At 42.9% G+C, this 144,179-nt stretch overlaps 3 protein-coding genes across 7 annotated transcripts in view; all 3 read right to left on the minus strand.

Moving 5' to 3' along the window:
• Positions 1-6,877: 6,877 nt before the first annotated feature.
• On the minus strand, positions 6,878-85,479 carry bnipl (BCL2 interacting protein like). Of its 5 annotated transcripts, XM_073061447.1 has the most exons (11): positions 85,271-85,396; positions 62,112-62,278; positions 45,222-45,317; positions 39,320-39,390; positions 34,087-34,314; positions 26,756-26,929; positions 23,124-23,226; positions 19,179-19,310; positions 18,635-18,721; positions 15,880-15,978; positions 6,878-8,846 (listed from the first exon to the last, which is right to left on the minus strand). In XM_073061447.1, exons 3-11 carry the CDS (start codon positions 45,260-45,262, stop codon positions 8,810-8,812), a joined length of 972 nt encoding a protein of 323 aa, XP_072917548.1. In that variant the 5' UTR covers positions 45,263-45,317; positions 62,112-62,278; positions 85,271-85,396; the 3' UTR covers positions 6,878-8,809. The 5 variants fall into 5 exon arrangements, with proteins under 5 accessions (XP_072917548.1, XP_072917550.1, XP_072917547.1 ...); XM_073061449.1 differs by lacking the exon at positions 62,112-62,278 and having other exon boundaries at positions 34,234-34,314; positions 85,271-85,479; XM_073061446.1 differs by lacking the exon at positions 62,112-62,278 and having other exon boundaries at positions 34,108-34,314; positions 85,271-85,479.
• Positions 85,480-96,701: 11,222 nt separating this feature from the next.
• prune (prune exopolyphosphatase) lies at positions 96,702-132,978 on the minus strand. The gene is made up of 8 exons (XM_073061450.1): positions 132,861-132,978; positions 122,605-122,709; positions 119,392-119,597; positions 117,870-118,054; positions 114,021-114,179; positions 110,979-111,073; positions 108,701-108,859; positions 96,702-101,672 (listed from the first exon to the last, which is right to left on the minus strand). The coding sequence occupies exons 1-8, from the start codon at positions 132,897-132,899 to the stop codon at positions 101,274-101,276; spliced, it is 1,347 nt and encodes a 448-aa protein (XP_072917551.1). The 5' UTR covers positions 132,900-132,978; the 3' UTR covers positions 96,702-101,273.
• Positions 132,979-143,957: 10,979 nt separating this feature from the next.
• The window catches only part of psmd4a (proteasome 26S subunit ubiquitin receptor, non-ATPase 4a), a 14,813-nt gene continuing 14,591 nt past the window's right edge, over positions 143,958-144,179 (minus strand). The window contains exon 10 of the mRNA XM_073061451.1: positions 143,958-144,179. This exon is cut by the window's right edge and continues 162 nt beyond it. Within this exon, the coding sequence (XP_072917552.1) occupies positions 144,174-144,179 (6 nt within the window). The 3' untranslated portion in view covers positions 143,958-144,173.

The raw sequence follows: 144,179 nt of genomic DNA on the forward strand, positions 1-144,179 counted from the left end.
CTGCAAGAGGTTTATCAGGATGCTGCTTGGTTTAGAGGTTATGAGCTATAGTGACAGGTTTGTCAGCCTCGTGTTGGAGGTTGAGGGGAGATGTGATAAAGGTGTTTTTTTTTATTTACGAGAGGCATAGATAAGATGCAGTCAGAATGTTTCCCCCAGGGTAGAAATGTCAAACAGTAGTGGATGTGCTTTTTACAGGTTGGGGAGAGAGTGAGGGTCAAGTTTTTCTTTTGCTCAGACCATGGTAGGTATCCAATATTCCCTTTAATTTTTAATGACTAGAGTCAGGAAAAATCTTGTGTTGTTCAATTTTTTGCCCAGTGACAACATGTGCGCATTGAATAATTTCTTCAATAAAAACAGTATAAATAAACCAGTTCTAAAATCTGTGGGTTAACTAGCTGCTGTAAATTGTGCTTAATTAGTAGGTACTGTAGGTAATTGAATCTGGGTGAAATGTATAGGAAATCAGAGGATAAAATTAGTGGACTAATTAGTGTAGGATTAGTATGAATCAATGCTTGGAGAACAGTACAGACTCAGTGGGCCAAAGGGTTTGCTTATGTAATGTATGACTAAATACTACTCTGATGCTGGAAGCATTCAGTCAATCAGCATTGGTGAAGAAGAAAGAAAAACAATACTTTTGGTTCAGGTTGATAATTTTTAATCTGAAGAGTCACATGACATGTTCTTTCAGTCATTTGGTTGCCTACAAAGTGTTTCCAGAACTCTCAATAATCATCTACACTTCTTCACTTGAGCAAAGGAATATTGATGGGAATGTTTTCACAATGCAATGGTTCAAAATAGGTTTTTGTTTTAACAAATTACTAATCAGGTATATAGAGAATCTTAAATGAAATTGTGGCTATTCCTAGAGCTTTGCCACCACATCTGTCATTGGCTGTAAGCTACCTATGGTTTAGAAGAAATGTGCTTAACTTTAAATTATAGGGTTTGAAAATCTCCACAACAAAGCACATGGGAAACCATGCACTCTAATCCCTACACAGAAACACAGCTGCTCATTTCACTTTTCACTCTGCGGATGTCTTACCTCGTTCACTTATGTCTCTTCCTTTGTGATTCTCTATAGGAGAGTCTTGATTTTGTGGTAGAGAGCCTGGACCCCTTTCTTCAACTTCCTCCAGTAACCTTTGGAGTCCAGAACCTCCTGATAGGCAATGTCACTCAGCACACAGGTGTAAGGGTTTGCCTCCAAGCAGGTGACATTGGTGAGATGGCACAGTTGGTCCTGTCTGCTGCAGTCACACACCTTGTAATTGCAAGGTTTCCTTTGGAAGTGGCTGGGCTGGTTGTCATTTGAGTGCAGAGTGATGCCAGTTTTCTTGTCAATGATGCTCCGAATCCGGGACATACTGCTATTTAGGCAGTTACAGTACCAAGCACTCCATCTAGTCCAGCTGTAAGAAGAGGTATCCAGTGAGATCACAACAGTCTGTAGCACAGATGTTTCAGGGACTTCTGCCTTATTTTCCACAGCCACTTGGTTTACATGCTGCTCAGCTATGATGCCTGAATCCTTGGCCCCCTGCTCCTTGTAGGTGACATTTTCAATGGTTCCATTCAAGATGGTAACCATCATGGTCTCGGTAGTTGCCCTCTCACTAGTGACTACCTGGTGCTCTAGTGCATCAGTGTCTGAATAAAGATTGGTTTTGACCTCTGTGCCATTGGTTGCAATGACAGACTTGTTACCATTTTCAAAGACAATAATCTTAATCTCAGACCCATTCCACAGTTTGCCAGATGAAGCAGGCTCGGTAATAGTCCCATTTGCTGTAGCAACAATGACTTCATCACCTTTGTTTAATGCAATAGAGTTTCCGGACTCCTTCGAGCTGTTGATAAAAATTTCTGCTCCACCACCATCACCACCCAGCAATATAGGTTTCAATGTATCATTAGCTCCTGTGTCTGACCTGGTGACTATGATCTCATCACCCACTCCAAGCTCAATGGGCCTTGTGCTATCTATGTCCGTCCCATTTGAGTGGATGGCCACAATCTCCACTGGCACTAGGGCATCAGTATCCTGGTCCACTATGTCATCTGATGTCCTGGTTGTGATGTGGGTGGAACCAAAGAGGCCCATACGGGTGAAGGCCTGCAGCTTGCTGGTGGTGGCCTGGGTACTGGAAGACACGGGGTTGCTGCTCAAAATGGTGGGCACCACAGTTGACTGGTCATTGAACTCGATGGTAGTGGGGGCAGTGGACCGGGAGCTAGTTGCTGCAGGAAACGGCGGGGTGACCAACACCAAGGCGCCAGTCTCACCAGAGACCTTTTCCTCCTCAATCAGCTTCAGTCCCGACACCTCCTGCACGGCGGCTGGCGAGCCCCCGAGCAGCACGGGTTGAGCAAGCAAGAAAGCTACGATCGCCAGACGCATGGCTGCCTCTTCTCTCCTCATGCAGTAAGACGCCAGCTCCTCCGAGCATCATTGCGGCCATTAGAGGGGAAACGGCCAGTGGCAGCGCGCGGGCATTCAAATCCTGGGCAGGGACGCGCTCCCTGCCACGTGACCGAGTCCTGACCAATGACGTGACTTCCCGCAAATACAGCGGAGGGCTCATCTTGGTCTGTTGTCCCTACCGGAGGAGGAGAGGGGAGGGTTCCTCCTGTCGCCGAAACCACTCTCAAAGGATAAGGCTGATAACGCTTTCCAATAATAACTGCCTGCACACGATGGAAAAGCAGTGATGGCTATGATTGATCTTACCTTCTGCTGGAAGAAGAAAAGCACAAAAGTGTAAACTATGGATCTTGCGATCTAAAGTCGTCACGACCACTGATGCTTTAGAATATGATTTCAGAGAAGTTGTCCTACTTTCGTTGTTAATGATGCAATTAAGACAGATTTTCACTCGGCTAGATAATGGGAATCTTCAGCTTACAGGTGACAAGAGGGGTGAAAACACGGACTCAAATAGCCCCACACCAGACTGTCAGAGAGGCTGTGATGTCCTCAGATGCCTTCGGCAAGGTTATATATGAAGCCAGGACTACCATCTCCAGGTAGGGAACTACCAGGCAGAAGAAACAGCACAGGCTGGCTTTTCCAAGATATTGTAGCTTAAAGGCGAATCGGGTACCACCTCCTTCCTATGGCTACAGGGGCAACCGAAGGAGCATCATCCAGATGTTGGGACATTCAGACTAAAGTTAATGATCTTCCTTCAAACATCTGGCTTAAGTAATTCTTTTTATTAACAGGAAGCTTAATAATTAGATTTAAGATAATCAGCAAGTCGTCACTTTTATTGTCATTTGGACCATAACTGCTGGTACAGTACATAGTAAAAATGAGACAACGTTTTTCAGGACCATGGTGTTACATGACACAGTGCAAAAACTAGACTGAACTAGGTAAAAAAAAACCAGAGAAAGCTACACTAGACTACAGACCTACACAGGACTGCATAAAGTGCACAAAACAGTGCAGGCATTACAATAAATAATAAACATGACAGTAGGGCAAGGTGTCAGTCCAGGCTTCGGGTATTGAGGAGTCTGATAGCTTGGCGGAAGAAACTGGCCATGAGAGCCCGAATGCTTCGGAGCTTTTTTCCCAGACGGCAGGAGGGAGAAGAGATTGTATGAGGGGTGCATGGGGTCCTTCATAATGCTGTTTCCTTTGTGGATGCAGCAGTAGTGTAAATGTCCGTGATGGCGGGAAGAGAGATCCCGATGATCTTCTCAGCTGACCTCACTATCCGCTATAGGGTCTTGCGATCTGAGATGATGCAATTTCCGAACCAGGCAGTGATGCAGCTGCTCAGGATGCTCTCAATACAACCCCTGTAGAATGTGATGAGGATGGGGGGTGGGAGATGGACTTTCCTCAGCCTTCACATAAAGTAGAGACGCTGCTGGGCTTTCTTTGCTATGAAGCTGGTGTTGAGGGACCAGGTGAGATTCTCTGTCAGGTGAACACCAAGAAATTTGGTGCTTTTGATTATCTCTACCGACGAGCCGTCGATGTTCAGTGGGGAGTGGTCGCTCTGTGCCCTCCTGAAGTCAACAACCATCTCTTTTGTTTTGTTCACATTAAGAGACAGGTTGTTGGCTCTGCACCAGTCTGTTAGCCGCTGCACCTCCTCTCTGTAAGCTCACTTGTTGTTCTTGCTGATGAGACCCACCACGGTCGTGTCATCGGCGAACTTGATGATGTGGTTCGAGCTGTGTGTTGCAGCACAGTCGTGGGTCAGCAGAGTGAATGGCAGTGGACTGAGCACACAGCCCTGGGGGGCCCCTGTGCTCAGTGTGATGGTGTTGGAGATGCTGCTCCCAATCTGGACTGACTGAGGTCTCCCAGTCAGGAAGTCTAGGATCCAGTTGCAGAGGGAGGTGTTCAGGCCCAGTAGGCTCCGCTTTCCAATCAGTTTCTGAGGGATGATTGTGTTGAATGCTGAACTGAAGTCTATGAACAGCATCCGAACGTATGTGTCTTTTTTGTCCAGGTGGGTTAGGGCCAGGTGGAGGGTGGAGGCAATGGCGTCATCTGTTGATCTGTTGAGTAGAAGGGTCAGGAAGGTGAAGGAGAAGGATTTTATTTTGTGACATTGACCTGGCAAACACCTCCAGCAAGGTCATTAATCACCGATTCAACCTTCTACAAGGGAATTGAATATGTAAATTACATGTTAAAGCAGAGTGCGTGTTCATTGGTTTTCTCTTTCAAAGGCAAGCTTGAATGGCTTCCTCCAGTACTGTAACATTATTAAGTATACATATTTTTTAAATTTAGTAACTGTGGATAATGCCATCCCCAACAGTCAGTGTAAGAGTCAATCCCACAAACAGGCCAGATAGTTTAAGGATGTCAGATTTCCTTGCCTCAAGGACATACATCAAGCGTACTTTCTGGCTTTTTACATCAGTCTAGTAGATTCATGCTAACTACTGGCTGCCTTGATGGAACAGACTTGTTGATCTCAGGATTTTTCTGGTCCAGAATTTAACCACCATGCTACCAGTGCCTACCTATTTGGCATGAATTGATACTTGAGTAACTGAACTTGTCTGAGGTTTTCCCATCTTCTACAATTTATACATTATATCCTTCAATACCTCAGGTTTTTCCCTCAATACAACAATATAATCGCTCTTCAATTATACAAAATTTAAGGCACAGATAGGCCCTAAACAGGGCAGGTTCAGGTCATTATTACAACATGCTCACTGAGGTACTTTTAAATATATTCAGAGATTCTGCCTTCATCACAAGTAATGAAATCTTGAATCTCATTAGCCCAAGTAAATCTCTTCACCTACCTTGGAGACCATGGCATGGATTTACTGTGCCAAAGGGTCTGCATGAGTGCTGTATTTTATGACTAATGGATTCATTTTGTGCCATCGATCCACTTTTTATCTTCTGAGCCTGGAATTATTTTCTCTCAGTTCTAATGAATGGCCTTGGATCTCTTTCCGCAGCTGTTGTCTGGCATGCTATTTCCAGCATTTCTTGTTTAGTGTCTCAGCACTGCTTTCTTGTGGCAGTGCTCCTTGATAAAATTGAAGGTGATGCTCAACAGGTTACCTTGACAGGAAATTGGTGGTCAACAAAAGCAATGATACAATTCTTAGAAACAAGAGAAAATCTGCAGATTCTGGAAATCAAAGTACCACACAAAACGCTGGAGGAACTCAGCAGGCCAGGCAGCATCTATGGAAAAGAGTACAGTCAACTTTTTGGGCAGAGTCCCTTCGGCAGGACTGGAGAAAAAAAGCTGAGGAGTAGATTTAAATGGTGGTGGGGAGGGGAGAGAGAAATACAAGGTGATAGGAGAGGGATGAAAAAGATCTGGGAAGTTGATTGGTGAAGGAGGTACAGGGCAGGAAAAGGGTGAGTCTGATAGAAGAGGACAGAAGACCACGGAAGAAAGAAAAGGGGGAGGAGCACCAGAAGGAGCAATAGGTGGTCAAGAAGATAAGGTGAGAGAGGGAAAAGGGGATGGGGAATGACGAAGATTGGGGAGTGGGGTGGCATTACCAGAAGTTTGAGAAATAAATGTTCATGCCATCAATTTGGAGGCTACCCAGATGGAATATAAGGTGTTGTTCCTCCAACCTAAGTGCGGCTTCATCACGAAGGTGGAATTGGAATAGGAATGGGAAGTGAAATTAAAATGGTTGGCCACTGGGAGATCCCACTTTTCTGGCAGATACTCAGTGAAGCGATCTCCCAATCTATGTAGGGTCTCACTGATATACACTTACAATCACTGATACAATTCTCAGATACAGTTTCCATTAATCAGAACTGCCTTACCAAATAGGTAAGCATGCAAGCAAAGGCAGTATTTGCAAAACTGATAAATTATATAATTTGTAGATGATATAATTTCAATCTGGATTGTCATTCATATAATAGTATTTTAATTTTTATATATGTGATATAAATATGAACATCTGTAGTTCTGGTGCCAAACACAAACTTCCAGTGACTGATAGAAAATGGAGCAGTTAAAACACACAAGCCCAGTTCATGGCAATCCATGTGCAAAAGTAAGGCTGTCTTGCAAAAATGTGCCTTGAATTGTTTGGCAAGTTTAGTCAGCAATTTATTCCACTAGGTTAGTGCTTCTCACCACTATCAACGTTAAAAGTCCTCCTACTTAGACTTCTTCATTGCAGAATGATGTGTATGCCAGGCACAGTGTTCAACTTTTTCTCAGCTGCTCACCCAAACCAAACACAACTGAACACAAACTCAATCAGACCATGTCAGGAGACTGTGCATTGAGCACATGACTTTGAAGTAAAATACTGTTGTTTACAGTTGGAGGTTTGAAAAATTCAGAGCACAAACAAGCAAATGTTTCTCAAGAACACCAAGGCACATTGGTTTAGGTAGAGTTTGTTTGCATTTTATAATACATTGGCACCAACAAATTAAATAAGATTTGTGGGAACACAGTGATAACATTCACATTTAAGGATTAGCAATTTACAGTTTAACACTCCAAATTTAAGAATCCTTAATCCATCAATATACGAGAATCTCTATCACCAAGACAATACAATAACAGTTTCATACTGACATACAGTTCCTTCTGACTCAGTGCAGTGTTGACGTGAAAAAATGCTTCAATAACAAATGTTCATTTTAAAATCAGCTAGTAAGAGTGAAAGAATTATCCAAACAATAATGCTGGAATTGCATGCATGTAATCATAGCTAAGTACTTAGGAAAGGAAGGAGATAATTTTATATTCTTAACACTGCCCTGCTGTCTTCTTTTTCCCAGTCTATCTCCTTAACTTCCTGAATTTTGGCATTTTGAGGAAGTGGATTTCAAGGGGTGAGATTCAACAGCTGCAAAATTAGACCAGTATACCGGGCCAGCTTTAGATCATCCATAATAATACTGGATAGTGTATTAACAATCAATGGGGCTGATTTACAGTATATTTTTGTTTCTGATTGTCCAGGAATGGCAGAGGACAGTTTTCTACTTGCTCTCGTCAACCCTACTCTTACTTGCATTGGGTTTTGCCTCGCTGCCACTTTGTTTCCTGTTAAAAATCTTTTGTGCTTAAAAGAAAATAGATGTAGTAAGATTAAAAATCATTCTCCAACATATTTCCATATAATAACTATATATAAATGAGTCTCTCAGTCCTGAGCTTCTTTAGAAAAAAAATCAAAATATGGACTTAAAAAAAAAGTATAGGCCACCAGTTTGATTCTCAACTCTACCGGCACTACTGTCATGAACACATTGGTCTTGGCACAGTATACAAAGACACAAGTATTTCTGACTGACTAAAAAATATTGCTTTAGTGTGAGCTAACAGATAAATTGGACTCAACTTTCTGATCCAGGGGCTGGTGTACTGGTAGTGTTACCATTCAGCCAATAACTCACTCATCTTTTCCATTCTCAAAACTGGAATTTCTCATTACAAATATTATTAGTGTTTCAAACCCCAATGAAAAGGGAGACACTTGTATTTTGGTATTAGATGAAAATCAAAGATTACAGATATCAATTTAATTTAATATGTGATTCATCAAAAAAAGTGAAATCCACTCCCTGGCTTGTAAGTTTATTCTATTATGTCTTGAATATGTTACCAAAAAGCAAGTTTAATGCATCTTCTGGCTTTAATCTGTATTAGATGGGCGCTGTTAACCCCCTGCTCAATAAGCTTTTCATAAAACAGAAAAAAAAAGCATTCAACTACTTTGAGTTCATACAGGAAGGAACTGTCCCAAATATTTTACAAGGCACACTCTGTATTGACTCTGATGTTGTTTGTATTTCCTATATTCCTATCTTTAGGTGTTGTTCAGTGAAAGTAGAAGAGACTCCTGCTATTGTTACACCCATTAGCAACGTCTGCTTCTTGTGATCAATTCACCATTCTTTGTGACCAACTTTACACACTATTTCTCAGGTTCTTCACGAGAGTTCCATCCTGTCCTTGCTGTTGTTCCACAAATGAGCATTTTCTGGCAGGAATTACTTGTTGGTAGTGCAGAATATGAATCCAAGTCAAAATTATTTCTTCCCTAACCCAGAGATGCCACATCTGACGGTAATGCCTTTGTTTTAATCAGCTAGCACAATAGGCATTAGAAACTGAACCCACCACCTATGGCCACTTTACCGATGGTTATAGAATGAGGTAAGAGTGCGCTGGAAAGAAATTTTCTTTAAAGCAGTATAGATTCTCCAACACATTATTTGTTTACATGTGCTTATTATTTTAAAAATGTCCTTTCCACATTAGATATAAAGTAATCCAGTAGATTTCCACAAAAAACAGACTCTCTAGGTTTCTGAATTTCCATTTAACGCTTCATCCAGCCTGTTAAGAAAGAAATGCTATAAATAAGAAAAGTTTGAGGCCATTTGGCTTATTACAAGTTTATTATCAACTGTATCATTTCACTCTGCCAAGTTAAATTGATCAATATCCACTATGTCACAGCAATGTTCAATAAATTTGCTTCATCCTGTAAGGGTTACCGTACATCTTATCCCCCCTTTTGGTCAAATCATGCAACCCCAGAACCCATGCTTCTGAGGCAAATGCTTTTTCCTCAACTAAATACCTAGGATCCTCACCATACCTGTTACATTTCCCACACATCTGCTCTCATTACTTCTGTCTCCCTGTCAAAGCTATGATGTGGTTCTTCCTGTCTTCACCTTCACCACCCTTCATATTATTCATAGGATTATCTATTATTTCCAAAAATCTCTAGGGTGATATGATCACCAAACACATCTTCCCACAGCTCTATTTTCAGTTTATCAAAATGATAATTCAATCCACAGCACCCTCTATAGTTCTTCGCCATCCCTATGAACCATAGGAGAGGCAACACCTATCCTGTCTCCATTTCTGTTCACACTGTACACCTCAGACTTTCAGTACAAATCTGAGTCGTGTCACTTGCAGAAGTTCTCTGTGGTTGGGTGTATCAGAGGTGGGCAGGAGTCGGAGTACAGAGGACTGGTGGACAAGTTTGTGGAGTGGTGCGGGATCACCTACTCCTGAATGTGGCCAAAACCAGAGAGATGGTGATTGATTTCAGGAGGAAGAGGACTGTAATGAGTATTGTATACATTCTGGGAGAAGTTGCAGTGGTGGAGTACAAATACTTGGGTGTTCACCTCGACAGCAGACTTGACTGGAAACCAGCACCAAGGCGGTTTACAAGAAGAGGATGAGCAGACTATATTTTCTAAGAAAGCTGAGATCTTTCAGTGTGTGTAGCAGGCTGCTGAAAAACTTTTACCAGTCTGTTGTAGTGAGTGCCGTCTTCTTTGCGGCTTTATGATGGGGGAAGCATCATTGATGCTGTTGATGCAGAAAACACTAAATAAACTCATTAAGAAGACTGGATCAGTCCTTGGCTACAACCAGGACTCTTGAGTTGGTGGTGGAGAGGAGGTCACTAAACAAACTGATATCCATTATGGACAATCAGGCACATCCTCTCCATGACCTACTGAATAAGCAGCAGAGCACCCTTTCCAACAGGCTCATTCAACTCTGCTGTCACAAGGATCTGTCTTACCAAATGCAATAAGCATATACAACTCTGTGCGACAGGAGAACACACATCATAGTACAATTGTCTTTATTTTGTACATTATTGCTGCACAGTATTACATATTGGTAAGTTGTGTATATTATTCTGTACTTTATTAGTTAATATTACTAAATTTATTATTTATTATTGCTAAGTGTTTTTAAATGTTGCTGCTGTAACAGAATAATTTACCACTCGGGATCAATAAAGTACTTATTATTATTTTACCTCCTCCCTTCCAACCATTCCAATACTAAACATACTAACAGCACTTTTTAATGTTTGTTACGCTTACCTTCTTCAATCAGAAATTGGGATGTTATGAAGCAACTGTACAAATTGGTGGAAAGAAAGTATTGGAGTGCTATAAACAGTTCTAGATACCAAGCTCTAAGGAAGAATTCCATTAAGTTGGAAAGGGCGCAGAAAATATTCACGAGCATGTTAACTGAATTGGAAAAGCTTAAGTTTAAGGAGAAGCTTGATAGATTGGATTATTTTATCCTGGGGCATGGTTTTGTGCATGTCTGATAAATTTTTTGGAGTTTTTCAAAGAGGCAACTAAGGAGATAGATGAAGGTAGGACAATGGATATAATTGGATAAAACTGATTTTAGTAAGGCCTTCAACAAGGTTCCCACGTGGCAAACACAAAGTGCACTGCAGATGCTGTGGTCAAATCAAGACGTACAAAAAAGCTGGATGAACTCAGCAGGTCGGGCAGCATCCGTTGAAAGAAGCAGTCAACGTTTTGGGTCCTGACGAAGAGTTTCGACCCGAAACGTTGACTGCTTCTTTCAACGGATGCTGCCCGACCTACTGAGTTCCCACATGGCAGGCTGATCTGGAAGATTAGGTTGCAGGGGACTGATGGAAAGCCAGAGAGGTGGATTCAGAATTGGCTTGATGATAGGAAGCAGAACGTGATGATTGAAGGACAGAAGGCTTGTGACTAGTGGGATACCACAGGGGTCACTGTTGGGACCTCTATTATTCATTATTTATGTAAATGATTTGGATGTAAATGTACATGACATAATTAGTGAGTTTGCTGATGGTGCAAAAGTAGGAGGTCTTGTTGATTGTGAAAGAGGTTACAATAAACTACGAAGAGATCTTAATCAGTTAAGGAGATCGGCTGAGGAATGGCAAATAGATTTCAACTTGGATAAGTGTGAGGGTTTGCATTTTAGACATTCAACTCGAGGAAGGTCCTATGCAGTGAATGGCAGGGTACTAAGGAGTGTCGTGGACTAGTTCACTGTTTGTCAAAAGTGGCTGCTCAAGTGGACAGGATAGTGAAGAAGGTGTTTAGCATGACAACTTTCATCAGTCAGGACATCAAGTTTAGGAATAGGGACATTATGTTATAGTTACACAAGTTGTTAGTGAGATTGTATTAGATACAGTTTTAGTCACCCTATTACAGGAAAGACGTTATGAAGCTGGGGAGGGTGCAGAAGAGGTTTATGAGGATGCTGCCTGGACTAGAGGACCCAAGTTAAAGGGAAAGGTTGACCATTTTGGATCTTTATTTCTTGCAGCATCAGAGAATGAGATTATAAAATCGAGGGTATGAATATGGAGGATCATCATAGTGTTTTCCCCAGGACGGAGGAGTCCAAAATGAGAGAAGACAGTTACAATAGGAAAGAGATTTAAGAGACCCGAGGAGTTAAATTCTTTATACAGAGAGTAGTAAGTACCTGGAATGTTCTGTCAGAGGAAGTGTTCCAATGTGGGTACAACTGGAACATTTTGGTAGTATTTGGATAGGTATATGGAGGGTTAAGGGCTGAACACATGCTCTATGTCCTGGGGACTCTAGAGAGCATAGATTTAAGATAAGAATGGAGATTTAAAAGGGTCACGAGACAACTTTTCCCACGATGGTGGTTTATGGAATAAGCAGCAAAATAAATTGGTAGACATGGCATAATTACAATGTATAAAATACATTTGGATAGATACACAGACAGAACAGCCTGAGGGAAATGGACCAAAATAGAGGACTAGCTCAGTTAGACATTTTTGTTAGTTTGATTGAGTTGGGTAAAAAGCCTATTTCAATGCTGAACAACTCTGAGTCTAATATTTTAAACTTAGTACAACACTGTCCACTGCTCAGAATGCAGTTTCCTCCAAACCGGGGAACAAAAGACAAATTGACTGATTACCTTTCAGAAACAATGACTTTCAATCCTATGCTGTTCAGTGTGGATAAGGTTTTTTTTTAAAAAGGGAAGTGAATAATGGATTCCAAAAACTGAACATTGTAACAACCTTGCAAACAGAGAAGGACTGAAATTGAAAATAAAATTAAGAGACTGCATAAAAATATTGGCAGATAAAATTGAGAAAAACCTTAAAATTTCTCAAAAATATATCAAAGAAAGGAGGGTAGCAAAGAAAATGATGGGTTTTCCAAAACTAAACTTGTAGGAAAATGGGATGTACAGAGGGTAAAATAAACTTACGCTACATGCTCATATTCTGAAGTATGTCTAGAAATGTATGGATAGTGTAGTGGTGGAATTTAAAGGGAAATTAGGAAAAGAGAACATGGGAACAAGCTGCTAAATGAAATTAAATTGCATCCAAAGAATTTTATAAACAGCAAGATTAAAGGAAAATGAGGCCTATGAGGGATACAAAAGGGTAATATATAGAGACAGGATGCAAGAAAGGTTCTTTGTAAATACCATTTATTGAGATACAGCATAAAATAGGCCCTTCCAGGCATGCCACCCAGCATTCCTCAACTTTAATTGACCCTAATCATGGGACAATCTACAACGACCACATAACCTACCAACCGGTAAGTCTTTGGACTGTGGGAGGAAACTGGAACACCTGGAGACCCCACAGTCACAAGAAGAATGTACAAGCTCCTTACAGGCAGTGGCAGGAATTGAACCCAGGTCATCTGCTGTAAAGCATTGTTCTAACCACTACACTACCATGCTGAAACTCTGACCTCAAATTGCTATACCACTTCAATTCAAAGTAGATTCAAGGAACAGCACAGGATCTGATAACTAAGTGCATTACAGATTTCTAGCCTTACCACCAGATTCAAGAAATTCATATAATGATTCTGCTGTTATCATTTGTGCCCCCAGGCCATCTTAGTTTCTTCACTTGTCCTATCACCACCCACTCTGCCTTGAACCAACATCTCATTTAATTTCTTCTGCCTTTCATCTCATTTCAATTTGTTTTTTCTTCCCCAGTTCCTCTCTCCATATTAAAACAAGTTATATCTCTACATTTCTCCATTTCTGATTACAGGTCATTAACCTGAAATGTTATCGTTCTGTCAAAAATTTTCACTAATCTCCTGTAACCACCTCATTTTCCTTATATACTTGTTATATTTCTCTAAAGTCTTCAATTACAGTGCCACATTTTTTTTTCAAATTCCTTTTAACTGAATATTATTCCTTTAATCTTCGGTTGAAAATTGCTTTTATCTCCATGATCTGAATACAGTTGCATTGTTTTAAAAGTTACTTATACTTATCATTCGGTGTATTAAAACATCCCAAAGAGAATCACAGAAACGTAAAGAAATCAATATTAGTATGTTACCAAAAACTCAGTCAAAGCGACAAATATTAAGGAGCATCTCAAAGGAGTAACAAGAGGAAGAAAGAGTCAGAAGGGTTTGGGAGATAATTTCAGAACTTCAGGATTTGGCAATTTAAGGCATAATCAAAAATGGAATAATAAAAATCAAGAATGCTAGAGGCTGGTATTGAAGCAGAGATTTCAGACTTCTTTAAGACAAGATAGAGTGGGACAAGGCACAGGGACAAATATGACAGCCTTAAAGCTAAGGTCACATCAGGAGCCACATTATAAGTAAGCAGGCATATAGGAAGTGGTATGTGCTGCATTTCACAACTAGGATCTTGTTTTGAGCATGAAGATAGGATGAATGATGGTAGATAAACCATAAGAGCAATGGTTTAAAGCTTAAAAAAACAAAAACAAAAACAAAGGTTAAATCCTGCTCATGTGTGATCCCAGTACCCAAGAAGGGCCAATCAAAAGTCTTGAATGACTATTGTCCAGGGGCCCTGAACTCACACATCAAGATGACCCTAGAGAGGCTGGTCCTGGCTCACCTCTGACCCTGGTCAGATCTGCCCTCGATCCACTGCAGTTTACCTACCAAGAGCACAGTGGAGTCAATGATGCTGTCATCTACCTGCTGAACAGGGTCTACTCAAATTTGAATGAGCAGGGCATCACTGTGAGAATCATGTTTTTTGATTCCTCTAGTGCCTTCAATACCATACAGCCTTCACTGCTTGGGGGGTGGGGAGGGCTCCATTCATTGCATCCTGGACTGGCAGACCACAGTTTGTGGGGCTAAAGAGCTATGTGACAGGCATAGCTCTAAGCAGTACTGGGGCCCCACAAGGGACTGTTTGGCTCCCTTCCTGTTTACCACAGACTTTAGATACAACACTGAGTCGTGTCATCTGCAGAAATTCTGATGCCTCAGCAATAGTTGGGTGTATAAAGGGAGGATAGGAGGATGAATACAGGTCCCTGGTAGAGGACTTTGTCAAATCATCTACAGTTCAACTCAGTAAGACAAAGGTGATGGTGATGGACATTAGGAAGACTAAGCCTGTACTGCTCCCCATTACTAATGATGGCGAGGACATAGATGTGGAGAGGAGCTACAAGTACCTGGGGGTGCACTTGGATGACAGATTTGAGTGGAGCATCAACACAGAGGCTGTGTACAAGAAGGGCCAGAGTTGCCTCTACTTCCTGAGACTGAGGTCCTTTGGAGTATGCGGGTCTCTCCTTCACATGTTCTACCAGTCTGTTGTCGCCAGTACAATCTTCTATACAGTGGTGTGTTGGGGCAACACATCAAAGTGGGTGATGCCAAAAGGCTCAATAATCTGATTAGACAAACTGGCTTAGTTATAGGAGTCAAACCAGACACACTAATCTGTGGTAGAACAAAGGACTCTAGAGAAAATCCTGTAAATTCTGGACCCTGGCTGAACAGAGGAGCACTGTAGTAATAGACAACTGTGCTGCTCCAAAGAGCACAATGAGGTCATTCTTACTCGGCCATTAGGCTCTATAATGAGTCAACATCTAGCCGGGGAAGTGATGACCCCTTCCTCTTAGACTGTTTGAGGTAGCTTATTTTTATTCTTTCTTCTCTTCTAATATTTGCATATCTGTACACTTGTAATACCACTGTGACATGTAATTTCCTTTGGGATCAATAAAGCATCTATCTTATATCTATTCCTACTTGTTATTATAATGTGCTTGTTATTCTGATTCATCCTCATTTATTCTTCCTTGACATCCCTTTAGTTTTGTTGGTAGATTTCAAAACTTAGAGGCATTTATACTTTGTGTCAGTTTTGTTGCTCTGATCCAAGTTAGCTACTCTGGATTATTGACAAGTTAAACATTCTTGAAAATTACACAGCAATTTTGAGGAGCAAGATGCAGATTCAGAATCAGATTTAATCACTGGCATATGTTGTGAAATATGTTGTTCATATTTCCAGTGGCTTTCCATTCTACATGTGATCCTTTCACTGCACCTAGTCCACATTTAATTTTCTCCCACAACCTGGCGTGTAAACAACAGATTGAATGTTTGGAAATTTTTGCATTTGTATTGTGTAGCAAAGAGAAGTTGAGCAACAGCAACGTTTATACTATTGTTCCTTGCTTAATATAATTCCCAGTGCTTTCACCATAAAACATGAGCTTGAACATAAATCAAATTGAAATATCAGTTGTACTTACTCTCTAATGCATTCTGGGATATGTACATGTTCCATTGGAATTAGTTTTGAAAGTTCCTGTAGGCTATTGACAAACCGAACTTTTCTACTAAACTTTGTACTGTTGAAGAAAGAGAAATAATAGTGTGTTAGGACAGAATAGGAGCAGAAGTAGGCCATCAGGCTCCTCATATGCTCTACTATTCAGTAAGACTGTGGCTGATCTCATCGTTAGTCTTAACTTCACATTCCTGCCTGATGTCCATTATCCTTGACTGCCATTTACCAAAGAAAATCTGTCTTGAACATACTTAACAAGCTTCCTCAGCTCACTAGGAATAAGCATTCCGAAGACACAAACTCAACATTAACCAGGTAAGCAACAGAAACTCAGATGTACAAAATCAACATCTCTCAGTACAATGAAATCATCACTTGATTTCTGTTAAATGAAAGAAAAACAATTTGTATTTGAATACAGAACACAGCATCTGACAGACCTTCTGCCTACATGTTGTGCTAATTTAGATTAGATGACTCCTTCCTGTGTACTATCCATTACATTTTCTGTTCCTTTCATATTGTGTGTCTAAAAGCTCAAACTCCACCAAACTGCCTAAATCTATTACTACCTTTGGTTATCTATTCTAGACTCCCATGTCACTTTTAAATATCTCACTCTAACCTTAAAAGTATGTCCTCTGGTGTTTGACAATTCTACACTCGTGATAGGAGCCTGACTGTCTACCCCATCTAGGTTTCTCACAACTTTAAAAACTTCTATCAAGTTTCCCTCAACTGCCAACATTATAGGGAAAACAACTCAAGTTTATCCAATCTTTTCTTATAGATCATACCCACCAATCCAAGCAGCATACTGGTGAAGTCCTTCTATACTTTCTCCACATCCTTCCTATAATGAGATAACCAGATCTGCATACAATACTCCAAATGTGCTCTGACCAAAGTTTCATGACTTTCTTACTCTTATACTCAACACCCCTACCAATGAAAGCAAACATTCTATATGTCATCTTTGCCACCTTATTCACTTGTGAAGCCACTTTGAGTGAGCTATGGACCTGAATCCCAAGACCCCTCTGTACCTCAGTGCTATTAAAGAGCTTATAAACTTTCTTCTTTTACCTGACATCACAAAATGCAAGACCACACACTTGCCCAGATTCAACTCCATCTGCCACTTCTTTGTCCATGTCTGTAGTTGATCTATATCCCATTGTATTCTTTGATAGTTTGTTCATAGCAACAGTGACATTTCTTTAAAACTTAAGCAAATACCCACAGATTTCCATCTGCCTTCTGATTAAAAACAAATTAATGTATTTATTTTCTATTATCCTTCCTCCCAGGACTAATTTTTTGGTAAGGACATTGCTAAAATTCAGGAGAGAAGGCAATTTGCACACACCAAGCTCCCACAAAAAAGATGTGGTCATCATTTGGGATGTTAAGTGAAAAATTATGGCCAGGACATTGCAGAGAACTCTTTGGGGCTCCCCATGCACTATTTGAAATTTGTTCAAGTGGGTAGAGAAGCCCTTGCTCCATCTGAGAGAAGGTACTTTTACCAGAACACTATTGCAGTGGTAAATAAATATATTTTCTGTTTATCTCTTGAGCCTATATAATAAAAAATATCAAGGGAGAATGGCATTTATTCATTGAACCACAACTAACATCACAGCACAGAACAGCAGAATAATTGAGAAAGGAAGTACAGTGGATTCCATTTATTTGGGCCATTGGTTAATCAGAACAGCTGCTTATTTGAGGCAACTCTTAAATAACAAAAACTAATCAAGAATATAGCTAGCATTCCCTTTGTTTATTTGGAATGCTATGCTGCTTAATTGGGACAGAAGACTGTTGCCAAACAGTTTCTCACTAGCATTAGTGACATGCACTTTTGTGGCTGTTAGACACTACACCGTGCTTAGAATGAACAACGTTAAATAACATCATTTGCGCATGCTTGTGTTCAAAAAGGCAGTGATTTTTGTTACTACTGTGGTGAAAAATAAGGAGCAAGACAATTTAGAACTATTTTTCTCACTACGATTTCAAGCATTCAGGCTTGAGGACACCAGAAATGGCTGGGAGTGAAAATGAAAGTATTTTGTTACTTCAACAAATTAGGGATTATGAAGAATTAGAAGGTATAAACAATTATCTTGAATATTACAATAAAAATGAAGATTTGGAGGATGCAATCGTCAAAAGCATTGTATGAAGGAGATCCATTACCTACACTATATTTCTACGCTGATTTTGTTAATTTACAGTCAATTGAAAGAGCACAGCAGCATACACTATGCATTCCTCCATCGATAACTATCAGGAACTAATACAGTTTTATAGTACTGTAACAATATTGGAAGTGTTCTAATCTGTTCTATATTTCAGTTAAATGCATAATTTGTTAGTTTGTCTTTTCTAAACCTTTTTAACTATTTCCATGAAACTTTGACTAATTGGGGCAGCTGCTTAATTGGGCAAAAATATACTGGTCCCAATGTGGCCCAATTAACTGAAATCCACTGTATTGATGAATTTTGTTTATTCTCAAGGGAAAATTAAGGAACAAACTTAAGCTTTCAATAAACAATGTGGGAAGAATGAGAACACTGGCTCAAGAAAATTGCACTGAATGAATGAAAGGGACTAAGGGGACAGATTTACTATTTCTTCTTCAGGATTGTTTTGCTATTGCAAATACAAATTACACAAAATCTCACATAATAAAAGTACAGCCTCACCTTATAAAAGGCCGAGTAATAGCTAATATCACCTTAATGAACCAAGATGGATGGACCACAATGAGTGATTTCAGGTTCTTGCGTAGCCTTTTGGAAAAAAATATAATTATGGAATAAGTCAATAAAAATAGCTAACACCCACTCACAAAATCTCCATCTAAATGGATCATTTAAGTCAATTCTCAAAGGTTTCCTGATTTACATATCCAAGATGAAATCTTATATTAGTAAAACCTAACCCCAATTCCCCAAACTAATCAATAAAATCAGAATGGCATAATTCTAAGATCATATCATATATACAGAGTTAATGAATAATGTCTTTAGCCTATTTCTCCAAAGCTCTTGACCAGGTTCATTACTGAGATTTCAGTTTATTATTCAGAGACAGGATACAGACAATCACTGGCAAGGCTAACATTTACCCATCTTCTGCACCTTAGAATATGATGATGATGATGATGATGCTGCTGCTGCTGCTTGAACAGCCTTTTAAACTACTTGTATTGGTTTCCTGAAGTTGATTTTGCTCAGTAAAACTTACCTCCTGTCAATAGTCTGGTAACACTGCTTCAGCCAGCCGATTGATGGCACCCTGTTACGTGTTGTGGCACCATTTAGATACACAATAATATAATCCTCAGCCACCAACAATTCCAGAGTTCCAATAACATACCTGCAGAGATAACAGCACTCATGTCACCTCCTCAGTGAATCTTTTAATGAGCAAATAATGGATGGCAAGTGCTAGAAATTGTTTCCACATCCTTAGCATTTAAAATGTCGTGTGATTGGAGATTGGTGGGTAAAATCAAAGCTCATGGCATTGGGGGGAAGACATTGACATGGATAGAAAACTGGTTGGCAGATAGAAAGCAAAGGGTAGCGGTGAATGGGTGTTTCTCGGAATGGCAGCTGGTGACTAGTGGGGTGCCACAGGGCTCGGTATTGGGACCACAGCTGTTTACCATTTACGTCAACGATTTAGATGAAGGCATTGAGAATAACATCAGCAAGTTTGCTGATGATACTAAGCTGGGTGGCAGTGTGACATGTGATGAGGATGTTAGGAGAATTCAGGGTGACTTGGATAGGCTGGGTGAGTGGGCAGATACTTGGCAGATGACGTTTAATGTGAATAAGTGTGAGGTTATCCACTTTGGGAGTAAGAACAGGAAGGCAGACTATTATCTGAACGGTGTAGAGTTAGGTAAGGAAAAAATACGAAGAGATCTAGGAGTCCTTGTTCATCAGTCACTGAAGGTGAATGAGCAAATGCAGCAGGCAGTGAAGAAGGCTAATGGAATGTTGGCCTTTATTACAAAGGGAATTGAGTACAAGAGCAAGGAAATCCTCTTGCATTTGTACAGGGCCCTGGTGAGACCACACCTGGAGTATTGTGTACAGTTTTGGTCTCCAGGGTTAAGGAAGGACATCCTGGCTGTAGAGGAAGTGCAGCGTAGATTCACAAGTTTAATTCCTGGGATGTCCGGACTGTCTTACGCAGAGAGGTTAGAGAGACTGGGCTTGTACATGCTGGAATTAAGGAGACTGAGAGGGGATCTGATTGCAACATATAAGATTATTAAGGGATTGGACAAGATAGAGGCAGGAAATATGTTCCAGATGCTGGGAGAGTCCAGTACCAGAGGGCATGGTTTGAGAATAAGGGGTAGGTCATTTAGGACAGAGTTAAGGAAAAACTTCTTCTCCCTGAGAGTTGTGGGGGTCTGGAATGCACTGCCTCGGAAGGTAGTGGAGGCCAATTCTCTGGATGCTTTCAAGAAGGAGCTAGATAGGTATTTTATGGATAGGGGAATCAAGGGATATGGGGACAAGGCAGGAACCGGGTATTGTTAGGAATTGATCAGCCATGATCTCAAAATGGTGGTGCAGGCTCGAAGGGCCGAATGGTCTACTTCTGCACCTATTGTCTATTGTTGTGTTTATAGATCAATCAAAATCCAAGGAAAATAAGGTCCCTCGACTTGCCACTATAGTTTCTTCTGAGACACATGAAGGGATTTGAAAATGGAAGGGAGATTCAAGGGAATTGTTTGTGATGAAAAGACTTGAATGTAGAGAGCAGCTTTTCTCACAATACAGTCCAGAACAAGACAGGAAACATCTCACTGAAAGAGCAAACATGAAGAAATCTGCAGATGCTGGAAATTTAAACAACACATACAAAATGCTGGTGGAACACAGCAGGCCAGGCAGCATCTATAAGGAAAATCACTGTCGATGTTTCGGGCCGAGACCCTTCGTCAGGACTGAAAGGCCTGAATAATATGGGGAATTTAAGGAAGTGCAGCAAAACCTTGTGGAACTCCTGTTGGTAATAGAAAACATTTACAAGCCCTGCCATAGAAGATCCAACTTAAGAGTAATGGCATTCTCCTCCTTCTCCTTCCAATGACCTATTGGGAAGCCCAAGCTGGTAAACCACTTACACACTGTAATGTTTGCTCTACCAGCCCTCAAGGAACAATATGGAGTGTGTAAACTGCCCATGAGTATAGACAGGGAACACAGAGCTTTAAAAAGAAAACACAGGATGATGAGTTTCTGAAGTAGAATAATGCCTTCTAGGGAGAACTATTTATCTTATTTTTCTTGTATCCTCCTCCTTCCCTTGCACTATCATGCATCAAGGGTGACAAACTTCCACTCTGGGTTTGTGGGCTCCAAGGTGGCTAACCACAGATGAGGAATGTGTGAGGTGGCACACTCCTTCCACAACTGTAGAACTTTTGTGTCCATTCAGTGCATTGACTTGACATTCCAAATGCTCCACTTTGAACACATCCTTGAAACTTCTCTTCTATAGATCTGTAATCTCTTCCATCACTAAGTTTTGAACAGAATATTCTGGAAGTCTAATGCCAGGCATACAAATGATATGGCCTACCCAATGTAGCCAGCTGAGTTAACCAAGGACTGGGTGCTGAGTATTTTTCCAATGCTTTGATGTACCTGCTATAGGTAGGAGCAGAATAGGAATCACTGTTGCCTGGTAGACCATGAACGTTGTGCTGGGATGATTCCTGACAAAACCTTTGAAATACAGTGTAGGATTTTTTTCAAGGTTGGAGCAGAAGCCTTAATCTAACCTATACTTTCAGAGTTGGTACCTTTGTACTAAAGACCATAGTGCATTGGTTCCATGTTAGACATTCACTAATTCTGCAAAGGAGTCACTGATTCGGCGTGATCCAGATCTTTATGTAGCCACAGTAGTGTAAGATCCCATAGCAGTTAGTGTGATGTTATTTCCACTCAGGGAGTTCTGGAGTTCCAGAGTTCAGAGTTCAATTCCGGCTCTCTTCTATAAGGAGTCACTGTACGTGGGTGTTCCCTGGGTGCTCTGGTTTCCTCTCATAGTTTAATGATGTACCTGGTAGGATAACTGGTTATTGTAAATTAACCCTAACCACTGGACAATCAGGGTTATGGGGTTGCTGGGGTAGAGTGGCTCAGAGGGCAGGAAGGGCCAACAGTGCTCCACGCTGTACTGTATCATTAAATAAATGTGATTGTTGCATAAGGTAAGCATTTCTTACCTGTAAAACATGAGGGTAAAATAATTGCTTAAAATAAGTACTGCTGTCAGAACATAGAAACTTGTGTTTTAATGGATTGAAGTATTTTTGATATTGAGTAGACTGTGAGAAACAAGTAAAGGAAACCAAGTTTTATATGCTAAACGAAATACAGTATTTTACTTTAAAGCCCCTCCTGATGAAATACCTTCAGCCTAAAATTTTAGCTATTTCTCTCAGAGCTACCTGATTTGCAGAATATTTTGTATTTTTATTTATATTTTGATTGCCAGTACCTGCTGTTCTCATTTTCAGGACAAATAACAGAAAGCAGTGGTGAAAACCTGTGAGAAGCTGGTCAGGCTGATGGTCATTCAGAAATTTCAACACTAGGAGTTGATAGCATTTTGGTTGGATCAATGTGCTTGTGAAGATCAGTTAAGGTCTCATTGAAAGGGCAAATAGGCTCTTGGCCCTGAATGGTCTTCGATTACCATATTCCAATTTCTATCATTACATATTATCAGGGTGGAGTGCTGTTAGTGGAGGGTGAGGAGCAGAAGTGGAAGTTGACAAGAAAAATATGGTTGAATTATAATTATATAGTGTTATTAGCATGATTTCACAGATAAATGTTGTAAATCCAAATGTCTAGAGGAAATTTGAATTCTTCCACAAATGGTAATTGATGCTGACCTTTTAAATTTGAAATTACAGAGTTTTGTTAATCAAAGGTTTAATGGATACAGGAAAGAAGTGGACATATGAATCTAACTCAAAGGTCAGCCAAGGTCTGACTTAATGTAGGAGTTGAAAGCCCCTCCTACTCCCATGTCCATATTACCAACTATGCAATTTCCACTGCATAAAGCCTTGAGATTTTGCATCACTCCACAAGCAAGGAATCATCATTGAAGAAATTAGATTTTAAAAACTCTGGTCCTTACCTAAATAGATTTTCCATTACATTCTCATAGTCAGGATGACTACTTTCAGGCAAATAGCAGGAAGAAAACACAATAATTGCTGTTAGGTTCTCACCAAAGCAACCTGGAAGAAAGAAAAAAAAACTCTGCATAAATTCCTCATTTTTCCTTCTCTCCACTTTTGATGAAACTATAGGTCTCTGGCTGGGCATTAGCTGGAGTAGATAGTAGGTGGTTCTGGAGAATGCATAGGTGGCTCTGAAGACCATCTCTCTGGAGTATATAATACAGTTGCAAGAAAAAGTTTGTGAACCTTTTGCAATTACAGTACAGTACCTGGTTTTAGACCATAAGACAGAGGAGCAGAATTAGGTCATCTGGCCCATCGAGTCTGTTCCACCATTCAATCATGTCTGATCCTTTTTTTTCAAATCTCTTCCTTGTCCCCTTAACCTTTGATGCCATGCCCAATCAAGAACCTATTAATCTCTGCCTTAAATACACCCAATGACCTGTCCTCCACAGCTGCACGTGGCAACAAACTCCACAAATTCACTACCATTAGGCTTATGAAATTTCTCTGCATCTGTTTTGAAAGGGCACCCCTCTATCCTGAGACTGTGCCCTCTTGTCCTAGACTCTCCCATCATGGGAAACATCCTTTCCACATCTGCTCTGTCTAAGCCTTTCAACATTCAAAAGGTTTCAATGAGATCCCCACCTCATCCTTCTGAATTCCAGCGAGTACAGACCCAGAGCCATCAAATATTCCTCGTATGATAACTCTTTAATTCCTGGAATCATCCTTGTGAACTTCCTCTGGATCCTCTCCAATGTCAGCACATCTTTTCTAAGATGAGGGACCCAAAACTGTTCACAGCACTGAAGGTGAGGTCTCTCCAGTGCCTCAGCCTCACATCCTTGCTGTTGTATTCTAGACCTCTTGAAATGAATGCTAACATGGCATTTGCCTTCCTCACCACTGACTCAACCTGCAAGTTAACCTTTAGAGTGTTCTGCACAAGGCCTCTCAAGTCCCTCTGCATCTCAGATTCCTGGATTTTCTACCCATTTAGAAAATAGTCTGTACATTTAGTTCTACTTCCAAAGTGCATGACCATACATTTTCCAACATTGTAATTCATTTGCCACTTTCTTGCCCATTCTCCTAATCTGTCTAAGTCCTTCTGCATCCCACCTGTTTCCTCAACACTACCTGCCCTTCCAGTCTTTGTATCATCTGCAAACTTGGCAACAAAGCCATCTAAACCATAATCTAAATCATTTATATACAGCATAAATAGTAGTCTCAACACCGACTCCTGCGAAACACCACTGGTAGCCAACCAGAAAAGGAACCTTTTATTCTCACTCACTGCCTCCTCCCAATCAGCCAATGCTCTAACCATGTTAGTAACTTTCCTGTAATACCATGGGCTCTTAACTTGGTAAGCAGCTTCATGTGTGGCACCTTGTCAAAGGCTTCTTGAAAGTCCAAATATACAACATCCACTACATCCCCCTTTATCTATCCTACTTGTAATTTCCTTAAATAATTACAGCAAGTTCGTCAGGCAGGAATTTTCCTGAAGGAAACCATGCTGATTTTGTACTATCTTGCCCTGTGTCACTAAGTACTTCATCATTTCGTCCTTAACAATCAACTCTAACATCTTCCCAACCACTGAGGTCAGGTTAACTGGCTAACTAAATTTCCTTTCTGCTGCCTTTCTTGTTTCTTAAAAAGTGGAGTAACATTTGCAATTCTCCAGTCCTCTGGCACCATGCCAGACTCCAATGATTTTTGAAAGATCATTTTTAATGCCATCCCAATCTCTAACGCTACCTCTTTCAGAATCCTAGGATGCAGTTCCTCTGGTCTGAGTGACTAATATACCTTTAAGTCTTTCAGCTTTTTGAGCAACTTCTCTCTTGTAACAGTAACTGCACCCACTTCTGCTTTAATTACTCATAAAATCTGGTCTGATCTTCATGAAGCAGATACACCAGCAGCTTTACACTATTAGGAGTTTGAGGAGATTTCAGTGCTGCTATAGACTCCAGCAAATTTCTACAGATGTATGGTGAGGTACCTTAATATTGTCATAGCCAGGGGACTATCTCCACTACCTATTAGATGCTCCCAGTGGTGTGGCTCTCAAATAACTTCTAACAATCAAGTCCAGCTCCTGGCCTTCATGTGTGCCTTAGCTACTAAGCCTGGCGGAACTGTTTCTACTGACAAGAGAAGGGGCAAAATCTGATTATTGGTGCCATAAAACCAGTTGCTTTGGGCAGATGGAACTAATCGGCCAAGGTTGGCAGCTCATCTAGGAGACAGAAAACTCTGATCTCAAACCTCTACAGTTTTGCAGCTATACTCACTCACAGGGAAGGCTTTGGGAGTAAACCCCAAAGAAAATACGAACCTGGCAACCGTAAGGCAGTCTTACGTTGAGTTCAACACTGACTGGCAACTACTGCGATGACACTGGTACCATACTGTTTCTGTCTCTGCTGTTTATTTTGATTCTTCAGCTGCACGGAGAGGGGGAGCCTCCCACATGGGCAACAGCTTACTCTCCATATCATACTGCCCTGGTGTGTATATCACATAGACAGCTGGAACACGATATCCATGGTTGACCTTGACCAATGGAGCGCCACATATGGTGTAGATTAGAACATTCTGACTGGCTGCATCACACCTGGTCTGAAGCCTCCCATTGCAGAGGATTGCAGTTCAGACAGTACCATCACAGGCAGAATCCTCGCCATCCTCAAGAACATTTTTAAGAGGCAGTGCCTCAATAAAGTGGCATCCATCATTACCCTCAGCATCCAGGAATTTCTCTTTTCACATCAGTATCATCAGAGAGGTGGTACAGGAGCCTGAATATTTTAACAATAGCCTTCTGCCCTCCATTATTAGACTTCTGGATGGTCCATGAACACCATCTCGTTATTTGTCACTTTGTATTATTTACTTTTTTGAATTTATAGTAGTTTTTATATCTTGCACAAAACTACTGCCACAAAACAAGTTTCACAACATAGGCCAGTGATAATAAATCTGATTCTGATGTGGGGAAAATCAAGAATTGGAGATAAATTAGGGTAGGAATTATACAGTGAATTGTAGAGCTATTGGGAGTTTCATGGAATAGGGTTGCTTAGGGATGCAAGTATACAGTCTACTGAAAGGCAAATAGGGTGGCAAAGGTGGTGCTTGGCACACTGGCCTTCTTTAATCAGGGTACCGAGTGTAGGAGATGGAAAGTTACAACACCCAAAGGTGCAGAGATGGGGGAGATAAGGTTCAATCAATTAATACCCAAAATATCCAGAGTCTCACAAAGAAAGTTAATAACCAGTGAAATACAATGACACAATGAACAGTATAAAGAAAATATCTGAAAGAGGAGCAGAACGTACATCCTCAGAATCTGGTTCCCCCATTCAAGGTCATGACTGATCCACGACCTTGCTGCCCAATCTCACATCAGTTGCCTGTGAAAAAGTGAAATTAAACACTGATGCTCAGTGGGTTTTCCCCTTATTTTTGCACATAGCTCCTTCAGGTAGCCTTCAGCAGAAGTCCAATATGCTTATCAAACATATAAAATCACCCCACATTCATACCAAGACCTCACCTCCATGAGAAATGACTGCCTTGTATGGATCTACAGCAGCCATGTCCACTCGATATTCCTGCTCCCCAATATGGAAGACCCTCCACAGTTTTCCATCCTCCGCCTCTTCATCTGTCACATGACCCTGAAAACTTTCGGTGTCAGATAATGAGCGATACACGCGTGGCAGGTCATCTGGTCAGAGGGGAAATAACATTATTGAACTCAAATGGATGCAGGTTTTGGATATTTGTAATCCTTGCCAGCTCACAAATGCCATCAATGTCATATGTGGTAAGGTCTTCCTTAGTTCAAAGTTTTACAAGACCAACAACAATTTTTAAACAAGTAAATTAAAACAACTTTTTTCTTCTTGTACATTACGGAGAGGTGGAGCAAAGTCAAGATGATGCTAAACAGCAACTCCTTTGCTTGCATCTTCAGAAACAGCTCTATTTCCATCTTTAATATCTTTATTTTTCCCTTTCAGGGTTCTTTTGAAGACCCTGACCTGAAGTTACACACTGACTTCGGTTCTTTGTGGGAATGGGACCCATTCTCGGGGTTTCAGGACTGGCCGTTGTTTGGCACGCCAAGGGTTCGGCCTGAGAGACCAGCTCAGATTTGGAAGCCTAAGATCTCGGGGCTCTGGAGACAGGCGGATCAAGGGTTGGTGTCACGGCAGGAGATCTGTGTGTTGTTGGGGGAGTCAGAATATCTTCTGCTGTGTGCACAAAGAACTGGGATCTTTGAGATCTTTGGGAACAGAGCTTGGAAAAAGCAACATAACAGACTTTTAATATCTTAAACCAGTGAGTTGTTTGTTATGTCTTCCCACTCACTGGGAAAAAAACTGAGACACCTCCTTCTCCTTTATTATGGAGAGAGAACCTGTGGTATATCAAATGCTGGGTGAAATGCGAAGTCTTTGGGGTAACTGCAAGTCCGTGTCTTTGCTATTGCTTTGCTCATGCTTGAGTGCTCAGTGGTGGGTGCTGATACTTTTTTTTTTGCTAGTGGGGGGGGGGGATCGTTCCTTGCTGCTGCTTAGGTGTGGGAGGGAGGGGAGCTGGGGGGGTAACTTTGGGGTTCTTATATTTAACTGTCGTTCATTCTTTGGGGTACTCCTCTATTTTCATGGATGTTTGTGAAGAAAAAGCATTTTAGGATGTATATTTATACATTTCTCTGACATTAAATTGGACCTTTGAACCATTTAAATGCTGCTTCTTTAGTGTTACATCTGTTACTTCCAGATAAAATGAAGGCATTGTTACTGAATATAAAAACCCTTTTTTCTTTAAAAACAAAAGTGGTGGCAACAGCAGTTAAAGGATCAAAACAAAAACAATCTTTCAGCACATCAAAAAGTAGTAATGGAGAGGGGAGACCTGGTGATTTTTAATATGTGCTGACCTAACATCACACCACAAGAAAGTTAATCTCAAAAGTTTTGAAGAACTACCTCAGCAGACAAAAAAAGAGAGGGGAGAATATAATAAAATAAGTGTGATTGATAATGAGAGAAACTTAACATCAGAAGTGATGGTGTAAGGAGATTTGGAAGAGGCATACAAAATTATGAGGGGTGTAGATAGGGTAAGTGCAAGCAGGCTTTTTCCACTGAGGTTGGATGAGACTATAATGATAGGTCATGGGCTATGGGTGGAAGGTAAATGTTTTCAGGTGGAACATGAGGGAGAACCTTTTCATTCTGAGTGTGGAACAAGCTACCGGCAGAAGTGCTGGATGGGGATGTGGGTTAAATTTCAGCATTTAATGGAAATTTGGATAGATACATGGATGTGAGGGCTATGGTCCAGGAGCAGGTCGATAGTACGAGACAGATTAATAGTTTGACATGGTCTGGATGGGTGGAAGTGCCTGTTTCTGTACTGTAGGGTTCCATGACTCTATGTAATGCAAAAGATGCATCAAGAGGAAATGCAAATGGAAACAGCATGATCATTTATGACTACAGCTACTTTCTAGAAAAATCAGAGCAATGGTTCAGATGTAAAAACCAAAAGGTAGTCAATTCCAAAAGGAAAAGTAGTCAATTCTGAAAGGCAAAATTGTACAGATGTTAAAAATCTGGATTAAGAACAGAAAATGTGGAGACTTCAGAAGAAAGAAAAAGATGGATTAGATGGTTTGTCAGCTTGGCCCAGACATAAATGTTTTGATTAAACCCTTTGTCCTTATGTTTCCAGTCCTGATATGATCTTCAATGTTAATATTTTCTTTCTCCACCAGTGTTCCGTTTTTTTTGTATTTCAGCTGTTCAGTGTACACATTTTCACTTTCTTAGACCAACTGCACTCGAAGGAAAATAATTAAACTCGGACACAAGTATTTTAAGTTCATAAAATAGCCATTTAAATAAGGAAAGAATCAAAATAAATTTCAAGTTCAACTAATATCAGTTGAACACCAGCAAGAAGTAATCAGACATCACAAAGGGTGCATATGATTCTTGATTGGTCAGTGTATGTCTCAGACATGATTGATTGGTCAGTGCATGTCTTAGACATGCAAGGGTGCATTTGATTGGCAGTACATGCAAGAAATCAATGCTGGCACATTTGAAATAACAAATCAGTTCATAATCAATAAATCTGAATCTGAATTAAGCTGGCACAGTAGCTAAATAATATTGGACAGGATGCATCAGATCTGCAAAGCTTATGCATGCATCTCACCAGTTTTTATCCCCAAACACCATCCTGAATAATCGCCACTGCTTGCTTCACCTTGTGCTAATATCAAGCTTCATGTGGATGATGCTAACTAGTAAACACTTGCACCAGATTAGCCGCTCAACTACTGAGAAAGGAAAAAATTAGCAACTGTATTTAGCAGCTTTCATATCCTCAGGATGTCACAAAATAGGCAATGAACTATTAGGAGAAGTAAAGAAAATGTAGCAGAAGTCTGGACATAACAAAATCCCAAAAACTGCATACGAAACAACTCATTTTGATGATTTTCATTTATGGTGGAAGTGTTGATGAGCTGCAATTAAAATGATGACCATTGATTTCATGGATCCTCTCTTGATGGAGATCAATTCACAATCTATGACATAATATGAAGGAAAACCTTCAAATGTTCTCTGCTTACTCATTTTTTTTTTCTTAGATTAGCAATTGGGAAGTCATTCAAAACTATAATTATCATCTGTCAGTACCACTAGCCCAAAGGTAAATGCACTACCCAACTGTAATTGGATTACACTGAATAGTAATAATAGGAGGATCAAGTCCTATGGTCACTTCAACCTGTTCCACCATTAATTATGGCACTTTCTGTCTCACTCCTATTTCCTACATGAGACTCAGATCCTTTGATTCCCTTGGTGCACTTGTCTCTCTTGATCTTGAATATTCTCTGCCACTGGACATTCATACTCAAGGGTAATGAATTCCAAAGGTAATTTAAGCTTTAATCCAATTGGGGTAGATTACCTCACCAGACTGATCTGGCAGCTATCATTAGCCTTGAGAGGAAGAATAGGTCAACTACAGTGAAAATAATGTGATCATCTTCAGCTCTGGTGGTGCAGAAAAGCCTACTGAACCTCGTTAATTTGGCTCTACTTTGAAGAACGTTGTTAGGAACAGAACCACGGTACCAAAGTGAAGGATAGGGAGCACAGAAAATTATTAACTGGAGGAACGTTGAATTCAGATAAAGTTAGACTAGGGATGGGCTTGAAATGGACCAGTTTAATACAGGTAATGTTACACCAGGGAGGGGCTTGAACTGGACTGGTTATATCAGATAATTTTATACTAGGGATGGGCTTGAAATGAACTGGTTTAATGCAGGTAGTGTTATACTTAGGATGGGATTGAAATGGACTGGATTAATGGCTGTAAGGTTATTCTAGGAATGGGCTTGAGCCTAGACTGGTGTAATACAGGTAATGTTATACTAGTGATGGGCTTGAATTGGACTGGCTTAATACATGCAAGTTTATACGAGGGATGGGTTTGAACTGGACTAGTTTAATACAGAAGAGGTTTAGTAGGTTATTTTACGCTACATCAATGACTGCATTGGTGCTGCTTCCTGCACCCATGCAGAGCTTTTCGACTTCATCAACTTTGCCTTCAAGTTCCAACCTGTCCTCAAATTTATCTGGTCCATTTCAAATACGTCCCTCCCTTTTCTCAATCTCTCTGTCTCTATTGACAGCTTATCTACTGATGTCTTTTATAAACCCACTGACTCTCACAACTATCTATACTGACTATACCACTTCCCACCCTGTTACTTGTACAAATCCTAATCCTTTCTCTCAATTCCTCGTCTCCATTACATCAGCTCTCAGGATGAGGCTTTTCATTCTAGAACTAAGGAGATGTACTCCTTCAAAGAAAGGGGCTTCCCTTTTTCCACCATCAATGCTGCCCTCAGCCACATCTCTTTCATTATCGCGCTTGTCTGCCCTCACCCCATCCTCCCACTGCCCTAATCAGGGATAGGGTTCCTCTTGTCCTCACCTACCACCCACCAGCCTCTAGCACATAATTCTCTGTAACTTCCGCCATCTCCAATGAGATCCCATCTCCAAGCACAACCACATATTTCCCACCCCCCCCCACTTCCTGCTTTCCACAAGGATCACTCCCTACGTGACTTCCTTGTCCATTTGTCCCTCCTCTGTGATCACCCCGCTGGCACTATCTTTGCAAGCGGAACAAATGCTACACCTGCCCTTACACCTCCTCCCTCACTACCATCCAGGATGCCAAACAGTCTTTCCAAGTGTGGTGACACTTCACCTGTGATTCTTTTGGGGTTATCTACTGTAACCAATGCTCCCACTGTGGCCCCCGGTATATCAGTGGGCCCCAACATAGATTGGGAGCAAGCACCTACACTCCGTCCACCAGAAGAAGCAGGATCTCCTAACAGTCTCCCATTTTAATTCCATTTCCCATACCGACATATCAGTCCACGACCTCCTCAACTGCTGCGATGAGGTTGGAGGAGCAACACCTTATATTCCATCTGGGTAGCCTCCAACCTGGTGACATGAACATAGATTTCTTGAATTTCCAGTAATGACCCCACCCCCTCTTTCCCATACCATTCCAATTTCCTTCTCTCACCTCATCTCCTTTCCTACCCATCACCGCCCTCTGATGTTCCTCCTATTCCCCTTTCTTCTATTGCCTCCTGTCCTCTCCTATCAGATTGCCCCTTCTCCAGACGTTTATCTCTTAAACCAATTGACTTCCCAGCTCTTTACTTCACCCCTCCCCCTTGCAGTTTCACCTATCACCTACTGCCGTGCATTTCTTCCTCCCCTCCTCCAACTTCCTTAATGACTTCTCATCTTTTTCTCCAGTCCTGATGAAGGGTCTCAGCCCAAAATGTCGACTGTTTACTCTTTTCCACAGATGCTGCCTGGCCTGCTGCGTTCCTCCAGCATTTTGTGTGTGTGTTGCTAAGGTTATACTAGGAATGGGCTTGAATATAAACTTAGAACTTGGGTAATTTCTTTCACCACATCAGTGGTAGTCACTGATATAATGAAGAATGTGCACATAGCACAAGCAACAAGCCCTACAAATGTCAAAATGATTAGATAATATTTTAGTGAGGTAGACTGAGGGAGCCATACATATTGGCCACAGGATACCAAGATGAGCTTCCTTACTTTCCCAGAAAATAATGCTCAGAGATCTTTTATATTCACCTGAAAGGCTACACAAATAGCACATCAAATTGCTTACACAGACTATAAAAGGCAGGTTTCCCAGCATGGAAGGACCAAGGTGGCAAATTGTCCTGACTCATTTGCTGCAGATAACAACTTTGATGTAGATCCACTGTGTAACTGATGGCCCTATTCTGACAATGTATGAAAACCTAACAACACCAAAACTGGTTTCTTTTAGTTAACAGATACAAAGTAACACTACAACTCAAAGGTGGGGTCGATAATTTGACTGAGCTTTAGCTGCACGATGAACATTTATTTTGGTAACAGTTTACAGGAACTCACACCTACACCACTTCTTCCTCTAAAAAGTCCACACCTATACATAGGTTTCTATTTTCAAGAACCTCTCTGTAATATCTGAAGTGAAAACAACCTGGGAAAATGAGGAACTAACTACACCGCTGTACAAATTAGTGCTCGTGCATATTGCTATGAACTTCATGGCTCCTGATCTCAATGTGCAGTGGCTAAAATAAAGAGGGAGCCACCCATTTCTTGTCCCTATGTTTAATATAATAAAACAGTATGTGCACAGACCTAATTCTGCCTTTATTGATCTTCAATAAAGGTTGTGATACCAATCACCTACAATCTAATATAATGGCAGGACAAGCACAAGGGCTGAATAGTGAGCTGTTCAGCTGTTCTCTTGCTGAGTGTAACACAGAAGGATTTGGTATACCAACTATTAGCTGATCATAAACCACTTGCTTTTTATAGCTTCACATGTTATGTGAAGTACTGAAATCACAATGAAGTCATCACCAGATGTGATCAACAGAATCACAATAATTGTCACCGACACTCCTCTCACACCTCATTCCATGCTTGCATTTAATGTTTCAAATTGATGGACTGGTTCAACTAGTTTTAAAGGCCATTCCATCAGCAATGGTGTAGAGGCTGTACAAGATCTAGTCAATAACTAGCCAGACAGAAACTTGCATCCAAATGGAGTGAACAATTGGACATACTCCCCCTGCCTTCCCTGCTTACCCCATTAGTCATATAAACACCCAACTCCCACCCTCCACCTTCCTTCCTCTTTTCTGCCCACTCCTATCCATCACCCTCACACATCTCCCTTTGGTTTCCTCCTCCACTATCCTCACCCTCCCTCATTTGGTTCCATGCTCCACCTTCCTCTCCTATCAGATTCTATCATCTTTGTTGCCTCCATCCATCCCTCCCCACTTCCATCTGCCTATCAGCCTTCATCACCTGCCAACTCATGGCCCCTCCCACTTTCCTTCACCTCTTTATATTCGTTAGATCCCCCTACTGTTTCAGTCCAGAAGAAGGGGCTCTCTCAACCGGACTCAACTGCCCATTTCCCTCCACAGAAGTTGTCTGATCCACTGAGATCCTCCAGCAGTTTCCTTTTCGCAAACCGCAACCTTGCAAGAATTAATAAAATGCCCCAGCCAGAGCTCACCTGTTAAGGTCTATTCCCAAATGCAAGCTGCCCATTGACCTTTGCCTACTATGCTTACTGAACCACTAAATAAGCCAAACTAGCATCAATGTGGGGGAAAAAAAAGATATAGGTGGAAGCAGAGAATAGCACAGAGATTGTGATTACAAGAATTGATTAGGGATTGATTGGTTTGTTTACCTTCCCATTCAAATTCATTACCATTCTCCGGCAACTCAAAGGATTCACTATCAGAAGGAGTTTCTAAGTCATCTACATTTATATCGCAGGAATCCCCCTCCAAGTCATCTGGTGTCCTCTCCTCCGAGCATGTCACCTCCTCATTACCTTCCAGGTTCAAACTGATGGCTGGTGCAAGGAGCCGTTTCTTGTGCTTATTCCCACAGAGCTGTAGAGAGTTTGGCGGCACTGAAAATGGGAAAAATGAGGCAAGTCTCAGCAAAGCATTTTCAAAAACAGAACACAGAACAGTATAACACAGGAATGTTATGTGTGCCAACCCAAACTAATTCCATCTGGCCCTATCTCTACATGCTTTGCGTCCCTCCAATCCCTGCTTGTGTGCTTGTCTAAAGGCCTCTTAAACATTGCCATCATATCCGCTTCCATCACTTCCCCCTGACAGCCCATTCCTGACACATACCACTCAGGTGGCCAGTAACGTAGCGGTTAACACGACATTAACTCAAAGTTTGGAGTTCAATTCCGACGTCATCTGTAAGGAGTCTGTACGTCCTTTTGGAATGCAGTTTTTCTTCGCGTGCTCTGGTTTGCTTCCATTGTCCAAAGACGTACCAGTTAGTAGGTTAATTAGTCATTATGAACTGTCCCATGATTAGGATGGGGTTCCTTGAGGTTGTCCTAGCTGTGGGTGGAGAGAGGGAATAAGCTTCCACCAGCTATTAAATATTAAATGTTCCCAATGGCGTGCATCTCAAATAGCCTCTGACAACCAAGTCCAACTCCTGACTTTCATATGTGGAACCATTTTTACTGACAGAAGAAAGGGCAAAGGTGAGTTACTGGTGCCTTAAAACCAGTCACTGCAGGCAGATGGGCTCATTAGCAGAGGTTGGCAGCTCATCTAGGAGAAGGAAAACTCTGAGCTCAAATCTCTGCTGCCTTTTGGCTAACCCACTCATGGGAAGGCTTCAGGAGTAAAAGCCCGAGGAAAAATTCCAGGGGTGGAGTCCCCAAGGTAGACCTATGTTGAGTTCAATGCTGACTGGCAACTCCTGTGACGCCACTGGTGCCAAGTCACATCAGCCTCTGCCGTACCTTTGGATTCATCAGCTGCGTGGAGAGCGGGAGCTTGTTGCATGGGCAACAGCTTGTTCTCCATATTGTACTGCCTTGGCTTGCACATCACATAGACAGCTAGGACACAATACCATTGTTGACCCTGACCAGTGGAAGGTCCTCAGGGCTAAGGTTAATGCAAGGGTTCTGCGCAGCATGAAGACCTGCACTGTATCCCAATCAATAAGTAGGTAAGTAAGCAAGCAGATAGATAAAAAAAAGTACAAAGATGCATAAAAGAACTGTTCATAAATCTAAAAAAAACCTGTCACTTTTCATCTTAAAGCAGTACCTTAGAGTGTTTGACTTTTCCACACTAGAATGCTTTTAACTTACTACTTTGAAAGGACCTTGATGTTTCCCCCCTTAGAACAGATACAAGAGAATGTTTGATAGTGCTAATCAAGACTAGAGTATTGAAGAGGAACCATTTCCAATGAAGGACCATTAATCAGGAGCACAGATTGTTAGTGGTTGGCAAATGATTTGATTAAACCAATGGAAGGATCTAATTGTGCAACAAGATTTAAGGATTTTAAATAAAAATAAAAATACTAGAGAGAGCAGGTAAAGTAGCATCTGTGGAAGGGAAAACATACTCAATATTTCAAACAATAACTTTTCATTAGAACAAGTAAATGCTAGAAAATAAAGTTACAGAAAAAAGAGAAGGTGGAAGACAGAATCTCCTTAACGTGTAGAGATCTAGAGAGGAGTTAAGAAGGGGATCATTTTACCCAGAGAGCAAAGAGTACCTGGATCACACTGCCAGAGTCACTATCAGCTTATAAAGGTGTCTGGATGAGCACTTGAATGGCTCAGGGTTGACTAGGGTTTGTAGGCTATGGGCAGGTGCTGGTCAATAGGATTAATCCAGATGGGTGTTCACTGCTCAGTGTGGCCATGTGGGTTAAATGGCATATGACGCAATGAGAAATCTAACTGTTCTGCTGAAAACTTAATGAGCCAAATGCCCTCTTTCTGAGTAATAATATTTAATCACGATCACACAGAAGTCTTTATTGGGAAGCGGAACATGAATGCAAAAACCTATCAACATCAAGCTGTCTCGCATCAAGTACAGTACAGTATTTGATAGTGGGTGGTGGCAAAGTTGCTTTTTTTTATATACTTTTTTTATTGTTTTCAAATAGTTACAGAATAAATGTGTATGAAAAAAAAAAGGAATGCCTGGATATTGGAGGGTCCCCACATGCTCCACGGAGGTCGTAATAACTTTAGTATATATATTTATTTCTTTCCCCAAGTAACCAATTATTTCATCTTCGGAGCACCTATATATTTAATCCTGTCTTTTGTAAATAAGGGCGCCAAATTTTCAAAAATGTTTCATATTTATCTCTTAAATTATAAGTAATTTTTTCAAGTGGAATACAGCCATAAATTTCGTTCTTCCAACGATCTATACTTAGATATGTATCCGATTTCCAAGTCACTGCAATAGCTTTTTTGGCTACTGCCAATGCAATTTTTATAAATTCTTTCTGATATTTATTTAATCTGGATATCGGTTTTATCCCTTCAATATTACCTAGTAAAAGTAATATTGGGTTGTGTGGAAGTTGTATTCCAATAATTTGTTCCAGTAAAACTCTTAAATTTGTCCAAAAAGGTTGAATTTTAGAGCAAGACCAAGTAGAATGTAAAAAAGTACCAATTTCTTGGTTACATCGGAAACACTGATCAGATAAATTTGGGTTTAATTTATTTATTTTTTGTGGTGTAATATATAGTTGATGTAAAAAATTGTATTGCACTAATCTTAATCGAACGTTTATTGTATTTGTCATACTCTCAAGACATAGTCTTGACCAGTTTTTTTCTTCAATTTTGATATTCAAATCACTTTCCCATTTTTGTCTTGACTTATGGACTCCTTGTTTAATTGCCTGTTTTTGAATCAAATTATACATACAAGAGATAAATTTTTTAATCTTTCCTTTTTGAATTAAAGTTTCTATTTCATTGGGTTTCGGTAGTAACATTGTTTGACCTAACTTTTCTCTTAAATAAGCCCTTAGTTGAAAGTAACAAAAAAGAGTGTTGTTTGATACTTTATATTTATTCTTTAATTGATCAAATGACATTAATATACCTCCTTCAAAACAATCTCCTATATATCTAATCCCTTTTTGAAACCAATTATATAAAAGTTGATTATCCATTGTAAAAGGAATGTCTGTTTTGAATTAAAGATCTCTTTGCTAATAAGGATTTCTTTGTCTCATCGTCAACATTTATCTTATTCCATAAATCAATCAAATGTTTTAATATAGGAGATTCTTTCTTTTCCCGTATCCATTTAGATTCCCATTTATATATAAAGTCTTCTGGTATGTTTTCTCCTATTTTATCTAGTTCTATTCTGATCCATGCCGGTTTGTCTTTCTCAAAAAAAGATGCAATAAATCTAAGTTGATTTGCTTTATAATAATTCTTAAAATTTGGAAGTTGTAACCCTCCTAGCTCAAATTTCCATGTCAAGTGGCAAAGTTGCTTAAGTTAATTACAGTTTCCTCTAGACCAACTCAGAAAATCAAGAGATCAAGAAAGTTTCTCTCCTTAATATTTCCAACCAACATTGTTACTTATAGGCTACTCAAAGACCTGATTAGAATGACCTTTTGGATCAAACACATCTGGAACCTGCTTACTTCCACTCATTACATTCACCAAAGATTCAATCCTATTTTTCTGTGAAGCCTTTGTAGTAGTTTTGAAAATCATGAGTACTTTTTAGAGACCTGGTCTCTAGCCTTTTTAGAAGTAAACTTCCAAACTATTTAACCAGGCAGTAATGACTCTTCCCACCCAGACATTCTCTCTTCTTTCCCCTTCTGTCGGGCAGAAAATACCAAAAAGCTTGAGCATACTTAGCTCAAGGACAGCTTCGGTTCTGTATTATGAGAATATGCCACAGATGAAATCCACTTCATTATGGCCCTTACACCTTCTTTGTTTCGCTGCACTGCACTGTAAATGAAACATCAAATTCTGCCTTTTACTTCCTTTTGAACTTCCTCAATGTACTTGTGTATGGAATGATCTTTCTGGGTAGCAGGTAGACAAAAGTTTTCAGGGCATCTTGGTACATGTGACAGTAATAAACCCATTACAAATTCCTTCCAACAAATAAGTATTAATGCAATCAATTCCATTTTCCTATATTTTATGAATATTTCTGCAATTTATTCAGGCACAGGAGTAATCTGTGGATACAGCCCAGTCCATCATGGGTTAACCCCTCCTCACTACTGAGCACATCTACACGGAGTATTGTTGCAGGAAAGCAGCATCCATCGTCATGGACCCCCATCAACCTGGCCATGCTCACTTCTCACTGCTGCCATCAGCAAGGTGGTACAGGAGCCTTAGTACTCAAATCACCAGCTTCAGGAACAAATATTACCCCTCAACCATCAGGCTCTTGAACCAGTGGGAATAACTTCACTCGCCCCATCACTGAACTGTTCTCACAACCTACAGACCCACTTTCAAGGACTCTTCATCTCACATTTCCGATAATTGTTTGTTTGTTTATTTCATTTGTATTTGCACAGTTTGTTATCCTTTATATGTTGGTTGCTTGTCCATCCTGTTGGGTGCTGTCTTTCATTCATTCTATTTTGTTTCTTGGATTTACAGAGTATGCCCATAAGAAAGTGAACCTCAGGGTTGTATATGGTGACATACAGTATATGTATTTTGATAATAAATTAACTTTGAACTTTGAGAAAGCCAAGGCTACTGGTTTACTAATGGAACTACAGTTGTTTTAGATGAGAGTAAAACTGGGGAGACAGAATGAGATCAGGACGTAGGGACTCATCTTATCGGCCTAAGAGCTGTCATTCAGTACATTTAAAGCAGAGGTTGACAGGTTTTTGGTTAGTCAAGGTGTCAAAGGTTATGGGGAGAAGGCAGGAGAATGGGGTTGACAGGGATAATAAATCAGCCACGATGGAATGGGGAGCAGACGATAAGCCATGTTCAAATTCTGATCCTACACCTTATGGTCAAAGGCACAGTGGGGACAGTCACTCCCTTTCAACCAGGAATTCTCATTAAAGGTTCCCATTCCCAAAGTAATTACCAGGTCGGTTGGCATCTGCATTGACATTTAGGTCATCCTCTGTCAAAGCATCATTGTCTTCAGGAAGTGGTCTGCAAATATAAAAATAAAAAGAGTTCAAATTCTGAGGAAAGAATCACTTCAATGTAATATGCATCATTTTGGCTGTTAAACCATAATTCTACAAAACCAGACAGTGTGATTAGAACAGAAGAAGAAAGCTGTAGACTGCAAGAAAGCATCACAAAGTAGTAAGGGGAGCACAAAAATGAGATGTGGAACTCAATCTAGGGAAATATAAATAAGAGACTTGGAAATGGCAAGTTGAGAGAAAACAATAATAAATGATAAGGTGAGTAATGTAGAAGCACAGGAATCACAAGTGTTATAGGGTTGAGACTAATTTCGTTAGACTGCTCTGTCAAAGTAGTACATTAAGAAATATTGGAAAATGAAGAAAGATTAAACAATTATTATAATCTCTTCAATCTCTGTCTTATTGGAAGAGGACACAAAAAACATTCTCAGAAAAATTGTAACAGAGCATCTCAAAGAACTTAACATTTCAAGAAAAAAAACTCATTGATGAAATTAGTAGGACAGAAGGTAATAATTCTTCAGGACCTAGTGACCAGCATCCTTGGAGTTTGAAGGTGGAAGCACAATTTTCACCGTCTAAAATCCATTTGATTCTACAACTTTTCTTGCATTAGAAAACAGCAATCATAACCTCAATGTTTAAAGAAGGAAGGAGGGATCAGAAAAACAGTTAGCCTGAAAGCAGCAGCTGGAAAAATGCTGAAATTTAAGAAACATGGTCGAACTGGTGTAGATTTATGCAAGGGAAGTCATGGATGACAAATTGGTTGACATTTTAAGAGATGGTAACAGACGACTAGATAATATACCAATTGATATGATGTATTCAGACTTTGATAGATCATTCAGAAGATGCCACACAAGGGTTTATTAAACAAAATTAGTGTGCATTAGTGCTAATCAAGGATTGAATAATGGACGGCAGGAACTAGTATGTGCTTTTTCAATTGGGGTGCTGTGACCTGTGAGCTGCTCTGGAGATCGTTGCTCAACCCAAGATGTTAACAATCTAAAATCACTTAACTGGCTGAAGAGATTGAATTAAATATTTTCAAGTTTGCTGATGTAACAAAGTTAGGTGTCAATGTAGGTTACAAGGAGATAGAGGAAGATTTCCAGAGAATATAGACAGGTTGAGTGAATGAGCAAGGACTTGGCAGATGGACTGTAATGTGGACAACAGAGGTTTAGTGGGAAAAATTTCAGGAAGCTGAAGTATCTTTTGACTGGTGTGAGTTTGAGAGGTTTTGGTGTTCAGAGAGATCTGGGACATGAATCACAAAATTAAAATGTGCATGCCTTGACCTTTACTGTAAGAGAATGGAAAACACAAATAAAACACTATGTTGAACTGTGCTGAGGCTACATCTGGAATTTCATGTAAAGTCTGGCCTCTATACCCAACAAGGTATTCCCTTGCAAAAGAGAGAGACCAGAGATGATTCACCAGCTTGTTCACTTTTGATAGCAGTTTAGTTGTATGAGGAAAGACTCAACTGACTGGACCTATATTGGCAAACCACAGTTCGTGTGGCTTCAGAGTTGTGTCAGACATGGCTATAAGCAGCACAATGGTCCACAGGGGACTGTATTGGCCCCCTTCCTGTTTACCCTGTATACCTCAGACTCTAGATACAACACTGAGTCATGTCATCTGCAGAAATTCTCTGACTCAGCAATAGTTGGGTGTATAAAGGGATGGGATGATGAATACAGGGCCGTGGTGGAGGACTTTGTTAAATGGTGCAAGTTGAATCATCTGCAGCTCAACATCAGTAAGACAAAGGAGATGGTGATGGACGTTAGGAAGACTAAGCCTGCACTGCTCCCTGTTACTATTGATGGTGAGGACATGGATGTGGTGAGGAGCTAAAAGTACCTGGGGGTGCACCTGAATGACAGACTTAAGTGCAGCAACAACACAGAGACTGTGCAAGAAGGGCTAGAGTCGCCTCTACTTCCTGAGAAGTCTGAGGTCCTTTGGAGTATACAGGCCTCTCCTTATGTTCTATCAGTCTGTTGTTGCCAGTACAATGTTCTATACGGTGGTGTGCTGAGGCAATGGCATCAACACTGATGATGCCAACAGGCTCAATAAACTGATTAGAAAGGCTGGCTCTGTTATAGGAGTCACACTGAAGGCTGTGGTAGAACAAAGGACCCTCCAGAAAATCCCGGTAATTCTAGACAATGTTTCCCCACCCTCCGCATGCCACCTTGGCTGAACAGAGGAACACTTTTAGTAATAGACTAAGTCTGTGCTGCTCCAAAGAGCGCTATATGAGGTCATTCTTACCCTCAGCCATTAGGCTCTATAATGAGTCAACCTATAGCAGGGGAAGTGATGCCCCATCCTCAGACAGTTTGAGATAATTTATTTTTTATTCTTTCTTACTTCTCTTCTAATACTGTATTTGTAAATTTGTCTATCTGTGCACTTGTAATGCTACTGTGACATTGTAATTTCCTTTGAGATCAATCCACCGAGATGAAACACTGAGTGTCATAGGAAGTCATTCCTGCCTGTGGCCATCAAATTTTACAATTCCTCCCTCAGAGTGTCAGACACCCTGAGCCAATAGGCTGATCCTGGACTTATTTCTACTTGGAATAATTTACTTATTATTATTTAATTATTTATGGTTTTATATTGCTATATTTCTACACTATCCTTGGTTGGTGCGACTGTAACGAAACCCAATTTCCCTCGGGATCAATAAAGTATGTCTGTCTGTCTGTATCTGTACCCAAGTTTAGAGAAATGAGGAGTGATGTCCTTGAAAAGTACAAATCCTTTAGGGATTCACTGGAAAGATATAGAGCTGATCCTATGCTGGGATCTCCAGTACACACAATGCAGCACAGCCAGGCCCTCCAACCTAGGATGTTGTGCCATACTAATTAAACATTCTCTAATCTGGTCCATTCTGCCTATTAAAGTCCATATCCCTCCATGATCTGCATATTCATGTGCCTATCTAAGAGCCTCTATCATATCTGCTTCTTCTGCCACCCCTAACAGCACATCTAAGCAGCCACCACTCCCAGAATAAAACAAAACTTACCCTGCCTAGAACTTACGCATCTCATCTTAAATTCACGTTATCTACTATTGGACATTTTGACTCGGGGGGGGGGGGGGGGGGTGGTAAAAGGATACTTGCTGCCTATTCATCCACGTCTCCTATAACCTTACCTTACATACTTCCATCAGCTCTCTCCTCAGCCTCCACCATCCTGAGAAAACAACCCGAGTTTGTACGACTAACTTCAGTTTCAAAGTTTGGCCATTAAAGAGAAAGTGGAGAAAGAATTTTGTCACCCGGAAGACAGCAAATCTTTGGGATTCCCTATATGACAGGCTCTACAGTCTCAGTAGCTGACTACATTCAGGACACACACCAATGGACCTTTAGGTTTTCAGGTTACAGTGCAGGAAAGAGGCATTGAATTAAAAGATTAGCCATCATCGCAGTAAAAGGCAGGGCACACTCATAAGACTGAATGGTCTAAGTCATGCTTTTAATCCCACATTCCTGCTCTTAGTCGTAGAACACTGCATCACAGAAACAGGCCCTTCAGCCCATCTAGTCCATGACAAACCATTAATCTGTCTAGTCACATGGACCTGCACTTGACCATAGCTCTCCATACTCCTCCCATCCATGTATCTATCCGAATTTCCCCTAAATGTTGAAATCAACCCCACATCCACCACTTGTGCTGGCAGCTCGTTCCACATCACCAACCTCAAAGTGAAGTTCCCCTTCATGTTTCTCTGAAACATTTCACCGTTAACCCATGGCTTCTAGTTGTAGTCTCATCCAGCCTCAGTGAAAAAAGCATGCTTGTATTTACCCTCTTTATACCCCTCACAATCTTGTATACCTCTATCAAATCTCCCCTCAATCTTCTACATTCTAGGGAATAAAGTCCTAACCTAAATAGCCTTTCCCTATAATTCAGGTCCTCAAATCCTGGCAACGTCCTTGTAAATTTCCTCTGTACTCTTTCAGTCTTGTGGAGAAGTGGGCAGAATTAAGATGGGGCCAAGTGGCTGCCCTTTGAGCCCATCTGCGGAAACAGCTCAAATTCTTCTCTTCAATGACTTTTTTCCCCCTTTTCAAGGAGGTAGGGGTTCTGTGTGGCCCTGATCTACAAGTGGCACTCAAACTGTTTATAATTTAAAAAAATAAACAACGGTGGATGAGTTCCTGTTCGTGGAGCTGGTCGGATGACTGTTTTCCCACATTTCCCAGGCGTGGCTTGAGGCAATGGCATCAACACTGATGATGCCAATAGGCTCAATAAACTGATTAGAAAGGCTGGCTCTGTTATAGGAGTCACACTGGAGGCTATGGTAGAACTTCAGGGTGCGGGCCTGTGGGTGACCAGTGTTGCCGACTGAGGGATCACAGGATTTTGCTGTGGCGGATGTATGGAAAAGTGACATGGCAGACTGTAATATCGTAACAGCCACTGTTAGTCTCCCCTTTTGCTGTGAAAATGGGTGATATCGCTCTGTCCCTTGTTAGTGAGAGAGAACCTGTGACATGTTGAACTGTTGGGTAAACAACAGTTTTCGTTGACTGGAGTTCATGGTCTCTCTTTGGATGCTTTGTTGTTGCTTGGTGGGCACTGATGCTTTTTGCTGAAACGGGGGAGGGAGAGGTTGATGTGTGTGTGGGGGAGGGGGTAGAGGGGGCTTTGGGGTTCTAACATTCTTCTGTCATTCATTCTTTTGGGGTTCTTCTGTTTATCATGGATATCTGTGAAGACAAGTATTTCAGGTTGTATACTGTATACATTCTCTGATAAAAGGAACCATTTATTTACATCTTTCCTGTAGGTAGGTGACCTAAACTGCACACAATATTCCAAATTGGGCCTCACCAGCATCTTGTACAATTTCAACATAATATCCCAACTCCTGTATTTAGTACATTGATTTAGGAAGGCCAACATGCCAGAAGTTTTCATTATGATTTTGAAGTCTATTGCCCCGATGGTTAAGGGAACTACACATCCAAAGTAATAATTAAATACGTTGAGGAGTTCTGTCTCCAGCATACATTCAGCAATGAATGCCAGATGTCCGACATCCTCTGGCTGGGTTAAAATCCTTACCCTTCTATTCCTTCTACCAATTGTGTACATTTTTACCCACTATTTTAGTGTGTCCTTTGTTAAAGGAAATGGTCCTTCCTATTTTCCAGACTCCATTCAGCCTTCTGTTACAAAGGAAGTTCTTCCAGTTTTTTCTCTTAGATAAAATTTTCAACTATAACACTGGCTAATTTCAAAAAAGCATGAGGGAATCCACAGTTGGCCACAAAGAGCAACTCTATGATTTCTACTTATTGGTCTCCACTGGGCCAGCTTTCACAATCAGGAAAGGAGAACTCCGCCTCTAAGGCGGCAAAATTAGAATAAGCCTCATAACCTTCCTGGGGTCAGAGCACCAGCCTGAGTGTCAGTAAGTGCTCCCCTATTAACCCTTAAATGACTGGTTCTACCTTTGAAGTTATTCTCCTTTGATCTAGACTTGCTCTAACAACTTCTTGTCCATTACATCAAATAGTGTTATCATCATAAATACCTTGAGAATATTTGTAACTATCTTCTGAGGATAATGTCAGTCCAAATGATTAACTCCAGTGTAATTCATACATATTTCATCAGCTTCTATTTTTTTTGGAAAAATCTATAGAGGCACATGAAAGATATATGAATTACAATGTAAAAATATCTGACAAATATGGATTAAGAAACCTCTTTTTGAAGGCTCCAACATAATAGAATTATCTCGAAGATAGCATCTTACTTTGGAAACTCTTCATCCTGCCATTCTTCCCGGAGTTCCATATCCTCAATTTGTACTTGTGCAGAGATTGGGGTTTCCAGCTCTTCCTTCTGTGGACTAGAAAAGTAAAGATTACAATGAGACAATAGCTTGCTAACCCACAGATAAACAGGAGATAAAATCCTAGTTCTCCTGTCTATTTTCTAACAGCAATTCCTTCACCACAGAATTATTTTAATACATCTTTATCACAGCCTTTCCCAAGATTCATTCCTTTCCAAAGGCCATTTCTCCAAACTGATTATCCAGCTGCGAACTGTCCACCCACTAATTACAGATGATCCGTAACAGACTCTGCACATTTTGCAAATGCCTACAGCTGTATGGAGACAGGGAGATCAGGGAAAGCATAAGAAAGCTGGAAGCACAAAATAAACTGCTGAAGAACCTCTCACTCTTCTGTAGGTCAGAATGCTGGCAAAAGTAAGCTAGCCAATATTAAAGAGAATACCAAAAGTTTCTTCAGATACGTAAAGTGTAAAAGAGGTGAGAGTGGAAACCAATGCTGGAGAGGTAATAATGGGGGAACAAGGAATCGATGGATGAACTGAAAATGGATTTTGCATCCATTTTCACTGTGGGAGACACTAGCAACATGGTGAAAGTTCAGGTGTCAGGGGTCATGAAGTGTGTGAAGTTACTATTTCTAGTGAAAAGGTTCTTGGGAAACTAAAAGGTCTGGAGGAAGATATATCACCTGAAACAGATGGATTACACCCGAGGGTTCTAAGAGTTGGCTTAAGAGTTTGTGGAGGCATTAGTAATGATCTTCAAAAAAATCACTAGATTTTGGAATGGCTCCAGAACACCGGAAAATTGCAAATGTCACTCACCCTTCAGAGGGGTGAGAGGCAGAAGAAAGGAAATTATAGGCCAGTTAGTCTGACCTCAGATGCTGGGAAAATGTTGGAGTCGATTGTTAAGGATGTGGTTTCGGGATACTTGGAGGCACATGATAAAATAGGCTGTAGTCAGCATGGATTCCTCAAGGGAAAATCTTGCCTGACAAATCTGCTGGAATTCTTTGAAGGAGAGTCAATTGTGTTGTGTATTTGGATTTTCAGAAGGCCTTTGACAAGGTGTCACATGAGGCTGCTTAACAAGCTGCGAGCCCATAGTATTACAGTAAAAATTCTAGCATGGATAAAGCAGTGGCTAATTGGCAGGAGGCAAAATGTGGGAATAAAGGAAGCCTTTTCTGGTTGGCTGCCAGTGGTGTTTCACAGGGGTCTGTGTTGGGACTGATTCTCATTAAGTTGTATGTCACCGATTTGGAAATAGATGGCTTTTATTGTAATGTTTGCTGATAATGTGAGGTGGAGGGGCAGGTAGTTTTGAGGAAAGTAGAGAGGCTACAGAAGGATTTAGTCAGATGGGAAGGGAGGCAGGAAATAGGGGCTGACAGCAAAAATGGATCAGTCATGATGAAATGGCAGAAAAGACTTGATGGGCCAAATTCTGCTCCTATTTTTTTAAAATAGTCTTATGACAGAGAGCGATCTTGCCAAGCTGTTGTCATTTCACACCATGAGCTTCCAGAAGATCCAACATATTTTCTGGTCAAGAAAGATCTCCAATCACATTTTACTCCTTCAGTGTCATCAAGAGGACATGGCCACAATCATTTTAAGGAAACATTGCAGATGAATTGGGCACGTGATAAGAAGCGAGGCTAACTCCTTCATAAAGACTGGACTCCTGAAGGGCAGAGGAAACACTGGAGACCAAAAACAACTTTGTGCCGTGCTGTAGAGGCAGAAATGAAGACCTTGAACCACACGTGGGGCACAATAGAGAAGATGGCCAAGGACAGACAGAGATGGAGGACCATCATCGCTCCCAGCAGCATAACGGGAAGCAAGAAGAAACTCAGCAGGTTGAGCAGGGTAGCATGGTAGTGTAGTGGTTAGCACAATGCTTTACAGTACCAGCGATCCAGGTTCAATTCCCGCCACTGTCTGTAAGGAGTTTGTACATTCTCCATGTGAACTCCATGGGTTTCCTCCCACATCCAAAGATATACAGGTTGCTAGGTCAGTTGGTGATTGTAAATGGCCTTGTGATTAGGCTGGGGTTAAATCAGGGGTTGCTGGGCAGTGCTGGATGTTTTGAATCAAGAACCTGCATTATGTCGTGACAGTTTGTTTTTGGTCTGAAATCCAGAAGATGCAGTCTCTTGTGTCTCCAGGATAAAAGGCAAGTTTGCGAGGCTTTCCACCACAGCATTATGATGTAAAGGCACAAGTTGTTGTGGAGTTTTCCCAATGATAATTGAGTCTCCTCCCTGCCCTCAGCAACACAGTGCTCCACAGTCACAATAGTTTTGTCTTCCATTCAGCTGACACTAAGATCATATCAGATGCAATTTGGGCCACAAAATACCTAGTCAGATTTCCAGAGTATCCGGAAACAAACAGGAAATTATCTTAATCATGTTTTACTCTGGAAGAAATAGTTTGTTTTCCATTGCACAACACTGTGGGGATAGAAGATCAACATCATGCAAATACATAAAACAGTACAGGCCACTCGGCCCATAATGTTGTGCTGACCCTTTAACCTATTCCAAGATCAATCTAACCCTTCACTCCCACGTAGCCCTCCAATTTTCTTTCATCAATGTACCCAATAGTCTCTTAAATGTTCCTTAGAGTTCCAGGCAGTGAAAGGGTGAGAGCAGAATTGAAGGAAACAGACACCATTGTTATGTAGGTGAGTACATCAACCAATACCAAGCAAAATAAGTGACCAGATGATCTGTTCCACTGATGCTAATTGAGGGACAATGTTGGCCAGGGCACTGGAGAAAACTCTCCTGAGGTAGCAGCCTAGATTCTATGCTCTAATCAAATGGGAGCTTTAGGGCAAAGGAATGAAATAAATAAGAATATGAGGGGTTCAAACAGGCTTTTTCCACTGAGTTTGGGTGGGGCTACAACTACAGGTTATAGGTTAAGGGTGAAAGGTGAAAAGTTTAAGGGGAACATGAGGGGGAAGTTCTTCACTCAGAGTTGTGAGATTGTAGAACATGCTGTCAGCACAAGAAGTGCATGCGAGCTCAATTTCAACGTTTAAGAGAAGTTTGGATAGATACATGGATGGTAGGGGTATGGAGGACTTGGGTCCTGGTGCATCTGGATGGAAATAGGCAGTTTAAATGATTTCTTAGATGGATCAAATGGCTTGTTTCTGTGCTATACTTTCCTATGATGAAGAACAGGAATTGGCTGCACTCTACCACCCGCCCACTCGGTCAGCTAGCTGCCACCCGCAGCGCCCACCCCCCCAATTCCAGACCAACTGCACTGTGCCCCACCCCCAGACTTCCAAAGCCGATCAGATCTTGGTCTTAGTTCAGCATTCCTGTTTAATTAATCAAATTTCCCTTTAAAAAAAAGAACAAAAAACATGTGTCCATCTCAGCTGTGAATATATTCAATTATTCAGCCACCACAGCTTTCTGGGATAGGGAATACGACATCCACGATCCTCAGGAAAGTAAGTTCTCCTTATAGAACATAGAATATAGAACAGTAGAGGACAAGCTCAGGCCACTTGGCCCACAATATTGTACTAATCCAGCAAAAAAGCAAATCAAAAACACCCAAACACTAATCCCTCCTACCTACACAATGTCCACATCCCTCCATCTTCCTTACATCCATGTGCCTATCCAAATATCTAATAAAAGCCTCTCACAAACAAAGAAAAATCTGCAGATGCTTGAAATCCAAGTAACACACACAAAATGTTGGAGGAGTTCAGCAGGCCCGGCAGCATCTCTGGAACAGAGTCCAGTTGACGTTTCTGGATGAGACCCTTCAGCATAAAAGCCTCTAATGTGTTTGCCTCTACCACCATACCAGTGTGTTCCAGGCATCCACCACTCTCCCAAGTAAAAAACTTACCCCTCATATCCCCCTTGAACCTACCACCTCTCACCTTCAATGCATGTCCTCATGGTATGAGACATTTCCACCCCGGGAAACATGCTGCCTGTCTACTTTATTTATGCCTCTGATAATCTTGTAAACCTTGATCAGTTCTCCCCTCAGCTTTGGTGCTCCAGAAAAAACAACCCAAATTTATCCAGCCTTTCGTGATAGCATGTGCCCTCTAAACCAGGCAGCATCCTGGTAACCCTCTTCTGTACCCTCTCCTAAGCCTCAACATCCTTCCTATAGTGAAGTGACGAGAACTGTATACAATACTCCAGATGTGGCATAACCACAGTTTTATAAACATAACCTCCTGACATTTGAACTCAATGCCTCAACTAATAAAAGCAAACATTCCATAAGCCTTCTTAATCACCTTATCAATCTGTGTAGCCACTTTCAAGGAGCTATGAACTTGGATCCCAAGATCTCTCTGCTCAGTAGCACTTAAGGATCTTGCATTTAACAGTGCAGTCTCCTTGCATTTGCCCAACTGAGGCGCAACACCTCACATTTATCTGGGTTAAACTCCATCTGCCACTTCTCATCCCATATCTACAGCTGATCTATATCATTTGCTAGTCTTCTACACTATCCACAACTCCACCACTCTTGGTATCATCCACAAATTTACTAACCCACCCACCTACATTTTCATACAAGGTCCCAGCACAGATCCCTGCGGAACTCCACTAATTACAGGCATCTAGCTCAAGTAAGTCTCTTCAATCATTACCCTCTGTCTTTGTGCAAGCCAGTTCTTAATTCAAACAGCCAATTCACCATGGACCCCATGAATCTTAATTGTCTGGATTAGCTTCCCATGAAGGGCTTTGTCATACGCCTAAAATCCACGTAGTCAACATCCACTGTCGTCAATCTCTCACGTCACCTTGTCAAAAAACTCAATCGAGTTGGTAAGGCATGACCTGTCACACACAAAGCCATGTTGGTTCTCCCTAATTAGGCCATAGGTTTCCAAAAGCTCACATATCCTATCCTTAAGAATTTCCCTACAACTGACATGGGACTTACCGGTCTATAGTTCCCAGGATTCTCTCTTCTTTCCTTCTCAATTGTGGTACAACATTAGCCACTCACCAGTCCTCTGGGACTTCGCCTGTGGCTGGAGATGACACAAAGATACCGGTCAAGGGACCAGCTATCTCATCTTTTCCCTCCCTCAATAACCTGGGGTAATCCCATCAGGCCCTGGGGACTCGTCTAGCTCAAAGCCCATTAGGAAGCCCAACACTTCCTCCTAGACCTCTAAGTGTCCTAACGTATTTATACACTCAGCACTGATCTCCTAGCCCTTTATATTATTTTCTTTGACAAATTACTCATCAAGTACCTCACTCACATTCTCTGGATCCAAGCAAATGTTACCCTTTTATCCTTGAGTGGTCCTCTCTCTAGTTATCCTCTTGCTCTTGATGTATGTATAGAATGTCTTGGGATTCAGCTTAATCCTACTTGTCAATGACTTTTCATGGGCTCTCCTGGCTTTCCTAACATTGTAGTTCTATGTACTGATCCATTCTCCAAGTTCATCACCCTTACCCATAATATTCGTTGCATTAAAATTTGCAGACTTCAAACTATCTGACCCATCACACCTGTTATCTCGATTTTAATCTTTCAATACTTTTCCTGACTTCTACCTTCTGATCTGATCTCTCCCTTACTGACCTCAGTTCCCAGTCCCCTGCAAAGCTAGTTTAAATTCTCCCGAGTAGTATCAGCAAACCTCCTGGCCAGGCTATTGGTTCCTCTCCAATTCAGGTGCAAACTGTCCCTCTTGTACAGGTCAGCCTTTCCCTAGAAAAGGTTCCAATTATCCAAGAACTTGAAACACTGCCCCCTGCACCATCTCCTCAGCCACTCATTCATCCACGCTATCGCCCCATTTCTACTTGCTGTAGCCTGTGACACAGGGAGTGATCCAGCGATTACAACCTTGGAGGTCCTTCTCTCCAGCCTCTTTCCTAATTTTATATACTCACTGCACAAGACCCCTTCATTAGTGCCAATATGCACCACAACCTCAAGTTGTCTCCTCCCCCCAACCCGAAAATATTCCACAGCTACTCTGATAAATCAGGGACCCTAACACCCGGGAGTTAACACACCATCCTGGTGTCTCATTTGTGGCAACAGAATCTCCTTTCTAACCCCATAACTATTGAGTCCCCTATAACTACCACACTGCCCGTCTTCCCTGTCGAGCCTCAGAGCCAGCCACAGTGCCTGCAGACTGGCTGTTGCTGCCATGATCTGATGGGCAACACCTGCAGCAGTATCCAAAGAGATATACCTGTTGCTGAGGGGAATGGTTATAGGGGAACCCTGTACTGACATAATTCCCTTACCTCTCCTGATGGCCATCCATCTGCTGTTTGAAGCCTGTACTCTGAGTATGACCACCTCTTCAAAAGTCTTGTCTATAATATCTTTAGCCTCCCCAATGACCCTGAGTACAACCAACTCCAGATCCAACTCCTTGAATTCCCACATCTGACAGGAGGAGCATTCCATCCTGACCACTGTCTTCTTGCTTTGAAACTATGCTTCTGGTTCTAGATGTTTTCACAAGTTGAAACATCCTCTTAGTATCTTCCTCAATATCAATGCCAGAATCTTCTGTGTTTCAGCAAAAACACCTCTCATTCTCCTAAATTCCATGAATGACTTGTGTGGAAAGGTCCCTTAGTCCAGGAATCAAGCTAGTTTGATTCTCTGAACTGTCTTCAACAGAAGTATATCCTTAACTTAATGAAAGAAACCCAGAGTTCACTGTTTTGCAGATGTAAGCTCATTTACACCATATTGTTGTTGCGAGAACTCCCTACTTTTATACTCCATCCTGTTGTGTAGTTAATACTTCAGTGATATTTCAGTATTATTGGAAAAATATATTGTTTGATTGAGAATTCTTGTTCGTTTAAATACTAAATTGCGGGTTATATGTAAAAGTACGTAAATGGCATATGTCATCATACCACCATGTAACACATACGTACCTCACTTAATGTAACTGGAAAGTTAGATTTGCATTTCAGACTCCCATATTTTCCTTTCAATTAATTTAATGTTTTGGAGTTACAAAACATAAAAGTGGTGACTAGGTATTTTTTAAATGAACCCAAGAAGTGCAGCGAGACATTATACGTGTCTCTCTAGAGGGGAGAAGAGAAGCGTCATAGAGTATTAGAACAATACAGCACTGAAACAGGCCCTTTAGCCCATCTGGTCCATGCAAAACTATTTAAACTGTCTAATCCCATCAACATGCACCCACACCACAGCCCTCCATACCCCTACCATCCATGTACTTATTAAACTTCTCTTAAATGTTGAAATCAAGCTTGCATGCATCACTTGCACTGGCAGCTCCTAACCTATTCAATCTTCCCTTATAACTCAGGTCCTCGAGTCCCAGAAACACCTTGTAAATAAGGTTGAAAGGGTACAGAGAAAATCTACATCTTTCTTGTAGGTAGATGACCAAAACTGCATATAATAATCCAAATTAAGCCTCACTGTCTTATACAACTTCACCATAACATTCCATTTCTTTTACTCACTACTTTGCTTATGAAAGCCAATGTGCCAAAAGCTTTCTTTACAACCCATTTTTCAGCACATTTTTCCTTCTGCAAGCTCTGATAGTCTTTCTCATTGTCCACTACAACCTCAAATTTGCTGATTCACTTAACCACACTGTCATCTGTATCAATGCTCTGATGATAAACAGCAATGGACCCAGCACAGATCCCTGCGGCACTAGTCCAGATCCCTCCACTAATCACAGGCCCCTAGTCTGAGAGGCAACCATTTTCTACCACTCCCTGGCTTCTCCCATAAAGCCAATGTCTAATCCAATTTATTACATCATCTTGAATGCCAAGTGACTCAACCTTCTTGACCAAGCTTCCATGCAGGCCATTGTCAAATACCTTGCTGCAGTACATGTAGACAACATCCACTGGCTTGCCTTCATCAGCTTTCCTGGTAATTTACTCAAAAAACTCTAAGATTGGATAGACACAACCTACCACATACAAAGCCATGCTGACTATCCCTAAGCAGTCCATGTCTATCTTAGAATACCTTCCAATAACTTTCCCACTGCTGATGACAGGCTCACCAGCCTATAATTTTCTGGCTTACTTTTAGAGCATTTCTTAAACAGCAGAAAACCATTAGCCATCCTCCAATCTTCCAGTACCTCACCTGTCACTAAGGATGTTTTAAATATCTCTTCAGATGCCTCTGTAATTCTACACTAGCCTCTCACAGGGTTCGCGGGAACACCCTGTGGATTTATCCACCGTAATTTGCCTCAGGGCAGTGAACATCTCCTCCACTGTAATTTGTATAGAGTGCATGACCTTGCTGCTGCTTTGCCTCACTTCCATACACGGTGTCTGTCTCCCGAGTAAATATAGATGCAAAACATCAGTTTAAGATCTCACCTGTCTCTTTTGGCTGCATGCATAGATTATCATTCTGATCTTCTAGAGGAAAAATTTTATCCCTTGCGATCCCTTTGTTCTTAATATCTGTAGAATTCCTTAGGATTCTCCTTCACCTTGTTTACTAGGGCAAACTCATGCCTTCTTTTAACCCTCCAGATTTATTTCTTCAAAGGTTTAAAGGTCAAATTTAATGTCAGAGAAACATATACAGTATACATCCTGAAATGCTTTTTCTTTGCAAGAATCCATGAAGACAGAGAAGTGCTCCAAAGAGTGAACGGCAGTTAAATGCGAGAACCCCAAAGTCTCCCAGCTTCCTCCCCCCAACATGTAAGCGGCAGCGAGCAACAATTCCCCTCCCCCACCAGCAAAAAAAGTGTTTGCTTGCATTTTGTATACTGCAAAAGTACCTCATTTGTTCCTACCTGCCTATACGTTTTTTTTCTTAATATCTCAATATCTCTTGAAAACCAAAGTTCCCTAAACCTTTTCTTTTGATGGACAAATTCAAGCTTTGTACTCTCAAAATTTCATTTTTGAAGACCTCCCACTTACCAAGTATACTTTTGCCAGAAAATAGCCTGTCCAAATCCACACTTACCAGATCCTTTCTGATACCATCAAAATTGTCCTTTCTCCACTTTAGAATCTCAACCCATACACCAGACCTATATTTTTCTATATTTACTGTGAAACTGATGGCACTGTGTTCACTAGATGCAAAGTGTTGCCCCACACAAACTTCTGTCACCTGCCCTGTCTCATTGTCTAATAGCAGATTGAGTATTGCACACTCTCTTACTGGGACTTCTGGGTATTGATGAAGGAGACTTTTCTGAACATATTTGACAAACTCTATCCCACCTAGTCCTTTTACAGTATGGAAGTCCCAATCAATACATGGAAATCACCTACTATAACTTCGTGTTTGTTGCAACAGTCTGTGATCTCTCTGTAAATTTGGTCCTCAAAACCCCACGGATTGTGGGTAGTCTGTAAGAGCCCCATTAACATGGTTATATCTTTCTCATTTCTCAGTTCCACCCATAATGCCTCACTATACGATTTCTCCAGTCTGTCCTGACTGAACATTGGTACGACATTTTCTCTTTTGCACTGGTAACACCATCCTCCCATTTTAATCCCTCCTGCTCGGTCACATTTAAGACAGCTGAACCCAAATATTGAGCTGTCAGTCCTGCCCCTCCTGCAACCAAGTCTACAATATAATTCTACATGTTGATCCATGGCCTGAGCTCATCTGCCTTTCCTACAATAGAGCAGAGGACACAGCTTCGAAATAGAGGGGCGTCCTTTCAGAATGGAGATGAGGAATTTCATTAGCTAGAGAGTGGTGAATCTGTGGAATTTGTTGCTATAGGCAGCTGTGAAGGCCAAGCTTTAATGTATATTTAAGGTAGAGGTTGATAGATTCTTGATTGGTCGGGGCATGAAGGGATATAGAGGGGAAGGCAGGAGAGCATTAGTGGCTGGCTACATTGGAACATTTGATTACAAAACAGATAACTGGCTTGTGTATACTGAGGTATATTTTTGTATACTGAGCAGTATTTTGAAGCAAATGAAATAGCCAATGAGAAGCAAGTGCCAGCTTTGCTGAGTGTATTGGGTTTGAAGGTAATCAGTTTGCTTAAAAATTTGACTGCTCCAACCAAACCAGCCAAAATGAGTTTTGCTGATATCGTGAGAGTAATGCAGGAACATTTAGAACCAAAGCCATTGTTGATTGCAGAGCACTTTAGCTTTTCTAAGTGGAATCAAAAGGAAGAAGTGTCCAGTTCAGTATATGTGGCTAAAATGAAGAAGTTGTCTGAGCATTGTCAGTTCAATGATGGACTTAATAGTGCACTAAGAGCATTTAGTTTCTTGTTCACAAGAAAGCATTCAAAAGCAGCTCCTAACTGAAACTCAACTCACATTTAAAAGAGCAGTTGAAATTGCTGCTTCAATGGAAGCCACAGACAGAGATGCAATTGAGTTGCAGTCAGGAATGGGAGTGAGCATGAACAAAATTGGCACATCTAAACAGAAGTACGCCTGCCCAAACAAATTGTGTTACTGTTGTGTCAGGGACTCGCATACACTAGATCAATGCAGGCTCAGAGGCAAAACCAGCAGAAAATGTTACAAAGTAGGGCACATACAAAGAATATGTTGGGCAGACGAGAAATAAATAGACTGCACAGGAAAGAGAAAGAGAGTGACACAGGACTGGGTGGCCTTGAGATTTACAATGTGAAAATTAACAGACAGGAAATATGACTTTCACCAGAAGTGAAGGGCAATTTAAATACAATGGAATTAAACACTGTCTCGGCTGTTTCAGTCATTCCACAAAATGAGCTGGAAAGGCATTTCAAAGATACTAAATTGAAGCCTGCAGAAAGCCAACTTATACTGAAGAAATGAAAACTTCTGTTGGAATAACACTTGTAACAGTGAAATACAACAACCAACACACCACATTGGGCTTGCACGTGGTAAAACAGGAGGGCCAGCATTGTGGGGACATGATTGGCAGAGCCAACTACAACTTCATTGGGTATCCATCCATCTGCTGCAACAGAGTCAACTGGAAGCAAATGAAGAAAGGTGCTGGAAGATGCACAACTGTCTCCATGCTATAACACCATGAACTGTTCCCCAGAGGACAAACAGGAATTGGTGCCAATCTCTGTGTCTCTGGTTGGAAAACATACCGGACCAAGGAAGGACCATGTTGCTCAGAGGAATTGTGTTAAGTGACAAAAGCAGTGGTCTGGCTACAACCATTTTCATAGGCAATATTTCCAAGAAAGTTTCTGAGATGTTAATCAGGCAGTTACTTGGTTTTAAGCTTGAAGAGAGTTCAAGGAGCTTCAGGAAACTTGCAAGCATTCAGCTTTCGTGAGTATAAAGATCCAGGATCTACTTTGTGTGTATTAAGGTTATTGCATGAACTTCAAGGTGGCAATCAAAAAGCTGTTTGTATAAGTAGACGCAAAGACCAAAGCCCAGCTGGATGAATGGAAGGCCAAAAAGAAAGTAGTCAATGGAGATACTGAAACAAAGGATTCATCAGATGATGATGTGGATGAGGAAATCAAGAGGCGAGATCAGATCGTAAAGGGAGTGATAGAAGGATAAATAAGAGAATACTCCAGTGAACTAAATGCACCTTGCCAAGGATGCACATCCTAGAAATAAGAAAAAGGAAAAAGAGGATGACATAAGTGCTATAGAAAGGGAAGAGACCTAATTTATCGAGAAATTAGCATTGTCAGAGATACAATAAATTATAAGAAAACAGAAGGTGAAAAAAAGACAAGAAATTGAAAAGAAGGAAAGTGTCCAGATCTGTCAGAACCACTTCCAAGGGTCAACTCCAACAACCACCCTGGAGGAGGCCCCATAATCTGAGATTGTTTCACAGCCACAAGTCTCAACTGCCAAGCAGAGTTACACCCCCCCCCCAACCTCCTTGTCAGTTAAGACATTATTCTACAAGAGTAAGAAAAGCTCCACAGCAATTAAATCCTTAAGCCTGAATAGGAGTATTTAAAATTTACTACGCCATGGATGTCTGTACAGTAGTTGTATTTTATAGTATATTGTGTATATAGTTGAGATACATTCTATATTGAGTTGGAGTTTATAGCTAATCAGAGAGGAGTGTTGTGTATTTAATATTTGAGTATTATAAAATATATTGTTTGATTCAGCATTCTTGTTCATTGTGGTTTATATGTAAAGTACATATATGACATATGTCATCATGCCACCAGGTTACATGTGTGCACCTCACTTAAAGTAAGCAGAAAGTTAGACTCACATTGGAGTCGACCTGTGGAACTTTTCTAAATGCGGAGAAAGTCCAAACATCTGAAATGCAAAGGGACTTGGGAGACCTTGTGCAGAACACCACAAAGGTTAACTTGCTGATAGAGTTTGAGGTGAGGAAGACAAATGCAATGTTAGTGTTCATTTCAAGAAGTCTAGAATACAAGAGCAGGGATGTAATGGTGAGGCTTTATAAGGGACTGGTAAGGCCTCACTCAAGAGTACAGGGCTCCTCATCTTAAGAAAAGATGTGCTGGCATTGGAGTGAGTTCAGAGGAGGTTCACAAATATGATTCTGGGAACGAAAGGGTTATCATATGAGGAAGGTTTGTTAGCTCTGGGTCTGTACCTGCTGGAATTTAGAAGGATGAGGGGCAGATCTCATTGAAAATATTTCGAATGTTGAAAGCCCTAAACAGTGTAGATGTGGAAAGCATGTTTCCCATTGTGGGGAGTCTTGGAAAAGAGGACACAGACTCAGGATAGATAGGCATCCATTTGAAACAGAGATGCAGAGAATTTTCTTTAGCCAGAGGTTAGTGAATTTGGAATTTGTTACCATAGGCAACTGTGGAGCCAGGTTATTGGGTATATTTAAGGCAGAGATTGATAGGTTCTTGATTGGACACAGAATTAAAGGTTACAGGGAGAAGGCCAGGGAAGGGGGCTGAGGAAGGGAAAAAAAAGATCAGCCATGATTGAATGGCAGAGCAGACTCGATGGGCCAAGTGACCTAATTCTTTTCCCATGGCTTCTGGTCTTATAGTCTTATTTTAGACTCATCTTTTCCTTTCATTTAGTTTAATGTTTTAGAGTTACAAAACATAACACATCCTTTGGTAATAAAATCAACATTCTACTTGCATGATTACTTGCTGTAACTGCTTGGTAATTTACTGCTTCACTTAAGAGGACATCCAGATCCCTCCCCATTTAAACAATAGGGATAATCTCACACTTCATCACATTGAAAGGAGGAATAACCTCTCCGATAACTCTGAGACTGAAACCTTACAATTAACAGATAAACAAAACAAGGTATTAAAGAGCTTGACTGAAATTTATCCTTTCACTATTTAGGTACAACAGGTCATCTCAATTTATTATTCTGGTACTTGCATAACCAACGAGAATGAATGAGAAATTTCCCAAATCCTGCAATAAACTCAAAGGACCATCTCTCCAGATGGACTGCTTTGCATAAACAGGTATAACTGCATAAAACAGCAAACATGTGTCCTTTTTTCAATCAGCAAATTGCTTGATGAATGGAACCTGGGGTAAACTGTGAGTACACCAATTTAAATTCCACCAGCAGGCAAGTTGTTATTATTACATTAATATAGAAAGGAAAGGCAAGTTTCAGCAACGATGTTCATCAACCGATCATAAAAATCCAGCATAATTTAGAGAAGGAAATATTTGTTCTGGGTTTGTACTGTATGTGACTATAAACCCACAGCAATGGCATTAACTATTAACTGCACTCTAAAGTGGAACAGCTAACCCCCAGGGGCAAAATGAGGATGGGCAAGAAATTGCAGGCCTCAGCAGCAACTTCCAGATAAATTACCAGGCAGTGTTAAGTACTGACTCCATCTGAGCATAAAACAATATTAAAAGAAATTCTGTTGCTGGTACACACACCTCAATTTTTGAAGCCCCCTTAATCCGAAAATCTGGTTTTCTAAGTAGTGTCCAATGCTGACCTCTATTCCAGTGTCCTACATTTGATAATGTAAAGAAGCAAATTGCACATTGCAAAGTAAAAGTTTATAGCAAGATGTCCATCTTATATTCAGCACTATGAGAGGCTTGTATTTATGTAACTTCAGGATAGCACGGTCAGTGAAGTGCTTCTGAAGTCATCTTCACTGTATCACAGTAGCCTCAAACTTGAAGGTAATGATGACAAGGTCCTCTGTTTCTTTTTTTTAAAAATGCTATTAATTGGGAGAATACTATTGGGCCTAAAAGAATTTCTCTTGTTTGAATAGTGGCTGTGGGATCTTTTACACTCAACAAAAGATGAGTTCAGTTGGACTAGTAATAAAGACATCTTAAACAATGCAGTGCAGTACTATAGCTCTTAATACTATAGAATGTAGACAGGGATTGCACGCTCGAGTGTCTGGAGTGGGATTTAAACCTATAGACAGACAAGAGCTTTATTCACTGAGACATAACTAAATAAAAGTTCCAAAATACCCTTAAACAGTTAACTAGAAACAGCTCACTCTCCAGATACATAGGCTGGAAGAGATTTAAACAAGATTTTATTTCTGATATGATTCATTATCAGGGTAGGGTTCTCTGTGGAAGACAGGGAGGTCTCTGACTATCTGCAGAACGTGTCTTTGCACGTTACTGTTCAGTAGTTTGCTCTTGCAGAAGGAGCTCAGGAACTTGGGGAATGTCGACAAGGAAACACACTGGACTTGTCCCAACAACATGAGCAATAAATTCCAGCAGCGGGGAGCAAAGGGAATATATTTGCAAGAGGAAAAGTGAGATAAAGGAGGGAAGTGGCAGACAAAAGGCAACAAAACCATTAGGTTTTAAATGTTGTAACTTCACCACGAACAGGAATGTAACCCGATGCCTAGATTACAGACTACTCCAAATAAAAACTGCTCTGTCAAAACTGAAAGTTGGCATACACCCAAACACAGCTTGTGTAATTCTATATGGTACTTACCAGGTTGAGCTTCGATTACCTTATTATTGTCCGATCAGGGGGCTTATCGGAGGACCAAATGATCAGAATGATAACTTTCTGCTCATGAATTCAAGGCAGCCTCGTTCTACAGAATAGACTGTTTACATCATCACAGTTCACCTGGGATGTCTGCATGCACACCGCAGTCACACCCATCAACCTCAAGTTACCTGGCAACTCAACACGCAATTCTCCTTTATCGGCCACTGATGACGAAAAATACAAGGCCAAAGGTGGCTACCCCTCTTTACCAACATCAAACACTGATAAGAGTTTGATGGGGTGAAACAAAAAATTGCCTCCTTTAGTGAGGGGAGGGTGGGGCAGAATAGAGAGTAGGGGTAGAAACTTAACATTAGACAAGGGTCTCGGCCTGAAACGTCAACTGTTTATTCATTTCCATAGATGCTGTCTGACTTGCTGAGTTCCTCCAGTATTTTGCGTGTGTTACTTCAGATGATAGAACATAGGACAGGCCATTCAGCCCACAATGTTGAGCCAAATCAGTTAAAAAGCAAATCTAAAGCACTCAAACACTAATCCCTCCTACATCAAACACCATGTCCATATCCTTCCATCTTCCTTACATCCACATGCCTATCCAATATGTCTCTTAAAAGTCTCTAATATGTTTGCCTCTACCACCATACCAGGCATATTCCAGGCATCCACCACCGAGTAAAAAAAACTTATCCCTCACATACTCCTCTCGCCTTCAACTCCTGCCTTCTGATATTAGACATTCCAAACCTGAGGAAACAGATACTCTCCGTCCACTTTATCTATGCCTCTCATAATCTTATAAACCTTTATCAGATCTCCCCTCAGCCTCTGGCACTCCAAAGAAAACAACCCAAGTTTATCCAGCCTCTCATGATAGCACATGCCCTAGAAACCAAGCAGCATCCTGGTAAACCTCTTCTGTGCCCTCTTCCTGATGTTTGGAAGCATTTCTTCACTTAAAACATGGTGGAAATGTTGAAAGTCTCTACAGCCCAAAAAGCTGTCGAGGCTGCAACTGTAAATCTCAGTAAGAAAACAGTAGCAATTCTGCCAGGCAAAATTCAGAACATTCTTGAGGGAATTCAGATTGTTTGTGATCTCACTGAATGCCAGAACAGACTTGCATGGCTTTAGCTGCCCTTCCTCAACTTCTTTTGGCACAACATTGTGGGCAGAAGGGCCTGTTCCTGTGCTGTACTGTTCTATGTTTTTCTAGCCAATCCCCTCCGACAGCTGTTGCCCTTGACACATTCCACAGCTCTCAGATGTTGTCATCTATGCAACAAGGGACATAGCTGGTCCCAACCCTGGCCTTGAGACAGCGAGCAGGAATTTGAGTTTTGCAGAAGGTTAGAGAACATGCAATTTATCTCCTTGGAATGGAGAAGGTAAAAGAGATTGAATAGAAGAGGTCAAAAGTTTTAAGGATTCTGCTAGTTGATCTTTACCTACTCAATCACTTATGCAAGAGAATCCATAACCAGATGAGACAAAGATGATCAGCAGAGAAATCAAAGAGAAGACCAGGCTTTATTTTTGACTGTTTTCATGCCAAATATCCTTCTGGTTTACAAGAGGTCGTGAAAGATGCTTTGCAAGGTCACCACTTTCTGGGAAAGGTTTGACGTAATTGAGAGTACTCAAAGGCAACTTTGAGGAATTGAAATGCATACTATTACATGGGGTCTAAACAGAGCAAAAGGAAAGGCACTTGGTATATTAGCAGAGTGCTCAGTCACTAAGGAACATAGTTTTAAAGTAATTGAGAACTACTGCACAGAGGGGCTGAGAAATTTCATTTTAGTCAAAGTATGGTACAGTCTATAGCTCACACCCTGAAAAAGGCAGAAACGTTCATCACTTTATTTACCTGGGTGACCACTTGAAGACACTGGAATGTGAGCTGAGAAGTGTTGTGACCCGATGCAGTTCCTTGGCTTGATTAGACAAGGGCCAAATTACTTCCCTTCTTCATCATAATTTTCAAAGATGCCAGGAAAATTAGAAAAATGGTGTGAATAGGTGGGGCCCATCGTCCTTTGTGCAGAGAGAAGCAGTGGGAATAAATGGAAAGTAGTTGGTAGGGCTAGAGGAATTGAAGTACTTTGCCCCCCAAACCCACACCCAACACAGTCATGCATGCACACACACGCGCAGACATTCATGCACACACACCCAACACATGCACAGACAGCGCCTCACAAAATAGTAGAGCTAGAAACAGAAATCGGGTTTTTAAACATCATTTAACTGTCAGTCTTATGAATTACAGTGATGTCTTTTTTAAGGCTGTATAGTTAAAGTAAACTGAAAAGGCCTTTTGTGACAAATTTGTCATTCTATAGTTGCAAGTTTACTTGATTTTAAGGCACGGACTAGATGGGCCAAAGGGCCTGTTTCTTTGCCGTAGTGCTCTATGATTCTAAACTGGTGGATTGTAAAGCAAACATACTCAAAGTCACAGTTGCTGGGTCATGAGAAGTAAGAATTGGAAAGGGAGAGTGTGAATGCCTTTATCCAGTCAGTGAGTATACAGTATAGGAAGGAGCAGGCACATGTTTGTCACCTGGCAGCAGCATACAACCATTTGAAACTTTTGCTAGCTAATAAGGTAGATTGACTCAAGAGGTGGCGGGTTGGTGTTCACACCAGTGTTACTCAAGGAACGGTTAGTGCAGTTCCGATCAATGTAAATCTATGACCACAAAACACCCAAGGTACAGCTTCACAAGCACTTGACCACAAGTCAATTAAGATTCTAGATTCTGTTGTCCTATGTTTAATTTTAATCAAGTGCTTCTCAGCCATTGCCCATGCTTACTTATATACACTGATGTCCCATTGGACAATTGTACAGTTATAGACACATACAGCACAGGAGATGATTCCGCAGCCTACCAAGTCCAAGATTACCATCGACAACCCATTCACACTAATCCCACATTCATCCCCCATTTGTATTCTCCAAGTATTCCCAAAATTCTAATTTACTCCCCTCAGATTTCACCAAATTACTAAGGACAATTCACAGTGCCCAATTAACCTACCAACCTGCATGCCTTTGGGATGTGGAAGAAAACCAGGACACCGCAAACCAACCACTCAGTCACAGGAAGCTCCATGTAGGCAACAATCGAGGTGAAGAACAAGCCCAGGTTTCTGGCTCTTCTAGCTGTTCCACTCCACCATTGCAATTAAATTCAACCCTCCCTCTCTAAGTACTTCTGGTCACATATTCCTCCCAATCGTCATCGAACTCTACACTTTATATTCAATAGGTCCAATATTCCTCCAAGGTCTCAAAAGAATTCCTTGAAACCTCAAACAGCCCCATCTCCATTGCCTCAGCACATTGCCGTACCTTCAGTTTCCTGGCTCTAAGCAGAGGAATTCTCCCAAAGCTTTACCCCATTCTCCCATCTCCTTTAAACTGTACGTCTACCAGAGCTTATGGTCAAATACTGTCTCCTTTTGTGGGTTGAAGTTAATTGCCCTTTATTGATCTTGGAAAGTGCAACTGCTACAACAATTTACTGTTTACATTGCTGTTGCACAGATCATGGGGGTGGGGGTGCAGTATTTGGATCAGCACATTAAATATAATGGTTAAATTGGATCAATCTATGCAACCAATCCATACATATTGTAATAGAACACCATATTGATGCTGTACAAGGATTAAATATTGGAAGGAGTATTATTGCAGTAAAAGTCTACAAATACAAATAGCAATGCTGATCAAAGATATGAAGCAAGATTTAAGACATTGGGCTAATTTTATGAGGTATTTTGCAAGATTGCATTATTGGTTATTGATGAGCATTATTGAGGAAATGTATAGCTTCCAAGGTGATGGTTTCAAATCCAAGACAATGTATTATAAATAAGGACATATGGGAAGGCTCCATAAAAACAAAAGCAGTCAGCCTATTTTCCCTAATGCCTTTTCATTCCCCTCCCCCCTCATTTTTCCCTCCACATCCATCGAGTGCTTAATGCAAACTTACATATATGAATCCCACATTAACAACTTGGGAATGTTTCGAGACATTAAATACATTTTGAACTGATAAGGTTTTCATAAAGACAAATCTGGTCATTGTGGTGTTTCAGGGAAGGAAATCTGCCACCCTTAGACGATTGGCCTATATGCGACTCCAGCACCTCTACTGTGGCTGACACTCAATTCCCTCAGTTCAGTTAGGGATAGAACATACACATCTATAGCACATTACAGATCCTTCGGCCCACAATGTTGTGCCAACCATGTAACCTACCATAGAAACTGCCTACAATTTCCCTAGCGCAAAGCTCTCTATTTTTCTAAGCTCCATGTACCTATCTAAGAGGCTCTTAAAAGACCCTATTGTATCCGATTCCACCACCATCGCCAGCAGTGCATTTCACACACCCACCACTGTGTGGAAAAAATTACTTCTACCATCCCCTCGGTACCCGTTTCCAAGCACCTTAAAACTATGCACCCTCATGTTAGCCATCTCAGTTCTGGGAAAAAGCCCCTGGCTAGCCACACAATCAATGCCCTTCATCATCTTATACACCTCTATCAGGTCACCCCTCATCCTCCATCGCTCCAAGGAGAAAAGGCCAAGTTTACTCGACCTATTGTCATAAGGCATGCCCTTCAATCTAGTCAACATTCTTGGTAAATCTCCTCTGCATTCTCTCTATAGTATCCACATTCTTCCAGTAGTGAGGTGACCAGAACTGAACACAGTACTCCAAGTGGGGTCTGCAACATTACCTCACGGCTCTTGAACTCAATCCCACAACTGACAAATGCCAACACACCATACGCCTTCTTAACAACACTGACAACCTGTGCAGCAGCTTTGAGTGTCCTATGGACACAGACCCCAAGATCTCTCAGATCCTCCACACTGCCAAGAGTCTTACCATTAATATTTCATCGTCTTTAAATTTGACCTACCAAAATGAACCACTTTACACTTACCTGGGTTTAACTGCATCTGCCACTTCTCAGCCCAGTTCTGTATCCTATCGATGTCCTGCTGTAACCTCTGACAACCCTCCAGACTATCCACAACACCCCCAACTTTAGTGTCATCAGCAAACTTACTAACCCATACCTCCACTTCCTCATCCAGATCATTTATAAATATCACAAAGAGAAGGAGTCCCAGAGCAGATCTGTGCAGAACACCACTGATCACTGATCTCTATGCAGAATACAGGCATGGACAATAAATGCCAGCATTACAATGACATCCAAATCCCGTGAACAAACCAATACAAATGAATAGTTTCATTGCCAACCTGATATTACTGTGATGCTAATGAGGTGAAACGAAAATTCAGAAAGAGGAAATACCCTAGTCAAGACTTCACCATCCACAAGCAACTGGTTAAACGAGAAAACCCTCGTATCTTATAGCAACACCATGCAGCCGTGTTTAGTCAAATTCCAAACATGCTTGAATACATCCCTTGCACCACACAGCTGTCCTGCATGGTCACCCCATTAGCCCATAAAGGCAAAGAAAGGAGCAAGCTCACAAAGTGAAAAAGAAGCTACACACAAGTGCCATGCAGCATTGCGGTTAGCGCGATGCTAATAAAGTCGGGGCGTTGCGGTGTTTGGAGTTCAGTTCTGGGCTGACTGTAAGGTGTTCGTATGTTCTCCCCATGAATGCATAGGTTTCCTCCCTCAGTCCAAAGGTTAATCACTCATTGGAAATCGTCCTGTTGTTAGGTCAGGGTTAAACAGGTGGGTTGCTAGGTGGTGTGGCTCGTTGGGCCAGAAGAGATTGCATCTCTAAATAAAAAATAAAATTAATATAAAAATGTACCGGAAGGAAGATGGAAGAGAGTTACATGTCAGAGGGTGACACAAGGGGTGATGAAAAGGGGAGGGACACAACGAAAGTGAGACTGAGTTAAAGAGGTGGCAGCTTTGAAGAGAAGGGTATGTACAGGTTGAGAAAAAAAATTATATACAAGGATGGATATGAAGAACTGAAAGAGGCCAAAAGAAAGCTAAACTAAGTTTTATAATGGGGAGGAAACCAATGAGCTAGCAGAAGAGGAATAGGGTAGGAAGAATATAGGAGTGACTGTCACAATACACTAAAGGCATAATGAGAACATCTGCCCTACTAAACAACCACAAATCTTGAAACTTAGAATTGTAAACAAGGTTGCCCTCTGTACTCAGCTCCAGACAGGGTATTTCCCTGTTCTTTATCTGAAGACTAGAGGGGTCCAAGTTCTCAAATTAAACCCATCAACTTGTGCATTATAAATTTTCAAGGCAAAACTGGCTCACCATCCTTGTTGCAAACTCACTTAGCTTCCACTTAGACATTTTAATCAAGCTCACACTTCAGATCAGATAATTTTCTTCTTAGATTGAGAATGACTTCTCGCTCCCCAGGTCTGTGGTTTCAGAGTGGCCGATGAGGATAGATGGCTGGATAGTTTGAGAGGTGAGGCACTCCTGCTGATTATGGAAGGCTTTATATGCCCCAATTGGAATATCATTCCAGTTCATTGCTCAGTTTCAGTGGTCATGGGCCAAAGATTTACAAATGACAATGGTGATGTTGTATTATTTCAAGCAGGGTTCCAGTACCTCCTCTGGTATCTCTGCTCATGACAGATCTCAGAACTGAGTGTCTGTTCAGGGAGTATGGAGTTTAGCATGCTACCGACATGCTCTTTCCATTGTGGCTGATTGAGTTAAATAGGTATACTGCCAACATGTTCTTCCCATTGTGGCTGATTGAACATAAATACTGCTGGATGGGAACATTAGCTTGTGAGAAGACCCTGGCATTGATTCACATGTCCTTGGAACATTGTTTTTGGAAAACCACATCTAAGAGCAGATTAACGGCACATTTCCCATGGCTCATTTCTTCTGTCAGTCTGATCTTCTAGGTAACCTTGTTTAATGCTGATAAGTGTGAGGTACTACATTTTGGTAGGACTAATCCAAATAGGACATACATGGTAAATGGTAGGGCATTGCAGAATGCAGTAGAACAGAGTGATCTATAAATAATGGTGCATAATGCCCTGAAGGTGGAATCTCATGTGGATAGGGTGGTGAAGAAAGCTTTTGGTATGCTGGCCTTTATAAATCAGAGCATTGAGTATAGGAGATGGGATGTAATGTTAAAATTGTACAAGGCATTGGTGAGGCCAAATTTGGAGTATTGTGTATAGTTCTGGTCACCGGATTATAGGAAAGATGTCAACAAAATAGAGAGAGTACAGAGGAGATTTACTAGAATCTTAGGTTTCAGCACCTAAGTTACAGAGAAAGGTTGAACAAGTTAGGTCTTTATTCTTTGGAGCGTAGAAGGTTGAGGGGGGACTTGATAGAGGTATTTAAAATTATGAGGGGGATAGATAGAGTTGACGTGGATAGGCTTTTTCCATTGAGAGTAGGGGAGATTCAAACAAGAGGACATGAGTTGAGAATTAAGGGGCAAAAGTTTAGGGGTAACATGAGGGGGAACTTCTTTGTGCAGAGTCGTAGCTGTGTGGAACGAGCTTCTAGTAGAGGTGGTAGAGGCAGGTTCGATTTTGTCATTTAAAAAAAATTGGATAGGTATATGGACAGGAAAGGAATGGAGGGTTATGGGCTGAGTGCAGGTCGGTGGGACTAGGTGGGAGTAAGCGTTCAGCATGGACTAGAAGGGCCAAGATGGCCTGTTTCCGTGCTGTAATTGTTATATTTTTATATGGTTATGGCCTCCTTCTCAGTAGGCACTCAATTCCTTTTCTTTCCCTCACTGAGTCTCAGCCACAGCTGGTCTATCCAAGTCAGAAAGTTGTGGGATCAAATCCTGTCATAAAGGCTTGAACATGAGGTAAGGAACAGTTTCAGGGAAAGGACACATGGACCAGTGGTGGCTCTGCCATTCATTCAAATCATGGTATATCTAATTTTAGCCAGCTTCACCTTCCTATCTGTTCCCTTAACCATCAAATCCTTTATTTCACCTACATGCTGATCTATTAGCACAACAGAAAGAGCAGCTATGAAATTGTCTCCAGGCCAAGATTTATCCCAGGAGTGATGGGTTGATATTTCTTTTCAAGGCAATGTACCTGAAAATTGTTTTGTTTTTTTAAAAAACTGGAATGTAATTGTAACCATTTTTGAAGCAAAGTGGACCACTCTGGAAATTTAACCAGAAGCTTTCAGCCAAGATTCATTCTTGCACACCTAACAGAATATCCACATCAAATGACATCTATCCACGTGGACAACACTCCTTTTGTAACTGGCAAAATTAGCTTATATTGCTCTGTTCTGGGCTTGTAGCCAGCACATCACAGGTATGAATCATTACTTACCAAGGCGTCCCTATCCACATGTTTGGGCAATGATGGGAAATGCAAGGCATACCGGTAAGTCCATTCTTTTTCCCTTACCTGCTCGTTGGAAGTAAAGCCTCTTCCTTGTATCTCAATATTGTACAGATCAAAACATTATTCCTTTCTTTATTCACTTGGAAAACTGACAGGATATCAAAATATGGGCAATAAAAGGAAATAATTTAGAAAATTCATGGCTGTAAGGAATGTAGAACCTGTCTCATTGGACAGATGTTTCTCAGCCTGAGTAACTGGCTCAGCATTTCACATTCTTCCATTAGTCAATAAGGGAAACAGGAATAATCCTAGAAACTACAGACCAATGAGACTCACATCATTGGTAGGAAAATTACTGGAAGGTTTTGTTAGGGATAGGATTTACCATGGCCTAATTAGGGGCAATCAACATGGCTTTGTGTGGAGTAAGTCATGTCTTATTAACTTGATTGGACATTTCAGAAGTGATGAAGGTGAATGCTGTGAATGTTGTCTACATGGATTTTAGTAAGAAGTTTGACAAGTTCCCACATGGGAAACTCATTCAGAAGATCAAGGTACATGGGGTCTATGGAAATTGGTCACTTGGATTTAGAATTGACTTGCCTATTGAAAACTACATGAGTTATTCTTACTGGAGGTCCGTAACTAGTGTTGTTCAGCAAGGATCCTGAATGGGACCTCTGCTGTTTGTGATGTATATAAACACCTAGGTGAAAATGTAGATAGGTGGGTTGGTAGATTTGTAGATGATATGAAGATTGGTGTGTTGTGGATACTGTAGAAGATTGGCAAAAAGTACAGTAGGATATAGATCAGTTGCAGATATGGGCAGAGAAATGGCAGATGCAGTTTAGCCCAGTCAAATGTGAAGTATTGCACTTTGGGGAATCAACTGTAAAGAGACTATTCACTGTTAATGGGAAGACCTTTAATAGTGTTGATGAGCAGAGGGATCTTATAGCTCCCTGAAATGGTTACACAGGTTGATAGGATGGTAAAGGAATCATATGTCATGCTTGCATTTAATAGCTGAGAATTGAGTTCAAGTATTATTGCAGCTTTATAAAACTCTAGTTAGGCCACATCTGGGGTACTCCATACAGATCTGGTCACCCTGTTATAGGAAGGATGTTAAGGCTTCGGGAGGGTGCAGAAGAGGTTCACGAGGATGCTGTTTGAATCAGAGAGATGTGATACAAGGAGAGGTGGATGTATTTGGGTTGTTTTCTCTGGAGCAGCAGAGGCTGAGGGAACATCCAATAGTAGGTTATAAGATTATGAGAAACAAAGGAAGGACAGCCAATATCTTTTTCCCAGGGTTGAATTTTAAATATTTCCACCCTCCATACTCCTGTCATCCCACTTATGCACACAGGAATCCTGTTTGGAATTTGGAGCTATATTAAAAAGGGCGGATCATTTTTAGCAAAGTCCTACCGACTCAGGCAAACAATAGGGCAGGAAATTTAAATAAAACAACAAGGCGTGTGTGACTCAGAGGCAACTCCCTAGCCAATTTGCCAGAGATCTGTGCAGAGCTTCAACAGAAGCAGAGGTCACTGTGTTCCAACACACTTGTCCACCTGTCCCAGTGCTCCACACATTGGGCTGCCCACTTCTCAGCCATGGCGTCAACCACTAGGCATAAGAGCAAAGAAAACTCACGAACAGATCATCTTCTTCAGGCGGCTGAAGAAATTTGGCAAATCCCTGTCGACTGTTCCCAATTTTATAGATGCACTATAGAAAGCATCCTATCTAGTATGGCAACTGCTCTGCCTGTGACCACAAGAAACTGTAGAGTTGTGGATACAGCTCAGCATGTCATACAAACCAGCCACCCTCCCTTCTGTTTACACTTCTCACTGCCACAGTAAAGCAGCCAGCAGAATCAAAGACCCCACCCACCCGCACATTCTCTCTTCTCCCCTCTCCCCAGGCAGAAGATACAAAAGCCTGAAAGCACAGACCACCAGGCTCAAGGACAACTTCTACCCTCTGTTATAAAATATTGACTGATTCCCTAGTACTTTAAAATGGTCTCTCAACTTCACAATCTACCTCATTATGACCTCAGCCATACTGTTTACCTGCATTCCATTTCCTCTGTAGCTGTCACATTTTGTTATTGCTTTGGGTGGTACTATCTCACTGCACTGTGTAATGATTTGATCTGTAGGAACAGTTTGCATGGCAACTTTTCCACTGTATCTCAGTACATGTGACAATAATTAGCCAATCCCACTATGCTCCTGGGCCAACGCAATGGCATAATTGTTACATTGCTGTAAAGGAGACTGCAGATGCTGGAATCCATTGCAACAAGCACAACGCTGACCCGAAACATCAGCTGTCCATTTCCCTCCACAGACCCACCGAATTCCTCTAGATTACTTGTCGCTTGAAATTACTTGGTTACTCAGCTGGAGAACTTTAATTCAATTCAGTTTAGTAAACAAAAATGCTAGCCTCAGAAATGCAATAATGAAACTACTAACTATAATTTTTATCCATATAGGAGGAGGTGGTCATATAGTTCATCAAGCCAGACCATCATACAATTAAATTATGGTTGATCTGCTCAGCTCCCCTTAACTCAATTTACTATAGTTCAAAAACCTATCTCAGCCATCAATATACTTTCTAGGGTACAGAATTCAAAAACTTCATAATCCCCAGAGAAGAAATTCCTTAAAAAGGCAACCCTTTAGTTTAGTTTATTGTTATGTGCACAAGGACGGTGAGTTACAGAACAAAGATCTCTAGCCAGATAGTGGTGAGTCTGTGGAACTGTTTGCCACAGGCAGCTGTGGAGGCCAAGTCTTTATGTATACTTAAGACAGAGGTTGATAGATTATTGATTGGTCAGGGCATGAAGGGATACAGGGGGGAAGGCAGGAGATCCAAGATATCCTGAAGTGGGAGGGTGAGGAGCCAGAGGTCGTGGTACATGTAGGTACCAATGACATAGGTAGGAAAGGGGAAGAGGTCCTGAAATGAGAGTATAGGGAGTTAGGAAGGCAGTTAAGAAGAAGGACAGCAAAGGTAGTAATCTCGGGATTACTGCCTGTGCCACGCGACAGTGAGAGTAGGAATGGAATTAGGTGGAGGATGAATGTGTGGCTGAGGGATTGGAGCAGGGGGCAGGGATTCAAGTTTCTGGATCATTGGGACCTCTTCTGGGGCAGGCGTGACCTGTTCAAGAAGGACGGGTTACACTTGAATCCTGGGGGGACCAATATCCTAGCGGGGAGGTTTGCTAGGGCTACAAGGCAGACTTTAAACTAGTAAGATGGGGGGGCGGAAATCAATTTGAGGAAACTATGTGAGAGGAGGTTAGTTCACCAGTAGAGCAAGTAAGTAGACAGTGTGTGAGGGAGGAAAGGCAGGTGATGGAGAAGGGATGCGCTCAGCCCAAAGATGTAGGGGAGAAGAAAGAAAAGGATAATAAATTTGAATGCATTGTTAGGGATGAAAAGAGAGGAGGAGGTGGAGAGTATCTTAAATGTATCTATTTTAATGCTAGGAGCATTGTAAGAAAGGTGGATGAGCTTAAAGTGTGGATTGATACCTGGAATTATGATGTTGTAGCTATTAGTGAAACATGGTTGCAGGAAGGGTGTGATTGGCAACTAAATATTCCTGGATTTAGTTGCTTCAGGTGTGATAGAGTAGGAGGGGCCAGTGGAGGAGGTGTTGCATTGCTTATCTGAGAAAATCTTATGGCGGTGCTTTGGAAGGATAGATTAGAGAGCTCCTCTAGGGAGGCTATTTGGGTGGAATTGAGGAATGGGAAAGGTGTAGTAACACTGATAGGAGTGTATTATAGGCCACCTAATGGGGAGCGTGAGTTGGAAGAGCAAATGTGTAAGGAGATAGCAGATATTTGTAGTAAACACAAGGTGGTGATTGTGGGAGATTTTAATTTTCCACACATAGATTGGGAAGCTCATTCTGTAAAAGGGCTGGATGGTTTAGAGTTTGTGAAATGTGTGCAGGATAGTTTTTTGCAACAATACATAGAAGTACCGACTAGAGATGGGGCAGTGTTGGATCTCCTGTTAGGGAATGCAATAGGTCAGCTGACAGATGTATGTGTTGGGGAGCACTTCGGGTCCAGTGATCACAATAGCATTAACTTCAATATAATTATGGAGAAGGACAGGACTGGACCTAGAGTTGAGATTTTTGATTGGAGAAAGGCTAACTTTGAGGAGATGCGCAGGGATTTAGAGAGAGTGGATTGGGTCAAGTTGTTTTATGGGAAGGATGTAATAGAGAAATGGAGGTCATTTAAGGGTGAAATTATGAGGGTACAGAATCTTTATGTTCCTGTTAGTTTGAAAGGAAAGGTTAAAGGTTTGAAAGCGCCATGGTTTTCAAGGGATATTAGAAACTTGGTTCGGAAAAAGAGGGATGTCTACAATAGATATAGGCAGCATGGAGTAAAGGAATTGTTCGAGGAATATAAAGAATGTAAAAGGAATCTTAAGAAAGAGATTAGAAAAGCTAAAAGAAGATACGAGTTTGGTTTGGCAAATAAGGTAGAAGTAAATCCGAAAGGTTTCTACAGTTATATTAAAAGCAAAAGGATAGTGAGGGATAAAATTGGTCCCTTAGAGAATCAGGGTGGTCAGCTATGTGTGGAGCCTAGGGAGATGGGAGAGATTTTGAACGATTTCTTCTCTTCGGTATTCACTAAGGAGAAGGGTATTGAATTGTGTAAGGTGTGGGAAACAAGTAAGGAAGTTATGGAACCTATGACAATTAAAGAGGTGGAAGTACTGGCGCTTTTAAGAAATTTAAAAGTGGATAAATCTCCGGGTCCTGACAGGATATTCCCCAGGACCTTGAGGGAAGTTTGTGTAGAGATAGCAGGAGCTCTGATGGAGATCTTTCAGATGTCATTAGAAACGGGGATTGTGCCGGAGGATTGGCGTATTGCTCATGTGGTTCCATTGTTTAAAAAGGGTTCTAGAAGTAAGCCTGGCAATTATAGACCTGTCAGTTTGACATCAGTGGTGGGTAAATTAATGGAAAGTATTCTTAGAGATAGTATTTATAATTATCTGGATAGACAGGATCTGATTAGGAGTAGCCAGCATGGATTTGTGCGTGGAAGGTCATGTTTGACAAACCTTATTGAATTTTTTGAAGAAGTTACGAGGAATGTTGACAAGGGTAAGGCAGTGGATGTAGTCTATATGGACTTCAGCAAGGCCTTTGACAAAGTTCCACATGGAAGGTTAGTTAAGAAGGTTCAGTCGTTAGATATTAATGCTGGAGTAATAAAATAGATTCAACAGTGGCTAGATGGGAGATGCCAGAGAGTAGTGGTGGATAATTGTTTATCGGGATGGAGGCCGGTGACTAGCGGGGTGCCTCAGGGATCTGTTTTGGGCCCAATGTTGTTTGTAATATACATAAATGATCTGGATGATGGGGTGGTAAATTGGATTAGTAAGTATGCCGATGATACTAAGGTAGGAGGTGGTGTGGATAATGAGGTGGGTTTTCAAAGCTTGCAGGGAGATTTATGCCAGTTAGAAGAATGGGCTGAACGTTGGCAGATGGAGTTTAATGCTGAGAAGTGTGAGGTTCTACATTTTGGCAGGAATAATCCAAATAGAACATACAGGGTAAATGGTATGGCATTGAGGAATGCAGTGGAACAGAGAGATCTAGGAATAACAGTGCATAGTTCCCTGAAGGTGGAGTCTCATGTAGATAGGGTGGTGAAGAAGGCTTTTGGAACGCTGGCCTTTATAAATCAGAGCATTGAGTACAGAAGTTGGGATGTAATGTTAAAATTGTACAAGGCATTGGTAAGGCCAAATTTGGAATATTGTGTACAGTTCTGGTCACCGAATTATAGGAAAGATATCAATAAATTAGAGAGAGTGCAGAGACGATTTACTAGGATGTTACCTGGGTTTCAGCACTTAAGTTACAGAGAAAGGTTGAACAAGTTAGGTCTCTATTCATTGGAGCGTAGAAGGTTGAGGGGGGATTTGATCGAGGTATTTAAAATTTTGAGAGGGATAGATAGAGTTGACGTGAATAGGCTGTTTCCATTGAGAGTAGGGGAGATTCAAATGAGAGGACATGATTTGAGAGTTAGGGGGCAAAAGTTTAAGGGAAACACGAGGGGGTATTTCTTTACTCAGAGAGTGATAGCTGTGTGGAATGAGCTTCCTGTAGAAGTAGTAGAGGCCAGTTCAGTTGTGTCACTTAAGGTAAAATTGGATAGGTATATGGACAGGAAAGGAGTGGAGGGTTATGGGCTGAGTGCAGGTAGGTGGGACTAGGTGAGATTAAGAGTTCGGCACGGACTAGGAGGGCTGGAATGGCCTGTTTCCGTGCTGTGATTGTTATATGGTTATTGGGGCTGAGGAGAAAAATAGATCAGCCATGATGAAATGGCAGAGCAGATTCGACAGTCCGAACAGCCTAACTCTGCTGCTATATCTAACGGTCTTAAAGAAAAACTTGCTTTCAGCAGTATCACAGACATGTAGGTATAGCCTACACACAAATATAAATTATACATAAAATTATACTGTGCAGTGTAGAAATTACACTGCAAAAACAACAAACAGGCACAACCAAAGGCAAGTCCATGGGAGTTAAGAGGTGGTCTGTAGTGTTCCGCTGCTGAGGTAGGGTTAGAAGTGGCTTCGACCCTGTCAAGCATTCTGAGAATCATGCCTCTTATTCTTTTGAATTCCCTTGAAGATAAATTCTGCCTGCTCAACCTTTCATCACAACACAGTGCCTTCTTCCTAGGAACTGCATGTGATGTGTGGTGCTGAAGCATGTCAGATGTTGATCCCAAGCCCTAATGTTGCCTGTTTTCACGATGACCACCTTGGTTTCCTTCCATTTCCTCTGTATCCCAAAGGTATGCTGAACGCTAATTGATGATGTTAGTGCAGGCTAATGGCAAGGGGAGCCGATGGCCATGTCTAGGCGAATGTTGCAAAGTTCAGGGAAATAATGAGGGGTATAGCACTAATGCGATTGTTCCTTAGGAGCTGCATGAATCTAATGGGCTGAATGGTCTCTGGTGTTCAAATTAGAACTGCACTGCAGATTCTAATGCAAGACCATCAACATGAGTTCTACTCAAAGGCATTGCTATGAGAACCCACAGGGCAAGCTACACTTGCCTCCTGGAACCATAGAGCAATGCAACATGGTTCAGGCCCTTCAGCCCAACCAGTCCATGCTGACCCAACTAGTCCCAATTTCCTGCATTTGTCCCATATCCCACTAAACCCCACCCCTCCAAGAGCTTCTTAAACAGTATTGTGCCTGCCTCAATCACTTCCTCTGGCAGCTCGTTCCGCACACTCAACTTAACTCCGTGCCATTTAGTTTTAGACACCTCTGCCCTGGGAAAAAGATTCTGACTACCTGTCCTCTTGGATCCCTGTGGAGGTGGTTAAAGCAGATGCAAGAACAATGCTCAAGAAGCATTTTGACAGATACATAAATGGGCAGGGAATGGAAAGAATATAGACCACGTGCAGGTAGACATGCAGATTAAATTGGCATTACTGGCAGAGACATTGTGTCCTGAATTGTCCGTTCCTGCATGTACTGTTCTTTCTTACTCGGGAAAAGATAAAACTCCCCTATTCCTCACCTTCTATCCCAACAATTTCCAGATTCAGTGGTTTATTCTGTACAGTTTCTGCCACATTTAATTCACATGTTCCTTTCCCTCTCCTTTCATCCATTCTGACAAGTTTGTTGTATCCAAGCCATTGGTTCATCTCCCTCAGCAGCTTAACTTTTAGCCCCTCGATTCATACAATTTCAGGGGCCCAAACCACATTTGATGCATTTTCTAGAGTTTTTGAGACTAGATTCCACTTAATTGTGTAGAGTCCTGCATGCCAAACTGCAGAAGGGATATGATAGAAGTACCAGGATGTTGCTTGGAATGGACTTCTGTGGTTATCAGGAGGCAATTGGGGTTACGTGCAGTGGAACATGGGAGCTGTAGAGTGGCCTTATAGAGGGACATAGATAGGACAGGTAGTCAGAATCTTTTTCCCAGAGCAGAGGTGTCTAAAACTAAATGGCACAGGGTTAGGTTGAGAGAGCAGAAAACTGTAGATCTGAGCGTACACATCTGGAATGAGCTGCCAGAGGAGGTAGTGGACACAGATACAATTACAATTAAAAAGCTTTTGGAGAGGTACTTGGATAGGAAGGCAATAGAGGAATACAGACCTATGGGATCATGGCGGGCCTGGATGAGGTAGGCCAAACAGGCCTGTTTCTATAATGCACTCTTCTACAATTCAATAAATGTAAATGTTTTAGAATCACAAGATTCTGGCATGGTTCTGAAGGATGGAAAATTACACATCTCACTATTTCTTTAATAAGGGAGGGAGATGGAAAAAAGGAAAGTAAAGGCGAGTTAGCGTGACTTCAGCAGCTGAGAAGATGTTGGGAGTCCATTATTAAGGATGAAATCTCGGGGTAGTAGGAGGCAATGATAAAATAGAGCACAGCCAGCATGGTTTTCTTAAGGGAAAATCTTGTCTGACAGATCTGTTGGAATTCTTTTGAGGAAATAACATGCAGGACCGACAGGATGTGCTGAACTTAGATTTTCAAAAGGCCTTTAACAACAAGAGCCCAGGGTAGTACAGGAAAGGTACTAGCATGGACAGACCATTGGTTGATTGGCAGGAGGCAAACAGCGGGATAAAGGGATTCTTTTTGGATTGATTGCCAGTGACTAGTAGTGTTCCACAGGGGTCCGTGTTGGGACAGATTCTTTTTATGTTGTATGTCAACGATTTGGTTGATGGAATTGATGACTTGGTGGCCAAGTTTGCAAACAATACAAAGATAGATGGAAGGGCAAGGAGTGTTGATGAAGCAGAGAGGCTGCAGAAGGATTTAGACAGATTAGGAGAATGGGCAAAGAAGTGCCAAAGGGAATACAGTGTCATGCACTTGGGTAGAAGGAACAAAAGCTTAGACTATTTTCTAAATGGGCAGAAAATTTAAAAATCATAGGTGCAAAGCTACTTGGGAGTCCTCATGCAGGATTCCTTAATGTTTAACTCGCAGGTTGAGTCAGTGTTGAGGAAGGTAAAAGCAATGTTAACGTTCATTTTGAGAGGACTCAAATGTAAAACAAGGATGTAATGCTGAGGCTTTATAAAGCACTGGTGAGGCCTTACTTGGAGTATTGTGAGCAGTTTTGGGCTCCTCATCTAAGAAAGGGTCTGCTGGCATTGGAAAAGGTCCAGCAGAGGTTCATGGGAATTATTCCATGAATGGAAGTGTTAACGTATGAAGAGTGTCTGATGGATCTGGGCCTGTACTCACTGGAGTTTAGAAGATGAGGGAAGATCTCATTGAAATCTATCAAATGATGAAAGGTCTGGGTAGAGGGGATGTGGGCAGGATGTTTCCTACAGTGGGTGAGTCTAGGACCAAAGGGCACAACTTCAGAATAGAGGGACAACCATTTAGAACAGAAATGAAGGGGAATTTCTTTAGCCAGATGGTAGTGAATATGTGGAATTCATGGTCACAGGTGGCGGTGGAAGCCAAGTCATATTAAAAGCAGAGGTTGACAGTTTCTTGATTAGTCAGGGCTTCAAAGATTACAGAGAGAAGGCAGGAGAATGGGATTGAGAAGGATAATAAATCAGCCATGATGGAAAGGCGGAACAGGCTCGGTGGGTTGAATTCCGTTCCTGTGTTTTACTGTCTTACATTGTGGATTTGGATGTCACGATACATTCCATACAATTCCACATAAAAATTCCTTCCTCAGATAATATATTGGATTAGATAACAGGCTCTGAATAAATGGGTCATTCCTGGATTGGCAATCAGTAGCTAGGGAGGTACACCAGGGATCAGTAGCTGACGTCAACTATTTATAACAGAGAATAGTGACTTGGGTAAAGCAATCAAGTGTGTCAGTGTTGCAGATGACAGCAAAAGTGTGCAGAGAAATAGAATGTGAGTGGGCAAAAGCTGAGTAGATAAGACTCATACAGCAGGGAAAAAGGCCTTTTGGGGCAATTCATTCATACTGGCCGACTTGCACAGCAAGCTCGTCCCATCTGTCCTCATATGGCCCACAGACCATGGATAGGATATAATGTGCAAAAATGTGAGAGGAAAACATGAAAAAGTTAGTGTTATTATTTTTACAATGAAACTTTAAAGTGTTGTGGTACCTTTTATTTTTGTAGAGTGGTGATACCGTTTTCAGTCAGCGATTCAGATCTGTTTATTTATAGCATGTGATCAAAACACACAGTAAATTCATCATTTCGGTTAACAACCAACACACCTGGGGATGTGCTGAGGGCAGCCCGCAAGTGTTGTTGCACATTCTGCTGTCAACACAGCATGTCTACAGATTTCATCAGAATAACACAAGCTATTGTGTTATTGTGCTTTTTCAAGGATGTTCACACATACCATAACTACTGCCCTTGTTTTCATCAATGTTACAAGTTTGGGAGGTGATATTATTGCCTAAGCAATAACTGGTCCAGTGCAAAATTGTCTCATTTCTATATATGTTATGTGATTATGTACATGTATATAGTTAAATGACAATAAACTGGACTTGACTTGAACTGTGAGATGAAATTTTGCAGATACAGAAAATCTGGAAAGCTGGAGGAACTCAGCAAATCAGACAGCATCTATGGATGAAAATGAACAGGGTCTCAACCCTACTTATTTTCCACCGTAGATGCTGCCTGTCCTGCTGAGTTCCTCCAGCATTTTGGCTGCATTAATAACTGTAGAGCATTTTATAGGTGCCAGGGGTAGAGGGTCGCGAGTGGGCTGCTTAATCCTAGATGGTGTCAAACACCTTGAGAGTAGTGGGTGCTTTGCTGAACCAGGCAAGCAGAGAACCAATACATGTTGTGTATTTAGATTTCAAAATCCACTCCAAAAGGCTTCTGACTTGTGTTTGTAAATGGTGGAGAAGCCCTGGGAGTGACAGAAGGCCAGTCATTCACTGAAAGAGATACAGTGATGGAAGCCAATACTTTGGTTCACTGTCTGTATCAACTATCAACCACCTACTTACACTAATTCTATACTAATCCTGGTTTAAATCCTCACATTCCCTGACCCACCCTACCCCACCCCCAGGTTCCACTGCTCACCTCCTCGTTGTAGCCAATTAACCAACCTGCCTGGATTAAGCCTACTCAGTCACAGCAAGAACATGGAAACTTCACCCAAACATTGCCAGAGATCAGTGAGCTCCACCAGCTAGGTCACAATGCTGCACTTGGAGCAGGTCTCCTGGACATCAAGCAGCTTCTGTCCACAGTATTGTGTGGCTGATCCAGCCAGGTTCCTGGTCAGCAGTGAACCCCACACTACGAATGGTGGATGAATTGATGCTGATAGTGCCATTGAAAGTCAAGGATAGTTAGGCTCCTGAACTAAAGAGGTAATTGCCCTTTCCTGGTCATTGCCACATCAGCCCATGTCTGAACATTGCCAAGATCCTGCTCCATGCAGCCATAAACTACTGAAGAGTTGGAAATGGAAGTGAAAATTGTGCAACATCCCCACTTCTGATCTCAATGGAAACAAGATCATTGAGGAGTCAGTTGTGGATGGACATTGGCTTGAGGAACCTCTGGAGTGATGTCTTGAATCTAGGATGATTAACCTCTCTCACATATACCTATCATTTGAGGTACAGTACAGGAATGTTTTCTTTCGATGCACACTGGTTTTAGATTTACTTGGATGTTTGGATGGCATGATCAGTCGTTCATGCTTTAGTGTCAAGTTCATCCACTCTCAACTCACCTCTGGAATACCATGTTTGGACCAAGGAGTGATGAAGTGTGGAGCTTTGGAAACTATACTCTACACCACCATGTAAACTTTGTTGAGGATGGTCTGAATCTGATTAATTGTTCAATGACAAGTTGTATGTCCACTCAGGATCCAAAACTTACAACATATTTTCAGAATAAGAGGCTGCCATTTAAGATTAGGGTCATCAAGTTCTTCACTCAAAAAGTGAAGAATCTCTGGAATTCCCTATTCTGGAGAGAGCAATGGAAGTGAAATTATCAAGTACAAGCAAGGCCTACAAAGGGAATCAACAGGCTTATGAGGAGAAGTGAAAAAGTGGGTCTGAAACTCAAATTGGATAAGCTATGATCATATTGAATAGCAAAGCAGGCTTGGTAAGTAGGTGGGGTCCACTGGCCTGACCCCAGCACCTCACTTTTACATTATGATCATTTCTTCTAGTGGTTAAGGCGTTGGTTTAGCGATTTAAAGGTTGCTAATTCAAGCCTCAGCTAAGGCAGCGTGTTCTGTCCTTGAGCAAGGCACTTAACCACACAATGCTCTGCGACGACACCAGTGTCAAGCTGTATCGGCTTTTGCCCTTCCCTTGGACAACATCGGTGGCGTGGAAAGGGGAGACTTACAGCATGGGCAACTGCTGGTCTCCCACACAACCCTGCCCAGGCCTGCACCCTGGAAACTTTCCAAGGTGCAAATCCACGGTCTTTCAAGACTAATGGATGCCTATATTGTAGATAAAGTAGCAATTGACTTGTACATTCTACCTTGTTGTAGAGTCATAGAAAAGTACAGCAGAGAAAGAGGCCCTTCAGCCCATCTAGTCTGTGCTGAACCATTCAAACTTCCTGCTCCCATCGACCTGCACAGGACCATACCCTTACCATCCATGTACCTATCCAAACTTCTCTTAATCGTTGAAATCGAGCTCGCATACACCGCTTGTGCTGGCATTCCACACTTTCATGACCCCCGAGTGAAGAAGTTTCCCCCAATGTCTCCTTAAACCTCTCAGCTTTCACCTTTAGCTGTAGTCCTACCCAACCACAGTGGAAAAAGCCTTTACCCTATCTCTACCCTTCATAATTTTGTATAACTCTATCACATCTCCTCTGAATCTTCTATGTTCCAAGGAATAAAGTCCTTATAACTCAGGTCCTCCAGTTCCAGCTACATCCTTGCAAATTTTCTCTATACTCTTTCAACCTTATTTTCATCTTAACTGTAGGTGGGTTACCAAAACTGGGCACAGTACTCCTCACCAACACCTTATACAACTTCAACTGAAGATGCCATCTCTGTACCCAATACTTTGATTTATGAACGCTAATGTGCCAAAGCTTTCTTTACAACCCAACTTTCAGTGAATTATAGACCAGTATTCCCAGATCCCTTTGTCCCAAAGCACTCAGTACCCTGTTGTTCACTGTGTAAGCCTACCATTGTTGGTTCTACCAAAATACACCTTGCACTTCTCCGCATTAAATTCCATCTTCTGTTTTTCAGCCCATTTTTACAGCCAGTCCAGATCCCTCTGCAAACTCTGATTGTCTTTCTTGCTGTTCACTGCACCCCCAATCCTGGTGTCATCTGCAAATTTGCTGATCCAGTTAACCATATTATCATTGAGGTTGATGACAAACAACATCGGGCCCCAGCACTGATCCCTGCGGCACACCACCAATCACAGGCCTCCAATGAGAGGGGAAACCATCTACTATCACTGTCTGGCTTCTCCCAGGAAGCCAATATCTAAACCAATTTACTATGTCATCTTGATTGCCAAGCAACTGATAGCTTTTCCACTACTGATGTCAGGCTCACTGGCCTATAATTTCCTGCTTTATTTTTGGAGCCTTTCTTAAACATTAGCTATCCTCCGGCACCTGATCTATAGTTAAGGATGATTTACCGGTAAATATCTCTGCTAGTTCCTCTGCAATTGCCTCCCACAGGGTTTGAGGGAACACTCTATCAGGCCCTGGGTAGTCATCCACCGTAATTTGCCACAAGCCAGCAAAGACTCCTCCTCTGTAATCTGTACAGGGTCCATGAAGTTGATGCTGCTTTGCCTCACTTCTACAGTCTCTGTGTCCATCTACTGAGTAAATACAGATGCAAAAAATTCATGTTGTGTGTTGTCCTCGATGGAGGAACCAAACACAGTTTGAGTGACGACTTTGTGGAACATTTTGGCTTTCAATTGCCTGTCCATTTAATTCTTAACCCAATCCCAATGACCTTTCTAAAATAGGGACCTCAAACTATTTAAATGAAGTCCAACAGGTTTGAGGAACACCATCTTATCTTCCTGCTTGGCACATAACAGCCCTCAACAAATGATATATAACCAACCTTTCCATGTTCAAAATAAGGTCAATTTCTGAGGATTTCTATCATTTCTATTTTGCTCTCAATGCAATTTTAACTATCCTTTAGGAATAAAAATCTGTAGTTTCTAGCTTTTGGCCTCAGTGAAGCTTTCAAACTATCACAACAAAATTGATGCTCTAAAATACAAGTCTCTTCAGTTTCTTTTCTTAGATAAGGGTCCCAAAAATGCTGACGATGCTCCAAGTGTGGTCTGACCAGTGCCTTATAAAGTCTGAGCATTATCCCCTTGCTTTTGTATTCTAGCCCTCTTGAGATGAATACCAACACTGCATTTGCCTTCATCACCATCGACTCAACCTGCAAGTCAACCTTTAGAGAATCCTGCACGAGGACTCTCAAGTCCCTTTGCACCTCTGATTTTTGAATTTTCTCCCAAATGAGAAAATAGTCCACATCTTCATTTCTTCTACCAAAATGCATGACCATACACTTCCCTACATTATATTCTACCTGCCACTTCTTTGCCCATTCTCTTAATCATTCTGCAGACACCCTGCCTCCTCAACACTACCTGCCCCTCCATCTATCTTCATATCTTCTGCAAACGTGGCCACAAAACCACCAAATACTTCAAATAAATAATTGACGTAGTTAAATGTTAAATTTGTACAAGGCATTGGTGAGGCCAAATTTGGAGTATTGTGTACAGTTCTGGTCACCAGATTATAGGAAAGATGTCAACAAAATAGAAAGAGTACAGAGGAGATTTACTAGAATGTTACCTGTGTTTCAGCACCTAAGTTACGGAGAAAGGTTGAACAAGTTAGGTCTTTATTCTTTGGAGCGTAGAAGGTTGAGGGGGGATCTTGATAGAGGTATTTATAATTATGAGGGGGATAGATAGAGTTGACGTGGATAGGCTTTTTCCCTTTGAGAGTAGGGGAGATTCAAACAAGAGGACATGAGTTGAGAGTTCAGGGGCAAAGGTTTAGGTGTAACACGAGGGAGAACATCCTTACTCAGAGAGTGGTAGCTGTGTGGAATGAGCTTCCAGTAGAAGTGGTAGAGGCAAGTTCGATTATTGTCATTTAAAATAAAATTGGATAGGTATATGGACATGAAAAGAATGAAGGGTTATGGGCTGAGTGCATGTCGGTGGGACTAGGTGAGAGTAAGCGTTTGGCACAGACTAGAAGGGCTGAGATGGCCTGTTTCCGTGCTGTAATTGTTATATGGCTATATGGTTATATGGTACAATGTGAAAAGAGGTCCCAACACTGACCCCTGTGGAACTGACAGCCAACCAGAAAAGGCCTCCTTTATTCCCACTCTTTGCCTTCTGCCAATCAGGCAGTCTTCTATCCAGGCTAGTATCTTACCTTTAATACTATGGGCTCTTACTTTGTTGAGCAGCCCCATGAGCAGCACCTTGTCAAAGGCCTCCAGAAAATCCAAATAAATGACATCGACTGACAATGTTAAGGGGCACCTCATAAAACGAAGGTTCAAGAAGGGAATCTGGGGCTTTGGGTGCTTGGAGACGTCAAACAAAGGGGTGACTATCACAGAAGTGGGAAAGAACAGGGACCATTAACTGAAGCAAGAGATTTTGACCTCTGACAATACTGAATTGGCAGCCAGTGTAGGTTTACCCACACCCGGGGAGAGCAGGCCTGAGAGCAAGGTAATCATCAAAAGCAGCAGACAGAAGTGTAGGGTAGTGGTGCAGTGGTGAATGAGAGGTGATAATGAACAGAATAACGTGCAGAGCTAGAGTAATTTGAGAATGATCTGAGAATGGGACAGAACCACAGGAAAGAGGCATTTGGTTCTGATGTCTGATAGCAGTGGGAAAGAAATTAAAAAAGAACAAGGACTTCCTTCCCAAGGTTCTGGGCCAATCTACTCCTACACAGCACCAATGAAAGAGTTGATCTGATAATCGTATGGCAGCTTGCAGTGTGCAGTTTGGCTGGCATGTTTCGAATGACGACTTCACTGGCTGTGAAAAGCTTTGTGCGGTCCAAGACTAGTGAAAAGCGCCATATCTCTCCATATGCACACCTGGGAAGCTGCAGTCACCCACGGAGCCAGATGACAGGCTGCATTCTCAGAAACGAGGTGGGAACGCTTCTCACACAGGCCAAGGCCTTTCCATCAACTTGGGGAGGCCCGGGCGGCACTCTCCACGGAAACCACTACCAACTATCCAAACAGTGGAGAAACCTAACACACACTGGATTTTTTTTAAAGCTACTAATCATTAAGAAGCATGAAGGAAATTACCCAACGACATAATAATTTAAAGACGGATAAATATTTAGTAATTCGAATAGGGAGCCGAGCTGCCTGGCCAATAAAAACTTGGAGAGGAGGGGAAGGTGAACACAAACTCCTCCTGCCGCCCACCTGACGTGTCAGTTTTAGGTCGAAACATGTCCATTTAGTCGACGTCTTCCCCCTCCCTCTTTTCGCACTCACCTCCCATTCTGTTCCGCCGTGTCTCCTTTCCCTTTATGTACCCCGTCTTCCCGCTGCACAGGATCATTTCCCAGTAGTGGCGAATTCATGACATTTGTTACAAAACTAACTTGAAACAAACTTGGGAATGTTCGTACTCTAGGCCAGCCTGTGTTGATCTGATTCCCTTTATTTTGCCAGTCCTATTCCTCACTGCCCCCCACCCCACCTCTTCCTCTTCCCCTTGCCCTCCCCCAATGACGAGGGATCAGAATAAGAAACGAGATTGTCAGCAGACACCCTTTTTATTCCGTCAGCTCATTGAACTATGCGTTTATCATTGCGGCCGTTACTGGGTCCTAGTGCCGTCGAGTTTGATCTAAACTGGAGAACCTGTGTTCAGGAATCTTACCGAAAATATTTATGTTTGCGGTGCATCCCGGTCTAAATTTGCAATGTGTAATTTGGAAAAAAAAAGAACTTCATGAGATTATTTAGCTTGGAAAATATCGTACGAGGTTATAACTTAATATTAACTTTGTTTAAACCACACAGGAATGCAAGCTCTGGAATATGGAGCAAATTCAATGTTGTAAATCAGTTCCCTCCTCTCGAAATGCTTGTTGTCTTCCTTGACAATGTGTGACATGTGTGGCTTAGCTGTTTGAGGCGTCACAACTGTTTGCCCATCTCCTCACATAACATTCACACTTAACGCACTTTTGAGTTAGTTAGTGAGGAGGAGGAGCAGGAACCCAGAATAATCCAGAAAGTTAAAACCACAGACAGCGGTTCAGGTTAATTTGGAATGTCAGCACATCCCCACCAGCTGTCCAGTTTAGAGGAAACGAGCTGTCACTTTGATTTACCAGTGATATCAGTGCAGATTTGGCTGCACGGGAAGCTTTTCGACCCGCTGTGCCCCTGTGTACCTTGCAAGAGCAATCTAATTACTCCCTCAACCCCTTTTCTACTCCCTCAATCCTCTTTCCACTCCCTCAACCCCCTCTCCATTCCCTCAACCCTCTTTCCACTCCCTCAGCTCGCTCTCCATTCCCTCAACCCCTTTCCATTCCCTCGATCCTCTTTCCACTCCCTTAGCTCGCTCTCGATTCCCTCAACCACTTTTCTACACCCTCAATCTCCTCTCTGCCCTCAGCCCCCTCTCCTTCCCATTAGCACCCTCTTCATTCCCTCAACCCCCTCTCTGACCCCTCATGTCCCCTCTGCTCCCTCAACCCCCTTCCTGACCTCTCAACACCCTCTTTGCTCTCCATTCCCTCAACTGCCTTTCCATGGCAATTTCCTCTCTGCCCCCTCGGCTCCTCTCTGATCCCTCAAATCCCCCCACCCCACTCCATCAAACTTTCCGCTCCCTTAGCCACCTCTCTACTTCAACCCCCTTTCTGCTCTCTCAGCTCTCTCTCTGCTCCCTCAGCCCTCTCAGCTCCCTCAGCCCTCTCTCTGTTCCCTTAGCCTTCTCTGCTCCCTCAGCCCCCCTCTGCTCCATCAAACCCCCTCTCCACTTTGCACTGCATGTTTTAATTTTAAAATTAAATGTCCAAAGGTTTCCACTGAATCTGATTCCTTCCCAACACACATTTCAATCCACGTGAAAATAAACCAGAGTGTTTAAAAACAACCTGTTTCCCTAGTTCTTTTGTCAAATATCTTAGATCTATATCCTCAGGTCACTAATCCTCTGCCAGTGAAAACAGTTCCCCTTATACACTCAGTCATAATTTTAATGCCTCCTTTGTCTTCCTGCTTAACGAAAAGAGAACAATCCTGACCCTTCCACCAGTCTGCATGTGATTAGTCGCTCATTAGAACCATTGCAGTAACCAGACACTCAGTGGGACTGACACAGTTGTGCCAACGTTCTCATTTTCAGCTGTGGCTATTGGGTGTGTACGGTGATGTAATTGCAAAGAGATCTAAGTAGCCTTTATCTGCTTTTCTTTTAAGTCATCACAGTGATCCCTCCCCACCCATCTCCCTTTACGCACTCTCCACCCTGACTTTCCAATGGCACCAACCTCTGTCCCACAGTTCAGCTTTGAGAGCGAGTCACAGCAAGGTTGGTGGTATAGACCAGACTGCTCCTGGCTCTCGGTAGAGCAGGTCACACAGAGCCCGTGAGGGACTTGCTCGGGCTTTCTACGTTAGAGTTAAATGCAAGTTTGAGATCATGCATTGGTAGCCTTCCACAATGAGGAAGAGATTTTGTAAATTTCAGGGAGATGTCAACAGAAGGAAGTAGAGCAATACATACAAACTGGTGAAGGGACTTGGCAGGTCAGCAATGGAAAAGGAATTCAGAACAGAAATGGTTAATGTATTTGGAAATGGCAAAGAAGGAAATAAAGGTTTATGATTGATCATAAAAATGTAAAGTAACAGAGGTATGTTAGAATGTATGGTCACAGATGATGAAGGTAGATGAGGATGTTAAGAACACAGCACACTTGCAATTTAGGCACGGCACAGAAGTATAATAAATAGAAATGTTAACCCAAGCTTTATGTGAAATACTACTTAGTTTCCAGTTGTGTGCACAGTTCTGGATGTTACACCAGGGAAGGGATCTGATAGTACAGTGCAGATGAGATCTAAGGGGGTGTCACCATCACCAGATTTCAGATGGAAGCAAAGGAGAACTGAGGAGAAAGTTTTCAGCAAAACCTCACTCCCTGAAGTGTTCTAGAGACAGAACACCTCCTCTTAATAACTCCCCGAGTGACTACCTGTAGCCTCCATGGCTATGGGGTGAGAGCTGGGAAGTGGGATTAAGCTACAATGGTAGGCAAGAAAACACATTCAATGTCACAAATGTCTATGATTCTTTGATCCAGTCTTGTATAGATGGGTGATACTGGAGAGATGTGGGTGTCACTACAGAGGTGGATATTTATTGTTAATCCCTAACTACATGCAGGTGCCTTGCCTAACCAGTTCAACCCCTGCAAACTGTGTGTTTGTAGACTGGACTGCCAACACAGATGCCTTGTGCAGGAAGGCACAGAGTCGACTGTACTTCCTAAGAAGGTTGGTGTCATTCAATGTCTGTAGTGAGATGCTGAAGATGTTCTATAGGTCAGTTGTGGAGAGCGCCCTCTTCTTTGTGGTGGCGTGTTGGGGAGGAAGCATTAAGAAGAGGGACGCCTCACGTCTTAATAAGCTGGTAAGGAAGGCGGGCTCTGTCGTGGGCAAAGTACTGGAGAGTTTAACATCGGTAGCTGAGCGAAGGGCGCTGAGTAGGCTACGGTCAATTATGGATAACTCTGAACATCCTCTACATAGCACCATCCAGAGACAGAGAAGCAGTTTCAGCGACAGGTTACTATCGATGCAATGCTCCTCAGACAGGATGAAGAGGTCAATACTCCCCAATGCCATTAGGCTTTACAATTCTACCGCCAGGACTTAAGAACTTTTAAAAAGCTATTATTAATGCTTTTTGAGATAGTGATTTAGATGCATATCATATTTTTTTACTGAGTTAAGTATTGTATGTAATTAGTTTTGCTACAACAAGTGTATGGGACATTGGAAAAAAGTTGAATTTCCCCATGGGGATGAATAAAGTATCTATCTATCTATCTATCTATCTATCTATCTATCTATCTATCTATCTAGAATGGTTAATAATGGCAAACTGATGAAGGGTCTCAGCCTAAAAAGTTGACCCTTTATTCCTTTCCATCGATGCTGCCTGATCCGCTGAGTTCCTGCATTTTGTTTGTGTAGGTCTGGATTTCCAGGATTAACAGAATTTCCTGTTTGTTATTTTCATTACTATTATTTATATGTTTTATTTAATTATCTGTATTTAAATTTCCCATCTTGTATCATGGGTTTGAACCTGTGCACATGGTTTCTTGGGGTTGAAAAGCAATCAGGTTGTTAGCTGCTCTGACAGTGATAAGGAGAAACTATCTCCAATGGTAGGAGATTTAGAAACTAGATGACAATGATTTAAGGCAAGCCAAAAAAAACCAAACACACTGGATTATTCAACCTGAAACTCACATAAAAATGGAGGGAATGGGACAAAATCATTAGCCCTACTAGCTCAAATTAACTGATTATCTAGAATGGGGCAAAAGCATTAATGAGTCAGTTGATAAGATATTAAACAAAGGTTAACAAATGGTTCTCAGAAATGAAAGAACAAGAGTGAAGCTGGATATTTCCTGAGAAGGAGTGTTTATGTTAAGAGGAGACATTGGAGGGACTGAGGAGGGACAAGATTGAGGTGTATATAATGATGAGGGCATGGGGGAAGACCAGTAAACCTCCCCCCTTCTGGAGATGAATAAAACTCGAGGACATAATTTCGGGTAAGAGATTTACAGTGAACTTGGGAGGGACGTTCTTCACTCCTCAAGTGGCACCTGGAACACATTGCCTGAGAGAGTGATTGAAAGAGTCACTGGCAGTAGTAACGAGTTAATAACAGCTAACAAGAACCAAAGGGGAGATGTTTTAGGATACCCTGCTGAAGGGCAAAGGGAGTTTGGAGTTTGGCAACCAGAGGTGTCCCGCTCAATGTGGAGAGACCGGCCCAACTTTCCTGCGGACAAGCAGTAAAATTGCCAAGGCGTAGAAGGCTATAGGCTGAGTATTGGAAGGTGGAATTCATACAGATAGGTGTCATTGGTCAGCATAGGCCGAATGGCCTCTTTCCGTGCTGTACCTTCAGAAGACCCCATCCCCCTACCATGATGATAACCAGTAATTTTACATCCTTGGATGCATTATGAAATTCATTCTTAATGAAAAAACACAATTTATGTGGAATAATATTCCTCAAACACAAAGTGATAATGACTACGTTATCTGTCTCTTGTGACGTTAAGGCAGGGTTCCCAACATTTATGCCATGGACCAATACCATTAAGCAAGGGGTCCGTGGACCCTGGGGATTTTTTCCACGTTTTTTTTGCACTTGAGACGACATCCATTTCTATAATCTCACGCAAAAAACTATCTCTGTCGTGCAAAAAATGATAAACACAAGAGATTGTGCAGGTGTTGGAAATCTAAGGCCACACGCTCAAAATGTTGGAGAAATTCAGCAGGTCAGAGTCAAAGAACACTACAGCACAGAAACAGGTCTTTTCGCCCATCTAGACTGTGCCGAACTTAGTCCCACCAATACATCTAGTCCCCCCGATCTGCACCCAGACCCCAGCACTCGATCCATGCATGTACTTATCCAAATTTCTCTTAAACTCTGAAATCAACCCCGATTGCATCACTTGCGCTGGCAGCTCGTTCCGCGTTCTCACCACTCTGTTGTGGGCAAAGTACTGGAGAGTATAACATCAGTAGCAGAGCGAAGAGCGCTGAGTAGGCTACGGTCAATTATGGAAAACCCTGAACATCCTCTACATAGCACCATCCAGAGACAGAGAAGCAGCTTCAGTGGCAGGTTGCTATCGATGCAATGCTCCTCAGACAGGATGAAGAGGTCAATACTCCCCAAAGCCATTCGGCTTTACAATTCAACCGCCAGGAGTAAGATATGTTAAAGTGCAGGGGTTAGGACTCAATGTATTTAAGTAAACTACTTAAGAACTTTTTAAAAGCTATTATTAATGCTTTTTGAGAGGGTGATTTTAGATGCATATCATATTTTTTACTGAGTTAAGTATTGTATGTAATTAGTTTTGCTACAATAAGTGTATGGGACATTGGAAAAAATGTTGAATTTCCCCATGGGGATGAATAAAGTATCTATCTATCTATATATCTATCACTCTGAGTGAAGAAGTTCCCCCTCGTGTCCCCTTTAAACATTTCACCTTTCACCCTTAACACGTGGCCTCTAGTTGTCGTCTCACCTAACCTCACACAAAATGCTGGTGGAACACAGCAGGTCAGGCAGCATCTATAAAGAGAAGCACTGTCGACGTTTCGGGCCGACACCCAAGGGACCCAACGTCGACAGCGCTTCTCCCTATAGATGCTGCCTGGCCTGCTGTGTTCCACCAGCATTTTGTGTGTGTTGTTTGAATTTCCAGCATCTGCAGATTTCCTTGTGTTTGCTGCTTGCATTTACCCTATCTATATCCCTCATAATTTTGTATACTTCTATCAAATCTCCCCTCAGCTTAAGTCGGGCAACATGATGAATTGTCTCAGCTCGAAACATCGACTGTTTAAATCCTCCCCCCTCATAAATGTTGCCTGACTTTTATGTGTGTTGTTCTAACGTGCAGAAGCGCGATTAGACGCATCAGGGCGTTTCATTGGCAGTTCAGTGCTTAGTGATACCCGGATGTTAAAGGTACTATAGAAATGTGAGACCCTTTTAAAATCTTCAATATGATGAAACTTAATCGACACAGAATAAAAATGTTTTAATGTACAAATATTTGAAAATCCTGTCTTGTATTTTCACGCAATGAATTGCCATTGCCAATCATAAAACCACAGCCTGTTTGGTTTCCCCACCTTTGTGCTGGAAGAGGAAGTTTTTCTCCAAGCCAGTTTCTTCACACGCTGTTTTGTTTTGCGACAGACGGGCTGCAATTTCCTGAATTCGGCACATTGCTGTCCTGCGCTTCCTGTTTTGCATTTTTTGTGCTGGTGTACAGCCAAACTCCACCTCTCACGGCAGGAAGACGTTACGACCTGGTTCTTTAGCAGTGCTGTGGAACATACTGCCCTCTGCTGGCTGCCTCTGGTAGGCAGTATGTTCCAGCATGTGCAGTCGAATTTCAAAATCCGGACACACATGAACGAGGCAGTGCATGCTGGAATCTAGTGCAACATTATCAGGAGCTAAAGGAAACAATAAACATAATATAATGGAATTCATTTGCAATTAAAGTCAGATGTAGCGGTGTTACAGTGAAGTTGACGTGAATAGGCTGTTTCCATTGAGAGTAGGGGAGATTCAAACGAGAGGACATGATTTGAGAGTTAGGGGGCAAAAGTTTAAGGGAAACACGAGGGGGTATTTCTTTACTCAGAGAGCGATAGCTATGTGGAATGAGCTTCCTGTAGAAGTAGTAGAGGCCAGTTCAGTTGTGTCATTTAAGGTAAAATTGGATAGGTATATGGACAGGAAAGGAGTGGAGGGTTATGGGCTGAGTGCGGGTAGGTGGGACTAGGTGAGATTAAGAGTTCGGCACGGACTAGGAAGGCCGAGATGGCCTGTTTCCGTGCTGTGATTGTTATATGATTATATTATATGATTAAAGGGAATTATAGAGGCATGAGAGAGGAGCTGGTCAAAGATAATTGAAGGGGACGCTAGCAGGTATGTCAGCAGAGCAGCAATGACTTGTGTTTCTGGGAGCAATTCGGCAGATGTAGGATAGCTGTAGTATTCTAAAGGCAGGATGACGCAAAGGTGTCTGACAAGGGAAGTGAAAGCCAAAATAAAAGTATAAGAAGGGGCATATAATAGAGCAACATTTACTGGGAATTTAGAGGACTAGAAAAAATTTAAAAACCAACAGAAGACAACTAAAAAAATCCATGGGGGGAGATTAAATATGAAGATAAACTGGCCAATAATATTAAAAATGATATCAAAAGTTTTTTTCAGATATATAAAGAGTAAAAGAGAGGCAAGAGTAGATATTGGACTGCTGGAAAATTATGCTGGAGAGACAGTAATAGGGAAAAGGAAATGGCGGATGAACTGAATAAGAGTTTTGCATCAGTCTTCACTGTGGAAGACAATAGTTTGTACACTGCCGGAAGTTTGAGATGTCAAGAGGCAGAAGTGAGTGCAGTTGCTGTTACTAGGGAGATGGTGTTTGGGAAAGTAAAAAGTCTGAAGGTAGATAAGTCAGCTGGATCTTCAAGTAGCTGTGGAGACATTAGTAATGATCTTACAAGAACACTCTATACTGGCATGGCTCCGGAGGATGGAAAATTGCAAATGTCACTCCACTCTTCAAGAAGGAAGGGAGGAAGAAGAAAGACAGGCTAGTTAGCCTGATCTCGGTGGTTAGGAAGATGTTGGTTTGGGGGTACTTGGAGGCACATGATGAAAAAAAGGGCAAAGTCAGCATGGTTTCCTCAAGGGAAAATCTTACTGACTAATCTGCTGGAATTCTTTGAATAAATAACTAGCAGGACAGACAAAGGAGCATTGGTGTACATTGTGCACTTGGATTTTCAGAAGGCCTTCGACAAGGTGTTGCACATGAAGCTGCTAAACAAGAGCCCAGGGTAGTACAGGAAAGATACTAGCATGGAGAGAGCATTGGCTGGTTGGCAGAGGGCGAAGAGTGAGAATAAAGGGAACCTTTTTGGATTGGCTGTCAGTGACTAGTGGTGTTCCACAAGCGTCTATACTGGGACCATTTCTTTATATGTTGCATGTCAACAATTTGTATGATGAAATCGACGGCTTTGTGGCAAAGTTTGAAGATGGAATACAGTCTGGAAGTGTATGATCATGTACTTTGGTAGAAGGAATAAAAGCATAGACTATTTTCTAAACAGGGAGAAAATTCAAAAATCCAAGATGCATGTAGGGTTGCCTAAAAGTTAATTTGGTGATGAGGAATGTGAATGAATACAATGTAAGCATTAATTTCATAAGGACTAGAATATAAAAGCAAGAATGTAATACTGAGGCTTTATAAGGCAACAGTGAGGCCTCACTTAGAAAATTATGAGCAGTTATGGGCCCCTTATTGAGGAAAGGATGTACTGACATTGGAGCGGGTTCAGTGAAAATTCATGAGATTAATTCTGGGAATGAAAGGTTTATAATTTGAGCAACAATGAAGGCGCTGGGCCTGTAATCTTGGAATTTTAAAGAATCGGGTAGGGGGAGAAGATCTCATTAAAATCTATGGAATGTTGGAATTTTAAAGAATCGGGTAGGGGGAGAAGATCTCATTAAAATCTATGGAATGTTGGAAGGCCAAGATAGAATGGATGTGAAGAGGATGTTTCCTTTGTTGGGGGAGTCTAGGACCAGAGGGCACAGCATCAAAATAGAGGGACATTCATTTAGAACAGATGAGGAGGAATTTCTGTAGTCTGTGACGAATCTGTGGAATTCTTTACCACAGGGAGCTGTGGAGGCCAAGTGACTGGGTGCATTTAAGGAAGAGGTTGATAGGTTCTTGATTAGTCAGGGTGTCTTAATTAGTCTTGATTTGGGGAGAAGGTAGGAGAATGGGGTTGAGAGGGAAATGAATCAGCCATGATGAAATGATAGAGGGCCAAATGGCCTAATTCTGCTCCTAAGGTGGAGGAACTCCACTGAATTCCACCAGCATCTCCTGAGAGTTATAAATTAATTCCATGTAGGTATAAATGTTCGTGAGATGCAAGAAAGTGAGTTGCAGTCTGTTTGGTGGAGATGCTGGATGGTGTGTTGAAGTGTTTGTCAGTTGGGTGGAGGTGTTGGACTGTGAGTGGATGTGCTGGATGCTGCATGGAGGTGTTTGTGGAGATGTTGTGGAGTGGAGGTGCAGCCTGTTGTGGAGATGTTGGACACTGCGTGGACATGCTGGATGGTGGGTGAAGGTGCTGTCTGTGTGTTAAGGTGTTGGATGATTCACGGATATGCTAGATGGGCTGTGGAGGCGCCGGACGGTCCATGGAGGAGCAATCTGTTTGTGAAGCTGTTGGACGTGGTTAGATAGTAACACAAGGCGAGTATACATAGCCAACTGGGCCTCAGCTGAAGATTTGTGACAGCAATGTTTAACTAGTTGGGATAATAATAGAATGAATAGGTAGTAACAGGGAAAGATGCAAAAAAAGTTCAGAGATCTCTGTGGCAACAGCTGCTAACCATAATTATGGGAATACTGGTTATGTGAAATTATTAAACAGCACTATCATCTTCCCAATTTAACCATAACCTCTATTTCTTTGGTCATCTTCTCCCCCAATTCCATCAGTTTTCTAGCACCACAAGGTTGGTACCAGCTACCGGAGGATGTACAACCTGATTTGGATATAATGATCTCAGTCAGACCAAGGGATTGATTGTGGACGTCAGGAAGGGGAAGTCGAGGGAATACATACCAGTTTTTCATTGAGGGTTCAGAAGTGGAAAAGGTGAGTAGTTTCAAGTTCCTGGGTGTCAGCATCTCTGAAGGTACTATCCAGGGCACAACAGTGGCTATATTTCATCATCCAGTAGCACTTGCATTCACTGGTGATGAAACACATCAACTCCTGCCTGAGAAGTGACTTGGATCCACTCCAATTTGCCTACTGGCATAACAGGTCCACAGCAGATGCCATCTCATTAGCTGTTCACCCAACCCTGAAACATCTAGACAGCAACATCAATATGCTCTTTATCATCTACAGCTTGACATTACTAACATCCCCTCAAACCTAATCAATAATCTTCCAATATCTTGGCCTCAGCACCTCCAGGTGCAATTGGATCCTCAGTTTCCTCACTTGCAGACCCCAGTGAGTTCTATTGGCAGTAACATCTCCACAAGCTTTATCAGCACAGGTACACCACATGGCCGTGTTTAGCTCCCTGCTCTATCTGCTTTGCATGTATGACTGTATGGTTAAGCACAGCTCCAATGTCATATTTAAGTTTTCTGATGACACCAGTCATTGGGTGGTGACAAATCAGCACAAAGGAAAGAGATTGAAAATCTAGCTGAGTGGTGTTAAAACAACCTCTCAATGTCAGCAAGTCCAAGGAGCTGATTATTGACCGTGTGGAGGAAAGCAGAGATCCATGAGCCAGCCTCATTTGGGGTTTCAGAGGTGGAGTAGGTCAGTAACTTTAAAATCTTCAGTGTCATCATTTCAGAGGATCTATCCTGGGCTCAGCGCACAAGTACAGTTACGAAGAAAGCACAGTAGTGCCCCTACTTCCTTCGAAGATTGTGAAGATTTGGCATGACATCTAAAACATCGACAAACTTCTGTAGATGGGTATTGGTGCCCAGTAAATACTCACTGCCCAGTATGACACAACAATGCCCTTGAACGGAAAATTCTACAAAAAGTAGTGGATACAGCCCAGTCCATCACAGGCAAAGCCCTCTCCACCACTGAGCACATCTACACAGAGCTCTGTTTCAGGAAAGCAGCTTCCATATTCAGGACCCCCCACCCAGGTCATGCTCTCTTCTTGCTGCTGCCATCAGGAAGGTGGTACAGGAGCCTCAGGCACCAGGCTCTGGAACAGTTACCACCCTTCAACAGTCAGAGCGGATACCTTCACTTGTCCCATCTGAACTGTTCCCATAATCTACAGACTTAATTTCAAGGACTCTTAATCTCAGGATACACATCAGTGATATTAAACCAGATTCTCATTCTCTCAACTTCCACTGGCTCCAAGGAAGTCAGGCAAACATATCTCAGCAAGAGGCGATACCATCCATACCCTGTTCTCAAATAGTCAGTTGATACATTTTAAAACAGAGACTCACTGCCTTCATATCACTTATGTTGGAGGGAACAGACGAGAGCAAGGCAAATCCGACACTTGGAAACTTTATTATGCAGAATAAAATGATACAGAATTTGTTTATAAATGGAATTATTTTGCAGGAACACTGTTACGATTAATAATTAATAATCCTTTATTGAATCAGTCATCACTGTTTCATCGTGATTATTCAGCAATCACAGGGCATTTCAAGGTGAAGCGGACGGATAATAGACATGACATGGAGTAGTATTTCTGGTTTTTAGAACCTCGGCACATCCCACAGCTTCCTATAAGGTGATTATGCCTGAGGTTTGATGAATCAGTAGGCATCTTGGGTACTGGTTGAGTACCTCAAATAGTAAGGACCAGATTAGAGGCAAGGAGTATTGAGCAGTTACCTGACTAACAAAACCAAGATACTACAGGAACTCAGCCAATCTTGCAGGATCTGTGGGAAGAGAAACCTATTAACGTTTTGGGGCCAGGCAGCCATCCCTCAGAATGTCAACTTATTTCACCCCCCCCCCGCCCCCCACCGTCAGGCATTGCCTGACCAGCTGAAATTGTTCCAGCTTTTTCTAACTATTTCAATCTTCAGTATCTGCAGCTCCTGGAGCTGTTTGACTTCTACAAAACTGCATATGGGATTCTGTCACTCCACAAGAGAGGAGGCGGGGCCTCCGTTTAACGTCTCAACCAACACCTTGCAGCTCTGAAAAAAAGAGCCACCCATTGAGTTAACAAATAGGGGATGGGGAGGGGGTGTCACAGTGCTTCAACCACCAGACTGACTGCGCTACAAATCCAGGTGACAGCCAGACACTTGCACGAGTGACAAGCTCTGAAGAACGTGTGAAGACGGATTTATGAGAGGCACTGAACATCTGGCCCACTGTGGACACCAAGTATCAGACAGCAACACTCTGCCTTGTTACTTCCAGTAACCCAGAATTTTTATTTAAAGCTCCAAGTACCTCTGCTGAAAATGACAGTAAAAGGGAGTTGAATTTACAGGCCATTCCATGGCTGAGGAAGGTGTTCTGTAGATGCTGAAGCATCATAGATGCTGTTAGGCATTTGCAGTACTCTGTCATGGTTTCCACGCCTCACAAAAGCTGTGATTTGATAAGTTTGTCAAAAATCAGTGAACGGTTCAGTAGGGCTCTCAGATTTCTCCCTTGTAAAATTGCCAGCCAGTTACCCCCGTGACCACCCATTACTGGTCAGTTATGCCTGTGTCCAATATTCCTTTTAGTTTGTAATGACCAGCTTGCGCAAATATCTCGTGCTGTGCAATTTTTTGCCCAGTGACAACATGTATATCTCTATATATAAAATTCAGTACGCACATTTTAACAGCTAGCAAATCACTGTCAACAAGAACTTTGATCTCCTCTGGGTTTGATTGTTTTTCACTCTCGTTCATCTGCACGCTCACAAAACACACGCAGCAGACCTGTAGCGGGTAATGAAGGATTTTCTCGCTGGAACTTTTGCACACCGTCCATGTGTGATTTGCCTGCTAAATGATGCTTTAAAGTCAAGTTTCTAAATATCACTCCACTTCCCACTTGCAAATTCTCCAACTTTTGCATCACAATAATACACATGATACCAGTTTCTACATTGTACAAACATTTCTTGTAGCTGCATGTTCCTAACTTCATGAGCTTTCCACACATCAGTTTACTGTTTCATTATGCCATTCCACTTTAAATGAACTAACAGTTCTTTTGAGATTCACACCTTTTGCTTCTTCAGAATTCGACTTAGTGAATCAATAATTTCTTCAATAAAAACGGTATAAATAGGCCAGTTCTAAAATCTGTAGACAAATCATCTCAAACGCCACGTTGTCAACATTGTTCGCATCAGAAACCGGAAAAGGAAATGTGATTGTTTAAAATTTGCTAGTAGTGTACACCATAGAGGAACATTGCCGATGTTCACCCATTACTGGTCCTGGTTAGCCCCGTAACTGCCCATTACTGGTCTTTTGCAAAAGACAGATATGAACAAATCCAATAGCGAATAGCACCTTTAAGATGCTCTACAGAGACAAAGAACTTCAGAAATGTAGACAATGTTTTAAAATATTGAAACAAATGCCCAAATCCAAACACAAGAAATTCTGCAGGTAACTGTAAATCCAAACCCACACATGCACAAAATGCTGGAGGAACTCAGATCAGGCAGCATTTATGGGGAGAGGAATAAATGTTTCAGGCTGATACTCTGGAAAGGAAGAGAGAAGACACCAGAATAAAAAGGTGGGGGGGGGGGTGTGGAATGGGAGGAAGGATAGCTAGAAGGCAACAAGTGAAACCCTGTGGGTGGCAAAGGTAAAGTGCTAGAGGCGGAGGAATCTGATAATGCGAGGAGTGTGGACCATAGGAGATAGGGAAGAAGAGGCACCGGGGGAGATAATCAGCAGGTGAGAAGAGGCAAGAGGCCAGAGTAGGGAATAGAAGAGGGAGGGAATGTTTACTGAACAGAGAAATTGATAATCATGCCATCAGTTGGGAGGCTAGCCAGATGGAATACAAGGTGTTGCATCTCCACCCTAGGGGTGGCCTCATTGTGGCACAAGATGAGACCACGGATTGACATGTTGGAAAGGGAATCGGAATTAAAATGTTGGGCCAATGGGAAATTCCAGTTTTGGCAGAGGTGCACAACAAAGTGGTCCCCCAATTTACACTGGGTCTCACTAATGTAGGGGAGGTCACATTGGGAGCACTGGATAGAATAGACTATCCCAGCAGATTGGCAGGTGAAGTGTTGCCTCGCCTGGAAGAATTGTTCGGTGCCCTGAATGGAGGGGAAGGGAAGAGGTGAATGGGCTTTAACACTTTGGCTGCTTGCAGGGATAAGTGCAGGGAGGGGTATGAACAGAGAAGGGAATCGCAGAGACCATAAGATATAAGAGCAGAATTAGGCAATTTGGCTCAGAGTCTGCTCAGCCATTTCACAATGGCTGATCCAATTTTCCTCTCAGCCCTAGTCTCCTGCCTTCTCCCTGAACCCCTTCATGCCCTGACCACTCAAGAATCTATCAGCCTCTGCCTAAATATTCAATGCCTAGAAAAAGTATTCACCCCACCTCCCCACTGGAAGTTTCCGTGCTTTTTTATTTTGAAAACAAATGAAAAGGGTATCTCCTGAACTTTCACAAGGTAGTAAAGGGTCAGACTTAAGGAGCTCTCTGGATCGGTGGTTGTTTGTAAATTTACCCCAGTCCTTAGGAAGAATGCATGTTTCTTTATTAAAAACTTTAAAAAGGCACCCTTGATATTGTGAAAATGAAATGGAAGACTTGAGATTTTTATCTGCTCCCTGTGTAATTTATTTTTTATTTTTTATTTTTTAGAAACACTGTAGTATTGAATGGCCTCCTTGTATGTAATAGGTTTACTACGTTACTCTGATTTCTGCTGCATGTATGGGTTCAGATACTTGCTCTCCACCTATCCCCACATAAAATGCAGCCGTGGCAATTTATGCAGAAGGGAATGCCCCATTCCCAAGACTTCAGCATCTGCTAATAAGCAGTTAATCAGGAGGTGCTGCCTCCCAGCCTGGGAGTGCTCACTGAGTAATGGTCTACGTCTCTCTCAGGACGTTTGTTCTTCAAGACCTGTGTCAGCTGTTACTTAAGCCTTTGCCTCTCAGTGCAATGTGGAAAGGAAGATTTATTTCACTGGAGCAGTGGGGAAAGGAGGGAAACATTGCATACCTGTCCAGAGAGCCAGACAAAGCCAGCAAAGGCAAACAACACGGTGCCTTCTCCCCTTTTCATGCATGCACCCAATTTCCCCAAACTCCAGAAAAACTACATAACCAAAAGGTGAATACACATTTTTCCTCACCAATCTCTTAAGAAAATATAGATACCAAATAAAATCCTGCAACCAAAGCATAGCCTCTTGCTCCAATGTAGGGGAGTGCCCCAACGCAGTGAAGGTGTGAGTGCTGGGTTTATCAGAATAGCTCATCAGCAGGAAGACATTGCTCAAGATATCATGCTATGATCTGGAAGATTGAGCCATTTTATTGGCGCATTTGATATTAAAGAGGAATTGACAAAGTAGTAAACACCATCTTTGCTCGTTCGGGAGTATATTGTAAAAATTAGGACTAAGTACTTAAATGATACTTGGAAACATTTCTGCACACAAACTATGCTAGAAATTTGGAATTGGTCTGTTAATGAAAACTGATGCAGTCAGTTATTAATTCTAATTCTAAGATTGATAGACTTTGGTTAAGAGAGATTATAAGTTTGGAGTGCAGATCAGCCCCAACTGCATTGAATAGCAAGTCATGGAGTTAAATGGATTGTTTCTGTTCTCAAGTTGTTAAGATGTGTGTGAGTTGTAAGATTATGTAGAAGAACAAAGATTGATCCTAGATCCAATCTCAGAAAACCCATCTGTCAACAGTTGTGGATGGGGCTCGTTGGGAAGAACCTGCTGACTCACCTCCCATGGCTGATTGAAGCCCACGTTCCCATTGCCCTACTCACCAGAAGCACTGGCAAGGGCCAGTCATAACAAGTAGTTCAAATGGCTTCTCCTACCTATTATCTCAAAATAAAATCAAAATCATGCCAATCCCTGGCTAATGGCAGTCAGAGCAGTCTGTATCTGCCAGCCCTTCAGCAGGCATCTGGTTGAACTTCTCCAGAAGGGCCTCAGGTGTCAGATTGGGCAAGCCACCATCCAGTGGGCAACCCTCCACCAGGCTGTTCATGGGTGTTGGAGGCAGTGGCAAGTCTTCATCCTGGCAGGTGTCCTCTGTGCGGCTGGCATCGCTGCTGTTGCCCCAGCCTCTGCACTCCAGCATGCCTGTTGCTCCCTCTGTCTCCCAGGCCTTTAGCCAACGCTCAATGATGGGAAGCACCTTCTTGCGAGAAGCCAGCCTGTTGCCCTGGGAGTAGGCACTGATCTCAGATGAGGGGCTGTACATTGGCAACAGCTGTAGTGACGGGGCCTCGGACTTCTCCAATACACAGCTCACCTGCAAAATGCAGAATCTGGAGGTTAGACACCAGTGACAGGCCACCTGATGACAGTCCAGACAAACTTCCTACTTCCCTTTCCCCAATCCACACTTCCTTCCACCTTCCAGTTAGCAATATGGTAATTGCCTGCATTCAAATCACAATGCAACGTAGGAAAAGACTACTTGACCATTTCACCATTACCTACAATGGCTCTTCGATAGATCTCTCCAGCTGGTCCACCTTTCCTGCTCCCACCCCATCTCCCAATAATCCTATACGTTATTCCTTTTCAGAATCTTATCTGATTAGACATTTATGAATTTTCCCAGAAAACCTCAAGGAGGATCTTACCCCAACAGTGGTGATGATTAGTTTAGTAAAAAAATAAATAAAATCGCTGCTGACTGTGGTAATGTCTACTTTGAAAAAGGACTGCTCAACAACTTTATACCCAAAGGAAACACCTTTATCTGGGATGGCAAAACTGATATTTACATAAAGGCTTTCACTGAACCGTACTGCATGGCAGAGAAGCCATACACATGCACACTGGACAAGAAAACAGAAGTAAACCCCCCTGCCCCCCCAACCCCGGAACCAGCCTCTCTTTACAAACAGCTTCCCCCAATGGGAGTATTGCTACATTACCATTATTCTAATTAGTATTAACTTATTTTTATAATGCTCACATTACAACACTTCTCCCCCTTTAAGTTCCAACATTCCCCAAATGTAAAAGAACTTGGAAACCCCTGAAACTTATACCAGTGTCTCAGCAACAGTTTACTGACACAAAACACCTGAAAAACGTGGCAGATTCAATATTCGGTCTAACACAAAACTGTCCAGTCAAACATTCAGTTTGTCAGGAGGTTTGTGAGTGCACTGTGATCTGCACACTATGCCCGGTGGCCCAGCAGGCACCGCTGGTGAGGGTGTTTTGTGTGGATCTGGTGTTGGGGGCATGAGAGGAGTCTGTGTGAGAATGTCCTTCCTCTTCAGGGGATTCTAACCCCTCTGCCAGCGTCTCTCCCTCTCTCTAGCAAAGTCACTGGTGGACATGCTCCCACAGTAGTCTGTCTCACCATTGGAAACTCCATGGAACTGTCTTGCCTCTGAGCCTGTATCATGACGCAGGCGCACATGGTCCTGATGTCTGCGGAAAACACGTCCCTCAGTCAGCTTAACAACATAGGAGACTGGACCACTCCGCTTAAGAATAACTCCAGGTAGCCATTGCTGATTGTTGTTACTGCTGAAGTTTCTCACATAGACATGTTTTAATTGTCTCTCTCGCGCATGTTGATCATGTCCCTCCTTCTGCTTTTCCTGCTTTCTCTCCACTTTTGCCTTCATGTCCGGGCGCAGCAGGTCCAATCTTGACTTGGGCCTACGTCCCATCAGCATCTCTGCTGGAGTGCGTGCAGTCGTAGTCTGTGGCGTGAGGTGGTATTTAAACAGGAAACGTGAAAGCCGGGTACTAAGAGAGTCCCCTGTCATCCACTTCAGGCCTTCCTTCACTGTCTGAACAGCCCGCTCAGCCAAACCATTTGAAGCTGGGTGGAAAGGGGCCATCCGAATGTGACGAATGCCATTGTGCCGCATGAACTCACCGAACAGCTCACTGGTGAACGTTGGGCCATTATCAGTGACCAGAGTGTCAGGCAACCCATGGACTGCAAACACTTGCCTGAGTTTGTCTACGGTTGAGTGGGCTGTGATGTTGCTCATGATGTGAGTTCCTATCCATTTGGAGTGCACATCTATCACTACAATAAATATCTGCCCCATAAAGGGGCCAGCAAAGTCCAAATGTAGCCTAGACCAGGGGTGGTCTGGCCACTTCCATGGGTGCAAAGGAGCTGGTGGTACCATGTTCTGATTGGTCTGAAATTGTGTGCATGATTTTACCTTGTTCTCCAGATCCTGATCCGTTCTTGGCCACCAGACGTAGGATCTTGCAAGGCTTTTCATTTGAGACACCCCTGGATGAGTCTCATGAATTTCCTCCACAATCTTGTGAACAGCCAGGGGGAGGCACGATGACCCTCGCCCCCAGAAAATGCAGCCATCCTGCAGACTCAGTTCTGTCTTGCGTTTGGCATAAGGCCTCAGTTCTTCTCCTTCCACAACTCTGGGCCAACCTTGTAAAAGGAAAGTCTTGACTTGGGACAAGACTGGGTCCCTCTCTGTCCATTGCTTGATCTGGGTCGCCTTTACAGGTGTCGCGGACAGCCTCTCCAATGAGAACACAGTGTCTGGAGGCACATATGTAGTAGCAGGTGTCTCAGGTAGAGGTAGTCGACGCAGCGCATCGGCGTTTGCATTATCCCCACCTGCTCTGTACACTGTAGTATACTGTTAGGCTGACAATGTGAGAGCCCAACGCTGTATCCTGGCTGAGGCTAGTGGTGGGATTTATCTGGTCTCACTGAACAGGTCCATCAGTGGTTTATGGTCCGTATAAATTGTGAATGCATGTCCATAGAGGTACTGATGAAAGCATTTGACTGCAAGAACAATGGCCAGACCTTCTTTGTCTAACTGTGAATATCCCTTCTCAGCAGCTGTCAGGGTACGTGAAGCAAAACCAATAGGCTTCTCTGAACGGTCCTCCATTACGTGTGAGAGAACTGCCCCGACTCCATAGGGTGAGGCGTTACATGAAAGGGTGATCTCCTTGTCTGGGTCACAGAAAACAAGCAGCTTTGCTGAGTGGAGGAGTTCTTTCACTTCCTTGAAAGCTTCCTTCTGCTCTTCACCCCACTGCCACTTAGTGTAATTGTGAAACAGCTTATACAGTGGGACCAAAACCTTTGAGGGGTCAGGAAGAAACTTGCCATAATAATTCACCATGTCCAAAAATGACCTGAGTTCAGTGACGCTCTTGGGGCCTCCTTGACAGCTCTCAATTTGTCCTCCACTGGACAAAGCCCCTCAGCTGTCATCTTGTGTCCCAGGTAGGTCACACTCAAGAGTTAGGAACACACATTTTGCGCGTTTCAATCGCAGCCCTGTGTCTGAGAGCCTCTTCAACACCTGTTCTAAGTTGGCCAGATGCTCCCCCTCCATGGCTCCCGTGATCAAAATATCATCAAGATACACTGCTACATGCGGAATCCCCTGCAGCAAAGAGTCCATTGTCCTTTGGAAAATGGTGGGGCTAGACGCAACTCCAAACACCAGGCAATTGTACTTGAATAATCCCTTGTGCGTATTGATGGTGACGTACTCCTTTGAATCCTCGTCGAGCAACAGCTGTTGGTAGGTGTGACTCATGTCCAGCTTTGTGAACAGCTTATCCCGACAGGGTCGCAAACAGGTCATCCACCCGTGGCAATGGGTACTCCTCCAGCTTAGAGACCTGATTCACTGTAAGCTTGTAGTCCCCACATATCCTCACCATTTTATCTGCCTTCAAAACTGGAACAACGGGAGCCGCCCACCTTGAAAACTGGATGGGATCAATGATGCCTGGCCCCTGTAAACGTACCAGCTCTGCCTCAACTTTGCTTTTCATGGCACAGGGCACCGACCTGGGCTTTAAAAAAACATGATGTGGCCTCAGGGTTGATGTGGAGTTTCACTGTCACGCCCTGCAGTGTGCCCAGCTCGTTCCTAAAAACATCACTATACCACTGCAGGATCTCCTCCGTCATGTGTGCATACTTAATTTCATGCCAGTTGAGTCGGATTTTGCTAAGCCAATCACGGCCCAAAAGACTGGGCCCACTGCCCTTAGCTATCACCAGCCTGGCTTCAGCCTTCTGACCCCCGGCTGAAATATCCATGTATAATACCCCTAAATGAGGTATGGGCTGCCCCGTATAGGTCCTGAGTTTGAGCTTTGATGGTCTGAGGGGAGGCAGACTGGATCCCCATGTCCTCCTGTACGTCTCCTCACTAATGACAGATGCAGTAGCCCCTGAATCAATCTCGAACTTAATGTCCTTTCCCCTGGCAGTAACTGTGGCATAATATAGTTCAGGTGGTTCCTCATCCATTTCCACCCCAAACATGTTGTAGACACATGCTGCCTCCTCGTCTGCTTCTCCTAGGTGGTGTTTGGCTGCCTGAGTCTGTTGAGCTTTCCCCTGCCCAGGCTTAACCTTACCCTTTATGTTCCTGCACTTTTTAGCTAAATGTCCCTTTTTGCTACAAGCAAGGCAGACAGTGTCTTTGAATTTGCAATCATTTGCATAGTGCGTCCCTCCACACCGAAAACTTTCCACCCGCTTTGCCTGTTTACCAGTCTCCCTCCTGACTTGGTGCACTGCTGCCAACTATGACCCCCATGTCCTTTCTAGATATCCTTGGCATTATTAGCAGCCATCTCCATGTCTTTGGAAATCTCTAAGGCTTTCTTGAAAGTCATCTGTGGGGTTTCCCCCAGCAGGCGGTGTTGTATGGCGTCATCATTAATGTCGCATACCAATCTATCACAGAGCATATCATCCAACACTGCCCCGAAATCACAATGCTTTGACAGCTGCCGAAGCTCGGCCACAAAATTGGCCACAGACTGACCTGGCTTCCTGAAATGGCTGTGAAATTTGAACTGTTGGACTATCACTGAAGGATTTGGATTGTGGTGGTTCCCTATGAGTTTGACCAGTTTGTCATATGGAATTTCCCCTGGTTTCTGCAGTGTGGCTAAGTTTATCAGCTTGTAAGTCTTTGCCCCACACACATTCAGTAGAATAGAGCGCTTCTTAGCCTCCTCAGTAATTCCATTAGCACAGAAAAAGTGTCCCAACCTTTCCTCATACTCCGGCCAGTCCTCATACCCCTCTACAAATTCACCGCTAGTCCCAAAGGTAGCCATCTGAACGTGAGGCTCCTCATCCCCGCCCAGCTCCTGTCAGACACCGGTACCCTTTGCCTCTCGTCCCCGCCCAGCTCCTGTCAGACACCGGCACCCTTTGCCTCTCGTCCCCGCCCAGCTCCTGTCGGACACCGGCACCCTTTGCCTCTCGTCCCCACACAGCTCCTGTCAGACACCGGCACCCTTTGCCTCTCGTCCCCGCCCAGCTCCTGTCGGACACCGGCACCCTTTGCCTCTCGTCCCCGCCCAGCTCCTGTCAGACACCGGCACCCTTTGCCTCTCGTCCCCGCCCAGCTCCTGTCGGACACCGGCACCCTTTGCCTCTCGTCCCCACACAGCTCCTGTCAGACACCGGCACCCTTTGCCTCTCGTCCCCGCCCAGCTCCTGTCGGACACCGGCACCCTTTGCCTCTCGTCCCCGCCCAGCTCCTGTCGGACACCGGCACCCTTTGCCTCTCGTCCCCACACAGCTCCTGTCAGACACCGGCACCCTTTGCCTCTCGTCCCCACACAGCTCCTGTCAGACACCGGCACCCTTTGCCTCTCGTCCCTGTGCTGCTCCTCCTTGGCACTGCTGCTCATACGTAGCCGCCTAACTAGCTAGCACACTGTAGCCTAGCTAAAGCTAACTACAAAAACAAACGGGACGGCATGTACAAAAAACCAGTTCACCTCGTTGCTAAAAATATGTGGTAACTTCTACTTTGAAAAAGGACCACTCAACAGCTTCATGCCTAAAGGAAGCAACTTTATCTGGGACGGCAAAACCGTCTTTCACTGAACTGTACTGCATGGCAGAGAAGCTATACACACGCACACCGGACAAGAAAACTGAAGTAAACCCCACCCCCCAACAAGCCTCTCTTTACAAACAGCTTCCCCTAGCAGGAGTATTGCTACGTTAGTATTACCTTAATTAGTATTAACTTATTTTTACAATGCTCACATTACAACACTGACACTCACTGTTACTCGAGAAATAGCCCTTTTAAGTAAGTGGAGACATCGACGGTGCTCAGGAGAGGAGTGACAGGAGATTTACCCTGCCTCTCTCAAATCAATCTTTTCCTCACCGGATTTCTGCGTGAAGAAATATCTCCCTAATTCCCCACGGTAATGTGTCAGTTTTCTCTGTTTTACTTCATAGATAAGTGGAACTGAGACACCTTTTTTTCCCTTATTAGAGAGAGAGCCTATGGAATGTTGAATTACCGGGTGAATGAGTAGTCTTTGGATTACTACAAGTGTGTGTCTTTATCGATGCTTTGCTGCATGCTTCAGTGCTCCGTTGGGGGTGGGGGGGGAAGAAAGAAAAACAAAATTGCTGCTTATGTGTGGGAGGGGAGCTGGGGGGGTCTTTGGGGTTCTAACATTTAGCTGTCATTCATTCTTTGGGGCACTCCTCTTTGTGGACGGTTCTGAAGAAAAAGCATTTCAGGATGTATACTGTACCTTTGAAACCTTGTATCTTCTCTATATCAACTGTCCTTTTAACGGTTCTCTTGAAAACAAGAGTGCATTCCATGAAAAATCTGTGCAAAGAGACATCTCTTCTGCACTGCACAGTTGTCAATGATCTTGCTACCTGCACCCTGTTACTGACCACCTGCCAAAGTAAAGAGCCTCTCCCTTTCTACCACTGCTTCCCAATCCATTAGCTCTGAGGGTGGTGGGGCAGAGATGGAAGCGTTAGACCCATCATATGCATTCACCTTTAACTCCATTTTCCACCTCTTCACCACCTGAACATGTGCAAATGCTCATTTAAATTCTTAATCTCTTCCACTATTCTCGCAAGATATGCATCTCAAATTTCAACCACCCAATCACGTTTCCTTTAAGCCAGTGGTCCCCAACCTGGAGTCCACGGACCCCTTGCTTAATGGTACAGGTGCATTGCATAAAAAAAAGTTGGGAACCTCCTGCTCTAACCTACACTTCTTGTTAAAGTTCCCCAAGACTGAGGGAACAGTTTCTCACTGTCGTAACATTGAACATACAACACAGGAACAAGCCCTTCATCCAACAAAGTTGTCCCAAATAAAATAAACTAATGATACCTAATCTGGTGTCTGCACATGGTCCACATCCCTCCATTCCCTGAATCTTCATGCACACCCTTATCAGATCTAGCATTTGATTACTGACCACTGAACCCAGTGTGTGTCACTGTCCTACAGTACAGCAGATCACTGAACTTTAAGTTTTGACACATACCAGCTCCCTCAAATGGCTGCAAGGGCTGTAGATGGCCAACTGGCGGGAAGGCTCCTTCTCCTCATTGAAGGATATGGTCATGGTAACCAGAACATCGTAGCCTTTCATCTGACAGAATTCTTCCAATTCCTTCTTCACACAGGGACGGGCCAGAAAGTCCTGCAGTAAAGGTGAAGGGTCAAAGTGAATTATTGTCAACTCCATTTAGCAGGTCAGGCGCAACCTATACAGTTCAGACATAGGGAGGGTGGGGGGCAAGTGTTGGGCGAAGGGGAGAACAGGAAAATGTAACCATGGTAGGGACAATAAATCTGATCCAAACATTCATTCACCATCTTAACAATCCATCCTTGAGTTATATCAAAGAATGCATGGCCCAAGTATTTCCTTAGGATACCCTGGAAGGCTCCTCAAACAAGGTCACATGTGTATGAACAAAACAACCCTCGTAATTTTGTTAGGAGTATATTTCAGACCTCAACTGTCAACAGGAGATAAGGGAACATTTGCAGGTAACTGCAGAGAAATGTAATAAAAAGTGTTCTATCCAGAGGGATTATAGATTCCCAAATAATACCTGGGATAGCCTTGGGATAAAAGTCTCTGGGGGGGACGGAATTTCTGAGGTGTGTCAGCAGGCCGCACATAGAATATTGATTTTCAAAACTGGCTAACTCATTACAATGATGTGGAGGCTTTGTAGAGGGTAAAGAACAGATTTACTAGGATGCCAGACTTTGAACAAATTCGAATTATTTTCTCTGGAGTGTTGGAGGTTGAAGGGAGACTTGATCGAATTTTATTTATAAAATTGAGAGAGGCAGAGATAGGGCAGGCAGCCAGAATCTTTCTCCCCCATGGTAGAAATGCAAAATATACAGGGCAGAGCTTTAACGATAGGAGATGAAGCTTATAGGGGCAAGTTTTTTTAAAAAAAATACAGGGATGGGTGCCTGGAGCAAGATGCCATGTATGGTAGTGGAAACCAATAGAAGACTGGTGTTCAAGAGGCACATGAACATGCAGAAAATGGAGGGAGGAGGGATATGGATCATAAGCAGGCATAAGGGATTAGTTTCATTTGGTATCATGCTTGGCACACACACCACGGGCAGGGGGTCTGTTCCGATGCTATGCTCCCAGAGGTACATCTATTCTCCCATCTCCCGCTGGTTATTGGGAGGCCTATAGTCATAGTGATCACACCTTTCTCATTCCTGAGCTCTACCCTTACTGGATGAACCCGCCGGGATGCCCCAATGAGCTGAAGGCTCCATGCATCTGCAGCCTGGAACTTTTAGCTGCCAACACTGCCCTTCTCTCTGTGCAATGCTCTGATGAGCTGAATGCTCCATGCATCCAAAGCCTTTCCCTCTGCAGTCACATACTTGTCTGTACCATCTTGCTCTTTCTGGTCTCAATAGTGCATGGCACAGGGACTAACTGAGATTACCACCCCATATTTTTCTCTCTTCCTAATCAATACCAAAGTGGACCACAGCCTCTGGCTGGTCCCTCCTCTTTCAGAATGTGTACTAAGGAGGCAATACACATCCACCTCAAATACGCTCAATCTGAGTCCAACCTCCGAGGGGCTCACCATCACTACTGCTCACTAGTCCTTGACCAACCCTGCTGTTGGACACTAACACATAACGTATGAGGAGGCTCTTTGGCCCACAATTTATGTGCTGACCAATTACACCGGTATATGATTGAGGTGTATAAAATTATGTGGTGTACAGGGACACCTCCCTATATCTGAGGTAGAAACAACCAGAGGTCATGAGTTTAGGGTAAGGATTACAAGATTTAGTGGCTAGTCCCTGAATCCAGTGAGGGTGGTGAATGCAGAGAAGACAACATTGTAGAGCTGTTTAGACAAACACTTTAGCCACCCAAGTATGGAAGACTCCAGGTGCTGGAAGATGGGATTGATCAGTGGCCACCGGTTGGTATGGATGTGGAGAGCCAAATGGCCTGTTTCCATGAGAATGACTCATGTTCTGATCTACTGCTCTTCCAACCTCCCTCCATCAGGACCTCGACTTCCTCATCTTCTACACATGGCGACTGCAGTCAACTCTTCCGGACATTCCTATTTTAATGAAGTTGCAACTTACTCTTTATCTTTAACCCTTGAATTTAAGCCTTGGTAAAAATCTGCTCCACCAAATCCACCCTGAGGTTCATACAGATTGTCACTCCCTCCAGCTTCGCCAGCAACCTGTTCTGTGCTTGACCAAAGTGGCTCTGCTGTCCCTCAAATCTTTCCTACCTCAAGTGTCAAGTAGACAGCACTGATGGCCAAGCGAAGATCTCCGCCAAACACAACTTTCAAATCCTTCCTCAGCATCTGCTCAGTGGTCAACCCTGGCAAAACAAAAGAACTTAGGAGCTGATGGTATTTTCCATCTCAACCTCGACTATTTCCAACTGGTCTCACCCCCAGGTGTCAATGGGCAATGCTCCTGTCTTTGTGTCAACAGGCTCTAGGCTAGGTCTCATTGTAAATAACTGACCTGAAAACACAGGGTAAGATAGATGATAGATCTCACATAGGACAGAGGCACGACAGGATTTATTCCTCAATGCACTGAGCTGCTGTTGTCAGGAACATGAAGCAGGATTAGGCTGAACATTCAAAAGGAAACAGGAAAATGTGATCCTGTAGAAGACTTATATTTGACTTATCTATTGGAGCTTTTCGAGGATGTAATCAGGAAGTTAGACAATGGAGATCCAGTGGATGTAGTGTACCTTGATTTTCAGAAGGCATTTGATAAGGCCCCACATAGGAGATTGGTGGGTAAAATCAGAGCTCATGGCATTGGGGGGGGGGGGGGGGGGGAAGATATTGACATGGATAGAAAACTGGTTGGCAGATAGAAAGCAAAGAGTAACAGTGAATGGGTGTTTCTCGGAATGGCAGGTGGTGACCAGTGGGGTGCCACAGGGCTCGGTATTGGGACCACAGCTGTTTACGATTTACATCAACGATTTAGATGAAGGCATTGTGAATAACATCAGCAAGTTTGCTGATGATACTAAACTGGGTGGCAGTGTGACATGTGAGGAGGATGTTAGGAGAATTCAGGGTGACTTGGATAGGCTGGGTGAGTGGGGAGATACTTGGCAGATGACGTTTAATGTGAATAAGTGTGAGGTTATCCACTTTGGGAGTAAGAACAGGAAGGCAGATTATTATCTGAACGGTATAGAGTTAGGTAAGGGAGTAATACAAAGAGATCTAGGAGTCCTTGTTCATCAGTCACTGAAGGTGAATGAGCAAGTGCAGTAGGCAGTGAAGAAGGCTAATGGAATGTTGGCCTTTATTACAAAGGGAATTGAGTACTAGAGCAAGGAAATCCTTTTGCATTTGTACAGGGCCCTGGTGAGACCACACCTGGAGTATTATGTACAGTTTTGGTCTCCAGGGTTAAGGAAGGACATCCTGGCTGTAGAGGAAGTGCAGCGTAGATTCACAAGGTTAATTCCTGGGATGTCTGGACTGTCTTACGTAGAGAGGTTAGAGAGACTGGGCTTGTACACGCTGGAATTAAGGAGGTTGAGAGGGGATCTGATTGCAACATATAAGATTATTAAGGGATTGGACAAGATAGAGGCAGGAAATATGTTCCAGATGCTGGGAGTGTCCAGTACCAGAGGGCATGGTTTGAGAATAAGGGGTAGGTCATTTAGGACAGAGTTAAGGAAAAACTTCTTCTCCCAGTGAGTTGTGGGTGTCTGGAATGCACTGCCTCGGAAGGCAGTGGAGGCCAATTCTCTGGATGCTTTCAAGAAGGAGCTAAATAGGTATCTTATGGATAGGGGAATCAAGGGATATGGGGACAAGGCACGAACCGGGTATTGATAGTAGATGATCAGCTATGATCTCAGAATGGCGATGCAGGCTCGAAGGGCCGAATGGTCTACTTCTGCACCTATTGTCTATATAAAAAAAGCACACCACAAAATTGGAGAGACTTCCAACAGTCAGAGGCAGCTGAATGGTCTCCCATGCTATTTTTAAATGGCACATACAGGGAACGTCAGTCCTAATGAAAGCAAATGAGATTAATGTGGGTGGACAAAGGTTGGCTTGGACACGGTGGCCCACTCTGAACGCATACTCTGCATACTCTGAGTGCAGATATCTTTTGGCGAAACAAAAAGCCTCCAAACAAGCAACAAAAAACACGAAGTCACATAACCATTGTCAGTGGGGTTTTAGTGAAAAAGGAGGGTGATAGATTAATGTTTAGCCGAGACCAGTCAATGGGTTTTCAGTGAGAGTGAAGAGTCCTGTTAAGATACACGTGACCATTAGCAGTGGGATAAAAGCCACTTTACAGCTGTTAACAGAAAACACCTTCAATACCTGCCTGGGTTCACTATCCACTTGGAGCCAAAGTTCAGGTGAGGGATGGATGACAAGAAGGGCACAGAAGAAATGAGATATGGTGTAGTTACTGTAGGATGGAGCAGCTGATGGGAGAATAATTACAGGAAGCAGGGTGGGGGAGGTGTGTGCAGGGGGAATGCACCTTCTGTCATTAAACCCGTTCTCCTCTCTCATCTTTCCTCCCTGGTAGATCAAATGGATCAGAGGTCCTGCTATTGAATACCATGATACTGACCAGTATGTCAACCAACATATCTAAAAATGAATGCCTGGCTATTATCATATTCATACTTGATGACTGTGCTGTGCATGAATCGCCTGCTGCAATCCTTACAATCCCACACTGGGTAAAGGCAGCTCCCCCACACCGGCGCTCCCTCAGTACCACACTGGGTCCAGGGAGCTCCCCCTCCTCCAGTCTCACAATACTCCCTCAGTACCACACTGGACCCAGGGAGCTTCCCGCCAAACCTGGGCAGCTCTCTACCTGCTGCAGTCCCACAATAACACCACACCAGGCCCAGGCAACTCCCCATCAGGCCCAAACCTGGGCAGCTCGCTCCACAACAGTCCCACAGTGTTTCCTCAGTACTACACTGGGTCCAAGCAGCTCCCCCCCACCCCACAGTCCCATTTGCTCCCTCAGTACCCACACCAGGCCAAGGCAGCTGCCCATTAGGCCCAGACCCAGGCAGCTCCAGCTCCTACCGTTCCACACTGGGTTCACACAGCCCCCTCTCCTACCGGGCCTGGACACATGCAAACCCTTCCCCCCAGCTGGGCACAAGCTGGAAGAGGAATATAAAACTTTCTTAGAGGACGACTGTGGCAGATTTCCTGAACTCGTCCCCTCTTCCCAACCCAACCTCTCACCCAGGATTCACTCCATAGAATCACCAATGCAGCGATAGTTACCACTGACGTCAAACTTGGCTTTTTGTAGTGCATCAAAGATAGTGGCTCTGGGTGGGAGATGGTGAAATCTGGATTCCAACTGAGCAACGTACTCAGAGTCCTTTGGAGTGACTTTGCCTGCTGCGGGAGCCATGTTGATGCAGTCCAGCACAATAGTACCTGTAGTACACAAGGAATGAGAGAATCAGCCGTACCCCATGGTGCACAAACACAGTTTACCCCACAGGGAGAAGCCATTCAGTCCACCCACTCCATGTTCCAGCTCTACATCAGCCTCCCCTTCTCTCACCTGTCCCCTCTAAAGCTCTCTCGCTTGTGTTCATTCAGCTCCCCCTTAAACTTCTGTTGTTCATTCCCTAGAACTCTGCTCTCTGCATAAAAACAGAATAGCTACTTCCCTTCAACACTTGACCAAATTTTTCACTGCACGTGTGCCAACACATTCGTATGACAATAAACTCATCTTTTACTTTGAAGAGGTTCTCATCCTGACCAGCTTTTGCCTTTGCAAATGCACATAAATCCTATCACTTTGAACTTTTTCTACTAAGTCACTAGCATGGATTTAATATGTACCAGCCCATGGTTACCTTTCTTACATATGCTGCCCTTCTCAAAGGAACACTAACTGTTGTTCATTTTTCTTCAAGTACCTCAGCTGTGGATATTGCTGCATCTCTATCAGGGCCAGAGCCATCTCCTCTCATTTCTCATACTATCCTGGGATTGATCCCATTCAACCATGGCAATTTACCTATCCCTTTCCATTACATTTAATATCACCACCTCCTTAATAATGATGACTTCAGACCATCAACGTACCTGTCCATGAACTCACCTTCCACACCCTTCTCCTTGGAACTCACCCACCTTGCCTGGCTCCACACCCTTTTGGTGTCTACGGGAACCCACTCTTTCCCTGGCTACCCTCCTGCATCTAATACCAAGTCTCCGGATTCTCCTTAACCTCTCATCTATCAAGGATCTCATGACTCCCTATCACCCTTCTAATTTCTTTCTCAAGTTTTCTCTAATTCCTCAAGATTCACTCAATTCCAGTTGCCTCCACCTGTCACATCCTTCCTGTTTATTCCCTGAATATACCTTTAGCATCCATCGTCTGGCTCTGACCTTGCTATCTCTCTTACTGACTAAAACACACTTTCTAACTCATTTAAAAGACTCCCACTTCTTATTTGATGTTTTATTCATAAGCATCTAGAATCAATAGATTTTTGCCAGGTCTTTTCTTATGCAATTGAAATCAGCCCTTTCCCAATTTACCATGTTAACTTTTTTTCACTACAGAATTTATAGTTACAAACTGCTTGAATTACAGTCACCATGATCCCCCACTGACACTTCCACCTGCCTTGATGCTAAGATAGTCAAGGACAAACCCATTTGCACACTTCAACTCAAAAAAAAAATGCACTTCATAAATGTTGCCCCTTAAACTGACACAATCCCTGTCCATATTGTTTCAGTGTAATTCCCACTGACGTTGGAGAAATCTATAATAATACACAAGCAAAGTGAATGTCCCTCCCTTATTCCTAAATTTTATATACATGGCTTCATCAGACAATACCTCCTGAACATCCTTACAATCATCACAATGTTCTCCTTAATCAGTAGAGTAACTTCTCCTCCTCTTTTGTACCTCGTCATATCTGAGACTTCTATACCACTGCCAGTACTACCCTTTGCTCAGCCACATCTTCATGAATGCAATGATCGTAATTCCATGTGCTGATCTAGGTATAAACTAATTTTACTCAAGAACCTCTTACATGGAGCTCAGCCTGGCAGCACTCCAGTGCTCCCTAACCCATCTGCCCGCTCTGCTTCATTTACCCTCTACATTGGAGGAGTTCCTCCAGCATTTTTGTGTGTTGCTCTGGATTTCCAGCATCCGCAGGATCTCATGTCTATCATGACAAGGGCGTGGCACATTTGGCCAACACACAGCAAGGAATCTTCTGGAAAGGTGATAGCAATTTCCACTCAGCTTGAAAGGGACAATTCAGTGGAAAACAAGACAAACTTCAATAAAACCATTAAGAGGTTTGATGGCAGACGTGACTGTTATACAAACCGCATTTCCAGAAAAGTCGGGATATTTTCCAAAATGCAATAAAAACAAAAATCTGTGATATGTTAATTCACATGGATCTTTATTTAACTGACAAAAGTACAAAGAAAAGATTTTCAATAGTTTTACTGACCAACTTAATTGTATTTTGTAAATATACACAAATTGAGAATTTGATGGCTGCAACACACTCAAAAGTTGGGACAGAGGCATGTTTATCATTGTGTTACATCACCTTTCCTTTTAATAACACTTTTTAATCGTTTTGGAACTGAGGATACTAATTGCAGTAGATTTGCAATTGGAAATTTTGTCCATTCTTGCTTGATATAAGACTTCAGCTGCTCAACAGTCCGTGGTCTCCGTTGTCTGATTCTCCTCTTCATGATGTGCCATACATTTTCAATAGGAGATAGATCTGGACTGGCAGCAGGCCAGTCAAGCACACGCACTCTGTGTCTACAAAGCCACGCTGTTGTAGCCCGTGCAGAATGTGGTCTGGCATTGTCCTGCTGAAATAAGCATGGACGTCCTGGGAAGAGACGTCGCCTTGATGGCAGCATATGTCTCTCTAAAATCCTAATATACGCCTCAAAGTCAATGGTACCTTCACATACATGCAACTCACCCATGCCGTGGGCACTGATGCACCCCCATACCATCACAGATGCTGGCTTTTGCACCTTTTGCTGATAACAATCAGGATGGTCGTTTTCATCTTTGACACGGAGAACTCGACGCCTGTTTTTTCCGAAAACTATCTGAAATGTGGACTCATCTGACCACAGCACATGGTTCCACAGTCTTTTGGTCCATCTGAGATGAGCTCGGGCCCAGAGAACTTGCCGGTGTTTCTGCATAGAGTTGATGTATGGCTTCCTCCTTGCATAATACAGTTTCAAGTTGCATTTCTGGATGCAGCAACGGACTGTGTTAAGTGACAATGGTTTTCTGAAGTACTCCCGAGCCCAGGTGGCTATAATTGTCATAGTAGCATGACAGTTTCTTATGCAGTGCCACCTGAGGGCTCGAAGATCACACGCATTCAACAGTGGTTTCTGACCTTGCCCTTTACGCACTGAGATGTCTCTGAATTGTCTGAATCTTTTCACAATATTATGTACTGTAGATGTTGAAAGACCTAAATTCTCTGCAATCTTGCGTTGAGAAATGTTCCTTTTGAACTGACTAACAATTCTCTCACAAATTTTGGCACAAAGGGGTGAGCCATGACCCATCCTTGCTTGTAAAGACTGAGCCTTTGATGGATGCTGCTTTTATACCCAGTCATGATACCTCACCTGCTACTAATTAGCCTGCTTAATGTGGAGTCTTCCAAACCGGTGTTACTTGAATATTCTGTGCACTTTTCAATCTTATTTTAACTCTGTCCCAACTTTTGTTGTGTGTGTTGCAGCCATCAAATTCTAAATTTGTGTATATTTACAAAATACAATTAAGTTGGTCAGTAAAACTATTGAAAATCTTTTCTTTGTACTTTTATCAGTTAAATAAAGGTTCACGTGAATTAACATATCACAGATTTTTGTTTTTATTGCATTTTGGAAAATATCCCAACTTCTCTGGAAATGGGGTTTGTACATGAGGAAACTAGGTAATAAATAGGGATCAGTTAGAACTCTCATATACAAACTTGCACAACTGACATAACCCCACTGTTAGGTCACTGAAACGAGATGGAGGAATCTGTCTTGAAAATAAAACCCTGCCCCAACACACAGTGGAACTCTTACTGCGCAGTAAAAAAGCGAGCTGCTTATCCAGAATGTCAGGTGCTCTTTGGACGATGCGCTCCGTCACCAGGGTTGTGCAGGAGCCCACAGGCTCAGAGGTTACTACACAGCCAGAGAAACAGGGTCGCTCTAGGGGGCGGTGATCAATCACTTCTGTCACCCCATTCTCCAGGACTGCATCGCCTCTGTGGGTTGGAACAGAAGCACAGAGATAGTTGTGTTTTTCCACACCGAATGACCTACACAATGACAGTACCCATTCAGTTCAACACGTGGCTAAGAAGTAGGTGCAGCATGGGGGAGGGGGCAGAGTTCAGATTTTTGGATCATTGCACTCTTGCAGAGAAAATGGGACCTGTACAGAAGGGGTGGTTTGCACCCGAACTTCACAGGGCTAATATCCTAGAGATACACTGGGGTCTGGGGTAGGTTAAACTAGAGTTGCAGGGGGATGGTACCCAGAGCACCAGAACAGTGTTATAGAGACAGATGTTGTTAAGCCTACATACAAAGTCAGAAATCACAAGGTTAAGCATATTGGGTGAGACTACACTAGAAGTCATGGGTAGGCAAAATAATGGTTCAGCCTAGATAGGCCTAAGGGCCTGCTTCTGTGCTGTGTTGTTCTATGATGGAAATGGCTCAAGTCTCCCAGCTTTCAAGTTCCTGGATGACTAAATGAACCAGAATTCTGTCCCTCCAATTTCTATCACACTATTCCCTGCTTCCATACTCTGAAACCCCATCACTTCTCCAACTGTTGCAAGTACTGAGGCAATTTAACCTTACAGATTAATGACTTCAGAAGAGCAGTACCTGCTGCTTTGAGCAATGTTTTTACTGCAGATTTACAGCATTCTCCCTTTCAGAAAGTCATACTGCACAGTAGACAGTCTACTAGCAAACAGTACCTCAGTTCTCCAAACAGTTCCAGTCCCTCTGTTCGATCCTCATGAATGCTTTCTTTTCAAATTCTTACTTCATTTTCATTAAGTTTGCATCAAATCTATTTCTAGTTACTTGAGTCATGTAGGCAACTCTCACATTACAGGCTGCGTTCCTAGAAAACTTTCCATGTCACAATTTTTTGTAACACAAAGCCACAACATATGTATGTATATTAAGATATGAAAGTTGAAAACAAATTACAGCAAATCTTAATCCATATATTAAATTTTTAGGTAGAGATTGTGAATTGGGCAAGAACACATTACCGTTAACTATGCAGCCTTAACGCAGTGCCTGCCAGTATCAGTGGGTGACGAAAGAACACAAATTTTAATGCTCATACTCTGATGTACTGGGGGCTTGCTATTTTCTGGGCAAGGTGCCGCTCCAATGTCACTGCCTCATGTTTAGGTGAATGTAAAAGACCTTTATGGAAATCCAGTTACAGAGCTACAAGTCTTTATTTATCATTCCACCATCACTTCACGTGGTATATTTCAGATCACGACTCACTGAACAGATATGCTCTCAACTAGTTCCTTAAATCAGTAATCTTATTTTGAGCTCCCCTTACCTGGGTAGAACATTGTGGTCAACCAGCGTCAGCGTCAGTCGTCCCTCCCTGTGCAGGCTGTGCAGATCAATCTCATCTCGAAACGTCAGCAGCTCTTCGGAAATCTGGCCTTCCCGGAGGAGGAACGTGCACTCGCCACGTAAAGGAAACTCCGATCGTGGGATATTTAAGATGGGCACAATGACAGTCTTTGGTTTCAATGATGTCTATATTTAAATAAATCCAAGAGTGCATATTAACCCATGGAGTGTGTCACTGCGGGTTTTTTACCCTTGCATTGCCTTGCCTCATCAAGTGCAAGAGCAAAGTCGACTGGGCTCACAACCATGGCAATTATGTTGACAAATAAAGTCTGCAGGTGCTGGAATCTGAAGCAAGAAACAAAATGCTGGAGGAACCAATCTGTGTAGGGAAATGGGCATTCAATTATTCTGGTGCAGATAAAGAGTCTCAAACCAAAACACTGATTGTCCATTTCCCTCCACAGATGCTGCCTAACCCTTGGATTTATCCAGCATTTTGATTTTTGCAATGTGATTATGTTACTAGACAAATAATCTCAGTTTTATGTTGAAAAATTCAGTGCAATTTCATCTCAGTGATGGTAGGACAATTCAGTCTGAGACTGTAACTGACTCCAGGCCACAGAAACACAGATAAAACAGAACTGCCCTCTGAAATTACAAAGTAGTAAAAATCTTTTATAAATAAATAGTACAAAAACAAGCAGGTTAAACAGAATCTTGGAGATATTAGAAATCTGAAACAAAATAGCTTTGTAAATATGCAGGTAAAGCAGCTCGTGGAGAAAGCAGTTCACGCTTCTGGTCAATGCACTTTCTATGATTATAGAAGATGTTTAGCGAAGGTATGTGGATGACAAATCAGAACATGACTTCATTTGTTCATTATGTGCCATGCTGTATGATGTCGGAAATCATGGTCTTTCCATGAGCATGACCGTTCTTAACCATTGCCACCTTCTAGGTAGTAGTTTCACAAGACAGGTGACCCCAGCCCATTATCAATACTCTTCGAGATTGTTTCAGTGGTCACATAACCAGGACTTGTGATAAGCACCAGCTGTTCATACGATCTTCCATACTTGCTCCTGATCGAAAGGGGAGGGGGGGGGGGGTAAGCAGGTGCTACACCTCGCTCAAGGGTGACTTGCAGGCTAGCGGAAGAAAGGAGTCTTACTCCTCCTTTGGTAGAGACGCATCTCCATCCCACCAAAGCTGCAGATGCTAGAATTCTGAAACTGAAATAGAACAGGTTATACAGAATATGTGCCAAGTGAATAGGGTAGGAAATGTTACCTGTTTTTCATTCCACGGAGGCCATCTGACCCAGTGAGATTTTCCTGACATTTTTTGTTTTTTTAGTCTCAGGTTTGTGGGTATTAGGCTAATAATCCTAGGAATGTCTGCTTCCAATGCAATTTGAAACTCTTCTTTCTTGCTTCCCCCAACTCTGGCAGTTTGAAGATATGAATTCAGTTTAAATAATAAACAAATAAATCTTTGTCAAAATAAGTGACACAGAATGCAAAATTTCTTTTAATTCAGTTATGCGTGTGGGTGTTGCAGACAAGGCGAGTTTTTGTTGCCCAGTTGCAAACAGCCCTGAGATGGTGATAAGTCTTGGCTTCCTGAACTGCTTGTCCTTCTGGTGAAGTACTCCACAGTGCTGATGTGGAAGGAGTTGCCAGCAGTCACTGGCCTCCATTCCGAAAAAACAGCCTTCAACCACCAGCCTCTGGGCCAGTTTTGAATGCATCTAACTTTTCCCTTAATTCCATGATACCTAACCTTCCAGACCAGCCTACCATGCAGGTCCGAGCTGAAGGCCTTGCTCAAGTCCAAATAGACAACATCCACTGCCCTACTCTTGTCTATCCTTTCGGTTACCTCTTCAAAAATAAAAACAAAAACAAATCTGAAAAGGTCCTTCAAGCACAACTTCCCATGACAAAGCCATGCTGACTTCTCCTCATCAGGTTCTGTCTATCCAAATGCTGGTAGACCCTGTCCCTCAGAATTCTCTCCAATAATATTACACCGCTGAAGGGTCTCAGCCCAAAACATCTACTCTTTTCCATAGGTGCTGTCTGGCCTGCCGAGTTCCTTCAGCGTCTTTTGTGTTGCTTAGATTTCCAGCATAAGCAGATTTTCTCTTGTTTGTGACTGATGTAGGGTTGACTGGCCTGTAGCTCCATGGTTTGTCATTGCTACCTTTCTTAAACAATGGAACAACAATAGTCACCTTCATTTGTGGCAAATGAAGCAGATAAGGGCCTCCACAATTGTGTCTCTAGCCTCCCACAAAGTATTCAGCCAGGCCCTGGGGATTTATCCACTTTAATGCTTTGTAAGGGTACAACTATCTCTTCCCTGGTAATTATGAATTTCCTTCAAAATATCTGCACTAGTTTCCCCCATCTCATGAGCAATCATGGCTTTCTCAGTAAACATTGATAAGAATATTAACTAAAAATCCCACCCATCTCCTTGAGACAGATAGCTCTGTAGATCTGCAAGATGACCTATCGACTCTGTAGCCACCCTGTCACTCTTTATATACACATAGAACCTCTTGGGATTTTCCTTAACCTTACACTCTTTATATACACAGAGAACCTCTTGGGATTTTCCTTAACCTTACCTGCCTGTTCCTTTGACCTCCTGATTTCCCTCCGAAAAGAATTATTAATCTTTTTAGAATCATCAAGGGATTAAGACCACAAGATATAGGAGCAGAATTCAGCCATTTGGCCCATTGAGTCCACTCTGTCATTTCATCATGGCTGATACAATTTTCCTCTCAGCCCCAATCTCCTGCCTTCTCCCCATATTCCTTCATGCCCTGACATCCTAAGCACAATGTATGCCTCCTTCATTTTCTTGACCAGGAGGTGCTGTCACTGGATACAATGCACTTTGTAAATGACGCAGACACTGGAATCACCATGTCATAGTGGTGAGTTAGGCAGGCTTTTTTCTGAGATTTTCCAAGGTAGGGAGGGAGTGAGATCATGGAAGATCTGAAGGTGAAAATATCAGAATTGCTGCCACAAAGTTAACCAGCAGAAGGGTGATGGGTGAACGTGAGCTGGGATGGATCAGGTTAGGGGGCAACAGCTTTTGTTCACTCAACGATTGCCAAGTGGGCATGGTGCTTGGGTGTGCCATGGCTGTTGTCACACATACTCACCTTGGTTAGGAAGTAGGCAAATGCAATGGCCGAGACCATGGAGTCCAGGTCACAAGCTTCATTTCCCATGACGACATGCACTCCTGGAGCACTGCTCCCACGCAGCTGACAGAAGAAATAAACACCATCAAAAAGCTGCCAGAAACATCAGGGCTGCTTCAAGCACCTTGTTCTCTCAACCACATACAACAGCAAGGTTATATCACTGCACACTGGCCAATGTCCTCAATGTACAGCAGGGGATCCTACCAATTTCTCCAGTGTGCACATTGTTGAGTGTCAATTAAGGCCTGTAGAATCACACAATCATGGGTCCAAGTCCACTGTTGTAACCTGGAGCTACAATAGGGGTTAACATTGCCATAACAGTGCCAAATGAGATATGACAGGGCTGTGGTGAGCACTGCAGAGATAGGGTACAGTACATAGTGGTGGCACAGGTGGATGGATTGAAGGCAGCATCTGAAACACTTGTCTTTATCAATCTTCATGGAGTGGAGACATCGTGTTACGGCTGTACAAGACATTGGCGAGACCACACTTACAGTGTGTGCAGTTGTGGTCACCCAGCTATAGGAAGGATGTAATTGAGCTGGACTAGGTGCAGAGAAGATTCACTAGTATGTTACTGGGACTGGATGGTTTGACATATCATGAAAAGCTGGATACGTTGTGACTGTTTTCTCAGGAGCGAAGGAGGTGGAGGATTTTTTTTTAAGCTAGAAGTATCTAAAATCAAGAGGAGCATAGATAAGATGTATAGTCATGAGCTTGGGGTTGGGGATATTAAGACTAGTACAAGTTTAGTTGAGGGGAGGCCTGAGGGACACCTTTTTCCTTACAAGGTGGTGGGTATATAGAGTAAACTTCTAGAGGAAGTGGTAGAGGTGGGTACGATTTGAACATTTAAAAGATATCTGGACGAATACAGAAAATCAGAATCAGGCTTACTATCATCGATATAGCTCATGAAATTAGTTTTTTTATGGCAGAAGTATTTTTATTGCAACTTAAGGCATAAACATTACTATAAGCTACAATAACAATAAATAAAACAGTGCAAAATATGAATAGTGAGGTACAGCTCATGCACTGTTCAGAAATCTGATGGCGAAGGGGAAGAAGCTGTTCCTAAAATACTGAGTCTGTGTCTTTAGGCTCTTGTACTTCCTCCCTGATGGTAGTAATGAGAAGAGGGTATGTTACAGATGGTGAGGGTCCTTATAAGATTGAGGAGTAGAATTAGGCCATTTGGCCCAGAGACTACTCCATCATTTCATCAAGGCTGATCCATTTCTCCCTCAACCCCATTCTCCTGCTTTCTTCCCTTAACCTTTCATGCCCTGACTAATCAAGAACCTATCAAGTACACACCTTAAATATACCCAATGACCTGGCCTCCACAGCCACCTACACCAACAGATTCCACAGATTCATCAACCTCTGGCGAAAGAAATTCCTCATTTCTGTTCTAAATGGACGTCAGTCTATTGAGATGAGTTATTAACTTCAAACTTTCTACATAATCACTCAAAGAGTTGACCTGCATGTGCATGTAACGAAAGCTGTATAACTTATCTCTTTCTACCTTAGGCCACAAACTGATCAATCACCCATCTGTGGACACTTTCTGGAGGTCCAAGATCTGTATGCTCCACAACCGCTGGACTAAGTGTGTAAATGTAGGAGGGGACAATGTTGAAAAATAAGTGCTAGGTTTTCTAAAACTGACTCCTACCTTAGGCCCTAAACTTACCAATCACCCCTCATATATCGCACTGTATTCTTTGCCAGTCTTCTGCTTTATCCACAACTCCACCAATCTTGGTCTCATCTGCAAACTTCCTAACCCACCCACCTACATCTTCAGCCAGTTCATTTACGTACATCACAAACAGCAGAGGTCCCAGCACACAGATGCCAGCAGAACTCCACTAACTACAGACCTCCAGCTTGACCAAGTCCCTTCAACCATTACCCCATCTTGTATGCTCAAGCCAATTCTGAATCCAAACAACCAATTCACCTTGGATCCCATGCATCCTAATCTCTCTCGTCACCCTGTCAAAAAACTCAATTGAGTTGGTAAGGAAAAACTTGCCATAAAGCCATTCTGGCTCTCTCTAATTAGGCCATGGGTTTCCAAATGCTCATATATCCTATCCCTAAGAATTTTCTCCAGCAATTTCCCTGCAAATGACGTGAGACACACTGGTCTCTAGTTTCCAGAATCTTCCCTTGTTCCCTCCTAAAATAGAGGTACAACATTAGACACTCGCAGAACTCTGGGATCTCCCTTTTAGCTGAAGAGGACACAAAGATACTGGTCAAGGGCCCAGCAATCTCGTCACTTGTCTGCTTCAGTAATCTGGGGTAACTCCCATTGGTCTCTGGGGTCTTATCCATCTTAATACTCAGGGTGGCCAACACTTCCTCCTCCTTGACCTCTAAATGTCCGAACACTCAGCACTAATCACCTGGTCCTTCATATTGTTTTCCTTGGTAAATATTGAAGCAAAGTACTTATTAGTTACCTCATCCACATTCTCCTCATCCAGGCAAATGTTCCCCCATTTATCTTTCAATGGTCCTATCCTCCCCCTAGTTATCCTCTTACTCTTGATGTACGTACAGATCACATACATGAGATTCACCTTAATCCTACTTGCTAAGGACTTTTCATGGCCCCTCCTGACTTTTTCTAATTCCCTTTAGTCCTTTTCTGGCTTCTTTATACTCCTCATGCTTTCTTTGATCCTAACATCAAAAGCTTTACATATTTTTCCTTTTTCTTCTTGACCAAATTCATCACCTCTCTTCTGGCCATCCAAGGTTCTCTTATCCTTTCATCTCCATCCATCATTCTAACAGGAACATACCTTTCCTGTACTCTGTGCATTTGATCTTTAAACACCTGCACATGTCTGATGTGGACTTAGAGAAAAGATGTTCCCAATTAAGTTTTCTTAGCTCCTGCCTAATGCCTTCATACACTATTCCAATTTAAAACTCTTACTCTTATCCTTACCTATAGCTATCCTGCAAGTTAAGGAGATGTGATCACTATTCCCTAACTGATCACCCACTGAAAGGTCAGTCACCTGGCCAGGCTTCTGTGCTATTAAACTGTTACTCTGTATGCTATTAGTGGATAGATCTCTTGCAACTACATTGGTGCTAGAAAGTTTGTTTACCCTGTAGAATTTTCTGTTTTTGCATAAATATGATCTAAAATCACGCAAATCCTAAAACTAGATAAAAACCCAATTAAATAAATAACACAAAAATATTATACTTATTTATAGAGAAAATAATCCAATATTACATGTATTTGTATTACATGTAAAAGTATGTGAACCTTCAACTCTCTGATGTTGGTGGGCTTCCTTGTATGAACTTCTTGTTTCAAGTGTTTCTAAAACATTTCTATAGGATTAAGGTCAGGACTTCGGACTCGGCCATTCCAAACCAAAATTTTAATTCTTCTTACACCATTCTGTTGTTAATTTACTCTTGCCTTTCAGATCATTGTCTTATGGCATTATCCAACTTCTGTTAGGCTTCAGGTGATGGACTACTAACCTGACATTCTCCTGTAAAATGTCGATACAATTTTGAATTCATTGTTCCCTCAACAACTGCAAGCTGTTCTGGCCCTGAAGCAGCAAAGCAGCCCCAGTCCATGATGCTCTTTCCACCATGCTTCAGTTGAGATGAGGTTTTAGTGTTGGTGTGCAGTGCCCTTTTTCCTCCAAACATAGCAACGTACATTTTTGTCAAAACTTCCAACTTTTGACAGAATATTGTCCCAGAAGAGTTGTCAAATATCCAGGTGGTCCTTTGCAAGCTTGAGACACGCAGCAATGTTGTTTTGGAGAGCAGCGATTTCCTCCGTGGTGCCCTACCATGAACATCAGTCTTGTTCAGTGTTTTTCTTACAGTGGACACATGAACAGAGACTTTAGCAAGTTCTAGAGATTTCTGCAGGTCTCTTGCTGTTACCCTTGAAGTTCTTTTTCACCTTCTTCAGCATTGCACATTGTGCTCTTGGTGTGATCTTTGCAGGATCCCACTCAGAGAGAGAGCAGCAACAGTACTGAGCTTCCTCCATCTGATGAACACTTTAGAAATGCTTTTGTAGCCTTTTGCCAGCTTCATTCACCTCCACAATTCTTCCTCCAAGGTCCTCTGAAAGTTGTTTTGATTAAGGCTTGGTGCACATAAACAGATCTTTCGTGAAAAGTGCAGGCTCTGTCAGTAACCTGACTTAATGTGTCTGTTTTATAGGGCAGAGCACCTCTGCAACCTACATTTCCAATCTCATTTCATTGATTGGAACAGCCCACTCCAAATAGCTTTTGTAGAAAGCATTACCCCAAAGGTTCACATAATAAATGTGTTATATTGGATAATTTTTCTCAATAAATAAATGAACAAGTATAATGTTTTGTGTTATTTATTTAAATGGGTTCTCTTTATCTAATCACAGTTTAGCTCAAATTTATGCAGAAATAGAAATTCTACAGGGTTCACAAACTTTCTAGCACCACTGTATCTCCGGTATCCTGGGACAATCATTGTTTCCCAAACAACATCACAATACACAGGGACACAAGAAAAGTCAGATGCTGGAATTGGCAGCAAAACAAACACAAGCTGCTGGAGGAACTCAGCGTGCCGAACAGCATCCATGCAGAGACATGGGCAGTTAAGGTTTTAGGTCACCTGGACAAGTCGAGTATGGAGAAATAGCTGGTGTAAAGAGGTGAGGGGCAGGACCTGGGCAGAGCTGGTAAGGAATGGGGGAGGAGTTCATTGGAAAGTGTTGTGTAGGGCAGGGGAGGGAGAACACAGAGGCTGGGAGGTGTCAATGGAAAGATGGGAGATGAGATGTGGTGTTAGGGTTGGGCAGCCTCTGGCTCACTTCAAACACAGTTGGATGTGGAATAAAGGCAGGTGAGATACTGGTCAGTAGCTACAGGTTTAACCTCACTCAACAGAGAAGTATTTGGCAGCTGGATACACACAATACCTGCCCCTGGGGAGAATCTCAACCGCGTCTCAATTGGCTAACGTATGCTATTTTGATCCTTCTACTTCAATTGATGCTGGAGCCTGCCTGTTTAACCTGAGACTCAATAAACTTGGTAGAATGGAAAGCATGACCAATTTACAGTGTGCCCCTTGGCCTAATTCTCCCACTCAACACTCAAATCATCTGCTGCCCTGACTCTCCTTAAAACTGAACAATAAACTGGTCATAATTTCAATCAACTTTTCTCACTTGGATGCAAGATTAAAAGTTCCCATCGCACTGCCAAATCTAATTTACTTACCCTCAATTCCCTCAAGTTTCATCGCATCCAAAGACTACACCTTTCCTTGGCAATTATTTTAATACAAATGAAATGGTCAGTTGACTACAGTGTTACTGGATTTTGGCCATCGCCTGTGTGTCACACTATCACTGGCACAGGAGGTGCCCTGCTGTCAGGGAACCCTGGAATCTGGCACGATTGCTGAGCAGCCATTGGCAAGATTAGCTTGTGGCAGTTCTGCCTAGTGAAAATGCCTGATGTTTAGGACGGAACCCATCAGGTTAACAAACCACAGCAAGCCCTTACAAGTTACTGTGAGGGAGGCACTGGAATGGTGCTGTATGGGCAGTTGGCATCACAACACCATGCTCAAGAATGTAGAATGTTCTGTCATTCAACCTACCATTCCTGCTGGAAGAGAGATGTTTAACTATCCACTGCTTTTGGGACCTGTCCGCACATTAACACAAGAAAATAGGAGCAAGAGTCGGCCCCTTAAGACAGCCCTGCCTTTTAATATGGTCACAGCTAACCCACCTCAGGCCTCATCTTTCAAAAACATAATCAGCCTCCTCCTTCCCAATCTCCCCAACCCTTTAGAATAGAAACCAGAGATTCACCTACAGAACGTGGGGAGAATAAAGAACAGGACTAAAGTAGAATTTGTGTAGGCAAGTAACAATCAGCAGGAAATTTCTTTGGGCTGAAGATCATGTTTCTGTATCGCATCTCTGTGCCTTACCTATAATAACCTGTTTATACAAACAACGGAGTTCAAAGTGCTTTACAATGAGATAAAAGTACTGTTATGAATGTGAAGCAACTCTGAGGGGCCGAAGGGTACAAAGTTGCCCCCTCCTTTTTGAGAATCGCAAGATCGCTATTAATTCGGGTCTGGGACCCAGGAAATGAGAAAGAGACACGCAGAATACACAAGATTTGGAATGTGTCCTGGCCTCAGCGGGACGGAACCACTGATAACGGCCATTGTCTCTTGGAGATGGAATTGTGTATTGAGTACTGTACTATTCATTGAAAACCCTCAAGGGACAACCAGAGTGGTCTGGTTGAGGGATTGCATCATCCCAACCTGATTGACATCTGAGACCCCGTGAGTAAGGATAAAAGAGGGTCCGGGGAACAACCCCTTAGACGCACCAGGAGAAACGCTAGAAATCCAGTGACAGCATTTTATAGCGAAAGCCGGTGGGAGCTCGTGTGCGTCCTCCCTTGCCAGGGTGGCGGGCTCATCACGGAAGAACAGTTTAGCTAAAGGAGAGGCCACAAGTGAATGGCCACGACAATGAGACTCCTGACGGATCGAAATCATAAAAGGAAAGTCGGCAAGTTTTTCTCCAAATCTCTCTCTCTCTCCAACCATTGCAACACAGCGGTCCCCAACAGCTGCAGCCTGCATGAACTGAGTGAACTTTTTATTTCCATCGGACAATACATTATCCCCTAGACAACGATAGAGCTTATTTCTTATTGATTATTATTATACCCGCACTTTTAGATTTAGTATTGACGACGTATATTATCTGTATTTTTGCATTGATGTTATTTTTGTGTATTTTTACTAATAAATACTGTTAAAAATAGTATCATCAGACTTCAACAGATGTCTCCATCTTTGCTGGTAAGTGACCCAGTTACGGGGTTCGTAACAGTACAAATATGGAAATAAAAGACAAAAAGATGTTAGTTAAAAGCAAGGTTAAATAAATAGGTATTAAACTGGCATTTAAAAGTGTCAAGCTAGTCTGCATCCCTGTTAGTTTTAAGTATTGAATTCCAGAGTTTAGGAGCATTGTTCAAAAAAAGCTGACCTGCCCAATTATTTTTCAATTTAAGAGGCCAGGGGAAGAAGACCCAAGAGCTCAAGCGGGATTATAAAACAAAAGCGATTCTGTGATGTACTCCGGTTCCAGAACATTTAGAGCTTTAAAACAAGAGAACTTTAAAATCAATTCTAAAAGGAAGCCAATGCAGAGTAGTTAGTACAGGAATAATATGCTCTCTCATCCTGGTTTTATTTTAAAAGTCCAGCAGCGGCATTCTGAATGAAGACTGCTTTGGAATGCCAGTAAAAAAAGTGCATTGTAGTAATCGAGTCTATTGGATATAAAGACATGAATTAGTTTTTCCAGCATCACTACGTGACAGAAATGGAATTTCTTAAGTGCCATGCATGTGTGCTTGTATACACATTTGTAAGGAAAGCAGCAGTTAGTTGCTTTATTCCATAACACTTCACTCAAGTTACAATGTGAGCCACAGCCTGACTAGACTTTACACTTCAGTGCAGCCACACTAAAGCAGTGCTTCAGAATTTATTGTTCTCTCCATGGTTATTTACAACCACAGTCTGCACTAAAAGGTGCTGCTACTATTACAACACTTCTAAAACTTTTAGCAGGCATGTTAAACAGTTAACATTTGACAGTGGAGGAGACAGAGTTAACAGGGCAATGATCAAAATCAGAGCCAAATCATTTACCCAAATCTTAAAAAGGAGAAGCAAGGAAAACAGGGAGCAAATTCCAAAGGTCAGGATCCTTGCCATCAAAAACAAGGATTGGAAACTGGAAACAAGTCAGAGGACAAAACTTGAGCAGAGGGTGTGGTGGTTAGGAGATCACAGTGTTAAAGAGATCGAGAGGAAGGGTGGTGGTAAAGAGAGGGGAAAAGGGCAAGACATTCCAATAATAACAAGGGCTGTGTGGGGGAGGGGCTGTTCCTACCGACTGGGGGAGGGGCACTACAGTAATAAGAAGGGAAGTGGTGGCTGGAGAAGTTACCAGGAACGTGAAGGCAACGACACAGCAATTCAATAAAAACAATGGGAAATTTAAAAATCAAATCACTTCCCTTAACCAGGTGACATTATGGGCCATAAAGTAAACCGCTGCGTGTGTTCATCAGTTTACATGAAGTGAAATGTCGACCTATTTGAAGCAGCTTGACCCGCTGTATGTCTGCAACATTAGCTATTTCGCTCTTTATTTAGACTTCTAGCTGACATGGGGCAGAGTCTGGGAGCTCACTCTCCAGCACAGCACATCCGTCCCTGTCCAATCCCCCTGCCCCCGTGTAGCCCCATCTTACACCATCCAATCCCCTCTCCCCTTGCTGCCCTGTCTCACCCCCATCCAATACCCCTCCACCCATGCTGCCCCGTCACCCCCATCCAATGCCCCTCCACCCGTGCTGCCCCGTCACCCCCATCCAATGCCCCTCCACCCATGCTGCCCCGTCACCCCCATCCAATGCCCCTCCACCCGTGCTGCCCCGTCACCCCCATCCAATGCCCCTCCACCCGTGCTGCCCCGTCACCCCCATCCAATGCCCCTCCACCCGTGCTGCCCCATCACCCCCACCCAATGCCCCTCCACCCGTGCTGCCCCGTCTAACCCCCATCTAATACCCTCCCACCCGTGCTGCCCCGTCTCACCCCCCATCCAATACCCTTCCACCTGTGCTGCCCCATCTCACCCCCATCCAATAACCCTCCCCCATGCTGCTCCATCTCACCCCCATCCAATACCCCTCCACCCGTGCTGCTCCTTCTCACCCCCATCCGATACCCCTCCACCCGTGTTCTCCATCTCACCCCATCCAATACCCCTCCACCCGTGCTGTCCCGTCTCACCCCCCATCCCATACCCTTCCACCCGTGCTGCCCCGTTTCACCCCCATCCGATACCCCTCCACCCGTGCTGCCCCGTCTCACCCCCATCCGATACCCCTCCACCCGTGCTGCCCCGTCTCACCCCCCCATCCCATACCCTTCCACCCGTGCTGCCCCATCTCACACCCCATCCAATACCCTTCCACCCGTGCTGCTCCATCTCACCCCCATCCAATACCCCTCCACCCGTGTTCTCCATCTCACCCCATCCAATACCCCTCCACCCGTGCTGTCCCGTCTCACCCCCCCATCCCATACCCTTCCACCCGTGCTGCCCCATCTCACAGCCCATCCAATACCCTTCCACCCGTGCTGCTCCATCTCACCCCCATCCAATACCCCTCCACCCGTGTTCTCCATCTCACCCCATCCAATACCCCTCCACCCGTGCTGTCCCGTCTCACCCCCCCATCCCATACCCTTCCACCCGTGCTGCTCCATCTCACCCCCATCCGATACCCCTCCACCCGTGCTGCCCCGTCTCACCCCATCCAATACCCCTCCCACCATGCTGCCCCGTTTCACCCCCATCCGATACCCCTCCACCCGTGCTGCCCCGTCTCACCCCCATCCGATACCCCTCCACCCGTGCTGCCCCATCTCACTCCATCCAATACCCCTCCCACCATGCTGCCCCGTTTCACCCCCATCCGATACCCCTCCACCCGTGCTGCCCCGTCTCACCCCCATCCGATACCCCTCCACCCATGCTGCCCCGTCTCACCCCCATCCAATACCCCTCCCACCATGCCGCCCCATTTCACCCCCATCCGATACCCCCCATCCGTGCTGCCCCGTCTCACCCCATCCATTTCCACTCCACCCGTGCTCTCCATACCCCCATCCAATAGCCCTCCCCCATGCTGCTCCATCTTACCCCCATCCAATACCCCTCCACCCGTGCTGCCCCTTCTCACCCCCATCCGATACCCCTCCACCCGTGCTGTCCCGTCTCACCCCCCCATCCCATACCCTTCCACCTGTGCTGCCCCTTCTCACCCCCATCCGATACCCCTCCACCCGTGTTCTCCATCTCACCCCATCCAATACCCCTCCACCCGTGCTGTCCCGTCTCACCCCCCCATCCCATACCCTTCCACCTGTGCTGCTCCATCTCACCCCCATCCGATACCCCTCCACCCGTACTGCCCCGTTTCACCCCCATCCAATAGCCCTCCACCCGTGCTGCCCCGTTTCACCCCCTCATCCAATACCCTCCACCCGTGCTGCCCCCTGCCCCGTCTCACCTCAAACGCCGCCCGGGCGCTCCGTAACACCGCTTCCATTTTCTCCCCGCCCACCAGCGGCGCATCCCCATTGGCTACACCGCAGCGGTACTACGCCTGCGCCAACCTTTAACATCCCTCCTGCCCTCTTGCCCCGCCTTCTACTTCGCAAGGGTCGAAGTGACGCTGAATGACAGAACAATGGCCAATCAAAATAGAAGCTGCTTGGCGACAGGCAGATGTAAGCATGTGAGATCAGAGGATTGGCAGGCATCCAGGACCACTAAAAGTGAGGTAGTGTTGTGACCAGCAGTTTCTCCACCCACAGTTCACGTGCACTCCGCAACCTCTGACCTTATCTAGAAGGGTAGAAATGAGTGTAAATGTCTCCTGAAGGTCGTGGTCCCACCACTTCCTGTGATATACTGTAGATTTTCAGATGTTAACTATCTCTATAAAACTAACTTTCCCCGTTAAAACTCTCTCCTGCCAACATCCACTTGCGCCCAAATTTCTGCCGTGGAGTCCGAGGGTCCGAGTGTCAGTGGCATTTTCGGCAGAGGTTGCTTGGTGGAGGAATACTTGCTGCGTGAGCTCCACCGATTTATTGTGCACGAACTATTTTAATAAAAGTGGCGCCTTTTTCTTTTATATTCTGTTTCTCTACTAACCACATGGCCAAAGTAAGAGTTATAAAGTGTAATCATTTAATCGCATAATGTGTACTGTCTGTTATTTTACGTTGTGGGTTTGTACTGAGGTGGGTCCACACAAACGTGATTACATCATCTAGAGGGGTAGACGGCAGCTTCCCCTAGACCATATATGTCAAACTCAAGGCCCGCGGGCCAAATCCGGCCCGCGGTGGAATTATCTTTGGCCCGCGAGATAATATCTAATATTACTATTAAAGCTGGCCCCAGTAATCGAAGCGCCTATGGCGTATGGCATGGCTAATGCTGAGTTTATTCAGGTACCAGGTTTTCAGGGTTTTTAGTGTTTATTCGGCAGTCTTCTTCATAAGAAACGGAATTTGTAAAGTGAAATACTTTGTAGTTATAGCAGAGACTGAGACACATGAGAGCAGGCTGAAAAAACGGTGGCAACGAAAGCTGCGTTCGCACGCGTCCGACTGATCGTGAAAATGCATGAAGCTGCATTTTGCTCAATCCGGCCCGTGACCTAAAATGAGTTTGACACCCCTGCCCTAGACGAACGTGAGTTAATCGAGTCTTGAGTGTTACATGTAGTTTTGTATATAAGACAATTATAACAGTGCTAAAGAAAAATAATGTGGGCTGCCTTAACGACTGTCGCCCAGTAGCACTCACTTTGACAGTGATGAAATGCTTTGAGAGGTTGGTTATGACTAGACTGAGCTCCTGCCTCAGCAAGGACCTGGACCCATTGCAATTTGCCTATCATCACAATAGGTCAACGACAGACACAATTTCCATGGCTCTTCACACGGCTTTAGACCATCTAGACAACACGAACACCTACGTCAGGATGCTGTTCATCGACTACAGCTCAGCATTTAATACCATAATTCCCACAATCCTGATTGAGAAGTTGCAGAACATGGGCCTCTGTACCTCCCTCTGTAATTGGATCCTCGACTTCCTAACTGGAAGACCACAGTCTGTGCGGATTGGTGATAACATATCCTCTTCGCTGACGATCAACACTGGCAGACCTCAGGGGTGTGTGCTTAGCCCACTGCTCTACCCTTTGTATACACATGACTGTGTAGCTAGGCATAGCTCAAATACCATCTACAAATTTGCTGACAATACAACCATTGTTGGTAGAATCTCAGGTGGTGACAAGAGGCTGTACAGGAGTGAGATATGCCAACTAGTGGAATGGTGCCACAGAAACAACCTGGCACTCAACATCAGTAAGACGAAAGAGCTGAATGTGGACTTCAGGAAGGGTAAGACAAAGGAACACATACCAATCCTCATAGAGGGATTAGAAGTAGAGAGAGTGAGCAGCTTCAAGTTCCTGGGTGTCAAGATCTCTGAGGATCTAACCTTGTCCCAACGCATTGATGTAGTCATACAGAAGGCAAGACAGTGGCTATACTTTATTAGGAGTTTGAAGCGATTTGGCATGTCAACAAAAACACTCAAAAATCTCTATAGTTGTACCGTGGAGAGCATTCTGACAGGCTGCATCACTGTCTGGTTTGGAGGGGCTGTTGCACATGACCAAAAGAAGCTGCAGAGGGTTGTAAATCTAGTCAGTTCCATCTTGGGTACTAACCTACAGAGTACCCAGGACATCTTCAGGGAGCAGTGTCTCAGAAAGGCAGCGTCCATTATTAAGGACCTCCAGCACCCAGGGCTTGCCTTTTCTCACTGTTACCATCAGGTAGGAGATACAGAAGCCTGAAGGCACACACTCAGTGATTCAGGAACAGCTTCTTCCCCTCTGCCATCCGAATCCTGAATGGACTTTCAAGCTTTGGACACTACTTCACCTTTTTTAATATACAGTATTCCTGTTTTTGCACATTTTTAATAGTCTATTCAATATATGTAATTGATTTACTTGTTTATTTATTATTATGTTTTATTTTATTATTATTTTCTCTCTCTGCTAGATTATGTTTTGCATTGAACTGCTGCTGCTAAGTTAACAAATTTCACGTCAGATGCCAGTGATAATATAACTGATTCTGATTCTGACATAGGAGCAGAATTAGGCCATCTGACCCATTGAGTCTGCTCTGTCATTTGATCATGGTTAATTTTTTTTCTCCTCCTCAACCCTAGTTCCCGGTCTTCTCCCCATAACCCTTGATGCCATGTCCAATCAAGAACCTATCAGTCTCTGCCATAAATACACACAACGACCTGGCCTCCACAGCTGTATGTGGTGACAAATTTCACAAATTCACTATCCTCTGGCTAAAGAAATTTTTCCACATCCCTGTTTTGAAAGGGGGCCTCTCTATCCTGAGGCTGTACCCTCTTGTGCTAGACTCTCCCACCATGGGAAACATCCTTTCCACATCTACTCTGTCTAGGCCTTTCAACATTCAAAAGGTTTCAGTGAGATTCCACCCCCCCCCCCATCCTAAATTCTAGCAAGTACAGACCCAGAGCCATCAAATGTTCCTCGTATGATAACCATTTCATTCCTGGAATCATCCTTGTGAACCTCCTCTGGATCCTCTCCAATGTCAGCACATCTTTTCTAAGATGAGGGGCCCAAAACTGTTCACAACACACCAGTGTCTTATAAAGCCTCAGCATTACATCCTTGCTCTTGTATTCTAGACCTCTTGAAATGAATGCTAACATGGCATTTGACTTCCTCACCACCAACTCAACTTGCAAGTTAACCTTAACGGTGTTCTGCACAAGGACTCACAAGTCCCTTTGCAGCTCAGATTTTTTTGATTTTCTCTCTGTTTAGAAAATAGTCCGCATATTTATTTCTACTACCAAAGATCATGACCAAGCATTTTCCAACATTGTATTTCATTTGCCACTTTCTTACCCATTCTCCTAATCTAAGTCCTTCTGCATCCTACCTGTTTCATCAGTACTACCTGCCCCTCCAACAAACTTCGTATCATCTGCAAACTTGGCAACAAAGCCATCTATTCGATCATCTAAATCATTTATATACTGCATAAAAAGAAATGGTCCCAGCCCTCAGCCTGCTGACTGCAATTTTGTCCTATCAGCTGCCTGCCCTTCCTGACAGTCTGACTGCACACTATTTTTACTATTTTACCATCCGTCCTATCCTGCAACAAGATCATCCACATTATTTATTATACTACGCACATTCAGATACAACACCTTGAGTACCGTATTTGCTATCCTTTCTGATTCTGCATCCCTAATGTTTTGATACTCAGCCTGTTACCTGCAACTAAGAGACATAACCTGCCTGCCGTTCCTGATAATCTGACTGCATCCTGTCTTTGCTTTTTTAGCATATGGTCTATCCTGAGTCCCTTCATTCCTGTTCCTATCCCCTTGCTAAATTAGTTTAAACCCTCCTGAACAGCTCCAACAAAGCTGCATGTGAGAATATTGGTCCCCCTTAGGTTTAGGTGCACCCCGTCACTTTTGAACAGGTCATACCTCCCCTATAAGTGATTCCAATGATCCAAGAGTCTGAAGCCCTGCCCCCTACACCAGCTTCTCAGCCACGCATTTATCTGCCACATCGTCCTGTTTCTATCCTCACTGATGTGAGGGACAGGCAGAAATCCAGAAATTACTACACAGGAGATCCTGCTTCTCAGCTTTCGACCTAGCTCTCTAAATTCTCTTTTCAGGAGTGTGTGTGTGTGTGTGTGTGTGTGTGTGTGTGTGTGTGTGTGTGTGTGTGTGTGTGTGTGTGTGTGTGTGTGTGTGTGTGTGTGTGTGTGTGTGTGTGTGTGTGTGTGTGTGTGTGTGTGTGTGTGTGTGTGTGTGTGTGTGTGTGTGTGTCTTACTGTGATTTACTGTATGTTTTTATGTATGCAATGTTCTGCTGCTGCATAACAACAAATTTCATGACATATGCCAGTGATATTAAACCTGATTCTGATTCTGCCTCTGTCCAGAGAGGACCAGATAAAAGTGGTCAAGATTATTAAGAATGTAAAGAGTTGGAGACACAGCAATTTAGCAGGGTGACCCAGGTGCCACTTGTGCAAGATAGTTCCTGGTAAAACACAACAGAGGCTGAACTTTAACGTGAAATATTGACTCTGTTTCTCTCCTTACAACTCGAACTGTTGAATATCATCAGCATTCTCTTAGCCTGATTTTTCAAGTTTACTGATAGCTGCTGTTACTGAGGTTGGCTCCCTGCACAGAACTACTCTCCCTCTGCACCTTTCTGGAGAATGAACTCTGCTGTGGATAGAAGTTGCTGCAGTTTCATTTTGAAATAGATGAGAGTTTAAGAATTCAGGACACCCCACCCCCAGCCAATTCATATCATTGCATGTAAATGGTAGTGGTGACTTTGCATGCTGAGTTGGAGTGGGGGAGATGAGAGGCTGAGTGTAGCTGCTGTTTGAAATATAATGATGGTAGTACATCTGGAAGCTGATGTTTGTGGTAAGATTATCTAGTAGAGCCGCAAATGGCATCAATGTGGAATGTGCCTTAGTGCAGTCAGGTACGTCAAGGATTTCTTATTCTTTTTGCAGCCTCTCTGGTTCAAACTCTTTTGTATAATTTTGTATACCTCTATTAAATCTCCCTTCAATATTCCACATTCTAGGGAATAAAGTCCTAACCTATTCAATCTTTCCTTATAACTCAGGTCTTCATGTCTAGGTAACATCCTTGTAAATTTTCTCTGTACTCTTTCAATCTTATGCACATCTTTCTTGTAGGTAGGTGAACAAAACTGCACACAAAACTGCATCATCCTTGTTTGTTTGCTCTCTTCAGTTACCTGATGTGGTAACCGTGGCCTTTGGCCAGGAGCAGATATTGTTAAGTTGTGTCCAACCTTCACAGAGTATTTCAAGCCTTGACCACTAGACTCTCCAATAGGCAAGTCAACAGTCACTGCCCATCTGCTTCTGACTTCCAGCTCAACTCCCCTCGCCTACTCCATATCCAGAAAGAGGTTCTTTCTGCTTCTTCCTCCATCCTGGACCGCAGAAGGAAAGAAATGTGAAGGGCTCCAGTCTCCAAAGCTCTGCCAAAGTGATCTTGCGGTTGAGAAAATCCCATTATGTCCAGGCGCCCTGTGACCCCCAACTCCACTGCCTTCAATAACTGCCTTTCATTCTCATGGTTCTGCACCTCTGCCTGGACCATGTCATGCCTATCCCTGGCACTTACACTCTCTCCCCCATCGTTTGAAGTGTGCCAAGCCATCCCAGGCGTGGATTGCCTATGATATCTCTCAGTTGCGGGGAGCTCACTGCCTTGTCTATGGCTGAGTTGACGGTCCACTTTCAGCTCAATCTTGTGACTCCTCCTTGGTTTATTAGCTTGTCCCTCAGTGTTAACACAACTCTTCACTTTTCCATCTTGAAGTACAGTTGACAACAGTAGCTGTAACTGGCCTGATCTTATGTAGAGCCCCCCATAAGGAAAACTTGGGGGTTCCCCAGCCACCTCCATAGGTACTTGTTGACTTTCCTCTTGATGCCTTCTACAGCGATCATGGGGAGCTTATACACTGTGAAGAGCCAGACCAGCCTTGGTAGAAGACCATGTTTGTACAACCATATCTTAAGTTTACCAAGGAGACCAAATTTGTCGATATTCTTCAACCACTCTTCAGTCTGCTTTACAGTGTTGGTGATGTTGGCGCTGTCCATCATTGATGCATTAAACTACTTTCCAAGACACATTACTGGGTTGATCTCTATGGATGGAATGGCTTCTCCCTGTACTTGAAGACTGAACTTGGTAGTAACCTTGTCCTTTTTGATCTTTGTGCATCTGGACTTCCTGGCCTTGAAGCACATCCTAGCCCTGGTAGCTATGTTATCCACAGTTTCTAATACCCTACTTGCTTGGACATGGTTACTGTGTTGTCATCTATTACAGGCTGTCAGATCCTGGGCTCCAACACTGGGCCTCAGGTTATGCCTGCTGCTGCTAATATAAAGAGGTTTGTAGCCATGACAAACAAAATTGGGGAATATGGCACAGCAGGTTAGAATCCCTTTTTGGAGCTCTTGGTTGTAAAGTGAGCTGAAGTGAAGCGTAGCATGAATCCTCCTAGGTAGCTGGTGATCACGTCTTGTGTTTCTGGTGGGATAAGACAGTGGTCCAGGCCAACCTGAATGAGGACTTGTGCAATTCATCTGTTGGCATTGACTAGGCCTAACCAGACAGCTGTGGGGTTGCCTTTCTTCTGTCTGGCCTTGTGGATCAATTAGCTGATTATTGAGGTGTGTTCAAGGACCTAGAAAAACCCAGGATGCCTCCTTTCTGGATGATGTGTTGATATAGTGGTTCTCCATTAAGTAAGAGGTCAGCCTACTCAAAAGCACTGAGAAGAATATGTTGCACTCCACGTTGAGGAAAATTGTCCTAAACTCAATGATTGTGGAGGAATCTTCTTCCTTGGGAACAAAGCATCTTCAGCCATTTTCCCGCTTGGTGGGATAGCGCCTTTGATCCAAATCTTCCTCATTATCTTCCACAACCTCCCGAGGAGTTTTGGGCATTTCTTATACATCTTGTTGTGTATACCACCTGGTCCAGGGGCGGCAGATGACTTTGCTCTCTTGATGATATCCTGAACCTCCTGCCTTGTGGGCTCTGCCATGTTCCTCTCATTCGCTGGGATTCTGGGACTTTTGGATTGAATTCTAGTCCCTGATTCCTATGGGGATTACTGTGTGATTTCAAGGTCTTTATCTAGCTCCTCAGGTGGCAAATCTCCCTTTCCCTCCTGTTTTTTTGCCATGGTGGTTTAAGATCCTCTTTCTTCTCCATTGGGCCAAATTGCTCCTGAGCAAATTTGAACACAATGGCTGTGAGGACGATGATTTTCCTGTAGACAGGTCCTGCCAATGTAGCTTCCAAGATGCAATCCAGGTCATCATCAAACTGATTCCAAGATACATTGTCTGATTATCTAACCATCTGATCCTCTCTTTCCTTGATGAATGGATTAGGCTGTTAGAGGGGGCACTCACTTGGTCCCTTCTTTGGGGCTGCTCAGGTGCGGAGAGATCTTCAGCTCTGTGAAGTGCTTCCTGGCTGGAGTTCCCCATCGGCTCACCAGGTGTTGAGCCCGTGCGTTGCATGAGTCACCTTTGTTCCACAGCTGGACCTGCTTTGCTGTATCTTGAGGCCTTTGATGTTTTTGCAGATTTTGCCACTATGACAGTTTTCAACGAATGTCTCTCCAGTCAATGTTGTTTGCTTGAGCCTCCTCGTTATCGTATTTCCAGTCCTGGCTGTTGCTGTTATGTCTGTCCTATTGAATCTCTCATCCTCCCCCCTCTCGGGGGCACTGCGTATTTAGTACATCTGTAGCTTGTACAGTGCCCTCTTGCGAGTGCTGCACACAAGATTGCTAGCCTTGTGTGTCCGTACCAGTCTTTCCTGGAGGTCAGCTGCCTTTCTAGCATCACCGACCTTTCTCGGATGCCATCCAGTCTTTCCTGGAAGTCATTTACATCATACACTGCAGTGCTCTGTTCAGTTACCTGATGAGGTAACTGATGAGCTTTTGGCCAGGAGCATATGTTGTCAGTTGGTGCCCAACCTTCTTAGTGTTTTGACCCTTAACCACTACACTCTCCAGTTGGTGGGTCAGCAGTGGTGACCAAGTCACTGTCCATCGGCTCCGAACTTCCAGCTCATCTCCTCTTGCCTGCTCCATGTCCAGCAAGAGGCTGTTTCCTCCCCCATTCTGTGAGCTGCTGGGTTCTTGCTCTTTTCATCAAAATACAGCACAAACAGCAACCTTCATGCCGACCTTGCCGGGAATCCTCTACAGCCAATCTCCACTGGAAATAGCCACGTCTGCCATCTTTTGTTTCTGCACTCCCGGACAAAGGACCAGTACTTCAGCCCCTTCCTCTCGTGAGCCTCCGCCCATCCTTCCTCCCATGGTACTGTGAGCTCCACCAGGATGATTTTCGTGTCTTCGGTGGACCACAGTACAAAGTCTGATCAAAGTGTAGCTTCCTCCCCACATCCCCAATGATTTGGCAGTTTGGATTTAGGCCTCTGGCATGGCCCTCTCCTTGATGAAAATGACTGCCCTATTTGCCTCTCTGCCAGCTGATCTTTTTTCTTTACACTCCTACTCAGCAAGGGACAGCAGTACCTTGTTGTGGCACAACCTCTAAAGTCCTTGTGTTAAAGCTGTTTTGCATCCTCACAGTATGTATGCCAGTGAATCCCGCTGACCACAAACCTTGCAGTTAGGGTCCCACGTGAGCTGCTGTGGTGGCATAGGGACAGTGTTATACATGGACCGCAAGAGGAAAGAAATGCGGAAGGACTCCAGTCTCCAAAACTCTGCCCAAGTAGAGTAGGTGAACAAAGCTGCACATGATAGTCCAGATTAGGCCTCACTAACATTTTGTACAATCTCAACAAGGCCCATCAACATCATATACAATTTCAACTTAATATCCCAATTCCTCTGCTCAATACATTTGATTTATGAAGGTAAATGTGTTAAAAGCTTTCTTTATGACCCTATCTATCTATGATGCCACTTTTAAGGAATTATGGACCTGTATTCCCAGGTCCCTCTGTTCTACTACACTCCTCAGTGCCCTACTACTCATGTGCAAGACCTACCATCATTGGTCCTCCCAAAGAGCAACACCTGTCTGTATTAAATTATATCTGCCATTTTCCAGCTGGTCCAGATCCCACTGCAAGTTTTGATAGCCTTCCTTGCTGTCCACTAAACCTCAATCTTAGTGTCATCCACAAAGTTGCTGATTCAGTTTACCACATTATCATCCAGATCATTGATGTAAGTGACAACCATGGACCCAGCACCGATCCCTGTGGCAAAGCACTAGTCACAGGCCTCCATCTACTACCACTCTCTGGCTTCTTCAATGAAGCCAATGTCTAATCAAAACGACCGAACCTACCAAGCAGGACCTTTGCAAATGCCTTGCTGAATTCCACTGCCGTGCCTTAATCGACTTTTCTGCTAACTTCCTCAAAAAAACTCTTTAAGATTGGTTAGATATGATTTACCACATACAAAGCCATGTTGACTATCCCTTTCAGTTCCTGACTATCTAAACAATTATATACCATTTCCAGTCCCTTAGAACACCTTTCAATAACTTCCCCCTACTGACGTCTGACTTACCAACCTATAATTTCCTGTCTTATTCTTAGAGCCTTCCCTAAACATCTGAACATTAGCTATCCTCCAATCCTTCGGCACCTCGGGTGTGGCTAAGCATATTTTAAATATCTCTGATATCCCTGCAATTTCTGCACCTGCCTCCCACAGAATCAAGCCCTTGGGAATCTATCCACTCTAATTTGCCTCAAAACAGCAAACACCTCCTCCTTTGTAATCTATATAGGGTCCATGATCTCTCTGCTACTTTGCCTCACTTCTACAGACCCAGTTTTGTCCTTTGCTATCCTTTTGCTCTAAATATATTTGTAGGAGCCCTTGACCTTGTCTGTTAGAACAAACTCATGTCTTCTTTTAGCCCTTCTGATTTTCTTGCATTTCCTATACTCCAGTACCTTATTTTTTGCTACTTGTCAATACCTGCTATGCACCTCCTCCTTTTCTTAACCAGGGCTTCAATAGCTCTTGAAAACCAAGGTTCTCTAAACCTGTTATCCTTGCCTTTTATTCTGATACTTTGAAATTGCTGTCTGCTATGGTAGGGCCACTGCAGAGGATCAGAAAAAGCTGCAGGAAGTTGTAAACTCAGCCAGCTCCTTATGGGCATTATCCTCCCCAGTGCCTCAAAACGTTCAAACACGAGGAAATCTGCAGATGCTGGTAATTCAAGCAACACATACAAAATGCTGGTGGAACGCTGCAGGCCAGGCAGCATCTATAGGGAGAAGCACTGTTGACGTTTCAGGTGGTCCAGACTCTTCGTCAGAATGAAGGGTCTTGGCCTGAAACGTTGACTGTACTTCTTCCTATAGATGCTGCCTGGCCTGCTGTGTTCCACCAGCATTTTACGTGTGTTGCCTCAAAAAGTTGACATCCGTCATTAAGGACCCTCATCACCTAAGACATGCCCTCTTCACGTTGCTACCTTCAAGGTGGTGGTACAGGAGACTGAAGACACAAACTCTGCATTTCAGGAACAGCTTCTTCCCCTCTGCATCAGATTTCTGAATGGACAGTGAACCCATGAACACTACCTCACTTTTTTTCCATTCAATTATGTTATACAAGATAAACAGTTGCATCTTGTATTAGCTCAATGTACTGTTGTAATAAATTAATCTGTACAAACAGGCAAGTCATGTTTTTCCATTGTGCCTTGATACTTGTGATGATAATAAACTGCTTTTAATTCCACCCCCACCCCACGTGCATTCTTCTCCAAAGATTAACAAATACAGTACTTTCTCCAGCACTATGTGGCGATACACACCGTCAACATTGTCTCACAGGCACACAGGTACGTGTGCTCTCCATCCTCGAGGCAAGCTCACTTCATTCAGAAATGCAAGAACATTTTATTAACATTCCACTGTAAGTCAGGACCTTTAATACAGTACATGGCAAATGAAAGAAATAAAAAAATGACATCTGAGCAGAACTTCTATCATCTGCAGCTATTACTGCAACAGAAAACTATATGGATTGTGGTGTTGCAGGTAATATTGGGCAGCAATGCAGAGAAGCTCTCTCTCAAACTCTGGCCAGTAAGCTTCATTT

The sequence above is a fragment of the Hemitrygon akajei genome, chromosome 11 (genome assembly GCF_048418815.1).
Source record: "Hemitrygon akajei chromosome 11, sHemAka1.3, whole genome shotgun sequence".
In the NCBI taxonomy this organism is placed as follows: domain Eukaryota; kingdom Metazoa; phylum Chordata; class Chondrichthyes; order Myliobatiformes; family Dasyatidae; genus Hemitrygon; species Hemitrygon akajei.

Bases quoted from the DNA above. Each gene is read 5' to 3' on its own strand.
- bnipl (XM_073061445.1), bottom strand. From the start codon at position 85,359: ATGAATTCGCCACTACTGGGAAATGATCCTGTGCAGCGGGAAGACGGG. The intron at 26,930-34,086 runs GTAAACAAACCA...CCCTCTGACCAG, and splicing joins TAATGAATTTGAATGGGAAG to ATGACCTGCCACGCGTGTAT. The intron at 15,979-18,634 runs GTGAGGCTGTAC...TTTCTTCAACAG, and splicing joins ATTACTCGGCCTTTTATAAG to TACAAAGTTTAGTAGAAAAG.
- prune (XM_073061450.1), bottom strand. From the start codon at position 132,899: ATGGAAGCGGTGTTACGGAGCGCCCGGGCGGCGTTTGAG. The intron at 119,598-122,604 runs GTGAGTATGTGT...ATTTAAATATAG, and splicing joins TTGCCTACTTCCTAACCAAG to ACATCATTGAAACCAAAGAC. The intron at 108,860-110,978 runs GTAGGAAAGATT...CCTTTACTGCAG, and splicing joins CTGTCTACTTGACACTTGAG to GACTTTCTGGCCCGTCCCTG.